Here is a 121,896-nt window from a genome sequence, read left to right as displayed (position 1 = left end):
CCTATAAGTGTTACGTTCTCTGGCAAAAGGGGCTTTGCAGATGTGCTCTTGAGATGGGGAGATGATCCTGCGTTAGCATCCTGTGGACCCAGAGTCATCGCAAGGGTCCTTGCAAGAGGCCAGAGGGGGAGAAGCAGAGGAGGTGACAAGACGACGGAAACAGTGTCAGAGAGAGTCTCAAGGTGGAGGAAGGGGCCACGAGCCAAGGAATGCAGGCGGCCTCTAGCAGCTGGAAAAGGCAAGGAAACGGATTCTCCCCTAGAGCCTCCAGAAAGCACCAGTCCTGCCGACCGACAACTTGACTTGAGCCCCGTGAGACTGAGCTTGGATCTCTGACCCCCAGACCTGTGAGGTAATAGCCTTGTGGTGTTAGTTTAAGCCACGCGGTCTGGTGTAACCTGCTGCAGCCGCCGCGGGACCCTAACATAGCTCCCCGGGCTGCTCTGCAGGCAGCCCTGCCAGGTGAAGCTCTGGGAAAGTGATGTCTTCCTAGAGTCTCAACAGGATCTGCCCACAGGGTGAGGGTTCTGGAGCAACAGAAAAATACCCGCCCCCACACGAGGCCTCTCACTGCTGGACGAGGCCCAAGTTCCTCCCCCCGCCCCATGGCCTTTGCTTCAATTCCCAAACGGAGTCACGTGGGGAGAGGTCATTCCGAGGGGAGGTTTACACGAACACGGAGATGATCGTCAGAATGTTCCCTGAGAGCTGGTTCCCGAGTCGGGGCGGGAAGTGGTCCCGCAGCAGACAGGGTTTTGGACAGGCCCCAGGGGAGGGAGTTGTGCCATCAGCCCTCCGGACTCACCCGTCGGTCCCGACCCCCATCCCCCACCGGCCGCTTCTCCTCACGGGCACAGCATCTTCCTTGCTGACTGAAGCCGTCCCTGGCTTTGCCATCAAGAGCTGGGGTCCTCCTCCTTTCCAGGCCTGGACTCGCCAGCCCCTCTTCCCCCAGCACACAACCGTTGGGGGGCAGTGCTGGGGAGACGCTCGCCCAGGGTGAGTCTTTCCAGAATTCGGGGACCAACCCAGGCTCCCCGCTGCCCCCAGGATGGCCCAGGCTTCCAGAGCCCCGAACTTGAAAGGACCTCATCTCTCAGGCTTGCCCTGGCTGCACGTGGGGGCCTTGAGTGTCCAGTGACAATGCCATGCACCCAGTGACACCAGGGGTCTCAAACTCGCAGCCCCCAGGGGCCAGGCAGGCCCCGGGAATGAGGGAAGCAGCCTGCTGGGGGCAGCAGGACCTGCGGTCACCCAACCATCAAATCTAAATGTCTGAAGATGATAGGCCCGTCTGTGGGTAGGGCTGGCCCTCGCCACCCTGACTCACACCCCTGGCTGGCCTCACATGGGAGTCCCTGGTAACGTCTGACCTGCCTGCTCTTCTCTCTCGCGTCGTCACCACGTGCGGCAGGTCCCGTGCGTACCGGGTGCACATCACACGCAGGTGAGACACAGAACTACCCCCGTGGTTCATTCACGCACAGTGGACACGGCGGAAAACCTCCCACAAGAGCTCTGACGGCTTATGAGGAAGGGCATGCACCCCCGGGTCCCAGTCACAGGGGTCCACATTTAATTATGTTCAATATTAATAAAAGTACAGCATAACAGTGGTTCATTAACATACCTTACGCGACTAAGGGAGTACAATTTAATACAACCCGATGCACAGCTTTGGGGACACAAAGGAACTTCCAGACCGGGTCGTGAGAAATTCTCCATTTCGCTTTGGTTTGGGATGACAGGCTCGAGGACCACGGCTCGAAAGGGCAGCTGTGCTGTCACCAAGAGTGGGGCCTCGAGTGAGAGAGAGCAGAGGAAAGCAAAGGAACAGACAGACAGCCCTTTGGAGAAAGGCCCCGGGAGACACCGGGTCTGCACGGCGCTGATCGACACCAAGGGATCATCTATAAAAAGATTTGTATAATAAACCAAATAATATTGGAAATAAGACGTTCAGTAATACTTCTGTAAGAAGCAGAATTACGCTACATGTTGTTCACATGCACAGAGGTGCGTAAGAAAAGTTCTTGTAATTACAGTCAGGGCCGAAGAGCAAAAATATGGGCTGAAAGTGACAAGCGAACTGAAAGAGAAAGAAATCCACGAAGGGGTGTGTCCAGAGCAGAGAAAGCTGATCAGCAACAAAACTGAAGGGAACCCACTCAGAGACGCACACACACCCCCCCACGCACACCGCACCTGCACTGCAAATAAATACACACGCACGTGCAAGCGACGTCCTCTACGACACCTTGTGCTCAGGCCAGGTTTGCCTGCTGGCTGCTGCTCCAAGTGCCACCAGGACAGAAACGGGGGCCTGTCCCCGAAAGCGGGTGTTCAGGCCCATGGCTCCTTCACAGCAGAAACTGCCCGGCCGTGCCATTCAGAGCCCTCCATACGCCTTCAAATGGGCCGAGCATCCCATCTCCAACGGCACTAGGGCTGGACGACTCAGCAAATCCTCACTCCCAAGAGTGGCGGATGGGCGTGTAGGCATTTGCACTCTCTCACTGGTGTGCATCCGGCACCTCAACTTGGAGAGCTCTGATTCGCAGAAGCTTCCCTTGACAACCACGTGCAAAGCTTGGTTGGGCTCCCGCCTGGGGCTGTGTGCAAGGACTGTGTTCAATCTTTCCCATCACCTCCAAGTAACAGCAGGACCTTCAGCCCATCCAACAGTAAACCAGGCTGCCAAGTGGCCCAGAAAGTTCTGTCAAGGACACAGCTCCCGGCATTCTTGTTCCAAATCCCAGCACAGCATGTCCGGCCCAGGCATAGCTCATGTGCTGTGCTTCCGAATCAGAAAAAAGCATCCTGCAGTTCGTTGAGTGAGGAAGGACCTCTGGCCACACATGGCGGAGAATGTGATAACAAGTTCACTTGGGAGGAAGGCAGAGCAACGGAGCCTGTCGCACCCAGAACTAAAAACCTCAAATGGCTGCAGTTCTCTGAGGACCTCAGATGCACGGCGAGGGCCAAGATGCCCAGATTTTCCATCAGTTCCTTCGAGGTGCTCAGTCTGGCATTAACAGCAACAATTTCCCTTCCGATTTTAAACTGAAGTTATATTCCAATTAGAAACTGAAAAAACCCTTGAGAAAACATCTAAAGGGGCAGAAAAGAAAGCTCCAGCCAGTGAAATGTAGAAAGTGGTTTGTTTTAAATGCGCTCGTTTTCTGTTAAACATAAGTGAAGTCCACAAGGACAGAAGGGGAGGAGGTCCGAGACACGAAAGTGCTACCAAAAATCGACTTGTATCTTTTTTCTCGTCAACAGTGAAGTTAACAGGGTTTAAATCTGAAGAGACGGAAGGGCTGACTTTGGGGTAAAAGGGGAAAAAAAATGAGAGCCTCCATTCTCCGCCAAAATGAGGTTAGTGATCTAAACAGAGGGTTTCGAAGCTGAATGTGTAGTGTACGTCTGGCCAGCCCTGGGGCAGGACCTCCACCCAGAACTGTCAAAGCCCAGACTCCACGCTTCCCTCCCGGCACCCAGCCTAGCGCCCGCCGGCCTCACCCCGGACCCCAGCCACTCTCGGAGCAGAAGGGGACCCTTTCCCAAGTGGAATTTCCAACAGCCTCCATCCGAGGCTCAGTGAAGGGTCCATCGCCGGGCTGTTTAACATCACAAAGGAAATTCTGAACTGGTTTCCATAAACGTGGGCCTGGGGAGGGGTTTTCTCCAGGCTCTGAGCGAAAGGGTTCCCCACCAAGAGAGATTTTCAAAGCATGGAAATCATGGCGGCAGCGGGAACCCGGCCTCACGTCTTCTTCCACAGGAAGGCCTCGTCGGCGAGGACCTGCGCCAGCCGGGCGTTGAAAGGCCCGTAGAAGTCCCGCAGGAGCCTCTGTGTGACCGGCCACATGGGCCCCAGGTTCCGGTCCTCAGGACGCCGCGCGTTGGAGGCGGGGCTCTTGGTCATCAAGGCCTCTTGTTTCTCACTTAGGGGCCCTGGAACACAAAGGAAAGAGCCTATGAGGCAGGAGGCAAAAGAAACTTCAAAAAAATCCCAGCCGTGCTTCCTGTTGAGACAGGAGTTTCCCGTAAGAATGTGTTTGGAGGTTCAAATTCTTTGGCTGGATCCATTTCTGAGTTGCTGAGGGTGGAAGGTGGAGATTCCAGTGTGAAAGGGCAGAGATTCTGTGGTCCGGTGTGTTACCCCACCCTTGGAAGCAAGGCTGGGACTCTGGGGCACAGTTTCATTTCCAACTGCCCGTAAACGGAAGCCAGCCTGCCCTTGGGTAACTGTGTGACCCGCCACACACAGTCCCTGCACGTAGCGTCTCCCGCTCACCAGCCACTGGAAGTCTGCCCCCGCTGCTTCTACTTCAGGCCGATGCAAAGGGCCTCGTGATGGGACCACATTTCACCCTGCGTGTCGTGCTGTGAAGTGGCCATGGGGGGAGGGGAGAGGCCACCTGTGCCCAGAGACCCCCACTGGCTGAACCTCCACCTGCAGCAGGCATATCCATGGGGAGAGGCCGGGAACCGGCCAGCTGGTGCTGCCCCCTGAGGCTGCCACCTCCACCCTCAGCCCTCGGGACCGCAAGCCTCTCACTGGCTTAACCCCCAGGACCACTGCTCAGGCCTCTGTGCCCCGGGCTCTCGGGATCAGTCTGAAGTCCTGAGCCCATGCACAGAAAAACTACATCCCAGTGTCCTCGGGTTACGTGACAGGGAAGGAACAGAACTGGCCTTACTGTTCATCTCAGGGATTAAAAACAAGCTCATGAATGTGACAGAGTCTACAGGTGGCCAAATCAAAGAAAAATGGTTCTAGGCCTTAAAAGGAAAAAGTAATCACACTCCATCACATTACAAGCTCTCCAAGAAAAGGAAAAAGAAAATCAAATGACAGAAGGGTCCTGAGTCCCAGTGGCGGGCAAACAGATTTCAGGAAAAGTTCAATTAACCAAATTCCCAGGCAAGCTCATGAGACAGGGCCACGGGGGGAATCTGGGGAGGAATGTGCCGTCTGCTCCAGCCTCGCCAGCGGTCCTGGGTGCCGTCCACGGGGAAGCGCTCTGCACCCGTGTACCCGCCTCTACCAGCCGTCACCGTGGCCAGCGACTCGGCCTGCTGCCACAAAGTGCCACTCGGGACTCTGGGGGACGGTCTCCTCTGGCTGGGGGCAGGCTCCCCTCCCCAGAGGCCCAGGAGCCCAAACCCAGCCACATGGCTCTGCCTCCGGGGGTTCCCAGCAAAGCTGAGACAAGCACGGACCTGTCCATCCCCTCCTCCAGGCCCTGAGGCCTCTGCAAGACGGTCCCAGACGCCCAGAAACCCTGTCCATCCTCAAGGCGCAGCTCACACCCTCCCTTCCAGGATCGCTTCAGCGGCTGGGACCCCAAGTCACGTGTACGGACCCAGCATGAGATCGCTAACCTCCCCCACGTCACTCTACCAGTGACTCGGTTATTCGAGCCTCGGCTTCCCCCCCTCCCTCCAGTGAGGGCGCTCCCAGACGGGAGCCCACCTCTTCCTCCCCAGAGACGGCTCCCCACGCCACGCGCAAGGCCCCGTGTGCACGTGGTGCTTGACAAACAGGTACTAACTGGCCTCCCGGCTCAGCCCACCCTGCTTGGCTCAGGGGTCTGCGTGGGACGCGGGGAGCGCCTCACAGAGCCGGTGTCCTCGGAGCTCGCGCCCTGCTCCGTAGGCCTCCAGTGCGACATTCATACCGAGGTTGAGAAACTGGAAGACCCTGTGCATGGTGTACTTGACGTTAGAGGCGTGGTCTTCCAGGCGGAGAATGAGGAACTGTTCTTTATTAAAGACCGTGAGCCAGTCCAGAAGGTACACGGCGTACAGCCCGACCTGCAGCCTCACCTAGGACCGAAGAAGGCAGGCGTTAGTTCAGGGGTAATTCCTCCGACGCCGAAGGTGCTTTTCCAAACGCATTACACACGTCATTATAAACCAACAGTGAAGAGTCGTCCCAGCGAACAACCGCCTTCAGAAGTTGGATTTTAAATGCCACGTGTTCTTGCTTCTCCATGCTGGGTTTGGTGCTCCCCGCACAAAGGATTCCCACCCTCAGGGTCCCATGTCATCCTCAGGTCAACCCTGTAGGTAGCTCCACACCACTTCATAGTGAGGAGCGGGGAGAAGGGAGAGGCCAAGGTCACACCCACCGATGGCGCGAATGTTCTTTGCACATATCCCGGCTGCCTCAGCTCCTACGCCCAGCGCACCACAGCCGTCAGAAACAGTGGCAGCGACAAGCCCCGAGAGGGAAGAGCCAAGTGCCCAGCGCCACACGGACGCCCATGACCTTGAGTGTGTGAGCACACCCCAGTGTAAGCAGAGCTGTACGAAGCCATCCCTTCCCACCTACACGTCGGGGTCCTCGTCCTCCTCCTGTGCCTTCTCTCATGCCAAACTGCAAGCATGTGCGGTGAAGCACTAACCTGACCACAGAGAGGTCTGGCCTTTGTCCTCGGCTCCTGGAAGGTGATCTCTAGGCCACCTGGAATGTCCTGCCTGGTAAGAGTATCTTGCTTGCCTGGGGGGGGTCTGGCCACTGGACAGTCTAACAGTGTGGGTTATGATGGGGGCTTTGGGCCACGCAGTACCGGCCTGACCTCCAGGAGGGGCTGGACAGTAAAGGTCGGTCAGGCAGGGCGTACGTGAGGGAGCCTCAAGAAGTGCTTGGGACACCAAAGGCTTGGGCGGGCTTCCCTGGTTGGCCACGCTCTGCGTGCGTCATCGCATGTGCTTCCTCCCTTGGCGGATGTTAGTCTGTGTCGCTTCCCGCTGTAAACCGCAATGAGGGTTACAGCCATCAGCGTGTCCTGTGATTCCTTCTCGTGAATTACTGAACCCGACAGTGGTTTGGGGGACTCCACCCAGCTTGCACATGGTGTCAGAAGGAAGAGCGGTCTTGGGGACTGCCCCCTCTAACTTCAAAGTGGGCTCTAAACTCTTGGCGAGGCTCCAAAAAAGAAGAGGCCCTTCCCCTTCTGCTCTGAGGCCCCCCTTCTCCAGCCCTCCCACCCCTGCCCCTACCCACCGCGTCCTCTGGGACCCCGCTCCGTGTCCTGCCTCTGGCTCTGCCTCACTGTGGTCTTCCCAACTGCTTCTCATTTGCCCCCGTCTCGTCTCTGTTCAGGCCACATCAGCGCCTGCCTGGCACTGTCACAGCCCCGACTGCGCTGCCACCTCTAGCCTCTGAGCGTGAGCTTCCCACGCCAATGCCTGGCCTCGCCTGGCTCTCCGCATGGGGCAAGTCCTTGGTCTGACTGGACTCCCGGCCCACCCCCTCCCAGCACCCAGTCTCAGTTCCCGCAGCCGACACTTTCACATCCTACTTCCTCTCCTTCCCAGCTCGACCTTGAGCTCCTCCAGGGCGGGCACCAGGCTCTTCCATCATCCCAGCCGCAAGTGGCCTGCGCCCAGGCACTCACACTGAACGCGGTGGCAACAATAAGACGGTGAAACGCCTGACAAAATAGGTACAGACACTAGTTTCATCTCTCGCTACTCTCTCTCCATTTCATTGTTTTTCTAATTGTGTGGGAGGCGGTGGAGGAAGAAAAACAATTAGAGGGGAGAAGCTGTCTCCAAAATTCATTAGCTGCCTACAGCCCTCAGGTTGTCACTACCTTAGACTCCAGCTCAGGAAAAGATGTCAAGCTGAGCCAGAGCTAAAGAGAAAATGAGCACGTGCCAGCCTCAGAAATAAATACACGAGTCGCCTCCAACACAGACAACCCGCTATGAGAACGTCTCCTTGTTAAGTCATCGAGAGCTTTTCGGTTCTGTGTCAGGCTCCCAGGCCGGCCCCTCCCAGGGAGGACCAGCCTGATGAGCTTTATATCTTCCAGGGAACCCGCCTTTGCTACTCAGAACCTTCTAGAAGGAAAGGAGCTGGGGGTTTGTGGCAGGATGAGGGTGATTTAAGTAGCTGCAGCAGTCCCTGCACCTGTCCACGGGTGACAGTATTTCCCTGAAACGTGTCTGTGTCTTCGTGGGGAGAGCCCCCTCCACTGGCCCAGGCCTCCAGCAGCTGAGTCTTCCTTCCCAGGAGGGCTGGTCCGGCAGCGGAGGGGCTGTTGGGGGCAGGCAGGGAACAACCCTGGGGGCTCTGCAGGGGAAGAGAGGTGGGGAAGCCTCCCCTGGCCCCCTGAACACTCCATCTTCTGGCTCACTCCAACCCCCAGCCCCCTTACCAGTTAAGGGAAGCGCCGCTCACCTCGAGTGACAGTTTCCTGTGGGCGCAGCATCTCTACTAACAAACCTAAGACAGGCCCGCTCAACACCTTTTCCGCACCCTTCCCCAGTATCGGCCAGAGAATCAAAATGGAATGAACATAAAAAGGTTATTTAGGGGAAGTGCCCGATACATTTAAAATTTTAAAACACCAGAGCGGAGAGAAGCCTTTGAGGTTACCTGCTTCAGCCGGCTCTTGATGGAAAAACCAACCGAAGCCCAGGGAGTGCGGGGTCCTGCCTGCCCAGGGTCAGCGGAGAAGACCCTCCAGAGCCTGGTCCTGAAGCCAGGTACTTGCGCTTGGGGCCTGTCCCCGCCCCCCGTGCTGGGAAACAGCTGAGGAGCAAGTGCAGGGTCTCCCCTGGCAGGCACACGCCGAACCTCTCTGGTCCCCATTAGGGATTTGGTTGGAACTCTCTACCCAGCCTCTCCACTAGTTTCACAAACTCCCCAATCATTCATTCATTCATTCTGCAAATAATCTAGTGCATCCTGCACGCCAGGTACCCTGCTAAGCAATGGAGAGACGTTGCTATGTAACAGACGTGGCCCCTGGCCACGTGGCGCTTGTAATCTAGTGGAGACAGAGCTAAAATGGTGAAGAAATAATTGTCTATAATCGCCAGTTGTGACACATGCTGTGGGGAAACGAATAGTATGGAGAGAGAGAGAACAGAAGGTCAGATTAAAGCAAGACCTGAAGGATGCGGAGTCCTGCGAAAACCAGGAGAAGCACGTGCCGGGGAGGGGAGTGTGGAAGGCTCTGGAACCAGGCTCCTCCTAGCCAAGCACACAACACACCCACCTGGAGGGCTGTTAAACAGACTGCACTGATGGGCTCACCCCCAAAGTTCCTGATTCTGGGGTCTGAGGCTCGACCTGAGAGTTTGCATTTCTGACAAGTTCCCAGGGGGGCTGATTTTCTTGGTCCAGGGAGCACACCTTGCAAAGCCCTGCTCTGAGGCGAGAGGACCTAGCAGGAGACAGCGTGGCCGGAGAGCAGCAGTGGACAGGGAGGTGGGGGAGGGGGCCTGGGGAAGGGGGACAGGGGGGTGGGGCGGGCTCGTGCGCTCAGGGGCCACAGGAAGGCAGGGAAGGTCTCAAGCGGGGTAGCGCCACGCTCCACGTACGTTTGAAAAAGATGGGCCTCCCTGCACTGTGGTTGAGCTGGGATTCACAGCTGGAGGGAAATTCGCTTCTCTCATCCCAGAAATGAAGATTCACCCCGAAGAGGAGGGTTTCCGACCGCTCTCGCCTGCCTGGCCCTTCCCACTGTGCAGGAGCTCTCCAGGGACTGAAGGGTCACCGCGATCCGCATTACATCACGGCCCCGCCATCCTGTCACTGATCCTGCCCTGGGGTCTCATTCTGACCAGAGATGCCTCGTCATCCTCAGCAAAACATGGAATTGAATTAAAAAGCACATGCCTCCTGCCGGTTCAAACCCTCCTTTTTTAGGAGCCAGCTAGGGAAGTTCCGTGGAAATGCCATGAGTCTCATCAAAGGCCATGGGACCTGGGATTAAACCCTGAGCCTGCCCATCACAAGCTACGTGACTCTGGGTGGGAGAGTTACCTCTGTGAGCCTCTGTGTCCTCATCTGTAAAATGGGCTTGGATTTCAGGGAAACGGAGAGGACTGAACAAGATGATGCCCTGCAAGGTGCCCCTCGTCCTCTCTCTAGCAGGAAGGACAGAAGTTAATCAATGGGGACAACTCTAGACCCTGATCAGCCTGGAGACGGCACCAAAGGAGTCCACATGACAGACCTTGCTAAAACTAGCCCTTATTGACCACGGGCTCCCACATACATCTGCCTTCCCACAATTTGCCACCCTAGAAAGTCGAAGTCCTTTTCCTTTGTCTTGTCGCTTCTCTACAAATTTATGGTTCTCTTGTTAAGACGCTATATAAGCCCGAGTTCTAACCACCCATCCGAGTTACTCATCACCGGGGCTCCCGTGTATATATGTGCATGTGTGCATACGCACGTGTTAATAAACTTCTGTTTACTTTTCTCTGGTTTATCTTCCGTCAGTCTAATTTACAGGGCCCCGGTCAACGAACCTGAGATGGGTAGAGGGAAAGGATTATCTTCTCGCCCCCTACACGCGAATGAACTACCACTCTCTAACCCTTACCACAGCCTAGTAAAGCAGCGCTATTACCCCATTTTATGATGAAGCATCTGAGTCTCAGAGAAGCTAAGACAACTGCCCAGCATCAGCTGCCCGAGTGGGAACTGAACCCACGCCACCCTCTGGCTCCAAAGGCCACTCCTTCTACCCGACACCCCCAGCCAGATTCTGTGTTGATCCTTTGTGTGTATCCTCCCTGCCAAACTATAAATTCCAGCGGGACAGCCTGGAATCCCACCTATTGCCCCTGTGCATGCTGCCGGATAAGATGGCCTAGATAACGAGGAAGAGGGGGTGAACCCTCTTGACTTTGAACCCCACCGCTCCTGGGGGGTCCCAAGCCTCCACCTCAAGCAGATCTCACCACATGGCACGCTCAGCAGAGCAAGGCTGTGAACCACCCTCCGGGGCAGGTGACACATTAGCTTCGCTGAAGGCTTACCCACTGCGGCAAACCTGCTGAAAAGGCACTTAGGACAACCCCGGGTGCTGTGCAGCAGAAAACCATCCCTTAGCTAAACCGTGCTGAATTCACCATTAACAGCTGCTTTTGCATTAAAAAAAAAAAAAAAAAAAAAAACGGGCAAGAAACGTACAGCTATATTCCTGAAGGCGAACAAGAACAAAGAGAAAAGGGATCAATGGAAAATATCTTTCCATTAAGACCTTGTCGGAGAAGCACTGAAAGTCACTGGTGGGTACTTTTTTAAACCAACAAAACAATCCAGCATCGGAGAGAACGCTCTCAAGACAATCAGAGAGTTGGTCTGCCAATCCTAATTGCAGGGTGTGCTTTCGGAGCCTCACTAAATAGTAATCTTCCTAAATGCGCCCTCATTCTTTCGCAGAGGAGAGAGCATTGAAACTGGGAGATCGGCGCGGGAGAAAGCAGGGAGCCAGCTGAAAGGGTCCATCAGCTTTTACAGTTTTTACATCCATGAATATTTGTTTTGCATTAGCCACCGCTCAAAGGCACGGGGAGAGGCATTTGCACATTAAAATGCTTCTCTGTTTATATGCTAAAATCCCGATGCACAATGCCCTCGCATAATAACTGCCGAGCAGCCCCTCCGCGTACGCACAGGCATGGCGTTGTTAAGAGTGTTGTTGTAGACACAGGCGCGCAGTGAATAACCCAGCATGCAAGTTTCAAACAGCTGCAGCGCTTCTGTCACTTTTTCATGGAAGTCATCTGCAGATTTATTCGAACTTGCAAAGTAGAGATAGTCTGAGTACAACCTGTGAATAAAACAAATGGGTATCTTTTACCATCGGGAATGTGAAATCTCGCCATTTGAGTGATAATGGAAATCTACAAGCGATTATATGACCTCATTTGGTTCATTAAAACACAACCATTCCTCTCGCCGCCCTCCCCCCCCCCCCCCACCCCTCAACCCCCCCCAACCCCCGGCAGAGAGCCACTTCCTACCACCCTGGACACCCTCACTCTTCCCAGAGCCACCCGCTCTCCTGGCCCCAGACAAGGCTACACTGGCCCCAGACAAGCCACCCGTAGTTTCTGTGGTTTCTTTTTTTGGTTCTTTCTAGGCGCCTCAGGCCGCGGCTGTTTTCACAGTAACAGTGAACTTCGAAACACCAGATTACAAAGATCGTACAACAGCAGAGAGAGGCCGTGAAAATTTTACGTCCCCTCCGGTTCCTCTCTCCTCTGCCGGCGGCAGTAATAACGGCACAGCTGTCGCTCTCCCCATATCACAATTCCGCGTGAAATTCCCAGCCCTTACCACAGACTCTGAACGTTAAAACAAAAATTACGAAACGTATCTTTCTAGGTTGATAGGGACCTATTTTTTAACACAGTGTAAAAATACCCCCATGTACGCAGGCAGAGGCCTGTAGGCCTACACGTGTGTCCACACACACGGATCTGTTCACACAAACCCCGCCGCACGTATGTAACAGTGTTTTCACGCAGGAGCAGACAGTGTCTCTCTTCGACCAAACTGTTCTCAGGTTCCTCTGAACCTTCTTCCCAACTTGGCCTTGAGTTTTAGACTTCCTTGTGGGTCTCTGTATCGCCCAATTTCAACAAGAATCCTGCTAGGTCGGTTTAGCCAAAACCCCCCCTTACCCTTGCTGTTTCTTCGTAGTAACTTCCCATCCACTGACCCACATCCTCCTTGGCTATAAATTCCCACTCTTCCCATCCTCCTTGGCTATAAATTCCCACTCTTCCTTGTATTTGGAGTTGACCACAATCTCGTTCCCCTACTCGTTCCCCTATTCACCATGGGATAATTCTTTTCTTAATCTTTTCTTAATTCTTTTCTTATATCAAATAAACAAAAAGTAAAACAAAACAAGTTACAACACTGTAATGAGCACAGCTTTGTTTTAAAGTTTTTGGCCCCAATTTCCCCTGTGGTCTCAACTTTTGATCCCCAGGCCCGCTCTCTCTCCCGTACTCTAAGTCACAGGGGGGAGGTGGTGTCTAGCACTAAATTCGTCTGTAAAACAGGAATACTAATTGTACTTTCCTCGTGACGTATAAACAAGATAATCCATATAAATCCCAGGGGTGACCCTCGTTATCAGTTTCTTATATATATCCTTCCAGAAATTTTCAGTGCACACTCAAATATATATCTGCATATTTTGTATTTTTTAAAAACATAGATGTATCAGGTCATATTGGATGGGATCAGTTAATATATCTATTATTACGGCACTCCCCTAATTATTTAATTTGGGGGAATTTTGAACATCCGTAAAAGTAGATAAGACAGTACATACACAGCAGCCCAATATAAACCTTATTCCATTGTCACCCAGTAATTTTTTCTCTTTTTTTGGGGGGGGGGGGCCACGCCACATGACCTGCCGGATGTCAGTTCCCTGACCAGGGATTGACCCCGGGCCACGGCTGTGAAAGCACCGAATCCTAACCACTAGACCACTGGGGAACTCCCCAGTCATTTTTTACATTAACAGAACTTCTGAGTTCTGTTGTGAGTTTTCTATGCCTTTTTTTTTTTAACATCTTTATTGGAGTATAATTGCTTTACAATGGTGTGTTAGTTTCTGCTTTATAACAAAGTGAATCAGTTATACATATACATATGTTCCCATATCTCTTCCCTCTTGCATCTCCCTCCCTCCCACCCTCCCTATCCCACCCCTCTAGGTGGTCACAAACCACCGAGCTGATCTCCCTGTGCTATGTGGCTGCTTCCCACTAGCTATCTATTTTACGTTTGGTAGTGTATATATGTCCATGCCACTCTCCTCTGTTTCTGCAGGCAGAGAGGGTAAGTCTTTATCTTTTTTTTGCTTTTCAAAAATCACCCCTTTGTTTCTGTCTTATGCCTTTTTCAATGCATACCCCCTAGGGCCCCCCACTGCTCTGCCTGACACCCTATACTCACACTCAACCCCCAGCTGCCCAGAAACCAGGCTGATTCAGACTGGCTCCCTGCTCTGTGGTGTCACGTTTCTCTCTTTCTCAGCTCCATACTTTCTATTCCCCCAACTTCTCCAACCCAGCTTCCCTCTTTCCAGTGAAGGAAATTCAGCAAATCGTATTAGGTACCCACAGGTCTGGGGATTGTAGATGTGCACCGCTGATTGCACCCAGGGCTGCCGTCCGTGGCACTCAGCCAACCTCACCCCTGCAGAGAAGGCAGCGCCTTTGGAGCACAGGTTAGCCGCAAACACTCCTTCTCCAGCACCCCTCACCTCTCGCTACAGCTGTAGGCGTTTCCAAAGATTTCCTAACAAGAGCAGCGCTTCTCAGGGACCAGACTGTCTTCCCCTCTGGCGTTTGGCACAGTGCCTTCTACACGGCCCTTTAGAAATCATCCACTGCCAGTGTCCACAGAAGACACCTCTGAGAGGTCTTGAGATGTTTGGGATCTGCCCACAGATTGCCTAGAATCCAAACACACACTGGAAAGTGTTCGTACATCTCAGCCTGGTCAGCCAAACCTCCAAAAGGACTTGCTTCAAGACTAGTCGTTAGAGATGCTCAGGTGAGTAGATCCTTCCCCAGATCCATGTTCACCCAAATACAGGACCCAGATGACACTACATTTGTCCCCCCATTACAAGTGTCTCCCCACATTGGCTGTGCTGTTTTCCCCCTTCAAAAACAGGACCTCCATCAAGACTGAAACACGGCACCTGTCACTGCAGGGTCGGTCACAGTATAATCTAAAAGCTGATGGATAAACGCCAAAACCAGATTTGCATGGACCTCAAAGTGCAGTTGAGCTGTACGCAACTGGGCACCTTGTGGCAATGGGTCTGATGGGGGTTTCTTCTGGCTCACACATTTCCTATGAGTGCTGTCGATATTACGACTTTGCCCAAGAAAGACGCCTCTCAAACTGTCATCAAAGTCTGTACCTAATAGGAAGTCCAAGTCCAGAGTTCTTACCAAGGACTCCCACACAGCTATCCAAATTCGTTGGTAGAATTGTAATTCTATCACGTAAACTGCCACTTAAAAACCCAACCCTCGGCTCAAGCTTTCCATGCTGAGTTTATTTTGTGGTAATAACATTTCTTGTAGGCGTGTGGCTCATAAATAAAACAAGAGCCTCTAAACCTGGCTGAATTTTAAACACATAGTAACTTCATGAAGAATAGTAACTTCATGAAGAATCTTTCCATACAATTCTTTAGAGATCAAGAAGTAATTCCAGGGGACAAACTGGGACGTGTTCAATGGTCCAACCAGGCCAGCCCAGGCCCACCGGGGTGAGAATACTGATTGTCATCTGTCTGGGGTACAGTGAAATGAACTCAGGACCCCACCTTTTGTGAATCAGGTTCATGGCCAGGCCCACCTCCTCGGGAGGGTGAGGGGAGATTTCCCCTGCCCCTCAGTCCCCCAGGGACTCTGGATCTGCCCAAAGGGTGGGTGGTGGGCTTCCTAGAGCCCACACACATGCTGAGATGCATGTCTGTAACAAGTCCTTCATGCCCTATTTGAGCAGGGACCTCTCCCCTCCCCCTCTCCCATTTGGATTCTATAGATTTCCCAAAAGATATGCCCAAGTCCTAACCTCCAGTACCAGCAAATGGGATCTTACTTGGAAATAGGGTCTTTGCAGACCTAATTATGTTGAAGACCTCTAGATGAGATCATCCTGGATTTACGGTGGGCCCTAAATCCAAGCACTGGTGTCCCTATAAGAAGAGGCTTGGACAGGGACACATGGGGCGAAGGCATGTGAAGACAGAGGCAGACACTGAAGTGTTACCTACAAGCCAAGGGATGCCAGGATTGCGGAAGCCACAGGAAGCTGGGGACCCATGGAATAGATTCTCCCTCAGAGCTTCCAGGAGGGACTAACCTTGCCAGTACCTTGATTTTGACCTCTGCCCTCCAGAGCCGTGAGAGAATAAGTTCCTTTTGTTTTAAGACACTAAATTTGTGATAATTTGTTACAAGATCTCCTAGGAAACTAGTCCAGATTCTAAACCCAGATTCCTGAGGAGTCATTTTTGCCAGCCCTCTCTCCCACCCTGAGACCCTAGAAGAGTGACCTGTGTGTACAGGAGGACGATGGCCATGTGGCCAGCTCTTCCACAGAGAAATATGAAGGAGGAAAAGCAGAACAGGACCCTTACTTTCCCGGGGGGCACTATTGGGTCCTCCTGAAGAATCAGGCTGGTGCTTCGTAAGAATGTCTTCAATAAACAATACTATGATTTCCCCACAACTAGAGAAAAAGAGTCAGATAATGACCTTGGATTAGTGCAAGCCACTTGGATGGGTTAAAACCATTCAGAAAACGTTGAGAAGGACAGCAAATATATCATGAATAAGTATCCAAACGGACCTCGAAACGCTAGAGTAGGCGTGAAACGGAGGGGCATCCTAAGGTCCTTGCCCCCCGTGCCCTCCGCCTGCCTTTGGTCTGCGTAAAAACTGTAGCCGAAGAATAAGTTTAATCAGAGAAGTGAGAAGATGCAGAAACAAAGGAAAACAGTCCAACAGACTAAATAATACCAGTTTAGTCATAAAGCAAAGTCAAGGACCTTTAGTTCCTCCTCGAGGGCTATAGATCATATTCTGAGCCGTATCCTGCGAGCTGTCTTATAGATACTGAAACCCTCACCAGGTGGAGGAAGTGAATTACATGATGACAAGACTGTAGCCACGACAGAAGCTGCCACAATTCCGAGAACTGGCCTCGGGAAAATGGGAACAAACCGACCCTGGAACTGAAGATTAACTGTACCTAAAACAATCGAGATGACACTGGTCAGACCACCGATGACCAATTTTCAAGATGACTGTCAGAGCTGGCTGTGCTGTTTCTGCATGCAGCCCCCTCCCTCCGTCTATAAAAGCTCTTGCCCCCTGATTGTCGGGGAGGGGGGAGTCGGCCTTTAGACAGGCGTCCGCCCTCCCCCACCCCACTGGTTGCCGGCATCCAAAATAAAGCAACTTTCCCTTCCACCAACCTGGCCTCTTTATTGGCTTTTGAGCGGCGAGCAGCCGGACCCCCACTTTCGGTTACAGGCACACTCATGTGACAAGTGGAAATGTAAAGAAATAAGCCTAAATGTCCACATTTGAGTCTTTAAAACCAACTGTACAACGATGAAGTAGGGGAAAGAGGACAACCTGGAAAATACACAAGGGGTTTGGTTGACATAAGTATATAATGAATCCTCACAAAACTGCAGGGGCGGGGCTTCCCTGGTGGCGCAGCGGTTGAGAATCTGCCTGCCAATGCAGGGGACACGGGTTCGAGCCCTGGTCTGGGAAGATCCCACATGCCGCGGAGCAACTGGGCCCGTGAGCCACAACTACTGAGCCTGCGCATCTGGAGCTTGTGCTCTGCAACAAGAGAGGCCGCGATAATGAGAGGCCCGCGCATCGCGATGAAGAGTGGCCCCCGCTTGCCACAACTAGAGAAAGCCCTCTCACAGAAACAAAGACCCAACACAGCCAAAAATAAAATACAAATAAATAAAAATTTAAAAAAAAAAAAAAAAAAAAAAAAAAAACTGCAGGGGCACTGATGCAACTTCGGGATACGTTAATAAAGGTACGGCATTGAGAATGTGGGGGGGGGTGTTGCTCTCCTCCACCCTGGCAGGTCCCAGCCCCAAAGGACACTTGCCTTCAGTGCTGGCTGACAAACAGTAAGGGGCAAGGGGCCGTTCCATCTGGAGAAGCAGGACTCCGCAAGAAGGGTGCCGGCTTCAACAGCTAAAAGCGTATTCAGAGCTGGGAGAAGACATGTCCCAGACTCCTGAAGGACTGACCCTAGGTAGAAGGGTCAGGAAGAAAGGCTGGTTTGATCCCGTCCAGCATGACAGGAGCGGCCCCGGCGGCAAAAGTCAAGGCTGGAGGGGGTGAGAGCTCCCTGGCTGGGTGAGGGCCAGCTGACCCTGATCCCCGCCCCCAGCCCTGAGTTTTGGTGCTGCCAACCCCCGTCCTGCAGAACCACCTCATTTTCTGACTCTCAAACCCTCCCAAACAGATGGGTGTTATATGTGGCCAGAACTGTTTCCAACAGCAATTCCAAATATAAGTCCAAAGACATTCCAGGCTCTGTGCTGCGCTTATTCTGAAGGCCGCCGGGGTGGCCCTGGGACGGTAGGCCTGCTCTCGGGGGGTGAGGCGCCTTTTCTGTGCAGGGCAGAGGTCCCGGGACCCCAGCGCTGCTGGGAAGGGGAGTGGGTGTGGCAGGGCCTCCCTCCACCTGCTGCCTCTGGAAGGGATCGCGTCTCATCCCAAGGGAACAGAGGAGTGGCCATCAGTGAGCTCGCAGGTCTCAACATGTAAAATCTTGGTGGTTACCCCAAGGTCACAGCTGAATTCACCCAACAGCGACAGGGCACTGCTCTGAGCCCAGGTGAGCAGAGACGGGTGTATGGATCATCCGGAAAACAGGGGCAACCGCTACTCCGTGGGCCCCTCCTCCAGCCAGGCTCACTGGAGTGCTGTACAGGTTCAGCTCCCAGAATCCTCTTGGTGTCCACCCGCCGCATGCCTGCTCGTGGCTACTGAGGGCTGCCCTCCCCCGGCCCTGTGCTCGGCACTGCGTGTGTATTCTCCTTCCCTGTTCATGACCAGCCTTTGAGATGTGCACTGCCGTTACCAGTCTTACAGAGCTTCCTAAGGTCATGCGGCCCAGGAAGCCTCAGGGCTGGCCCCAAACCAACCCAGGCCTGCCTGACCCCAAAGCCCACTGACCCAACAGGACCTGGCCCAGCCTCATAGTTTAGGGATGTAGCCAAATCAGCAGCTGACTTGAGTGGGGCACTAGCCAGCTGATGCTCTGGGGGTTTTGTTTGTTTTTAAGATTTTATTGTTTTAGGTGCAGAGTGATTTGGAAGCAAGAGTCAGTTCTGTTACGGAACTACTCAATAAGTTACAGGAGACTGAAAAGCAGTTACACGTGTAATAGAGCAGCAAACGTTCAGGATGAACAGGAGAAGCTGCACTTGCGCGACCAGGAAAAGCAAATGCGTTCACGGAGCACCGCACTGGGCATCTAGAAATCACAGCAACGACGAACAGAGGTTCAGGTACCTATCACAATTTCCGTCCTCACTTCCTGATCTTTCATCACTTGGATAAGCTACTATTCATTGGTCACTGCAAATAGCTCATTCGATTTTACCCGTTTGGCTCTGAGAGGACAAGGTACATATCGATCGGCCTTCCCTCAAGGTGGGGCCCCTGCAGGTTCCAGCTCGTGCGTTACTTGTTCAGTGAGACCACCCCCTGCTGCGGTTTCTCCTGCTTTTGTGATATTTTTGTTCATACCACGTTTAAATTGAGAGATAATCCACACACTGTAAAATTCACCCTTTTAAAGTGAACGATGTAGTAATTTTTAGTAAATGCACAAACTTGTGCAAACACCAGCATCACCTAATTCCAGAACATTTTCATCACCCCAAAGGGACTGATGGCTTTCACCTGTCAGTCCCCAGAGGGCCTGGGTCAGAAGTCGCTCGGATCCCCCAGCCCATGAGGCCCACAGAAGCTCGAGCCTCAGGGTCAGGTCCGCCCAGCCAAGTGCAGGCCGTCGGAGGCCTGGAGCTTTGCCACCTCTCCTGGCTTCCGCTCACCCCTCGGCCGCCTCAGGGAGCTGTGCTTGGAGGAAAGACCCGGGGCAGATGCTGAAGCTGTGGACGGCTGGGGGCGGCCACGGCTGCTGGATGGGCTCACCCCAGGCCACGCTCGCCCCAGCCTCCCCGTGCTCCTGGAGCACCTGCCGGCCAGCCACATACGTGTGAAAGGTCACAATTCATCACCAGCAGCCCCGCAGCGTGGGCTCACTCACATCTTCTAATCCACCCCCCCGTGAGAGCACAGGATTCCGCGGCTGTGGAGGGTCACATACACGTGGTTACCAAAATGACAGCCGGAGTAGCCCGACATTACTCTCCATTTGCTGGCATCCATATCCAAATCACTGACCGATCACTTCCCGACCTCCGATACGGTGTCATCAATAATGATTACATTTATTTATCCTACAGGAAAAAGCACCCTTTAATGTAGCTGGGAAGGAGGCCCTTTCGTCCACTGAATCACACACCGTGAACATATCTCATCATGAGGAACAGTGAAGCAGGACTGGCCAGAGCAGCTTATTTGGAGGAAATGTCTAGAGTCACCCAGGCTGTGCCTGGGGATGACACTGATGAAGCTCATTTTCTGCCAGAGAAGAACATACAGGTTTGGGCCTAAAAAGGTCCAAAGGGATGCAAAGCTTCCGGTTCATGGAGGCTGCCTGGGCCAGGTCTTCTGCTCCCCTTGAGCACGAGACGGATTCTGGGTCCCCCCCACCCCGTTTCTCCCTGAGCATCCAATCACGGGGCCTTGGTGAACATCCACAGATGGAGGCAATGCCAACATCCTCTCTACCTACGAGCCCGGTATGGCTCACAAAGCACTTTCACTTGATGCGCCCGTGATCCCGATACCAGGTGTCTCTACAGGTGAGGAGAGGCAGGCGCACAGAGGATGGATGGGGTACCCCTGGGCAAGGCAGCAGCGAAGCCAGACCTAGATCCCCAGGTGGCGGACCTCATTGCAGAGCGATGGTCACCACTCCCCAGGCTGGCCGGGCCGTGACATTGGCCGCCTTCACTCATCAGCCCCGCACTCTGGGTAGCAGAGGTCCCTGAACTCCACCTGGCGGCTCAGAGTCAGTGCTCCGTGCCCGCATCACCTTCCAATCTCTGCAGACTGAGGACAGCGGGCTCTTCTTCCCAGTGCTCCCCAGCACACAGAACCTCCCTCTGCAAACCATCCATGTGGGAATACTCAGGTCTGCCAATGACTTTGTAAACACTTCCCCAAAAAACAAACAGCGTTCCACACACAGGAGTTTTCAGCACGATGGTTTTTCTCCCACCACCAACAAGATGTGGTCCCTCCCCAGGCGGTCACTCCTGAACGGCTTTCAGAGAACAGGGTGAGTGGCCCCAGTCCGGGCCCGGCCAGCTCCCCCTCCCTGCCCTGGGCGGCTCACAGCGCAGCTCTATCAAAGTGACCTCACACCACTTTTAGGGCCCATACAAAGGTGTGTCAGTGACACCCAGACAGGCAGCTTCTGAGAAGCAAAATGTCTGAATTCACCAGGAAATTAACAAGCAGCTTAGGACGCTCCGCAACAGTCTTCCTCAAGACCGCTGCCTTAGGATCCCTAATCCTCCAAGGTCTTAAAGCGGGAAAAGGGAAGAGAGCAGGAACTGGGTGGGGGGGGGGGGGGACCGGAAATTGATCTGTGGCTGTTGTCACGACCTTTATACTCCAACGCCCCTGCACTCCGCAACTCCATCTCTTGCCCACAGGGGAGCTCTCCTAATCTCCCTTTGAGATAGTTTACACTAAAAATCAATCTGTCGGTGCTAAGGAACAGCCTGCTTTTTAATCCTCGTGCAAATCTGTTATAGAGAAAACATCTCATGGCCTTGGAGTGCCAGAGCTCCTCTTCTGCCTGAGAACTTGTCTCTGGCACTAAATGGGTGCTTCCAGAGACCTGGAGAAATCAGGCTGTTTGGAGAAGGTTTTCGGCACCTGCTGAGTCACAACAGAGATTCTCGTCTGGAGTCAGAGGTCCACAGCAATTCAGAAGCTTCAATCCGGCTCAGCTCCCGCCTACGAGACCTGGTTATTGCCCTGGGTCAGCATCCTGATGTCACTGATATGGAGATAAGTGAATGAGCGGAGTCCAGGCTTAGGTACCTACACAGGCTGGCCTCCTTACTGCTCATAGAACTTTGCAAAAGTGGGGAGCCATCCTGCTCATGGCTCACGGTTCAGTCCCTTCACTGAAAAGACCTGCCCCACCCGAGATTAAACCTCCCCGGGTCAGACACAGCCAATGGCTGGTGGGTGGGAGATGCCTCGCGAAAGGGCCATCTCAGCTGCACAGCTCCCCATGGGGTTGGCTGAGACCTCTGTTGTGACCCCTCCCTCTGCCAGTCCTGCCCTGTCGCCCCTCACAGGGGTCGTCCCGAAAGCACTCATAAACCTCCTGCACACAAAATGCTGTCTCAGAGTCTGCATCCCACTAACTGACCTACGATGGAGGTGGAAAGCTTGGATCCTCGGTTAGACTGACATAGGACTGAATCCCAGTCTGGCCACTTATTAACCAGGTGACGGTGGATAGGTGACTTAACCCCACTGAGCCCACACACCTCACCTGCGACGCATCATGACAGCCCTCTCACCTGCTTGCAAAGTTCAAAGGAGGCGATGCCCGAAAAGGGCTTAGCACAGAGCCAGGGTGGAGTAAGTGATCAATTAATGCTAGGTTCCCACCCCTCCACTGGATGAAGACTCCAGGAGGGCAGACAGGAAGGCCTTTGCTCTCCAATCTATGCAGTGCATCTAGCATACCAAGGGTGCTCAATAAATGTCTCATGAGTACATAAGTGCTCAATTTGGTTATTGTTATTATTTGCCACTAATGTGGCCTAACAATAATAGCTAATAATTATATAATATTTACCATTTGCCCAGCACTGTTTAAACACACTACACATATTAAGTCATTTAATTCTCACAACTCTAGAGGTAGGACTATTTTCCCCCATTTCACCGATGAGGAAATGAGGCACAGAGAGGTTGAGTAACTTGCCCAAGGTCACACAGCCAGTGAGTGGCAGAGCTGGGGTTCAAATACAGACCATCTGGTCCCTGAGGCTGTCTCTCTACCACAATGATCCTGGGTCCTTGTTCACCACCCACACATCCCACCAGCCACTCTGGAGATGGAGTGAAATTCATGAAAGGTTCAAGGTTCTAGTCCAAAGGTTCATCCCCACTCATTAGTCTCTGTTTGAATGACCAACGGTACATAAATGGATGCATTTCATTTAGAGCCTCATTCCTTCCATTCCTAGTTTATCACCATAAGTAGAATAATTCTTTAACCAGCCCAGTGAGTTGTTAGAAGAAATCAGTTTATAAAAGCAGAGGAAGAAAAAAAAACTCCTTAGGTTCCAAGGCTCAAAACATTTGGGTCAAAATCAAGTTCTACTCTTAATGGAGCTGAGTTCTCCTTCCCTTCTGACTTATCTTCATTAACCATGAAAACCAAAGGCTCCTGAGGTGGTCATTTCCGTGCATTGTGGTAAGACTACACCCAGAATTAAGACCAAGATACAGAGACGGTAAAGTCCATGACCGATGGCGCAGGACCACTCTCCAAACGCCTTTTGAATGAACTACATCGGAGATAACCACCTCTGCATTAAGAGTCAACCTCTATCAACCGTCTCACAAATGAAGAGACAGGATGCCAGTGTGAGCACTGTTGAAAAGAAGTCTTTTCCACTTAAGCTCTGAACTAAATGAAGGAAAATCCTGCTTGTAATCGGTGGCTTCTTTTTAATTAACTGGGCCGATTTAGCTAGTTAATTAAAATTAATTAACTTGAATTTTAAAGTGTCGTTATCTCTAACATAGAGAAACTTGCAACAGGAATTCTTGGCTGGCCCTTTTGGCCCTAAGAACCATCCCATCCGCTTTCCACTATTCTCTCTTCCCCTCCGGAAAAATAAGTGGACTTGCTGTTTACAACCTCCTCTGGAAACTTTAAAGTGATTGATTGGATTTTGCTTACAATTCCAACATTTTCAAACCCTCTGCCTTTGATCAATTATAGAAATAAAGGCTAAATGTCAATCTAAAACTAGAAATAAAGGTTTCTCCCCACTCCTCTCCGAGCCTATCTGTAGAAGGAAAGAACAATTTGGTCCAATCCCACTGGCAGCAAGCAACTCAGGGAATCTCCCACTTGCAGAAGTGCAAGGTCACGGAATGGCTGAAGTGGCTAACGGCACAAGACCCAGTTAGACTAATAGGAACTTGGGTCCCAAGTGTTTGTTTCTTCAAGAGTGACCTAACCACCCAGAATTTATCATCCTTTCTGGTTGGGATGGGAAATAAGCCAGTCATTTCAGACAGGCCATGAGGCACGGGGTTCAAAAAAGAAGAAATTCCTATTGTTACATACTTTTATAAATGTTTAAAAAGCAATAGAACAGCTGCTACTGTCGGTAACCCACACAGAAAATACACACATGCACACAAACTCCCCTATGTGTGTGCGGGCCCTGCCGCTTACACATGGTGCTACACTGGTACTTGCTCTTCTTCCGGCTGTAAGGGTGTGCTTTCCTGGAGGAACAGAGAGCAGCATGGGCAAAGGAGGTATGCGAGGTAACTTCCTTTTTAAAAAAAATTATTTATTTATTTATTTATTTATTTATTTATTTATTTATTTGGCTGTGCCAGGTCTCAGTTGCAGCATGCAGGATCTTTTAATTGCGGCACGTGGGATCTAATTCCCTGACCAGGGATCGAACCCGGGGCCCCTGCATTGGGATTGTGGAGTCTTAGCCACTCTTCTAAGATGGTCCCCAAGAGCCTCACTTCTTGGTATTCACTCCTTGTAATCTCCTCCCCTTGACTATGGCCTGGACTTCGTGACTTGCTTCTCATCAAGAGAACGTGGCAAAGGTGATGGGCTGTCACTCTCGTGCTCAGATTACCAAAGATGAAGGCTTCCAACTTGGTAGCAGCTCTCTCCTTTGCTGGCTCTGATGGAGCAAGCAACCTCTGATGTTGGTGAGGCCCAGTGGCAAGGTACTGAGGGCAGCCTCTAGCCGACAGCCAGTAAAGAACGGTGGCCCTCCTTCCAACAGCTCTTGAGGAACTGAATTCTGCTAACAACCACATGAGCTTGAGAGCAGATCCTTACCCAGTCAAGCTTTCGGATGAGGCCCTGCCCTGATGACACGTTGACTGCAACCTTGGGAGAGACCCTGAAGTAGAGGATCCAGGAAAGCTGTGCCAGGTTCTGACCCACAGAAGATAGTGTGAGATAGTAAGTGTGTTGTTTTAAGCAGCCAAGTTTCTGGGTGATTTGTTATGCAGCAATAGATGACAAATACAGTAGGCAACCCCACGACTGGGTCAGCTTCCTGATGAGGCTGTCACCATGGCAACCTGCCCTTCTCCTTGGTACCATCACATGCATCATGAGAGTCAATGTCTCGCTTTCCTGACAAAGTGCAGCTCCTGGAGGACAGGCACCTACACATGTCTGCTCAGCACCAAGCACGGTGCCCAGCATGTGATTGGGAATCAGTGAACATTTTAACTGATGAACTCTTTCTGTTAAGTGAGCACCAGGAAGGTAAGAACCTTCAGTTCCTGGTATAAATAGAGTATTTGTTCCTTAAAAAAAAAAAAAGGAAACAAGAGGATGCGATCTTGGGCCCGAGAGCCTTCTAAAAGGGGGACTTCGGGCTGGGGTCTGAGAAGAGTCAGGCAGGTCCAGCTCCCCACTCAGTGTCTGAACCCAGGCAGCATGAGGACCCTACCTATTAAAATCTCACCTTTATGGTGTGTGTGTCCTCAGAGGTGGAATCAGGACTGCGGGGAGAAAGGGACACACTCAGGGAAGCTGGCCCCGCTCTCCAAGAGAACACACGGTCCTTCCCTTTGTGCTCTCCATTCTACCTACTCAGAACACTCCTTCCCCTTGACCACCTTGCTACTCTGTTCACTTGGCAAACTCTTATTCAGCCCTCAAAACCCCGCCTGGCCTCAGCTCCTCCAGAACGGCCTTTCTGGACCCCCGACTAGGAGCTCCTTTCCTCTTCAGTGCCACACTTCGCCCTCCCTCCCCACCCAGGCTGAACCGCAGACGGTAACGACCACGGCCACGCCTGTGAGCGCCCCATCCCCAAGGCTCCCACCTCTGTGCCCAGGGAGTGACAGAGGCTGAAGTTTCACCCTCTTGGCCCTCTGGAGTCAAGGCAGTGTGACCTCCCACAGAAGGAGGAACCGGGAGATGTGACAGGAAGACACTGGGCGAGCAGCGAGCACCCCCGAGAGAGAATGTTCTGGCCTTGTGAACTGCAGCAGGGGCGGCCCGGGGGCGGGGGGGGGGAGCATGGCAGAGCAGCTGTGAAAACACCTCGTGGGCAGCGTGGGGTCACTTAGTCACCAGGCCTTTCAAGGCTGACGGTTATGCAATCATGTCCACACAAGAGCATGGCTGGTTTGTGTCAAGTGTTCTCAAGCCGAGGGGGACCAGCCCACGCCCTGAGCAGAAGGGCCAAATTCCTGCCTCCCGAGGTATGGGAACTAGCAGGTAGGACGTGGCGAGCTGCTCCGAGGTCAGGGCTGCCTCATCAGCAGAGCGGATGGATTCCCCGAGGCTGGAGGAGATGCAGAGGGCAGAGAGGAACCGCGTGCAGCATCGAGACAGGCCCCACGGTGCGACACGGGAGGGCTGCAGGGGTGGAGACGGAGCAAGGGCCATCCAGCTCTCTGGCCAGATGACTGTGGTGCCCAGGGGCCATTCGGAGACGCCACGAGGGGGACAAGGAGGTAAATCGACAATTGGAAATGAAAGAAGCAAGATGTAAGACTGCATATTCACACAGCTGCACACCACACGCGCGCGCGCATACACACACACACACACACACACACACACACACTACACTTATCTACAAAGATAAGTACTTTGGAAGAAACTAAGCAAAATAAAAATAATGACTATCTGGGTGGGAGATTACAGGTATTTTTAAAATTGTCATCATCAGCAAGGCTACGAGGCCAGGAATGTATGCCATCCAAGGAAGGAACTGAGGGGTATTAGTGTCCTAGGGCTGCTGTAACACTACCACAAACTTGTGGCTTATTACAGCAGGAATTTATTCTCTCACAGTTCTGAAAGCCAGAAGTCTGAAGTCCAGGTGTCAGCAGGGCCGGTTCGCTCTGGGGCTTCTGGGGAGAACCTGTTCTGGGCCTGTGTCCCACTGCTGGGGCTGCCGGCCTCCCCGGACAGCCTCGGCTTCTGGCAGAATCACTCCAACCTCTGCCTGCGTCCTCACACGTGTCCCCCCTGTGTCTGCAGGTCTCGGTGTCCAAATGTTCTCTTCTCATAAGGACACCAGCTCTTGGATTAGGGCCCACCCTCATCCAGTGTGACCTCATCTTAACCTGAGTCCGTCAGCAAAGACCCTATTTCCAAACAAGGTCACGTTCACATACATCTTTGTGGGCGAGGGTGTAATTAATTAATTAAACCCGTAACAAGAGGCATTTAGCTCAAAGGAAAATAAGACACAGGGCCGTGGCCACCGTCTTCAATATCTGGCAGGCTCTCCCATTTAGAAGGATTAGACATGGTCTGCGTAGGGAGGAAATGGGTCTGAAGTGTCGATGCTCCCAAAAGACAGACTTGGGCTCAAAACAGGAAGGATGCTCTCTCAGAGCTGTCTGAGCGGGACTGGCCATCCTGGGTGGGGAACTCCTGGACCATACTGGAGCCTCTTATCTCTGGTGTAGGGGTACTGGTCGGGGCAGGGGGGGGAGGGGCGGACTAAATGATTTTAAGGTCCTGGCAGCCCTAAGACTCTGCCATCCACACAGGCATCGTCAGTGACCTCAGCATCACCCAGTGCCGGCCTGGCCACCCTCAGACAGCCCTCGGTTCAACACCGTGCTGGCCTGGCCTCATTTACACCGGGCAGCCCCTGTTCTCTACAACAAAGCAGCTCTGTCTGTCGTTTTCTGCCTTTTGGTGTCTCAAGGAAAGGTGGAGCTTGCACATTCAGAGCCAACAGGATAAAGGCATCAATCAGGTCGGGAGACAAGGAATTCTAGGAGTTAAACCCTGCAGAGAACCTCGATATCCCCGAAACTAAGGGCATTTTTCATGGCCGGACATCACCCAAGGGGCATGTCCCGAGGTCAGACCGGCCGAGGCTGAAGGCCCAGAGACCAGGGTCAAAATGGCTAAGAAAAAAATCCTCGGTTTGTTTAGATGCAGTGAAGATTGCCCCAAGAATAATGTTTACATAAGAAATAGCAGTGACATTGCAAGTTAAGCTTGTTTATTTTTTAAAAAAAAGAACCAGCAGCAGCAGCAAAATCTTGTTTGTGATGAGAAGGAAGACTGTTCTGCAGAACTGCCTTTTCTTTTCCCAAAACGAAAAATCTACACTGCTCACCTCTCCACGGGGTCCCTGAGCATGACGATCAGCTTTGCGTCTGGCTGAAAGGCGTGGATGAAGTCCTGGGTCAGAAAGGGGGGCTCACCATCCGTGTTGTTGTCGTAGAAGAACGTCCAGGCATTGTTATCCCACATGGTGGAGGCACTGGCCTCCCCTGGAAACAGAAAACGAGTGAGCAGTGCTGAGTTACGGGCTCCCACAGAGCAGCCTGAATCAGGGGCCAGACCTGGCTGTGATGCCTTCTTAAATAGGTGTGAGCGTGTGAGCTGGTCTGCCACGCTGGCAGACGGGGCTCCGGGAAAAGGAGGCTGATGGCCACCCCCTGCCGCCGTGTCACCCCCTCCCCTCCAGGACCTCCTTCTGGAGATCAAGGTGATCCACCCTCTTCCTCCCAGCTCCTCTCTCCACGATGTACCAAGAAACCTCTACTAGCATCTGGCCTCCCAATTTCACGATGTTTAACTTTGCTAACGGTGCGTAGCTCTGTGGCCTTCTAAGGGCCCGCTGAGATTGTCCTCGATGGTTCCCTTCAGAAAGTGTCAGGGATGAAGGAGAAGTTCAGGGATCCGAACTTCTGGATTAATAATTTTGCTCCTTGAAATTGCCGTGGTGGCCTTTCTCGCTGATCATTTACCTTTCTCCCTCTCAATGACGGTTATTGCTTCCGGCATTGTTTTTATCCTCATTTCTCATTAGGAAACTGCATGCAATCTGCATCAATCTTCCCTTGAAATCACAAGGGTCAGTCCCAGTGCACACGCTAAGACCAAACGGGAGGAAGGCTTTGCGGGAAGGCTCATGGGACCTCGGTCCTGCGTGCCCACCCACCCCGTCACCCTGCACACAGGTGGCATTCACTCAGTGCTGACTGCGTGAACAGGAAGCTGGTTCTAGCCCCTGTTGGATCACAGTCTGTGTGAATGAAGCATAATAACGTTAAACACACATTCTAGGACAGGGGACAGGCCAAGACACAGACATTTCAACATTTCTATCTCAGATAACTGAACCAGTTCCCTGACTTTTTTTTTTCAGGACAGTCTTCAGAGATTTAGAAAGAAAAACAAATCAATTAATTATACATTCGATTTCCCAACATGGTACATGGGACTATATGATACATCTCCAAGTCACTTATTCAGTGAAAACCTGAGCCAAAAGACTAAGTCTCTTTGATCAGGGGTGAGCACATCACAGTAATGCAGAGTGTTAGCAGGGCCTTATTTATTCTGTTGGATGTGCAATCGTGTCCAGGTAAGCATTACTATTCTGATCTTTCTTTCTATTCTTTTTAAGAGATAATACCATAGAATACAGAAAAAACAAGTCAATCAGAAGTCCTTTGAAAATTCTACTGACAATGAATAAGGGAATATTAGGACAAGGGAAGTATCTAAAACTAAGTTGGCACAAATTTTGTCAGTCCCATAAATGAACTGGTTCTATGCTTGTCCATCCACCCGTCCATCTATCCATCCTTCCTTCATTCATCCTTCATCCATCCAGGCAGAAAGCTCTGATTTGGTGTCTAATATGTGCCCGGCACTATGCTTGGCATTGGGGATAGATGCCGGAAACAAGACAGACAATCCCCTTCCCTCTCAAACCTTACAATCTAGGGGAAGATCAATAATTCAATAAACAATCAGAGCCCCATGTGAGCACTCTGACAGGGCAGAGCCGGGTGGCCATGAGAGCAGAGGCAGGGGCCTTTCTCTGCGCTGGGGAGAGGCTCTCTGGCCTTTCCCCAGCCCAGAGAACCCAGCCACTTGAGTCCTTCATGACTCCAGCCATTAGCCCAGACCATTAAGAAAAGGCCCTCTCTGACCCATCGGCCAAGATGAAAAAAGACCAGTATGCTTCTACCAAGGATCTAACGAAAGAAGCTGAAGCAGAGTTAAATCACATTTCAGGGCTGGGAGGAGCCCAGAACTGATCTGGTCCAACAAGCCCATTTTACAGATGAGCAGACTGAGTTCACGAACACAAAGACCGACTTGTCACATGGCACAGAGCTGCCTGGTGGCACGATCAGAGCTGGATGCCAGCTTTCCATCTACCAAACTCAATAAACTCTGCTTCAGGTAAACGTCAGAGCAGTAGATATATTCCTTAGTTTTCATTTCTAAATCCAGAAGTAAATAAAATTAGGAAACCAAACTAAAGCCTTCCTTTTTCATTCATTATCTTAGGCTCTATTTCCTGACCCTAGGATGCATATTTTTAGCTCTTTCCTAAGAACATGAGATTTTCCCAGAGGCATATGGTATGGGAGTCACAGTCAAATATTAATTAAGATTTGTAATTTGGGGTGTTAGAATTCAAGGCTGCAAGAAAATAGCTAGTAACCAGTTCACACTGGGTGAGAGGGTGTGATCTAATCCGGCTCCTAGGACTTGATTTCTTTGAGTTAAAAATAAATAAATAAATTGGGGCTTAGGCATGTAAGCCTGTCCCCCTGGATATGGGAGTTAAGTAAAGATCCATCTTTCAAATGGTTGATTACAATTCCTTTTAGTCATTAATATAGTCACCGAATTTGGAGAATCAAAATATAACAGATTTAGGAGAATAAAAAAATAGATCACTGCCTCAGGTAACCAATTTAAGCAAAATATGTGATTCGATTTCTCCCTTTCAGAGGTGTAAGTGGATAAATGTCTTCTCCTAAGCTGAATCCAATAGAAAGAGTGAATAGATATGTTTTCTATAAAACACTCTTGTAAATTTTTAAAAAATGACTATTAATCAAACCACCTCATTTTGAATGTCTAAAGGCATTAGCTTGACAAGGCCTAAGCTTTCTCAACAGCAATTAGTCACCCACGATCCAATAGGGCGGCGTCTATTTCAGGAGAGGCCATCTCCGTCTTTGCAGGGTCCCAGCGGCCAGGGAGTACAAAAGCCACAAGAATTAAACTGATGACTCACTGGTTCATTTTACATTCATGATCCCCCAACCAAACTTACTCAGGTGGGTGTATCATGAAAAGAAATCAAGCATGCAAGCTTAATTCAAGTAAAAGCAAAGAAATGGCAACTTTTTCAAAAAGCCAGTTCAGGTATGCTTGAGTCTCCACAGAACTAGACAGTCTACTAAACATTTCTGCTTTATTGAAGTTGCACGAGCACTATGAACATCTTACACGGGGGTGAGAGTGATGGCTAGCGGGGAAGCGCATGCTCAGCAGCTGCTGGCAGGCATCATGCAAGTGCTCGCAGGTGCAGTGAAGCCCGGCCTGGCCCAGGGCAGAAGCAGGGGGGCCCTCGCGGGAGTTACATGGAAGCCATACCGATAATGATGCTATTCGTCTTGCTCTGTTCCTTCGCAGAGCTGGCCTGCAGTCCTTGATGAATCTGGTGTGCAGCCAGGTCAAAGAGGTCCAGATAATCTTCCACGGGATAGCGGTCCCGCAGACCATCTCTCAGGCGGACGATTCCTACAAGAACCAGGAAGCAGGAGTTAGGACAAAGCTGCCACGGCTGGGCTGATGGCTGCCGGAGAGTGACCACAGGGGGATGGAAAGGTCCAAGGGCCCAGCTGCAGCAGCCAAGGCTCAGCCCAAGGAGCTGCAAGAGAGGGAGGGCCGTCTGTGAATGGGCTGTGATCTTTTAACCCACGTGCACTTCGAGGGGTGGAATGCACCACCATTAAGCTGCAAGGTAGCCACTGAAAGGCTGGCATGCCTGTTCAAGAACTATAATCGAGTCTACTTGGAGGGACAGAGAGTTTGGGGCTGGTTAACATGTGCACCAGGTGAGGCCCCCCAGGGGCGGGGCAGCAGTGGTGTCAGGATCCACACACTGGATCAAAAGAAAAGGCAGCCCATCGGAGGGCCAGCATCCTTGGAAGCTCAGATGAGTCTTCTTCACCAGGTCCGACCAGCACCTTCCTGAGGTTCTATTCCATCAAGCAGTCTGTCCATCTGTCCAAACAATAAGGGGAATCCATGGTCCCCGGACGGACACCTGGGTTATTCTGGCATCAGCCACATGCAGCCTAAATTTTGCCCTTGCCTCAGAAGTGGGTACATTTCACTTGAAAATGTACTGACAACACTCTGCCCTAAACCACAGCCACCAAGGTCAATGGAAAGTGGAGAGAGAGCATCTGGGGCAAAACAGCAAGAGGTTCAAGGTGACACTGGAGCCCAGACTCCAGAGGCCCACATGCCCCTGTGCCTCTCTCTCCTCTGCCAGCGGGAACCTGGTTTTCACGGGGGAAAATGGTGAGCTGTGTAGGGGAGGTCGCTCTTCAGACGAGTAGAGAAACCCTGGCTCCCACAGCTGCCCTTGCCAAGCACAAAAGACACATTTACGCTTCTGTTCACTCCAGGAGGAACATCAAAGGGATTAAGTCAAACGTTTGTCGGGAAACACATTAAGAGTTGGTCTCAACTTCGGCTGTACTAAGAAAAACTTTCAAAATTCCCTTCCAAGCAACCTAGGTCCTTTGCACAGAAACCACCCTCGAGGGCTTCCCGAACTTTGGCATTTGTCATCCCTTAGCTCCAGTGACCAAACGTCTCCTGGCAGAAGGGAAAAGGTTAAGGAGAGGAAACAGTGACCCAAGGGCGGACGGGTGGCTCGAGCACAAAGCAGCCTGCATGCCAACCCCGTGGGAAAGGGGTGGGGTGCTGTGAGCAGAGTCTCCCAGAATTATCTCCCTGGGGCTTTCATTCTGACCCTGCGAAGCTGAAGGGTCAGGTCAGAGAAAAGAAGCCTGAAGCAGCTCAATGACAGGCTCAGGGCCCTGGGATGAACCAGCAGGAAGCGGAAACCCCGCTCATGCAGCCGTCTTTTTTTCTCCTGCCACCTCCGGGGGTGGGCGTGTGGGTGCCAGGCTCTATCAGGAACAGCACGGAGCTGGGAGCTGGATGGACAGCCCCTGACAGACGTCCACCCGGCCAGCACTCACCACTCCCGGGTGCTGCGTGTGCCCTTCCGAACAAGAAGAGCTGCCCCCTTTCCCTCGCCCTACACACCACTCCGTACATGCTCAGCGGGTGGTCGGGAGCTGGGTGCTCGGTCCTGCTGGATGTCTCCCGGGGCATCCCTAAACCAGAGAATTGTCTGATCTCCGCATCTCAGCGTGTTTTCTCATCTCCCTGCCCTGCATCCCTCCTGCGGCCTCGCACAGCCCTGCTCGGGTCAGTCTCAGGGCTCCCACGCCAACCCTGACCGTGACCCCGAACCTGACGGTGACCCCTGATCCCGACCCCGACGTGCGCGTAAGGAGCGACTGGATGAAGGCGGCAGATGCACCGGGCTTGGTGAGAGACCCCCACGTGCACCCTCGCCGCAGAGACCGGGGCCCGCTCTGGCACGCACCGAAGCGCTTCCGGGTCCACCAGTGCGGCTCCTTGATGGCGGAGAACTTCACTTCCGGGTGCAGCCGCAGGCGGTCGTAGAGGTCGGTGGTGCCGCACTTGGGCTGCCCGATGATGTAGAAGCGCGGCAGGCAGCGGAGGCGGAAGTGCTTGCCGTGCGCGTGCGACAGGTGGCCCCAGAAGGCCTTGCGCAGGGCGTCGAAGGTGGCGCGGAAGCGCTTGGAGTAGAGCACGTAGGAGTTGGTCAGGTAGGGGTCGGTGGTGTTCCTCCCCGTGAACTCCTCGTACCAACAGGGGCTCTTACTGTTGGGGAGGAATTTGTGCGGGATGACTGAAAACATCTGCAGTCAAAAAGACAAAAAGGGGGAGAGTCGCACCGAGGGGAAAACATTAGCACAAGCACATTCTGTCCACAGTATGATCCTGTCCTTAGACTTATTACAGCGTTCACATTGGAAGTATTATTGGATGATGACTAAATACTAAAACAAAGCAAAACTTGGTAAACAGCCAATGAGCATGCTTTTCCTTAACCCCAAATAAAAATAAAATTTGGACAGAATGAAAATAAAAGTTCAATCAAAATCCATTCTACCATGATTTATCTTGCGCGCACACACACACGCACACACACACACAGCAATCTAACTAAATTAAAGAGTTGGAACTGTTGACTATGTAGTTGGATACTTAAATGGCCGTTAGAGGCAAACACCGTAATTAGGACAGACTAGAAACAAGATGACGGTGATCTACAAAAGCAACTTTAACTGCCAGGGCCACATTTCAAGCAAAAAGTCCCGGAAAGGAATTTTTAGGAGGGGCGTCCTTCAACATTGCTTGCTGCACCATTCAGTACAGAATTCCCTTCTCTGGGCTAACAGCGTGGACACAGACCTCCCAGTGAACTCTCATCCATGAGGCTGTCAAATTATCATTGCTACACTTGAGAAATGTTTGGTCATTTTCTTCCCAAAGGTGGTGACAGGAAAGGAAGCAGCAATTTTTTAAAAAATCAGTCCACAGAGATGAGCACCAGGTTACTCACATGCAATTCCTGCTTCTTGAGGTCTTCCACGTCTGGGAGCTGTCTGGTTGTGAACTCAATCCTGGCTGCGATGCTGTTGATAATTAATTTAATGCTTGGATAGTCCTTCACATACGAAATATTATTTACAGAGGGCTGGTGATGATGCTCTTTTGTGTCACTCGGATTTTCACCGTCCATCAAGCTGGGATTGCTGGGGAGGGCTCCGTAATGGAAAGGCGATGAGATCAGAAGCTCTTGGTGGACCCCAGAAAGGATGTAAGAAGCCATCACCAACGTCATTATTATCAATCCAAAAACGAGGCTGCATCGCTTCCCCTTCTTGAAGCGCAAAAACCCACTCCAGCTCTCATTCCCTTCAGCCCTCACTTCGAGAACGGCAAGCAAGTTCATCTGCTTACCGTCCACGCGAAACACAATTTTGTTTTCTCCTTTGCACATGCGGCACTCCTGGCGACTGTGATGGGGGCCTCCTCGGCAGCTGACCTGCTGTGTGTGTGCTTCGTCGGGCAACAGCTGGATGCAGCAATTAATGCAGTGCCTCATCGTAATGCCCTTGGACTGCTGGCCCGCCGAGCCATGGGCGAGCCCCCAAGGAGTCCGGATGCCTGCAAGTCGTGCTGGAAAACTTCAAGGACGTCTCGTGATCACATAAGATGGTGGAAAGGCATGAGCAACAGAAACAAATATAAAAATGGTCAGGCGCTAAAACACCAGAGAATGAGGAAGCGTGTTCTTTGGTTCGACTCCGAAAGACAACACGAATGATCTCCAATTGTCATGGTCTGTAAGAGCCACTGCAATCCTGGAAAAAGCCACAAGGTCGGGAGCAATTCTTCCTGTCCTTCAGGTTTTTCCCATGGCACCAAATGAAGTGGAGGAGTTCTCACTGGAGAACATGGGAACACCCAAGGGATTAGAAGAGCTCATGGCCTCAATGACGGATGGATTGGCGCACCATCCACACAGAGTCCATGAAGATTTCTTCTTTTACAGCCTGTGTTCCTTTGAAATGTTTCCTCTTCAAAATCTTTAAGATGTCAGATTACCTAAACAACAAAGAAAAGAGGTTTTATTACATTATGTGATGATAGCAATAACCCTGGGACCATCTTCCAAGGAGAGACGTTCACGCTTCTTTTCCAATTCTCAATTTTAGCCAAGCCAGCTGGGTCACAAGCAAGTTACAGAAAATCATATAGGATAAAGGGAGAGGTTTCGGGTCTTTGGTGCTTGGCTTTGGAGTTCAGTCTCTGCCTCCAAATGTGGCCCCAACACCAGCGCCACCAGCAACATATTAAACACCTCCTACTTTGCACAGCCCACATATTCTGTAATGCCTTTGCCTTGACACATCTAAGTGACTGGATCCCCCTATCCCAGGACTTGCAGTCATTCTCAGATTCATGCACAGTCAGTGACTATGAATTTGAGGGATGAATTGAAATATCAGTGCTGTTAAGTCAACAAAAAATCCAAGAAGGAGGATGTTTAGGGTGGGAGCAGGCAGAGAAAATGGTTTTCACTCTCCCAGTAGCACCAATAGTCTCTTAACCTAGAGCTAACATTTATTACTAGTTTAGGATGCAAAAGTTAATGAAAATTTAGAAACACTGAAATGATTCTCTCCTTCAGTAGAATGTATCATATTAAAAAAATTTTTTGACTTTAAGTAATTAAGCAATTAAATCCAACGTGCAGTATTCCCCTGAGCAACAGAACACTTTAGACCCTAAAACAATTTTTCACTTTCATCATCCTGGGGAAAACATGATTCTTCAAAATCCATTAATAGACTCCTGCGGTTATAAAATGTATTGTTGCCCAAATGACACTTCTTTCTGGATGTTGTAAAAAGAGCAAAAAAGGAGACCTACTTAGTTTCCAGCAGTGGTAGAACAATGCTAACTAGCTAGCTATGTGACCTTGAGCCAGCCATATAACCTCTCTGAGCTCTGGTTTCCTCACCCGTCAAATTTAGATAAAAAGTACCACCCTTTCAAGTGTGTAACAAGTACTATATCAGCTAATGCATGTGAAGACTTCGCATGATGCCTACACATACTTAGCACCCCATAAAAGGTAGACAACATGAATAATAATAGCATCATCAATGACTATTACTCTTATGTTTTTAATTGTCAATGAATGCCAAGAACATCTGAAGTGGAATCAAGGATGGGTGATCCCATCCCATTATTTTTCCTTAGCACCTGAGAATTACCCAAGGGTGGCAGACTCACCTCCAATTCTGCATACACACACACCCCCTCCAACAATCCTAGAGGAGGTGATATTAACTAACCCTGCGTTAAGCCCCCTCTCATATTGGCTGAAAGGCTGAACAATCAGAACTCACCAGCAGAAATATTCCCTTCCCTTGGACCAAAAGGCCCATGTTTTGTCAAAACACAATGACCAAGAAATAGCCAAGCAGTTTCCTAAAATGTCTTCCACAAAATGTCCTGCGTGTTGTCGATAGGTCTTCAGTGCTTAAGTTACCTGGAGAAAAGGTGAGATGGACCAAACTACACAGACTTCTTTAGAGTAGGACTTTTCACAGGAGAAGAATATAATACACAACGTTTCCAAAACATAATTGGCCAAAGAACTCTCACTACTGTCTCAAGTAAGCAGTTTGAGGAATGCCAGTGAGTAAAGGCTGAGATGCGGGTCAGAGCAGTTCTGAGAAGTGCAGAGGAGCAGGGGCTGTGGGAGGGTTCGGCCCTGGAACCAGGCCAGCACCTCGGGCTCCGCCACCCGCTCATCCCAGAGAGCAGTGGGAGGGACGTGTCGGGAACCTCAAGGCTCAAACCTCTGCCCCCAACTTGTTCAACCACCCCTGACCCATCACTGGGTACAAACAATTCTCCCCAACAGAAGAAACAACAGGGCAAGCTCCCCTGCTTGGAAACCCCCTCACTAGGCCAGGAAAACATTTTCCACATGCCAAAAACAAGGCCAAGTGGGGTTAAAATGAGGCCCCAACCAGCATCGCAGCGGGGAGCCAGTCACACCCTTCTGTCTCTCTGGTTACAGGAGGCCTAATTCAATTTTTTTCCAAACATGGTCTTTGAAGCCCCAAGACAAGAATGTACAAAATCTGGACCCAACAGGATGGGCAAAACATTCCTCGACAAGAACAAAGGTTTCCTTTGACAAGCAAAATAAACAAATAGACCTGAGTAGGCAGGGACACTGACAGTCTCCACCGAGAGGCCTGGGACGTGGTGAGCCAGGGGATTTGTCCCCTGGGCAGGCTGCACCCTCCAGCCAGACCTCCCACTCCACGTCTCACTTTTTAAATGTAAAACGGGGAGCAGAGAACTGGGGAGACAATTCCAGATGCCTTAAGGGCCTCAAAGAAACACTCTCCTATAATTCATTCATTCATCCCTTCTGTGATTCACCAGATCCCTTCTGAAGGCAGATTGTGCACTGGGCACTGCCCGAGATGCAAGTCCAGGTGTGGAGGCCTGAAACCAGGATGTGATGGGGGGTGTGATGTCATAAAAAATACATATTTGGTCTTTGTCCCCAGTTGCTGGCGCAGAGCTTCTAAAACCCTTGGAGCCCTTGGATAGGGGTGACAGGGACAGCACATTTTGTTATTCATAACAAGCCCCTTTCAGCCACTATTGCTGGGGCCCCCAGACAGCTTCAGGATGGGGCTGGTAGCCAGAAAGACCAAACCTTGATTAGAAGCTTGGAACTTTCAGCCCTGCCTCTCCAACCTCCAGGAAAGGGAGAAGGGCTGGAGATTGAGTTAATCACCAATGGCCAAAGATTTAATCACTCGTGCCTACACAGTGGAACCTCCATAAAACCCCTTAAATGACAGGATTCCAAGAGCTTTCTAGTTGGTGAGCCCATGGCAGTGCTGGGCGGGTGGTGCAGCCAGAGAGGGCATGGAAGGTCCAAGACCCTCCCCGCAGACTGCCCCGTGCATCTCCTCCAGCTGGCTGTTCTTGTATCATCTCCTTTGTAATAGTCAGTAAGGCACTTTCCTGAGTTCTGTGCATCATTTTGGCAAATTGTGGAACCTGAGGAGGGGGCTGTGGGAACCTCTGAATTTGCAGGCAATTAGGACAGAAGTGTAGGTAAGCCTGGGGACCCAAGATTTGTGACTGGGGCCTGAAGTGGGGGCAGTCTCAGAGGACTGAGCCCTTGACCCGTGAAGTCTGTGCTAATTCCAGGGAGTTACTGTAAGAATTCAACTGAATTGTAGGACACCCAGCTGGTGTCTGAAGAGTTGGAGATTTTATTGGTGTGGGAAAAAACCCCGGGAGTGCTCTCTTGGAGGAAAAAAATGTAAAACTATCTTACACTTACAAATTCCATCAGAACATATGGCCAGCGTATAGTATGTCAAATACTTGATTAAAAACAACAGCCAGGGCTTCCCTGGTGGCGCAGTGGTTGAGAATCCGCCTGCCAATGCAGGGGACGCGGGTTCGAGCCCTGGTCCGGGAAGATCCCACATGCCGCAGAGCAACTAAGCCCGTGCACCACAGCTACTGAGCCTACGCTCTAGAGCCCGCAAGCCACAACTACTGAAGCCCGCGCGCCTAGAGACCATGCTCCACAACAAGAGAAGCCACTGCAATGAGAAGCCCGCGCTCTGCAGCAAGGACCCGACACAGCCAGGAATAAAAAATAAATAAATAAATTTATTAAATAAATAAATAAAAATAAAAACAACAGCCATATAACCAGGTGAATACATTGCTGTGAGCCTTTGTAAGTGTAGGACCTGGAGCTTGGAAGCTTCCAAGCCACCCTTGTCAGCCTCGACGGCAATGGTGCAGGAGTGACCATGACAGGGAGGGCTTTTCTCCACCTGGAGTTTGTATTCCACCAGGAGTTAGGGGCTGCAGGGCAACAGACAATAAAAAGTCACAAATGAATAACATCATCTCAGATGCTAATAAAGGGTAGGAAAAAAATATAAAGGGAGAAAACAAGGAAACCCTTGAATAGGAGCTCTCAATGCCACACCAGGGCCGGATAATTCTTTGTTGTCAGGGGCTGTTCTGTACACTTAGGATGTTTAGCAGCATTCCTGGCCTCCAACCCCTGGGAGAGCTGATGCCTTAGAGGAAGTGGAGATAGAGTAGAGAGGATGGCCAGGGAAGACCTAATTCAGGAGGGGACCTCTGAATGATGAGAAGGAAGCCAGCTACGTGGAGATCAGGGAAGTAAAGACCCCATGAAGAAGAGAAGCTGGAGATCAAAGCCCATGGGGACCACCAGGAGAGCAGACCGCTGGGCTACGGGGCAGGTGTGGGCAGGGGAAACGGATGGGAGAAAAGGCAGGGACCAGACTCTGGAAGGCCTGGAAGGCTGTGTCAGGGCTAGGATTTGTCCAAACACAAAGAGTATCTGTATTTGTCCAAATACATAGATGCACACTATGTATGGTTTCAAAAAGATCTTTAAAATAAATATAACTATGAGCTAACATCACTCGGTGAAGAAAAATCAAATTCATGTGACTGGATTGAAAGGAAAATGGGTTGCTCCTTTTTTCCTGGATTGGCCTTTTCCATATGCCACAAATTATCCCAAGAACAGTCATTCCGAAACCTAACACTCAGGTTATTCTTTCTTAAGAAATAAGCCGTGGATATCACTGCACTTCACCTGTCTGGAATGTCCAGATTTTGGTGCCAGTGGACTCAGATGAGACAGGACCCTTGGCGCTCCCATTCAGGTATTAAACCAGAGTTGGCAGGTATACATTTCAGTGAGATTGCTCCCCAGCCTGGGCTCAGTACTGTGCCCTGTGGATGCAGGCTGTAATTGTGGGAACCTAGTACCACTGTAAGAGATCACATAACTGGTCCCAAAATAGAAAGCATTCAATTACCCAGCCCTGGCTAGGATGGCCCCTATTAACCTATGCACCCCGAACATCATTAGCAAGCCATTTATAACAAAACTGTAATCGAGAGACCCAGATATACCACTTCAGATTAAGTAATTGAATGCCCCCTCAATGTAAGATCGATAAAGGGCATCCGATTTCACCCTAGGAAAAACTTATTAAATTATTGTAGCTCTAAGCTGATATGGCAGAAGAAAGATGTACAAAACTTCCAAAGAAATCTGGGTGAATTTAAATAAATAGCTTCATTTAGGTAGAACATTTACATCTGCCCTCTGGGAGTAGAGAGGAAAAAAATAGCTAATTACATTATTTTACTTTAATGTTTTAAAGAAAAAAAAATTGATGGGTCTCAATTAACCTTTACTAAAACACAAAGCCTTCTTCTGATTAGTATGTCTAACCACTGACATTTCTCTTTGGGCTATGCATATGGAAATAAGTTTTTTTCAAGGAATATTAATCAACAAGTGGCAAAAGGAACACCTTTCACATTTAGCTCAAAGATATTCTAAGTTTGTCACTGGGACTGAGACGAAAGCTAACAAGCCTGGAGGGTTCTGGACAAACAACAGATGATCAGCTTCAGTCTCATACCTGGATTTTATGCCTTTGACCACATCACAGTCAGTGAACAGAATAAAGCTACATTCCTCAATTAACACTCATTGGCCGATAGCACAGTGGGAAGAATACAGTCAGCAGTCACGTGGGCCAGGATGCTCAAGTTGTGTCCACCCAGTGACTGCAGACAAGTCCCTTAAGTGATCTAGGCCTCTGTATTCTCAGAAGTCCTTGATGATAGTAACAGATCACATACAGCGCTGGAGTCTGGGTGCTCAAGCAGGGTTACCCGGCTTTGACGTTGAGCAAGTCACTAAACCTCTCTCCTCCCGTTTCCTTGGATGGAAACTGGGAATAATCTTCGGGTCTGTATCATAGCACTGCTGTGAGCATTACACGAAACAATTCATGTCAAGTGCGTAGAAGTGTCTGGCTCACGGTAAGTGCTAAATAAATGTTAGCTATTATTATATATACATAGTCCTGGCCCACAATAAGTATTGGATAAGTAGCAGTTTATTACTATTTATGGCAGATTGTATTTTGGTTCTAGTTTCTTATCCCTCCCTATACTCACCACCTTCACCACATAAATGACTTTGCAGTTCCTCCGATCAATGGAGCGGAATACATTTCTCCAGCCTTTGGCTTGGCTTTGGAAACTGCTTTGGCCAGAAGAACGAGGCAGCAGTAATAGCAGGCCAGTCCCAAGCCCAGGCCGTAAGACGGGTCGAGTGTGTCCACCTACCCTCTGCACCTTTACCATCGCTGTGGGAAGAACATGGCGGCTTGGCCAGGAGGAGGATGAGAGACACGTGGACCAGAGCTGCCTGGCTGAGCCCAGCCTGGAACAGCCAATACCCTACTGACCCCCAGCCAATCTCTACAGACATATGAGAAATAATAAACGGTTTATGTTTTAAGTCACCGAGCCTTGTTTTGTTATGTGATAAAAGTTAACCGAAGTCAGATCCCAGGGAGAGGACTGGGGTTGGCGGCGTGAACACAGCCTGAAGGGGGCTAGTGCGCCACAGCTAGACGGGAGGGAGTCCAGGAAAAATTCTGCACCTGCCTAAGAGTCAAGAGACCATTGTTTCGGGGTGCACGAAGAGAGGGGATTCAGAGCACCGCCTAAATGAGCTCCAGAGATGGGCGTGAGCTGCGGCTATCAGCGCGGACCCCAGAGACGGGCATGAGACGCTAAGGCTGCTGCTGCCGCCACCAAAAAGCCTGTGTGCGAGCACAGGTCACTCTCCACACCTCCCCTCCCGGGAGCCTGTGCAGCCCGCCACCGCCAGGGTCCCGTGATCCAGGGACAACTTCCCCAGGAGAACACATGGCGCGCCTCAGGCTGGTGCAATGTCACGCCGGCCTCTGCCACCGCAGGCTCACCCTGCATCCGTACCCCTCCCTCCCATGGCCTGAATGTGCCAGAGCCCCCGAATCAGCTGCTCCTTTAACCTCGTCCTGCCTGAGCGGGGAACAGATGCCCTCAGGTGACCTACACGCAGAGGCGAAGCCAAATCCAAAGCTGAACCCCAGGAGCTGTGTGAACAAAGAAGAGAAAGGGAAATCTCTCCCAGCAGCCTCAGGAGCAGCGATTAAATCTCCACAATCAACTTGATGTACCCTGCATCTGTGGAATACCTGAATAGACAAAGAATCATCCCGAACATGAGGCGGTGGACATTGGGAGCAACTGTAGACTTGGGGTTTACTTTCTGCATCTAATTTGTTTCTGGTTTTATGTTTATCTTAGTTTAGTATTTAGAGTTTATTATCATTGGTAGATTTGTTTATTGATTTGGTTGCTCTCTTCCTTTTATATATATATATTTTTTTTTTCCTTTTCTCTTTTTGTGACTGTGTATGTGTATGCTTCTTTGTGTGATTTTGTCTGTATAGCTTTGCTATAACCATTTGTCCTAGGGTTCTGTCTGTCCTTTTTTTTTTTTTTAAATATAGTTTTTAGCACTTGTTATCATTGGTGGATTTGTTTTTTGGTTTGGTTGCTGTCTTCTTTCTTTCTTTTTCTTTTTTTATTACTTTTTAATTTTTTTATTTTTAATAATTTTAAAATTTTTTTATTTTAATAACTTTATTTTCTCTTCCTTCCTTCCTTCCTTCCTTCCCTTCTTTCTTTTTCTTCTCCCTTTCCTTCTGAGCCATGTGGCTGACAGGGTCTTGGTGCTCCAGCCGGCTGTCAGGCCTCTGCCTCTGACATGGGAGAGCCAAATTCAGGACATTGGTTGACCAGAGACCTCCTGACTCCACATAATATCAAATGGCAAAACCTCTCTCAGAGATCTCCATCTCAACGATAAGACCCAGCTCCACTCAATGACCAGCAAGCTACACTGCTGGACACCCCATGCCAAACAACTAGCAAGACAGGAACACAACCCCACCCATTAGCAGAGAGGCTGCCTAAAATCATAATGAGGTCACAGACACCCCAAAACACACCACCGGACGTAGTCCTGCCCACCAAAAAGACAAGATCCAGCCTCATCCACAGAACACAGGCACCAGTCCCCTCCACCAGGAAGCCTACATAACCCACTGAACCAACCTTACTCACTGGGGGTAGACACCAAAAACAATGGGAAATATGAACCTGCAGACTGTGAAAAGGAGACCCCAAACATAGTAGGTTAAGCAAAATGAGAAGACAGAGAAACACACAGCAGATGAAGGAGCAAGGTAAAAACCCACCAGACCAAACAAATGAAGAGGAAATAGGCAGTCTACCTGAAAAAGAATTCAGAGTAATGATAGTAAAGATGATCCAAAATCTTGGAAATACAATGGAGAAAATACAAGAAACGTTTAACACGGACCTAGAACAACTAAAGAGCAAACAAACAATGATGAACAACACAATAAATGAAATTTAAAATTCTCTAGGAGGAATCAATAGCAGAATAACTGACGCAGAAGAACGGATAAGTGACCTGGAAGATAAAACAGTGGAAATAACAACCTCAGAGCAGAATAAAGAAAAAAGAATGAAAAGAATTGAGGACAGTCTCAGAGACCACTGGGACAACGTTAAACACACCAACATTCGAATTATATGGGTCCCAGAAGAAGAAGAGAAAAAAAAAGGGACTGAGAAAATATTTGAAGAGCTTATAGTTGAAAACTTCCCTAATCCCTAATATGGGAAAGGAAATAGTCAATAAAGTCCAGGAAGTGCAGAGTCCCATACAGGATAAATCCAAGGAGAAACAAGCCAAGACACATATTAATCAAACGATTAAAAATTAAATACAAAGAAAAATATTAAAAGCAGCAAGGGAAAAACAGCAAATAACATACAAGGGAAGCCCCATAAGGTTAACAGCTGATCTTTCAACAGAAACTCTGTAAGCCAGAAGGGAGTGGCAGGACATATTGAAAGTGATGAAAGGGAAAAACCTATAACCAAGATTACTCTACCCAGCAAGGATCTCATGCAGATTCAATGGAGAAATTAAAACCTTTACAGACAAGCAAAAGCTAAGAGAATTCAGCACCACCAAACCAGCCTTACAACAAATGCTAAAGGAACTTCTCTAGGCAGGAAACACAAGAGAAGGAAAAGACCTACAATAACAAACACAAACCAATTCAGAAAATAGTAATAGGAAATACATATCGATAACTACCCTAAATGTAAATGGATTAAATGCTCCAACCAAAAGACATTCACTGGCTGAATGGATACAAAAACAAGACCCATATGTATGCTGTCTACAAGAGACCCACTTCAGACCTAGGGACACATACAGACTGAAAGCGAGGGGATGGAAAAAGATATTCCATGCAAATGGAAATCAAAAGAAAGCTGGAGTAGCAATTCTCATATCAGACAAAATAGACTTTAAAATAAAGACTATTACAAGAGACAAAGGACACTACATAATGATCAAGGGATCGATCCAAGAAGAAGATATAACAATTGTAACTATTTATGCACCCAACATAGGAGCACCTCAATACATAAGGCAAATACTAACAGCCATAAAAGGGGAAATCGACAGTAACACAATCATAGTAGGGGATTTTAACACCCCACTTTCACCAATGGACAAATCATCCAAAATGAAAATAAATAAGGAAACACAAACTTTAAATGATACATTAAACAAGATGGACTTAATTGATATTTATAGGACATTCCATCCAAAAACAACAGAATACATTTTCTTCTCAAGTACTCATGGAACATTCTCCAGGATAGACCATACCTTGGGTCACAAATCAAGCCTTGGTAAATTTAAGAAAATTGAAATCGTATCAAGTATCTTTTCCAACCACAATGCTATGAGACTAGATATCAATTACAGGAAAAAATGTAGAAAATACAAACACATGGAGGCTAAACAACATGCTACTAAATAACCGAGAGATCACTGAAGAAGTCAAAGAGGAAATAAAAAAATACCTAAAAACAAATGACAATGAAAAAGCAACGACCCAAAACCTACGGGATGCAGCAAAAGCAGTTCTAAGAGGGAAGTTTATAGCAATGCAATCCTACCTCAAGAAACAAGAAAGATCCCAAATAAACAACCTAACCTTACACCTAAAGCAATTAGAGAAAGAAGAACAAAAAAACCCCAAAGTTAGCAGAAGGAAAGAAATCATAAAGATCAGATCAGAAATAAATGAAAAAGAAATGAAGGAAACAGTAGCAAAGATCAATAAAACTAAAAGCTGGTTCTTTGAGAACATAAACAAAATTGATAAACCATTAGCCAGACTCATCAAGAAAAAAAGGGAGAAGACTCAAATCAACAGAATTAGAAATGAAACAGGAGAAGTAACAGCTGACACTGAAAAAATACAAAGGATCATGAGAGATTACTACAAGCAACTATATGCCAATAAAATAGAAAAGCACAACCTTCCAAGAATGGACCAGGAAGAAATAGAAAATATAAACAGACCAATCACAAGCACTGAAATTAAAACTGTGATTTAAAATCTTCCAACAAACAAAAGCCCAGGACCAGATGGCTTCACCAGTGAATTCTCTCAAACATTTAGTGAAGAGCTAACACCTATCCTTCTCAAACTCTTCCCAAATATAGCAGAGGGAGGAATACTCCCAAACTCATTCTACGAGGCCATCATCACCCTGATACCAAAACCAGACCAAGATGTCACAAAGAAAGAAAACTACAGGCCAGTATCACTGATGAACATAGATGCAAAAATCCTCAACAAAATACTAGCAAACAGAATCCAACAGCACAGTAAAAGGATCATACACCATGATCAAGTGGGGTTTATCCCAGGAATGCAAGGATTCTTCAATATATGCAAATCAATCAATGTGATACACCATATTAACAAATTGAAGGAGAAAAACCATATAGTCCTCTCAATAGATGCAGAAAAAGCTTTCAACAAAATTCAACACCCATTTATGATTAAAAAAACTCTCCAGAAAGCAGACACAGAGGGAACTTACCTCAACATAATAAAGGCCATATATGACAAACCCACAGCCAACATCGTTCTCAATGGTGAAAAACTGAAACCATTTCCTCTAAGATCAGGAACAAGACAAGGTTGTCCACTCTCACCACTATTATTCAACATAGCTTGGGAATTTAGCCACAGCAATCAGAGAAGAAAAAGAAATAAAAGGAATCCAAATTGGAAAAGAAGAAGTAAAGCTGTCACTGTTTTCAGATGACATGATACTATACATAGAGAATCCTAAAGATTCCATCAGAAAACTACTAGAGGTAATCAATGAATTTGGTACAGTAGCATACAAAATTAATGCACAGAAATCTCTTGCATTCCTATACACAACGACGAAAAATCTGAAAGAGAAATTAAGGAAACACTCCCATTTACCATTGCAACAAAAAGAATAAAATACCTAGGAATAAACCTACCTAAGGAGACAAAAGACCTGTACACAGAAAACTATAAGACACTGATGAAAGAAATTAAAGTTGATACAAACAGATGGAGAGATATACCATGAATTGAAGAATCAACATTGTGAGAATGACTCTACTACCCAAAGCAATCTACAGATTCAGTGCAATCCCTGTCAAACTACCAATGGCATTTTTCACAGAACTAGAACAAAAAATTTCACAGTTTGTATGAAAAAACAAAAGACGCCGAATAGCCAAAGCAATCTTGAGGAAAAAAACAACAGAGCTGGAGGAATTAGGTGCCCAGACTTCAGACTATGCTACAAAGCTACAGTAATCAAGACAGCATGGTACTGGCACAAAAACAGAAATATGGGTCAATGGAACAGGATAGAAAGCCCAGAGATAAGCCCACGCACATATGGTCACCTCATCTTTGATAAAGGAGGTGAGAATATACAACGGAGAAAAGATAGCCTCTTCAATAAGTGGTGCTGGGAAAACCGGACAGCTACATGTAAAAGAATGAAATTAGAACACTCCCTAACACCATACACAAAAATAAACTGAAAATGGATTAAAGACCTAAATGTAAGGCCACACACTATAAAACTCTTAGAGGAAAACATAGGCAGAACACTCTATGACATAAATCACAGCAAGATCCTTTTTGACCCACCTCCTAGAGAAATGGAAATAAAAATGAAAATAAACAAATGGGACCTAATGAAACTTAAAAGCTTTTGCACAGCAAAGGAAAACATAAACAAGACAAAAAGACAACCCTCAGAATGGGAGAAAATATTTGCAAATGAAGCAACTGACAAAGGATTAATCTCTAAAATATACAAGCAGCTCATGCAGCTCAATATCAAAAAAACAAACAACCCAATCCAAAAACGGGCAGAAGACCTAAATAGACATTTCTCCAAAGAAGATATACAGATTGCCAACAAACACATGAAAGGATGCTCAACATCACTAATCATTAGAGAAATGCAAATCAAAACTACAATGAGGTATCACCTCACACCAGTCAGAATGGCCATCATCAAAAAATCTACAAACAACAAATGCTGGAGAGGGTGTGGAGAAAAGGGAACCCTCTTGCACTGTTGGTGGGAATGTAAATTGATACAGCCACTATGGAGAACAGTATGGAGGTTCCTTAAAAAACTAAAAATAGAACTACCATACGACCCAGCAATCCCACTACTGGGCATATACCCTGAGAAAACCATAATTCAAAAAGAGTCATGTACCACAACGTTCATTGCAGCTCTATTTACAATAGCCAGGACATGGAAGCAACCTAAGTGTCCATCAACAGATGAATGGATAAAGAAGATGTGGCACATATATACAATGGAAAATTACTCAGCCATAAAAAGAAATGAAATTGAGTTATTTTGTAGTGAGGTGGATGGACCCAGAGTCTGTCATACGGCATGAGGTAAGTCAGAAAGAGAAAAACAAATACCATATGCTAACGCGTATATATATATGGAATCTAAAAAAAAAAAAGGTTCTAACGGAGCTAGGGGCAGGACAGAAATAAAGACACAGATGTAGAGAATGGACTTGAGGACATGGGGAGGAGGAAGGATAAGCTGGGACAAAGTGAGAGAGTGGCATTGACATATATACACAACCAAATGTAAAACAGATAGCTAGTAGGAAGCAGCCACATAGCACAGGGAGATCAGCTCGGTGCTTTGTGACCACCTAGAGGGGAGGGATAGGGAGGGTGGGAGGGAGACGCAAGAGGGAGGAGATATGGGGACATATGTATACGTATAGCTGATTCACTTTGTTATAAAGCAGAAAGTAACACACCATTGTAAAGCAATTATACTCCAATAAAGATGTTTAAAAAAAAAAACCTCATTAAAAAAAAAGAAAAAAGTGTAGGGAGATTTGGTTAATCTTTAAGATGTTACTGGATAATGTAGGACTCATCGTGGGTGGTTATTTTCTGTTCCTATTAAGGGAAGAACAAGTGTAAATAAGCTTTATTATCAACCAAAATGATTAAATTTAAAAGAATCTCTTAACTCAAAAAAAAAAAAAAGTTAACTGATACACTCTTCTACAGGTTACAAACAATAGATGTTACTAAATTAAGCTGGTATAATTATAAGTTTAAGAGTTCCAAAAGTGTCTTTATCTGAGTAAAGTGAGCAATTCAGGTCAAAGCAATTCATCCAAAGACCCAGTGAATCAACTGAATCAATGCTGTGGCCTTGAAGAATGCTTTGGCTAACACCAGAAGCAGATATGCCAAAATAATGCTGGAAACGCAGATGGCAGCTGTTCCCAAATCAAGACAAAACTACCCAAATGTCACACATCAGGTTATTTTCTGGCAAAATGTGTACATTACAAGAACCACAGCTGTTATGTTTTAGTTATCAGATGACTGACCACATTTTCCCCAGTCCCTGATGAAGAACCTTCCTCCCTGCCTATTTTTAGACTCACTATAATTTCCTCCTTGCTCCTCTCCTTGAGCAAGCCCTTCCTGCATCCTGTACTCATGGTTTCCTTGCCAGATTTCGTCTTTCCTGATGACTAAGACACCTTCTCCGTGCTTTGTCTAAGAGAGGGATTCTGAAACTGTGGCCTGCAGGATCTTCCTGGCTCACTCAAAATGTGTGTCATACAAAACACAGGCAGTTTTTTAAAGTTATTTTTAAAGCATACTTGACTCGACATTAAGTTCATCATCAACATTTTATTTGTTAGTAATGACCACTTCACATGCTTTACAGTCTAGAAAACACATTCTAAACTATTATTCCATTACATAAAATATATCTTTAAGAAACAGGCATTTTCTCTGAGACCAAATCTCCACAAATATGCAGCCAGCTCCTCCTCTGCATCTGGCCTAGGGAACCAAATGATTTGCAACTTGGTAGAAAGTTGGGATGTAGCAAAAATGTTCTCTGAGCAGTCAAAACAAAGCCTTACAGGAGTCAGACTGCCAAAGGACGCAGGTAGACTTGCATTGCAATCCGACTCAAGTCTGTGCCAGCTTTATGATCTCAGGAAACTAACTTCACCATTCCGTGACTTTACTTCCTCATCTGTAAAATGGGAATAAAACTATCTCCTCCCAGCATGGATGTGAAAAGGAAATGAGATAATATACAGAAAATGCTTAACCTGGCATCTAGCACACACCAAGCCACAATAAATGATATGTATTCTTTGTATTATTATAGGAGAGGCCCTCAGACCTTCATTCCAGGCTACCTGCTTTCAGTGTATATATAGTTCTAGCATAGATGTCTGATTTTCCTGTCTGCAACTAATCTGAAGTAATGAGTGAGAAGAGGCAGGTGGCAGCTACAGGCAGGCACACAGATGCAGGAATAACAGCCAAGTTTTATAGTAGAAACAAGATGTTAAAAAGCAGAGCTGACGGGGATCATTCAGGTGCCTCAATAACCAGGGTGGGGAGCCCTGGAGAGCCTGGGACAGCTGTGGGTGTACCCTGGGAAAAGCTTACCCCCCTCACAGTGATCATCTGTCTCCAACAAGGCAGCGAGCCACGGGGTGTGGCCCCTGAGCTGAGACTCCCAAGCGTGGTCCCCATCCAGACCTGACATTCACCTGGCTGGTAACCCTGGACAAGTCACTGCATCTCTGAGCCTGTACCTTGTATGTAAAATATGGAGTCAGGACTACCTCTTTCAGCCCTAACACTCCTGAGTGGATGATTTGCAATTAACTCCTCCCTAATAAAAACCCAGTATCATCATCTGTTATGTCTTCGGGCTGCTAAGAAGCCAACAATTTTGCAGCAAGCCCTGAAAAGCTGCTGCAGTACTTGCCTTATGCTAGGCAAAAAAGCTGGACAATTAACCCCCAAACACACAGTGTTCTCTCCTTATTAGTAGCCCACACCGGTGAGCACACGTTTGTCAAGCACCCATGGTGTGCAGGGCACTGTGTTTGTTGAGGCTACAAATATGAAAAATGCACAGCCCAGGTCCTCTGTAACATCCCATCTAACTCCAGAACAAAGGCTCCAGAAAAAAGCCCACACTCAGAATCATAGATCCCCTTTCAAGGGCAGCCCCAAAGCCCACCAGCCCCTGAGCACCTGCAGAGCTGGGAAACCAGCGCTGGTTCAAAATGTACCCTAACAATGGGGCTGCCTCATTGACCCACGGGATATCCGACAGCTGAAGGCGGGAGGGCAAATGGGATCTTTTTAACATCCTCTGGGATGGCTCACTCTCCCATAGGGTAACCTGCTCCGGCACCCTCGTGCAACTGTCAGAGGTACGGACGACACCCAGCCAGTGCCCCAGTCTCTCTAAAATGCACAGAACCACCAGTGGCAGGGTGAACAAGAGGCTGCCACTATGTTCACTTTGCATGGTCACCCAGCAATTTCAATGGGCACGAGATTCTAAAGGTCTTTGTGACACAACTGACAGTTTTCTTTTTCTGAAAGCAAATGGGAGGAGGAACTATTTCTAACCACTCATTTTATTATTTCCAGTAGTAACTGTAATGTAAATTGGTGCTGGATTTAGGTACTTGATTTTCCACTCAAGCCTGTACACCTACGGCGGTGGTTTTCCATTAGAGTAGAACCTACTTGAGACAAGCTTACCAGGTTGCTGTGAAACCCGCCCACCTACACGGCTCTCGGCAAGAAAGCAAGGACAGTCCTATAACGTAAAGCATGTCAAGGAAGCAATGTGCAGTCTGTTTGAAGACATTTGAGATTAGAAATGAAATATCACTCTCTGTGCAGACGAGGATGTATACTTCGAAACATGGGCCCAGTTTAGGGTTTTAAATGACTCCAGGGATAGTGAAAAGAGTAGGTGACAAATGTTGATCCAGCCCCTGCCACGCACAGAGCACCACGCGAGGTCCTTTCTTTATGGCAACCCTCTGAGGTCAGCACTGCGACCCCCAAGTTAAATGCAGGAAACTGAGGCACCACAGGGTTAAACACATCTCCGGAACCCCATGGCCAGCCAGTGGCAGAACCAAAATCCAACCACAGGTCTGTTTGGCTGCAAAGCCTATGATCTTTCCCCATACCACACCATTATGTTAGATGGCAGCTCCGGGAGAAACCTGCTCAGAACTCGAGGCTCAAAGAGCAGCAAGGTCAGCTTTCACCCAGCCCACCGGCCACCCCGTCTCCCAGGCAAGGAGGTGTGGCTGGAGTTGGGGACTGTCCGATGGGACTGTCGGCTCTACAAGGACAGGGTCAGTGGTGCTCAACCTGAAATCAAATCAGTGCAGGTACTAGATTTCCTTGTACATCAACCATGCCTGGCACGGGGGCGGGTGCTCCCTGAATAGTTCTTAAATTAATGAGCAAAGGAGCAAACTCTCGGCAGAAATCCAGGACAGGGCTCTTGCCACTTGGTGACAACAATAAAAGTGACAGGAGCTACATTTACTGAAGGCCTTCTGGTGTCCAGACACCAGGCTGGGATTTATATGGATAATCCGGTCTATACTTCATGATAATCTAAAGGAAAGCACAATGAGTACTCCCATTTTACAGATAAATTTAATGCTATACACCTCCTCCCCCCCCACCCCCGCCCCATGACTCAGAGTATAGGACAGAGAGCGGGCCTGGGGATCAAAAGGCCTGGGTGGACCACCTGCCACACCTACTAAACAGCCACGTGACCATAAGCAAACCCCAGCACCACTTAGACCCTCATCCTCTTTTTCTTAAAGTACGACACATCATCACAGAGTCCAGTGATCTCAGGAGCCCAGGTATCTGATAAATTCTCTTATTATTCTTTTTGCACGCTTTCAAGGATTCAAACGTCTGCAACAAAAAACCTTAACTACTGGGGGGGAAAAGTCACACATTTTCAGACTAGTGTGTCCTTTTGGCTCTTGTGCAACTAGACCACAAAGATGAGAGGTAGATTCTAGCTGCCTTCCAACAATTCTTCCTTAACAAATAGGAAAATGAATGAAAGGAGAAGTGGATCCAAGTATAATGCAGAGACTAAGTATTAGGGCCAAAAGGAGCAAGGGGCTCTGTCCTGCCGCACTTGGGTGCCCAGAACCCTCTCACCTGCTTTGATGTGACTTCAGGAAGAGTGAAAAGGCTGCCAAACATCAGAAGGTGACCAATCCAAATGTCCTTCAGGACAGGCGGAGGAGAGAGGTCTTGCCCAGACACAGAGCTCATTGTTCAAAACCAACTGCGAATAATGATTTTGCAGCTGTACGGCGGACCGACAACGAATACATCAGAGGCGGCACAATTGAATGCGGACCAGCTGCATACTCCCCACCAGATGGCCTTGCTGATCGGAATAGTTTTAAACATTGTTTTATTTCCAAAGATAAGCAAAATAAGAATCTGGTTAACCCTTGAACAAGAAGAACCTCCTGAAAACACTTCTTTGGAACTTATGTCTTTTGGATGGAAAAAGTGAGCCATCTAACTGAATTGCAGCGTCCCCTGGAGGGTTTTAGAACAAGGTGAGGGTAAAATGAGATTTCTCCAGAACATCCACTGTCTACCCACAGACAGGTCTAGCTCTTACGAGGTGTGGCAAGAGGCAAGGACAGCAACTCCAGCACTGACACCAGCTTGGGTGTGTGGACCCCAGGGTTGTGGGGAGGTGTGTGTCAGCCCCCCAGGGCTGCGCAGAGGTACTCCAGGAGCTGCAGGAAGCTACAAGACAGTTTGAAGCTTCCATGTTTAAAATATTTAAGCATTTGAAACATTGTTTTTAAATTAAGTTATACTCAGATACATAACTAAGTGATACAAAATCTGCACAATGTTGCAGTTTGCTTCCGTGTCTGCAAGCTGCTTGCGGGCAGCCTAGGGCACTCCAGTGAGAACTTATTATCTTCTGCCTTCAGGGTCTCCTGGAGGTGAGTTTGAGAAGCACTGATATAGGGCCGGGGTTGTGGGGGGGGGGGGCAGAGAACTAACAAGAACGGAACACTTGTTCCACGGCAGGCACTATGCTGCCTCTCATCTATCCCGACTTTGAGGCGATGCTAAAAGTAGATACAGTTGCTCCATTTTGCAGGTAAGAAAACCGAGGCTCTGGGCAGCGAAGTGGCTCGTCCTAAATCACACAGCAAGTAAGTGGCAGATCTGGATTTAAACACAAGCTGAGGGACTTCCCTGGTGGCACAGTGGTTGAGAATCTGCCTGCCAATGCAGGGGACACGGGTTCGAGCCCTGGTCTGGGAAGATCCCACATGCCGCAGAGCAACTAAGCCTGTGCGCCACAACTACTGAGCCTGCGTGCCTAGAGCCCGTGCTCTGCAACAAGAGAAGCTACCACAATGAGAAGCCCACGCACTGCAAGGAAGAGTAGCCCCCGTTGCCGCAACTAGAGAAAGCCCACGCGCAGCAACAAAGACCCAACACAGCCATAAAAAAATAAATAAATAAATAAATAAATAAATAAATTTAGAAAAAAAACACAAGCTGAAGCCCAAACTGCCCCTCCCCACAGGAAGGGTGGGACCCACATGCACATTACAGTTTCCAATCACCTTGCTTCCAACTTTACTTACATAGTGTATTACTTTTATAACCACGAAGATGAGAAAGATGAAACAATGATAGTAAATGCTGACAAACAGGAGTGGCAAATAGAAAATGGGCTGGTCAGTGCTTTGTGACCACCTAGAGGGGTGGGCTAGGGAGGGTGGGAGGGAGACACAGGAGGAAGGGGATATGGGGATATATGTATATGTATAGCTGATTCACTTTGTTTTACCGCAGAAACTAACACAACAATGTAAAGCAATTATACTCCAATAACGATGTTAAAAAAAAAAAAGAAGAAAGCTAAAGAAAAGCAAATGGGCTGGGCCAAGCTCCCCAGGACACCAGTTCCCATCTCCGAACCTCAGTTTCCTCGTCTGTTGAAAATGCGTGCACTCTTGCCTCTCTCTGCAGATCAGGTGGCACAAGGGATGGCAATGAGGCTGCAGGGCTATACGAGGCAAGGTGTCATGGCACGGAAAGGGTCTATGCAAACTGCCAAATGGGAAGTTACCTCCAAGCCCCACTTTATCCCCTCACTTCTCAAGTTATCTCTGCATTAATACCCCCCCCCCCACCGGATATACTATAATGCTCGACTGTTGTAAAAAGAAATCCAGTTCCCATTGAGCTAAGAATGACATGCCTGGGAGTGAGTCCAGGAGGGACATCTCCCTTGCCCTCTCTGCCACAGCCATGGAGATCCCGGAGCCGACCACAGAATTCCCCAGAGTGGGCATCCATGTTTATAAACATGCACATAGCACCAAGGGACAACGCGCAAAAAGGACAGTGGGAGCCTAGACGACAATTTCTCATGATTGACTGTTTGCTGAGGCCAAATGAGCCTCTAACTCTTTTGACGCAGGATCCTGCTTCACACGGCTACACAGGGTGGGAATGGGCACGTTGCCCCCATGGAAAGAGAAGCATGGTGGTGGGGACCAAAGATGAAAGTCCATACCCCAGAAGTATGTGAACACACACACACACACACACACACACACCCGCCCATCTGGTTGCTGTGTGCCCTTGTGCAGACTGCGTTACACTTCTGTGCCTCAGTTTGCTCATCTGTCGAATGGAGACAATGGTGCTACCTACCGCCAGGGAGCTGCGAGGATCAAACGGGATGGTCCGTGCAAAATGCCTCTACGGTGCTGCCAACACCGACCCCCAACCCTAAACTCCATAAACAGCAACCAAACCACCACCACCTCCCCCATTTCTCTTCCTTCTGTCCCTCCCATCTCTGCAGACAGGATCTCAGCCCCGCAGTACGGAGTCTCACCCGGGGTACAAAGACCCAGCCAAGCCTGGATGCAAAATAGGAAGATGGAAAGTTGCAAAGGCTGTGTGTCAGCAATGTCTGATCGAGACTGACTGAAACAGGCCCTGTCCTGCAGTGACACGCGACAAACACGCTGGTCCCACCAGGACACCCAGAGCCAAGAACTAGATTTTGGATGCAAGTAAAGACCCAGAGAAAAAAATAATTTTAAAAAATGGTAGTTTTAGCCAATATTTTATAACTATAAATGGAACATAACCTTTTTTAAAAAGTAAATGGCAACCAAAATATACGCAGTCATACTGCTTAAAATAATTGCAAAATAAAACTCCTTAGTATTCAATAAATAAATCATTTAAAATGGTAGTTTCAAACTCTCCTTCTAATAACTTCCTTGACACTTTTAGAAAAGAGACCCAGTTTCTAATAACCCCACTCAAATCTGAAATCCAGATTCCCAACCTCTGTAAAATAAATAGATCAAGTAAGTATTTATTTACAGACATATCACCCAAGACGCTAAACACAGATCAGTCTATCGAAAAGAAGTTCTTTTCTTTTCTCCATTAAGTAGGGGCGCTCAGAGTGTTTGGTGGGGGATGATTTCTTTCAAAAAACATCTCTCCGAGTTTTGATACTTGAAGCTGGAGAGGTGGACATTCAATAAACATTGTAACAAAGGCATGCTCTCCAAGAATAACCACGTTTCCCTGGAGTCCGCTAAGATACTGCTTCAGCGGAGCCCTCCACAGCTGCCCTGCTGATGGAGAGGACCAGCCTCCTTCTGCAACGAGGTAAAGCAGAGTGGCAACAGGAGAGCAAGCAATACACGGTATAAAAGCAGACAGCTGGGCTGCACGAGCTGCCCTGCGAACTCAGTGCTACTCAGTAACCTCTTGGAATTAACCACGGAAGAGCGGAATCTTTTCCATAAAGATCTGGAAAGCGTTCAGGCCTCATTCTGAAGGTTGGGATTTGTTTGCAGAGAGCCAAAGTCTTCCTGGGCTAAAAAAAGTCTCAAATTTTTAAAAACGGCCAAAAAAAAAAATCCCCATAGCTGACTTTCTGTCAAGAACTGCTCTGGTCGGTTCAGATAAATATTTGGCCAAAGCACATAGATGTTCAGACCTAGAGTCAGCTCAGAGTCAATAAGAACTTCTCCCGACACAATCCGAGTGCCTACGTGATGACATGCCCATCCTTCCCAGGCCCAGCGGAGGCCATGGAGCTGCCAAACGAGCACTGGACGTTGAGTCCACAGGGACACATGGCGAGCAGAGCAGGAACACGCCTGACTCGATGTCTCTTACACCACAAGGTCCTGAAACAACTGCCCGACTAGGTGACCTTGGGCCGGCCACCTAACCTGCAGGCCACCTAAACTCCGAGCCCTGGTCAGCTGCCTCGCTGTGAATGGGGACATTCACCACCCAAGGAAAGAAGCGGGACTGTGCCCCGCATGGGTGCTGCCTCTGTTCCTCTGGCTATCGTTATCCCACCGCCTCTGTTTCTGCCTGTCACCATCTGCATCCCCCAGCCTCCCTGGATGGCCACCATCCCACCAACACTGATCTGCTTGACCCATGAACTCCCGCTCCCCCTTCCGATGTCAGCCAAGCTCCCCCACCGCCAGCCCCCAGACCAAGTCAGCCCCTGCCCTCAACCGCCAAACCCCTTCTACTTCTCATCTTCATGTGTGCTTATTGGGCTGACATCTGCCTTGACCACCGGACTATAAGCTCCATGAAGGCAAGAGTGTCTCTTCTGTTGACTTTTATAAATATTTCCTAAAAAAGGAAATTAGAAAGGCAGGCAGGAAGCAGGCAACACTTACACAAATATAGCACAGTCATAAACAGAGAATTCCCAATGATGGGAAGGGGGGGCAGGGTTCATGTTTAAAATAGGACTTTAAATTCTGCAGGTTTTTGAAGTCTGCCTCTCTAGGATTAGTCCCTATGGCATTGAAAACCCATTTCCTGGTATCTCTCGGGCCTGCAGCTGGCACTGGTTTCCATCGTGGGACTGTCTGGTGGGCTGGCCCGGGGCTCTGACACCCACAGAGCTGCCTCCACCTGCCCCCGCTTCTGCTAGAGCAGAAACAAGGGCCTCCAAGGGCCCGGGACTGGATCTCACTCCCCCCAACCACAAGTGTACCTCCCTGCCTTTCTAAATTAGCTTTCATCCTCAAGAAAACATCAAAATGATATGTCTTAGCAAATTACATGATTCTTATCTGCGGCCGGATGTTTTGTGTTTTTTCCTTTCTGTTTTTTCCATTTTGTTTTGTTTTTACTCATTTTCAGTTCTTACAACCCCTTTGGGCAACGCGCTCTGTCTACCCAGTTTCTCAGCACATGCCACAAAACCCCAGGACTGAGTTCAGGACAAAAGGAAAAAAAAAAAAATTCCCTCCTCCTTTTGGATCATTTTCATTCCTTTCCTGTAAAGGAAATCTGGAAATGTTTCAAAAACATCAAGTATTCAGAATCAACTAAAAATCCAAATTACCTTTCTCCCTTCTTTCCTTCTTTTACTTTCTTTTTTTTTTTTTTTTGTCTCCTCAGCTACTTTCCTCCCATCTATATTTAAAAGAGATAAAAATACCAATCACTATGTAATTAAATGAGTTCCTCCATTTAATTAACTTGAAGGATTTACTGGTTTTTATGGGTGGGAGAAACCAGATTTTTAGGTTAAAATAATTATTCATGGCATTACAGAGTGCCAGGGCTGGAAAAGTTTAAGTGTCAACCAGCTCTGTTCCAGCAGGTTAGGGTGGGCAGGGCGAAACTGATGCTTCTGGAGCCTCTTGAGTGAACCCTCAATAGGTCTGTCACTGCTTCTGTCTGTTTCCAGCCCTCACCCACTCCTCCTCCTATGAAATTGGCTGCAAGAAACAAGTTTACGTTCTCACAAAGCAATTTGGGCTGACTTTTTTTTTTTCTGAATGTTCTTACCCTGGGATTATTTTCACTTTCTGATGACAAAACAGTTTATGACATTGCTGGACCGTCTTTGGTTAACTCAGTTCTTCTGAGGTTTTCACACCCTTTTTTGCAGTTGTGAAACCTTGAGCAGAAATGAATGATTATGAACAGATTCCAAAGATGCTTTTCCCTATAAATGGCCAGCAGCATTCACTTTACAATGGAAAGGAGATGGAGGCATTTCAACTTGGGGAGGAGGGGGCACCCCTACCCGGAGTGCCAATCACCTCCCTCCCAGAGGGGTGGGTCCACACAGCGGCAGCTCCTTCTCAGGGCTGCCTCTCCCGGGTCCCCTTCTGGTCCCCTCCCACCTTTTTGGGACCAGGCAGGGCCTTTTGGTGACAGCAGGCTTGTGTGAGCATGTAGTAGGGGTTCGACCTCCTCTTGCCCATTCACCCCCACTCCCACTGAGATCTGACCCAAAAGGTGCCTTGTAGCCAGAGCAGAAGAGCGGTCTGCACATCCCAGAGCAACTGGCTGGGCTTCTCAAAGCATCAGTGGGTATGCAGACCCCAGTCCCTAGTGATAGGACAATAGCACCCCACACGTCACATTTTGTACTTATTCCGGGGATACGATCATGTGCCAGGACTCTTGCAAGCAGCACACTTGAAGTCTCTTTAAAATTCTCTTTGGGGATCTCAAAGAAGAAATCAGGAAAAAAATGTCAAAGGTAGCGTGAAGCTCTTAGATATTTATCTTCTTTGGATATTTTCTGGCCGGTAATTTACATTCACATCATTCAGTGAAACCACTGGCATCTTCATACTTGTCCTGACCCATCTTTTCAGTCATCAGTGCTGGACCCTGAGGAGGGATGAAGGAAAGGACAGACTTCCATCCTGCCCTCCTAAGACCTGCAATCCAGTTAGGCATAGAAGCCACCAGAACAGAACCTCAGAACCAAAGCCAGGCACCTGAGAGATCATCTTTTTAAAAGTCTTCATTCCCCAGGTAAGGAAAGGTCAGTGAACCTGCCCCAAATCAAGTTGACTTTCAACAAACAGGGCATTTGGAGGAGGTTATGTGTTGGGCAATTAAACTTATAACTGGAAGCCTAATCCGTCAACTAGTTTGGGCAAACAAAGTTAGAAATATAAGGTAATATCGTTTCCCCAAGTAGAGCTGGGTTTTCAAATCTCATTAAAGGTTGTGTCCAAACATGTAAAATGAAAATGACGTATTGAGGCAATTATCCAGTTACTTAACGTCAAAACTCCCAGAACCTTTGCCGCAATTAGTGAAATAACTGAGGCAAAAGAATGAGCATATGGCTAATTCCAGGAATAGCCGCCTCCATTCCTCACCTTCTCTGGGGGTCAGAGGCAGAGCCGAGGGGGTGGTGGAGACTCGTCGCCACTCGTGAGCAGTTCCTGGGGAGCAGGGTGGTGGCTACGATCACGGGGGGCATCCAGGTGGCCAGGGTCCTCATCCTGGCTCCACGGCCCAACCCCAAGCCCACTCCAGTTCCCCATCTGATGAAACAGGATGATGATGGTAACGTCTAGTCTCACAGAATTGTGGGAAGGACTGAGATGATCCCTGGAAAGCGCTGAGCAAGAAGCCTGGTACCCCGTAGGTGCTCACTATTACTCCTATTACCACCTGCTTTTAGGGTTTGTGTTTAGTGAACATGTCGGCATGTCTTTGGTCTGGTCTGTGTCACGCAGTTCCATGTTTCATGCTGGCCTCTTCTAGAATGCCAGCTCGCCGAAAGGTATCAGAAACGAGTTACTTTGCTGTCTGTTGCAACAACTGATTCTTCATATTCTAATCCAGAAAAAGATCAAAGCACATACATTTATTTTAATGTCTTCTAAGCCTGTTGAAAAAGAATTGCTACGCTCTTATTAAAAATTCTGCTTTCATATCACCTGCCTTGATAGCCCTACTCTTAAATACAAAAAAAAAAAATTCAGAAAGAGGAAACAGTTATTCTTTTAAAAAGACCTTATCTTGTAAATAACTGCAAAGCATTCGCATGAAACATAAATTCCATTTAATAAGAAACATAAATTCAATTCCATTTTAATAAGAAACATAAATTCAAATAAAAACAGGATCATTTTTATTTTAAATGTTAGGTCTGATGGTATTTGGGGCCCCAAGCCCACAAAGATGGCAGAGCAAGGAGATAATGCAAGCTAGGAAGAAAGTGTCTGAACAGGTCTGAACACGTCCCTCTCTGGGCTAAGCCGCGGGCAGATGTGAGTGGGACACGACCAGTCAGGGTGGGGACTCTGCCTCTCAGTGGCGAGAAGATGTCCCTTGTCCTTGCACCCAGCTCAGCATCATGCCCCACAGGCCCCTCCCATGGAGGCAGTGAGTTTGAAATTCGGGCTCCCCGGGGCGAAGGTGCAAACTCCCCAAACCAACATATCACTTGCTTTCCCACGTCCCATAGTACCCCTAAATACAGGGAGAACTGGGTTCAACCAAATTCTGCAAGTTTAGCTGTAGCACAAATCAAGTCCACACAAACCACAATACAGCCAAGAAACGCAACAGTCTTGTGAAGTTCAAGTTCATCCCTGCAGTTTTCAGACACCATCTGTGGTGCAGAGGGTGTGACGTTGCAGGAGTCACAAGGGCTGGTCCTCGGCAGTTGGGCGGGGGAGCCCAGGGTCTCTGGCAAGTTGACGGGTGCCGCACCTCACACTGTGATGGAAGGAGAAACCCAAACAAGCAGAGTGCAGGACCTGTGGCCGGGGGAAGGCTGAGAGGGCGGGGGAGCTGGGTATTTCCCCAGAGACCAACAGGACCGCAGGACTCATGAGTTTACGGCTTCAGGTTGTAGAAATTTGAGTCACTGACTTTGAACACGTGAGGCAGAGCAGAGGACCAATACACCAAGACCAGCGTCCTGCCACGAGCTCCCGCCAAGGGACACCTGAGCACAGAGGCCAGCCTGAGGCCCTCCCCAGCCCACCAGCTCGTCCCTGCCTAACCAGACCCCATCCACCCCTCTGAGGGGCACAGATTTCTCTCTCTCGGTCTTGACTTTGACACTTCCTGTTTCCCTAGGGTCTGATCAACCAGGATTTATGCATTAGGTCGCATTAAGTGTGGGCTATAACAATCGTGAAGAAGTCACCCCAAGATGGGCATTCCCCCGCATCTAAGCTCCGGCTGTACCCCCGTCAGACGTTCGACTCTGGCCACGTGGCCCACCTGTTTCCGGGGACCACATGAAGCTACTGATGTCACCCAGGGTGCTGTCAGAGCACATGGCAGACCACGGGGGAAGGAGGGCTTGGTAGAAAGAAGAGGTCTGTACAGACAGGGAGAGTTCTCTTTTCTCTGCATAAAAGTTATGGTGTCATCCAATAAACAGTTTTTAAAAGAAGACTCTGCACTTGAAGTTTTAGACTAAACACAAGGTAGATCCAAAGTTCCTAACCACCTCCACATCCCGCGCCCATCCACTGAGGTATGCTCCAATCCCCTGACCCCTAAAGACCATATTTGACGCTCAGATGAAGACAGTACATTCCAAGTTAACCCAAGTAAAGTTCATTCAACCCCTACTATGTGCCGGCCCCCAGTGTAGAGCCAGGGACACAGCGGTGACCTGCACAAGGTCATGCCCAGCGGAGCCTGCAGGCCAGTGGTAGAAGCATCCAGAATCCCACAGAGAAGACAAATGTCAGCTGGGCCGAGTGCCATGGGTGAATACGAGCTGCTGACAGAATAATGTGCTCACCTCCACGTCACCACCCGCCACACTTCCATGGGACTCCCTCCGGGGACTCCCACTGTCCCCCAGAAATGGGGGTGGGGCGAGGAGGGAAGCAGAAATGAAATCCGCTTCACTTTCTGGACCACATTTCTGTAGCTTAGAGTTTGGAGGGGCTCTCCATCCCGTTGGGGTAGAGATTTAGGTTAAATCTAATTTAAAAGTCAAGGCAAAATTCTCAACTTGGCTGGTGGCTGGTCATGGCCCATCCACACGTGACTGCATTGCAGATGGGCTCATTCATGTGCTAAGGCTTCCTTCCTAGTGAGGAGCGTCAGAGCAGATGCTCATTTCTAAAGGCTTCACCAGAGAGAAGCGGCAGGAAGGACAGAGCCCCAGGACAGTTCCTCCTCTTGTGGACAAGGCACCCTTGAGGCCAGGTGCGTAATCAGCCCAAAACCCCGCACCCAGATGAGCGAAACCGTGGGCAGACAGGAGGGGCGTCGCTCATCTCCCCGTTCCCTGGCCCTCTGGCTCAAATCCCAGGAAAGGAGGGGAGAATCCCCGGAGCAGCGGTGCCCAAGAAAGAGAACATGAGCCTCACACCCAAGAGTAAATGTTCCATACGAAGTTCATTTCCATATATTTTATTCAACCCAATATATCCAAAATATTATCATTTCAGCCTGTATACAGTATAACAGTTATTAATGATGTAGTTTACATTATTTTTTTAACATCTTTATTGGAGTATAATTGCTTTACAATGGTGTGTTAGTTTCTGCTGTATAACAAAGTGAATCAGCTATACATATACATATATCCCCGTATCTCCTCCCTCTTGCGTCTCCCTCCCACCCTCGCTATCCCACCCCTCTAGGTGGTCACAAAGCACCGAGCTGATCTCCCTGTGCTATGTGGCTTACATTATTTTTTTTCATGCTAAGTCTTCAAAATCCAGTGTGTACTTTCTTTTTTTATTTATCTATTTATCTATCTATCTGTTTATTTATTTATTTTTGGCTGCGTTGGGTCTTTGTTGCTGCACACGGGCTTTCTCTAGTTGCAGCGAGCGAGGGCTACTCTTCATCATGGTGCGCGGGCTTCTCATTGCGGTGGCTTCTCTTGTTGCGGAGCACGGGCTCTAGGCACGCGGGCTTCAGTAGTTGTGGCATGCCGGCTCAGTAGTTGGGGCTTGTGGGCTCTAGAGCGCAGGCTCAGTAGTTGTGGCACATGGGCTTAGTTGCTCTGCGGCATGTGGGATCTTCCCGGACCAGGGCTTGAACCCGTGTCCCCTGCATTGGCAGGTGGATTCTTAACCACTGTGCCACCAGGGAAGTCCTGTACTTTCTACTTATAGCTCATCTCAACTTGGATGCTAAATTTTCATTGGAAGTACTTGATCTGTATATAGATTTTATAAAATTTACAGTTGAAAATGGAGAGGTACATGCCCAAGATGCTCCAAACACTCTTAAAAGTTTTCCAATAACTGAACTGCGTATATGTTTTTAAATTTAAATTAACTAAAAGTAAATGCAATTCAAAATTTCGGTTCCTCGGTGGAACTGAAACTAGTCACACTTCAAGTGCTCCTTGGCCATGTGTGGCTCATGTTACCAGCCCAGGCAGCACGGGTACAGAGCATCTCCACTGTCCCAGAAATTTCTACTGCTCAGGACAGACAGCTTCTTGAGGGTGAGGTCTGTTTCTTACTTCCTTCACCCCTCTCCTTACCTGGCCTCCCAAAAAAAAGGCACTGGGAAATCGCTGTTTCCCAGAATTGATGTAAGACTCCTAGGGTACTAGATAAAACACAGCTTCTGCAAGAAGGAGGAGATATGGGGATATATGTATATGTATAGCTGATTCACTTTGTTATAAAGCAGAACCTAACACACCATCGTAAAGCAATTATACTCCAATAAAGATGTTAAAAAAAAAACACAGCTTCCACGCCTGCCCCAGATCTGCAGAATCTACTGCAGGCAGGGGGAGGCAGGTGGGCAATCACCCCAGGTGACTTTTAAGCCTCAAGCCAATGGCCACAGATTTTCCTTCTTTCCAATACTCCCTTATCCAGCCACGGTCATCGTGTGAGTCAGGAATCTGACGGAACCAGGACAGCCCATACACCTTGGAACTCAGCCAGGGCTGGCCCTGCACTCAGGGACAGAGCCTTTTCTCCTTGAGTTTCCTGTTCGTATCAGGGACACCAACATGCCTATGTCCATAGCTCTTGTCAACACACAGGGACGCTCAGGAAATGCCAGCTGCCTCTCCTCACTGCTCTGGACCCCCAGTCACCCTGAACATCAGCCTTGGGGGAAGGAAAAGCTCTTTCCCCACCTTGAACATGGGGTGGAAAAATCTGGCCGGTCAGGCTACACAGAAGGAGGGAGTGTGAAGAACCAGTTGGTTCTGGGACTGGACTGATTTGCAAATAAAAATCTTTCTGAGTGGTGGCAGCCCCCTCCCCTGCCCCCTGCTCCAGGAGGGAGGAACCCCAGGCCAGCCACTTTCATCTCAAGGATCAGCCTGGAGGCTCTACTTCAATGCAAGTAGACACCCCAAAGTGCAGTGACTAAATGCTGGATTCTGGGCTCTTCCCAGACGCCAACAAATCCCCATTCCCAGGTTCAGGCACACAGACTGGCTCCAAGTGAAATGTGACCCTGGGGTGCAGAATCCCAGTAGGGATGGACATCTCTCTGGGGCATCATACGGACTCTCTACTCAGTTCCCAGTTTATCCATTCAATGCAAACCTGAGGAATAGTCAGCAGTTATCCCCCGGGGTTTTTTGGAGGGGGGAGCAGGGGGTAAACGGGAGTCAGTCTCACGGCATGTTTTTTCCAGGCTCTTATTTCATCTTTCAGGAGACTCGCACACTGCTGGTGGGAATTGTATTTGATACAGTAGCTTGGAAAACTAGCCACATCTACTGACACTGAGCACACTGATTCCCAAAGACCAGCAATTCTACTCCTAGGTCTGCGCCCAAAAGAAACGATCCCAATGCTGATCAAAGGCATGTACTAGAATCAGGATGCTCAGAGCCCCCACTGTAAGGCCAAACTAAAGCCACAAGCAATACCAGGAAAGAATCTCACAAACGTAGTATTGAGTGCAAGAAACTAGACACAAAAGAGAACATGCCACATAGTTCCGTTTATATGAAGTACAAAGAACAGGCAAAACCAGCAGAGGCCGTGGAGATCAGGATGGTGATCTCCCCTGACTGGGGGCTCGGGGGGTGGTCAGTGAGCAGAATGGAACTGGGGACTTCTGGGGTGCTGTTGACACACTTGACCAAGGTGCCGGTTGCACAGGTGAGTTCTGTTTATGCAAATGCATCGAGCTGTAAGCATCTGGTAGGTGCTCTCTAATTAGGTCTGTTACACACCATGGGGGAAAAAAGTTCATAAAGAAAAGAAAGTTAGAATGGGCAGTGGTAGGTTTCTGCCCCGTTAAGAACCCAAGAAAGAAGCAAAGGGCACGCAAGCAACTTGACGCAGGCGTGAAAGCGCGCGTGCAATCCAGCTCTCTGGCCTTGCAAAGGGCAATGTCCTCCCATCAGATCGACCCCCGTTTCCTTTCAGAGGCACCAAACCAAAGTCACCTCCGCTCACAACCACTCAGGGCTGATTTTACGACCCAGCTCACTGTACAGAGGATAATGACCTCCAGTTCCCAGGTTCGAAGGGTTTCCAGGGTCTTAAAGGGCTCCCTCCAGGGTGGACTTGGCAAGGAGGCCGACAAGCCCCGGTCCTTCCGGGCCACGTCATGCGGCCAGCTCAGCTTGGCAGCCACCTGCAGGCCGGGCACACCGCGGCAGGCATGAGGTCTAAAGTGCAGGCTTAAAAGATCTGTCCCTCATGTATTCTTTTTGCCACTTTCCATAGAAGACTTTCTGGGGCAGAAGCTGCTAGATCAACAGCAAACCCCAGGGAAGGGAACTCGCTCTTTGATCCTGGGGAGAGTTGGAATCAATCTAGTGCCCAGGAACCAGAAGAGCCCACCACATTCTGAATTTTTTTTTTTTTTTTTTTTTGGCTGCACTGCGCGGCTGTGGGATCTTAGTTCCCTGACCAGGGATCGAACCCGTGCCCCGTGCAGTGGAAGCATGGAGCCCTAACCACTGGACCGCCAGGGAAGTCCCCACATTCTGAACCTTGAGGAGAGAGAACCCCACGTCCTGGCACCTCCCTGGGATACATGTGCCTCGAGCTCACCACGACCGCCCCTGTCACTCGCCCAACATCACAGACTCTGCCCCTCCAGGAGGCCTTCTAGGACCTTCCCTCCCTCCCCTCTGGGCTCAGAGCCTCCTTGGTGCCCCACTCTCCTCCAAGTTTCCTCCATCATTCCCTGGAACTCTCTGACGCCTCCCTGGTCACGCTGGCTCAATGCACCAACAGGCACGCTCACATATCACCCCTGCCCCCCATGTCTCCCCCTGGCACTCATCACGGTTGAAATTAAATAATCATTTGACTCAGTTTTTGTACCTCATCCACCCAGCAGAACCCAAGCTCCATGAGGGCAGAGGCTGGGCATGTCTTAGCCACCACCGGCTCCCAGCAGCCGATGTTTATTTCCTTGTCTGTGTCCATCTGTGGGTTAAGGCTCAGAGTGGGGACACCAAGGCATTCCCAACACTTGGCTGTCCATCAATCTTATTTCTCCCTCTCCTTGACATCTCCTGTAGAAAGAGTGGTGTGCAGCCGTGGGGCAAGTCCTAGAATCAAATCTCAGCCCAGCCACTGCCAGCTGGTTGACCCTGGGCAAGTTACCAAACCTCTCTGAGCTTTATCTACCCCTCAGGGCTGGAGGGGAGACTCACTTAGGTTAATCACTGACCATAGTGTCTCAAACATGATAGCATTATTTTCTTGTATCTTTACAGTTTCCTTCCATTTGAGGCCATTGTCCAAGAAGGCCAACTCGCAGGCCGGAACAGGGATCCAGCGCCTGATTCATTCATTCATTAACAGGTTCCACTCAGTGCAGCTGGCCCAGGCACAGGACACAGTGGGTGGACCCCACAGACAAGATCCCAGCCGCTTCGGTGTTTGTGAGGTTTTGCAGCGGGGAGAGGTGTTTGCACATTCATCTTTTTGTGTTTCTCTCTCTCTCTCTCTTTTGGTTTATGCATCAAGATTTTTTCCCCCAATAGCTTTAAACCCAACATATTATTTATCTAAGACTCCCGCACCAGGTAATAAAAATATTATAGGGTTTTTTCCTATTATTTTTCTTTTCAAAATAAAAACAATGATTGCAGATGTCTTCACAGGGAAAATAAATAAAACCAGCTTTTGTTTGCACACCAAGGTGCTATAACTTGTCATTTCCTGAGTAAGTTAAGTGCTGGCTGAGTGTAGCCTTGAAAGGGAGGACCTGATTCCGGCCACCCAGGTACCACAGACAGTCTTGGGCTCAGCAAGGGCAGCTATGGCCTCCAGAACCACCTGATTCCTGACCAGCAATCTCTCCCCAGCCAGGAGATGTATAAAAGACGGTTTCTTTCTTTCTTCGAGCATCACAGCCCCATTCAGACCCATCAGCTCGCGACAATGAAAGGAGAGCACAGCGTCCCGGCTCCCTTTGAGCTCACACACACCCCCAGTGACCTCTGTACAAACTGAGAACAAAAGGCGGGGAATCCAGTGGCGTCGCAGTAACTCCCCCGAGACGTGCCTCTGAAGAGCTTTCCTTAGGGATTCTGAGCGGAGCAACCCCCAAGCTCCTCCCCCAATAAAAAATAACTTTAATCCTCATTCAAGATCACCAGTTCCAATTTAAAACCTGCAAGTCCCGGCTCTCCTCTGCTGGAACCTCCCCTCTCTTTGGCAGGCAGCCCTGGATGCTACCTTCCGCTTCTCCACCGGCTTCTAAGAGGAAACAGGCACCCGCTGAGCCTGTGCAAGTCCCAGCTCAACACGCGGGAGAGAACAAAGACTGAACACAAAGAAGAACCGGGCCTTCCAAGCCCTGCAGCCACTTGCTCCAGAGGAGGGATGCTTCAGGCGCTGGAGTCTGTTTCCTCGCCAAGATGCGCTGTCCGCCCCCTCCCACCCCCGACTTGGCACACTGGCTCTCTCCAGGTTTGGGAAAGGACGAGGGTGACCTACAGGGGTCCTGAGATCCTGGACCTCTCCAGAGGCCTTCCACTCAGCTGGGAGGGCACAGCCCAAGCAGTGGACACCAGAGATGAAGGCCAAGATAGGATGGAGCTGGCCCTCTAGGGACCGAGGCACAGGGTTACAAACAGAAACACACATTAACCATTGCGAGGTGCTGGATTTTGTCAGCCTTTTATACTCTGCAGTGAAAAATCACTGGCTTTATACACACACATCCACACACGCACACACCCAAAATCTAGAAGGGTTTTGTATCCTCCTCCAAGCTGAGCTGTCACACAGTAGGAATTCTGGTCCTTGTACCTGTCCATTCTGAAGACAAAGGTGGATTTTTCCAGATTCCTGATGCATGGAACCCGAGAAAGCCACATAAAATCCCACCAGCAGACCAGGACAATCTCTCCATGAACCGATTCAGCTCAGCAAATCTCTCCTAAGCATGTACCGGGGTCAAGAGGCCTGCCAGAGCCCGCAGAGCACACCTAGGTGACGTGGCCACAGCCCTGACCTCCTGATGCTTACAGTCTACTGTTCCCACAAGTTGCTACAGGTCAAGGTGGTCTAGGATGAGCGTGATACAAGATGCCCAGGGACAGCTCCGAGGGCTGCAACCCAGCAGTCACACAGGGCCCGGTGCCCAGAAGGGCCCCACACTTGGTTTAATGCTCTACTGTCCCCACTTTGAAGTTCTTAATAATTTTTTCATAAGGGGCTTGCATTTTCAGGTTGTACTAAGGCCTGCAAATTACAGAGCCAGTTCTGGAGATACCGAAAGAGTAATACAGTCAGGATTAAACGGAGAGAGAAATCACATCCAGAGAGCTTCTCTTATTCCTGGTACATGTAACAGCTAAAGTACAAATGAATACTTGGAAATGGCATTACACCCTGGGTTTAATCCCATCATTGGTTTAAGGAGAGACCTTTCCAGGGTCATTGCAGAATCAGAATCTTCCATACTATACCAGGAGTGAAGTTAGCAAAATCAGTTTCCATGAGCCTGTTTATCATAACTCTGGTCTATAACAGCATCTTTTCTAATGCAGCTCGGCCTGACGATTTTAAAAATACGGGGACCTTTAATTAATCAAGCTAATGTGATTACAAAGCCATCCCAGAGTCTAGCCATCTCAGAGGCACTCAAGTGGAGGCCCCGCCTGTGAAATTTATGACCTGAAGCTTACGCTCTTCCAGCCCCTTTAAATGGGAAAATCTTTACCTTAGTGGAGGGATGAACTCATTCCACAATCTGAAAAAAAAAAATTAAGCCCTTCCACAAGTGCTCTGCTCTGTTAGTTTTTACAACTCGTCCGCAGACAACGAGGTTTAAATACCATTTACCAACAAGCTTCATTTTAACCTTCCTTTGCGGAGGATGCAAAATCAATTACGTATCTGCTGATAATGTCCTTGCATCACGTTCTGGTGGCATCTCACAATTAATGCGGTCCATGAGGCTGACCGTGAGCGGCTTCACACAACACCTTCTGGCTATTACAAGCATCACTCTGACCCATTCTGACCCCACAGGGGGTTCAGACACAGCACAATGCATGGGGATTTTGCATCTTTAAGAAATCAGTTTGTAGATGGTTTAATTAAAATACACCAGAGCATAATTCAATTGGAATTGAGGTTCCCATCAAACCAAATTAGGCAGCAGAAATCTTCCCAACCTTAAAAGTCCCTACAAGGGACAGGGTAGAAATTTCACTCAGCTCTTTGGAGTGTTTCTTCCTCTACTGATATAACTGTTTTCACCAGTAAAACCAACTGCATTCAAAGACAGAAGGGACATGACATCTTCTCAGCCAAGCCCCTCGTGTTGCAGGTGAGGAAAGAGGCTCAGAGAAGTCAAGTAAGCAGCCCCAGGACACAGAGCAGTCAGTGAGAACTGGGACCAGAGATGCAATGGCCTGAAAAAATGAGGGCAGCCCTACAAGGTAAGAGCCAGCAACCTCTAAAGTCAGACTGCCTGGGTTCAAGTCTCAATACTATCATTCATAAGCTACCAAAACCTGGGCAGGGTGACCCTCTCTAGCCTCAGTTTTCACATCTGTAAAATGGAGGTGTTAATCGTGTCTGTTTCAAAGGTTGCTGAGAGTAAATGGAATAATGTAAAGTCTAGGACATACTAAGTACCCAAATGTGGGTTACTATTATCAGAACTCAAGTTTCTCAATTCCCTGTCCTGTGTTTTATTTCACGAAACTGTTCTCTATATTATAGGTTCTTTACCTCTGAGAATCTCCCAGATCTAGGGAAGAAGGCTATGTGTGTGCACACCCCAGGGATGAGGCACCTACAGAGCACCTGGTGGGCACACGGAGACATGAAATGCATAAATTGTGGGTCTTCCAGAATTTGTTTTGATCTGATCAAAACTAATTTTAACTGATGGCCAACTGGAAGGAATCCAAAAACAATCTAAAAGATAAATGACAACATTGAAGTTCATGAAATTCTAAAATGCTTCCAAAGTGCTGTGGGTCCCTAGGTTTAATAAAATTAGATGGCAGCAGAATAAGGTCTGTAGCTTAGTGATGGCATGGTACCCATGTCAATTTCCTGGTTTTAATAATGTTCTATGGTTATGTAAGATGTTATCATTGGGGGAAGCTGGTTGAAGAGTACATAGGAACTCTATTATTTCTGCAACTTCTTGTGACTCTAAAATTATTTCAAAATAAAAAGCAAAAATAAAATTATGAGGCAGAATCTAGGAGCGCCAAAAGATTAAGGGGACTCTTGGCAAGTCTTCAACATGTCAAAACATCTGGGGGTCGCCATGGGAGGGAGGAAGAACCTCCACGTTCTTCTTGGCCCTTCTTGGCCCTTCTTGGCCAAGGAGCACAGGAGGAAGTCAAGTCCTGAGGGACGGATGGGACTCGGTCAAGGCCAGGGGAAGAAAGCGATGCTCAAGGCAGGGGCCGCACCAGCACGGGAGTTTGCTATGCCCTGATTCCCCCTCCAAAGGGTCCCCTCTCCCCGAAGTGGGCTGCCTGGAGCTGTCACCGAATTCAAGTGAACAGCCACATGCGCACCTCTGGGACTTCACAGACTATTTCAGTCTTGTTTTTATGAGTGTGGTTTCAGCTGCCCACCCAAGACTTCCCCCGTCAAGCATGTGCTTACATAAAAATAACTTCTGCTCTCAAACCCTAAGTGAGAGGACAAGGAGGATGGGGGTTTTCTTTGCTTCTCACTAGCCCTGCTTTTTGGAACTGCAGCAGCTGTGGGCCAGCCAGCACGGGACAAGGGTTCTTCACCCAGAGATGAGACAGTGAGAAAGCGAAGCTGTAAAGGAAAATTTGGGGGATGTAGAACAGAAAACAACGGGCATCAACCCAAGGGTGCTCTAAACCAAGTCCTCTGACCAGCTCTCCCAAGCCTACCTGATCCCATCCCATCAACTGATCCCCTCCTGGGATCTTGGCATTGGCTGTTCCCTCTGCCTGGGATGCTCTTCCCGAGCTGCAGACAGTGTTGCCTTCTTGTCATTCAAGAATCAGCTTAGACGTCACCTTTTTGGAAAGGCCTTCTCCGATCACCCAGACAGTCACTTCCCATCCCATAGCACTTATTATTGTCTGTTCTCTGATATTCGTGAACTCATCCATGAGAATATACACTCTGTGAGTGCAGGGACCCTGTCCGTCTAATTACTGCTGGATTCCCAGCTCCTAGGACAGCATTGGGCACACAGTAGGTCCTCAATCACTGGAGGGCGGCTCTTAAAGGGGGTGCAGAGCCTGAGTCAGAAGAGTTGAAGATGAAGGGTCAGGCTCTCAAATGGTCTTCGTTAATGAAGTTGAAGGATCAGGGGCAAGTCATTTCACCCCCGCAGGTCTCGGTTTCTCCAGCTGGAAAAGCGGGGTGAGCAGGACAGGAAAACAACCCAGACGACCGGTAAGACCCTTGCCGTTTCCACACTGTGGGTCGAGGTTTTCAATCAATCAATGTATTCTTGCCTTTCCTCCTTTCATCCATTTGTCCATCCATGCAATCACTCTTTCCCATGGGCTGGGTCCTGGGGATATAACCTTGAGTGAGACACACCTCCTATCCTAAAGGGACAAATAACCTTCTAGTGGCAGAGAGGGAAAGGAGGTAATTCCTGCACTGACCAGCTAAGGGCCAAGGAGACTCCTGGGTCTCTGGCTGGGCCATTCATGCAGAGAAGGAAACCAGAGATAAAATCCCACAGATGCTGCAGTGATGGAACATGGATGTTAGTTACATCCAGGGAATCTGATCAAGAAACCCAAAGAGAGTCACAGTCGAGGACAGACTGAGGACAGAAGAGGATCACTCCTGAGATTTCTGCAGATTATCTGTCCCCCATCTTTGCCATGGAAGGACTGGAAATCCTCCTCAGGAGAACAATTACAATCACTGCTACATTCCATCTTAACTAAAGAGTTTAACACACGCACCCACGTACGAACATGAGCACACGTGAGCACACATGAGCACACACACACACAGATGCCCTGGGCCAACCCCTGAAGAACTCATGTAGGACTGCAGTATGCATATTTCTTTCAAAACGCCCCATAGGAGTTCTGAAGTGGCACCCTGGATTTAGAGTCAACGAGCCGCCTGCAAAGTTTCCTTCTGATTACAGGTGTAGAGGTCAATGAAAACAGCGTGAAATGTATCCAGGAGGATCTTAGCAGGTGAACTTTCCTAAGCATCGAGAACATTCCAGTCACAAAACAAAAGCTAGTCTCGGGGGGTGGGGGGGCGCGGGGTGTGATGAACTGGGCAATTGGGACTGACATGTATACACTGATGTGTATAAAATTGATAACTAATAAGGACCTGCTGTATAAAAAAATAAATAATATAAAATGCAAAAAAAAAAAAAAAAAGAGACAACCAAGAGCTAGAGCTAGGCTGAATGATAAGGTTCAGACAACAGACTGGTGATTGTTGGGGGGCAGGGAAGGCTGAGGGGAGGGGAAATGAGTGAAGGTGGTCAAAAGGTACAAACTCCCAGTTATAAGATAAATAAGTTCTGGGGAATCGAATGTACAGCACGGTGACTATAGTTAACAATACTGTATTGTGTTTTTGAAAGTTACTGAGAGTAAATCTTAAAAGTTCTCATCACAAGAAAAAAAATTGCAACTACGTGAGGTGATGGATGGCAGCTAAGCCTATTGTGGTGATCATTATGCAATAGAAACATATATCAAATCATGATGTTGTACACCTTAAAGTAATACAATGTTATATGTCAATTATATCTCAGTAAAACTAGAAAAAAAAAAGGAAAGAACAAAAAAACAAAAGCTAGTCTGGGGATTCAGCTCAACACCCCCGGGACGCACCCCCAGCCCTTGCAACACACCCACCCGGGAGAGCTGCCCGCAGGTCCCGCACATTTCCTTCCTGGCTGTGGCCCAGCCTAACTCTTTAAAAAAACAACTTCATAATGTACCCTGGAGTCACAGTCACAGCCCCTTGTTTATGGGCTCGGCCAGATCAGATAAAATTTCATTCTCTGAATTGGTTCCTAATTTAATTACTCTCCGGATAAGCGCTGGCCTCCCGTGGCTGCAGGGGACGGACTCAGAAGGCACTGGCGCCACGAGCCACGAGCTGCACTTCTCGTTTGGCAGCTGGTGGAGGGTGAGTTGCTCTGGGGCCTTTGCAGATCAAAGGGGATTAGAACGGTGGGCTTGGGCCAGGCGGGCACCGTCCGTCCACCCGACCAGCCTGTTGTCGCCAGCCAATCAAGAGGGTGACCTGCGGTTTTACTAAGCGCTCAGGGAAAACGTTCAGGGTAACTGGACTGACTCTGAAAACCCTAATTCAGTCCTGACTCTGTGGCCTCTCTGGGCTTCGGTTTCCCCATCTACAAAATGGGGCTGCACTGTGTTTCCCTGAAGCCCTTTCCAAGCCCTAGAATTCAGACAATTCAGGTGGGGATCAGAACCTCATCTGAGAATCAAGCCTTCTCGAGGGCCAGGGAAAAAGCACATAAAAAAGTAAATGAATCTTATTATTAAAAGCAAGTAAAAATATCTCATAAATTTTAATTCTAGAAAAGGAAACGTGTCCACACAAAAACTCATAAATGAACGTTTATAGCAGCACTATTCATAAGGGCCAACAGGTGGAGAACACCCAAATGTCTATCAACAGATCAATGGATAAATAAAATGTGGTCTATTCATACAATGGAATATTATTTGGCCATAAAAAGGAATGAAATACTGATATACGCTACCATATGGATGAACCATAAAACATTATGTTAAGTGAAAGAAACCAGACCCACACAAAAAACATATTACATGATTTCATTCATCTGAAGTCCAGAATAGAGAAATCAATAGAGATAGAAAATAGATTCCTGGTTGCTTAAGGCTGGAGGGTGGGGGGTGAATGGAGAGATAGAGGGCTGATAGCTAATAGGTACATGGTTTCTTTTTGATACAATGAAGTGTTGTAAAATTACATGTGGTGCTGGTTGCACATGTCTGTGAACATACTAAAAACTACAGAATTGTGTACTTTAAATGGGTGAATTTTATGTTATGTGAATTACATCTCGTTAAAGCTGTTTTATAAAAAGGACAGGTTGAATGGGCAAAAAAGTCTGTTGCATGATTTGGGAGATTGGGATTGACATATATACACTAATACGTATAAAATAGATAACTAATAAGAATCTGCTGTATAAATAAATAAAAGAAATAAAATTCAAATTAAAAAAATCGGATGAGAACTTCGTAAAATAAATATATATATACACATAAATACACACACACACACACACACACACACACACGTCTCCCTAAACAATCCTGTACCTTCATAACTGATCCAAAGGTACATAAACCCACACACACACAGAAAAAAAGAAACTGCTGACTTAAAAGTGGGCAGGCCTGCATTTTTCTATTGATTTGTTTCAGTTTTAACAGCCAAAAGCAAATTTATTTTCTACCATCTAAATGGCAACTGAGGTTTCATCTACTTTCCAATACATCATTTTTATTCTCTGAGCCAAACTGTGAACAATGCAAAAGATCCGTGGATTTTCAGCTGTCGACCCATGGGCAAAAGATTTTTTTTTTTCCTGGAAGCTATTTCCAATAAAGAGGCCACATTTGTTAAGCTCACTCTTCCCTTTTGTACATCTTTCCATATCTAATTTCTCACAGAAACTGCTACAGAGCAGGTATAAATAGCTTTTCAAAGTTAGGGCAACACAGATATCAGGCTGATCCCACTTTCATTAATCGGAGCCTTCTTTCATCCTCTCATTTAGTGCTGCTGACAACTTTCTTAGCCAAGTTCAACATGTCCTAAAAGCAGCTATTTCCTCTGACTTTCAAAATAGTGCGCTTGGATTACTGGCCTGAAGTGGGGTTGGATGGGGCCTTCCTGGAACTATTATCTTTATAGAGAGTTGTGACAGAATAAGGGAAGGTCCCATCACTGAAGGTCAGGCTACAGATGACCAAAGAAAAGGCAATCGTGAGCTTCCCACGGTTCAAGAACACCCAGGTACACAGGAAGATGGTCCTCCCTAAGGACTCACCATTTCTAAGCCCACACAGTGTTTCTTTCAGACAAGAAATACTGATGGGTCAAAGTAAGAGGCAAACAGGGGAAGTTTAGTGCTTAATGCTGGATGGTACACAGGCAGCGTGGGCCTACAACTCAGCTCTCCACGCTCCTCCCCTCAGACCACCACCCTGCTTTACTTCCTCCCCTGGGTGGGGCTCAGCATCCTGGGACCCCAAGCAGAAAGATGCTTGAAACTCCTATAGCCAGGACACCATGCCCTTTGCAAGACAGGGAAGGAGTCCTGCTACCTCAAAACTGAGTCCCAGTCCTAACGCAACAGTGCCCAGTGGGAGAGGAGGTGTTGGCCCCACCAGAGAGAAGGGCCCTGGGCTGGCTGGGATGCCAGACAAAGGAGGTCCTGGTAGCAGCCAAACAGAGGCCAGAGCTGGGGGGCCCCGGCCCTGCCAAGACCCCCCTGGGTCCCCACTCATTTGTTCTTCACCCTGTGATGAGAGGGAGGTTTCCAGGCGGGGCACGAGCCTGGATTCAGGGCTGGCTTATGGACTATGTTGGCCCTCTCCAACAGACCAGACATCGCCCACTCTGTATTTGTTGAGAATCTGGAGAGAGGCTTTCCATCGAGGGCTGCCAACAGAGAGTTTGGAGAATAAATCCACCCAACACACACACACACACACACACACACACACACACACAGTGCCAGGAGCAGAGGCCCTGGCCCAGCCCGACTGCAGCCCCCAATCTCTCACTCCAAAGAAGAGGGCAGAGACCAAGTAAGTGGTGATATCCTGCCTCCAGCAAATGTCTGACAAATCTGCACTTTTCTTCATGGAAAATTAAAAAGCTAAACTGCCCCAAGAATCTGATGGAGGAGGACATCCTCCAGGGGCCCTCAGACTTCATCCTTGAACCAGAAACGAGAAGGCGGAAAGAACACCAATCCCCGCATTCGTCTCACATCTTCCTACAGCAGCAGCAATTCTGAAATCAGGTGTCTGGTTACATGACCCAGAGATGAGCCAGCTGCGGCCAACTCCCACCTGGATGTCTAGGAAACTGAGGACAGAGAAGCCGGCCGGTCCCACGGGACCTGGGCCAAAACTTCGCCCTGCCCGGGGTGGTTGCAACTTAATAGACAGCGTGATCATAAGTGTCTGTCGGGAAACCCAACTACTTGACCCAATTCCCCGGGGCAACTCTGCTTTCTTGTAATCCTGGAGATCCCTTACGTGCACAAAGCAAATACGGTTCTGTGTGTGTACATTTGGAAGACTTTATATAAACAGGTTCATGAATCAGAGGCAGTAATCCTCTGTAGACCAATAGTCTGATTTTTGGTTTGGAAATTATGGTCCCTATAAATACGTGCCAGGACATACTTTATATTTTTAATGCAAATATTTACATTCCAAACAAAGGAGCATGGAACTTAAAGACAAGCTATTTATACTGGCCATAAGAAACGCTAACGGCCGCCACATTTCTTTCCTGAGGAAATGGCTCCTGCTTCTACTCCTGAAATACCAACCAAAATTCCATAACGTTTATCCCCAAGACTCTCAAGACACAAAAGAACTGTGGTCACTACCAATTTAATAGCCCAAAAATCTAGTGTCAGGAAATCCAAGGTTATTACATTAGGCTCTTGACTCCTTCAGAAATTTAGTGACAAGCATTAACTCTCCTGCACCATGCTGCCAAATTGGGGATACTTTTCTGTCTTCTGGCTGCACACCCAGAGGCCCACAAGAAATCCATCACAGCCCTTTCTCCAGGACTAGCTGGCTTTTGATGCATTAATTCAACAAATGACAGTCTCTCGTGACTGAGTGGGCCCCCAGACAGCCTCCTCACCCTTGAGAGGCTTGCTGGGCCTGGGTGAGTGGACCACACCCAGGAAAACTAGAAAGAACGTGGTATAAAGTAGGTTGAGTTCAATAGCGTAGAATTGCAGACGCTCAGAGGAGGATGGTAACACCTGGATGGGAGGATATGGAGAGATGGTAAGAATTACTGGCAAAGCTTCCCGAAGGTGGTGATGGGAGGGGGGGCAGGGGGCTGATGAAGGTTCAGGCCATGCAAAGAGGGGGCTGGATCCACAGTTCCCCTCTGGGATGAACCAGGAGGGAGAACCAAGAGGAGGCAGAAAAGGCTCTCCCACTCAGGCTACCAGGCTGTCAGTCAGCCCGTGGCTCCGCGGGCACACCCCCCCCCTTGTAAATTACATGTGTGTTACAAAGGCTAATCATTATCTCAATCTGGCTAATCACTGCCATGCTCTGCAGATAATAAGGCCTGGTTAACAGGCTCACTTCCTAATCTCAATGTCCCCCTCAATATCCTTTTCAACTGCATATCTAATGCTGCCCTTATCAACTTATGCCTAATAGGTGCCACGTGCCAGGCCCAAACCCCTGCCCCCCGCCCCCGTGGGTCAGGCCCTGGGCTAAGTACTTATTATTTGCTGTGTGTGGAGGTGGGGTGGGGGATCGGGGGTATCTTCTTGCGCACTCCTGATGATTCCTTCCTCGTGGAGAGAGCGCCACCTGTGTACCACCACTTGTGTCTACACCTGGTGGTGTCCATCCACCCCCATCCCAGGAGTGTGCAAGGAGGACCTAGACAGACATAGGTAGCCTGGCCTTGCCTCTTCCCACACAGAGTAGGCACTGCCCCCTGCTGGCTGCCCTGTGGAGGAAGGGGGCCGCCCCAGGGAGAGGCTGCCGCTTTCCCGCTCCACCTGTGACACAGGGGAGGTCAGCCGGCCTAACTGCCCACTTCTCACTTGAGGATTGCGATGCCCATGTGCCCACCGGTTCAATCACATTCTACCTTGTCTACTTCAGTCGGGAACAAACATTGCATTTTTACCTCCACCCATCTTTCTCCTCCCCTCTCTCTCAGTAGGTTCAGAACTTGGCCAGGAAAGAAGGGTTCAGTTTGGGGAGCTCCCTTGAACCCTAACTTGTACTACTGGTACTCAAACTACACTACAAGGACAAGGTAGAGATTATTAACCCCACTTTACAGATGAGGAAACCGAGGCACAAGGAGATTAAACCACTTGCCCAGGGTCATGATCAAACACAGGTCAACGTGGTGCCCAGGCTCACCCCACCACCTCCAAGGGTCTATACAGGATTCAACACCCAGGCTAAAAGAACATCCGCATGATGGGCACCAAACATTTGGTTGATTGGAAAATGAAGGTGCTGGCCGAACTTACTTCATCCAGCCCGAGTCAGTTAACGTGTGTCACGAAGGGCGGACAGAGCTGCCCAGACCCCTTTCAACAAGGGGTGAGAAAATAACACACCTTCACAGACCTCTCAGACTCTGAAATGCACCTTCTAACATCACAGCAAATGTGCCACGGGCCCCGGCCCTTGGGGCAGCTCCCTACAAGGGCACAGCAGAGCGGGACAGAACTTCCCCCAAGATCCAGGGCTGCCCCGAGAGGGATAGAATTGCCAACTCTCAGGCCCTTTCCCCCTCAGAGGCCACTTCACTATGTTTTCGACCACAGGGAGCAAAAAGGGTCAGCAATCACATACCCCATTTCAAGAGAAGACGTGAAACCACCAGGTTCCCTCATATCACTGGAAAAAACAATTGCGCCTGCCCTGTAATCCAATTATTTGCCCATGTTGGGGTATTTTGCAGGCACCTGGGTAACTAGGCTGCCTGTTTCAATATTTTTATCACAAACACAATTCTGGAAAGTGTCCAGGTTTCCATTATAATGATACTCTCCGCTTTTGAGGATCTGCCAACCTCACTTTCTTCAGAGACCTGAAAGGCCTGGACCACGACAAACTCTAGAAATGTAGCATAGGTGTCAGGGAGAGCCTGCCCCGGCAAAAAGGCACCCCCCACACCTGCTCAGTACTCTTTGAAGCTTGCAGTGGTGCTCAAGATGTAACATTCAAAAGCCAGCCACCCCAGCACATTTCCTGGTCTGCCCTGGGCTTAAGCCCATCTCATAGGAGCACAGCCAAACGGACCTACAGCCTGTCCACAGCGTTCCGCTGGAAGCATCCCAGAGGGCAACTGTGGATCCAGCCCCCTCTTTGCACAGATGAAGAAGTAGCCCAGAGAGGTGAAGCAACCAGCCTGACTAGAATCCAGTGTGTCCTGGGGCTCCTGGCCTTACGGGGTGTCAGAGAAGCCCTCTGAGGTAGAATATGCTAGAATTCCACCCCCCACACACACCAAGAAATATACACATCTACATAAAAAACTGTACGTGCAATTTCAGAGAGATCAGAGACGTCCCCCGTCCCTGGTTATGAGCTCTAGAGCTAAAGAACACCACAAAAGCCGATGTTTCTTAAGCACTTACTGTATGCCAGGCACCACTGCAAGTGTCCGGCAGGTATTGTCATGTATAGGCCCCCAGCCCTCAGGCCAGGGGTGAAGTCGCCCCAGACCACTCCAATGTCAGAGTCGCTAACCCAGGCTCCTGCCACACTCTGGGCAGCACTGTGTAACTCTGACTTGCACAAGTTCTGCCTCGCCCACTACTCTGAGTGCTGCCTCTCAGCTCCCACGCACCTGGCCCTGGGCCTGCACCTGGAAGAAGGCGTAAATGCTGCATGTAGCTGCTGCTGATGAAAGAGGCTGCTTGCGTTTCCTGTACATCCTTTTCGAAATCAGCAGAGACTGAGAACCTACTTTCTTCTGCCACCTCCCCGCCCCTTACCACTTGCTGATTCACGCCCGCCTTCCCCTTCTAGAGCCACGATTGTTTTTCTCCACCTCCAGCCCCATTTCCCTCCTTCCTCCACTGCCATTCTGTGCTCCTAGCTCCTGCACATCCGGATGGCTGCAAGCTTCTTCCCTGTGATCTCCAACAGCCTCCCTGCCCTCTGATTGAGACAAAGGGGGACACCTGTCTGGCCTGGCTGGCACAGGGCCAGCTGGGAATCAGTAGGGGCCCAGCAAATGACAGCTGTTATGACCAAATGTCTTCCTCCCCAACCCCCGTACTTAAAAAATATATATATTCTGTATTGGCCCAAATCCACACAAAAACCTTTACTTTTCTTCCTAGATATGGAGACTGGGTACTCAGTAGACAACTGCCACCTCTATGCTTCATTTCATGCTGTGAAGACACGGGTCTACACATAAATCATCTCGTCCCAGTGCTTCATTTTAAAGGATGAGCGCCTCAGGAAGGAAATCAGACCCCAGCACTTGAGAACAATAACGAAAGACCCCGTGCAAGTCAAAACAGTCTCCCAGTATGTCGTTAGCTAAGTGAGAAGACAGGCTCTGGATTCACAGCAAAGCAACACAGTCACGGCGGAACTCAGTCAACATCACCTGAGCATCCTTTCAGGTGGGTGTACCGTTCTCACCAGTGGCTGAAAGTGTCGCTTCTAAATCACGTGCTGCTAAAAGAGATGCCCAGTGACAGAGGGCTCACACAGTGACACTCCCAGGCCAGCTACGTTTCAAAATAGTTTCTGTTTTTAGAATTTAAGGAAACTCCTCTCTCATACAAATGCGTCCCAAATGACACCTGGCAATCCAGGGCCTGCTGAGACCTGGGGACCAGGACAGGGTCTGGATACAGGGACAGGAAGCAAGAGCTCTCCACCACAGCGAATGTCCATTCATCTAGAAGTTTCCAAGAGGCTCCAGCCCAGCAGGGTGGGATGAAAGAGCCTGCCCAGGAGCTGGAGAATCAGAGACCTGGGCTGACTCTCCACTTCTGGGCTGTGTGACTTCAGACCCACTGCTCCAAGCCTCAATTTCCACATCAGTAAAAGGAGACCCCTCCTCCACAACCCACCTCTCACTTTCCTTGCCTTACTGTCCTGCCCACCTCTGAACGCAGCTCGCTGTTCATCTGTCCATCGGGTACAGGCATTTTTGCCTGCTCCTTTCCTACGAGGGCTGGGACTCTGTCTTATCATGGTGTACTATTTGATAATGAAATTACATGAAAAGTTTTAGGCAGGGTGTCTCTTTCCACATGACAAGAATTCATTGCTTTGCAAGGCAGAAATAGAGACACAGATGTAGAGAACAAATGTATGCACACCAAGACGGGAAGGGGGGTGGTGGTGGTGTGATGAACTGGGAGATTGCGACTGACATATATACACTAATATGTATAAAATAGATAACTAATAAGAACCTGCTGTATAAATAAATAAATAAATAAAATTCAAAAAAAAAAAAAGAATTCATCAAATAGCTATTGAATGGATGCATGACACACAGCACATGAAGGAGCCGGGCACATGGCCACAGGCACATTGGGCACCCGTCAATTCTCAGTCCCTCGGCCTCGGGGAGATGCGATCCCCATGCCCTGTCAGGTGTCACGTGTCTCTGACAGTGGGACGGCCTCCCCAGTACACAGACACAGGGCCAGATGTCAAGCTTCAGACCTCCTGGCAAAGCACTCACCCCACCCCCTACTTGTAGAACTGGAGCCCACACTTAAATGTCCCGGCTCGAGAATTCTCTTGAAAAGTAACAAGACCTGTCAAGTCGATTTTTTTTCCCCCAACTGGCTGGAGCTGAGTCAAAGCTGCCCTCTTTAGGTAGGGCATGTGCTCACCTGCCCAGGGCAGCCCCGGAGTGTCTCCCCTCTCCCCATCCCCTGGAGCTAGCCCAGATGCGGATGCTAGCCATGCCATCGGCAGATGCTAGGCGGATGCTAGCCAGCCACCTCCAGCCAGGCCCTAGGTGGCCTTGGACAACCACAATCTAATCACAACCCAGCCCTAACCTAAAGCTTCTGCTAATGCAGGTTCCAAGAGCCTGGGGCTCCCATGGCCCAGCTGGTTGACTTGGAGTTTCTTTTCTGCTCTTTCTCCAGACACCAAATAAGCAGAGTCCACTTCCCAACCTCTCCCAAACTTTCCTGTAAACATAGCCCCTTCCAGATGCAGGGATTAATCTTCTCTCCTTCAGGCCAGTGGAAAATCAAATTCCTCACCTCTTCTGGCCAGGGGCAGCAGCAACAGAGGAGAAGAAAGGTGCAGACACAGAGCCCTCAAGGCATCCACAGTGACAGTGCTGGGATGCCTGGCCATCTAACCATCAAAGAAAAGCAAGGCTCACGTGGGATCCACTATGGACAAACCTGCCTCTCCACCTCCCACACACAATATCCTGGATGAATTAACCCTGCTCACTGCAGTCATGCAATACCCAGAGAGAAAAAACACAGAAACATTATTGAATTTCCTTCAGAGGGCCCTAGAAATGGTTCTCCCGGGGAGCTGGACCTGGGAGGGAAGAAGAGCCCTGCAGCTCTACTTCTGGCTCAACCACGCACCTATGCACTGAGAGAGAGAGACCACGGCAAGCTACTTCACCTTGCTGGCTCAGTTTCCCCATGCAGCAGGAGGCAAGGAAAACATTTTCCTGCCAATCTTTCAGGAGTATTAGAGAGAAAAACGTATTTGATTAAAAACTACCTAATAAAAAGGCATTTTTATTCCCATGCTATTTTAAACAAAATCATATATGATTTGCACCTCAAGACAGCCTGATTCAACATACAGTTGGTAAAATTAATAAGTGCCACGTTCTAGAAGGGAGAGTTCCTGATTTTGCACCATTTGGGAGGGGGGCGGGAGTAGGAAAGCTGGGCATGGAAAATGGTGTGCGAGGTTCTAGAGGAACTTGGGGCAAATCTCCAGGCCTCAGTTTCCACCTGGGCGCCTCAGCGGGTGCACGTGCCCCCGGGCTGCTTTCTGCTCCAACACCGGCTGGCTGCCCTCTTAGGAACCGCAGCTGATAAAGAGGAGCTGGGGCCCTGCGAGCCCCTCGGCTCAGCCTCACAGAACAGCGCGCCACATCCCTTCCCGGGGCGTCCTGCGGCTTCCTGGACATACAACTTCATTCCCCAAAACTCCGTGCCATCAACTCACCCAACGTGAATGCAGCGAAGGGCCTCGGGGAACCGGAAAACGGGGGCCGGAGGAGCGAGTCTCAGCCCCAGCCTTTGCCGCCTCCTTCTCGAACCTCCCTGCTCGAGGCGCGGACGTCCAGCTGCCTACAGCCGGCACCCGAGCCCCAGCCTTCAGTCCACACCCGCCGCTCCAGCCCCGCGGGCCGACCCCGGGCGCAGGGCGGACAGGCAACCTGGGCACCAGGACCGCGACGGGGCGGTCAAGCAGCCGCGCCCTGGACCCCGGCGGCTCCAAATCCTAAACACACACGCACACACAAGCGCGCGCGCCGGCCAATCCGTTCGCCCGGAGGAGTCGGAAGGCGCTTCCACAGCTCTTCATTCATTCCCCCAAAGGCGAGGTTCCCTTCTCCCGGGCGCCTCCATCCCAAGACCCTAGGGGGCTCCAAGGGGGCCAACTGCGCCACGAGCCGCCCGCCATCCGCCCACGGCCGCCGAGTCCTCTCCACCCGCACACACAACCCAAAAGACTCGCGCTCCATCACGATCGGCAGCGTCGCCCCCGCGCAGGGGCCGTTGCCACCTCGGCTCCCCACAGCTTCGTCACCCCGCAGCCCCACCGCCCGGCCGCCCCGCTGCGCCACTCGGCTCAGACCTGCAGCGCTCGGCTCGCCGCGCCCAGGCCGGCCGGGGACGCCGCCGCCGCCGCCACCGCAGCCGGGAAGCGCCGGCTACTCCGGAGTCACGCCGCCTCCTGAGCTGCGGCGGGGCGCTGGGAGGGGGCAGAGGGCAGGGGGCGGGGAGGAAGGAAGAGGGAGCGGGGGGCAAAAGTTCAAGCCGCCCGGGGCCTCGCCGCGCCCCCGTCTCCTCCCAGGCCCGCCCCCGCGGTCCCCCTCCCAAAACCCGGTCCCACAGGCTTCGGCGCCTGGGACACCCCACCCCCCAGCCCTCCCCTCCCTGTGCGGCCGCGGGACTGGAGCCGGGGCGAGGACGCGGTTCTGAACCAGAGTCCGGGAGAGAGTGGTAGATGCACACCTACCTGCCCCGGGCCGCGCCTGGAAACTTCCCAGAAGTGCGCCGGGAAGCGGAGCGCATGGCTGGAGAATCCCCACCCCCACCCCCATCCCCACCCAAAGCGCGCTCTTAAGGAGAAAGCACGGATCTGTCGGTCCGTCGGTCCTCCGCTTGCAGCGCGCCGCCCCGACTCCGACTCCTGGGGTCGTTCTCCTGGACAGCCGGCCCGTGCGTGCCCTGTGGCGTGCGCCCCCCGCCGGCCTCCGGCTGTCCGCAGCGCCACCACCCTGCCGCCGAGTCCCCCGTCCCCGAGCTCCGACCGCATTTTCCCGAGCCGGGGAGCGGGGCGTGCGACCCTTCCCGCGGGGTCCCCAGCGCGCGGGGCGCCCAGAGCGCGGCCAGAACCGGCGGCGAGGGGACGCCCTCCGCTGGCGGCCGCGGTTGCCTCGGGGAGACTGGGCCGAGGGTCGCGGGGCCCAAACCTGCCTCGGCTCCGCGCGCTCGCAAGTTCATTGTCTGCCTGGGCCGTCGTCGCCGCCGCCGCCGCTGCCGCCGCGCCGGGAGCGCCGCGGGGAGTGAGGCTGCGCGCAGCCTCCGCCAGCCCGGACTCCCTACGCCCAGCCCGGGCCGCCCCCGGCGCTGCCCGGCCAGAAGGCGGAGGGGCGCCGGAGCCCGGAGCCAGACACCCACCCGCCGCTCGTCGCCGCCCCCGCCGCCGCGCCTGGCACCCAACTTGTACCTGAGAAGCCCGAGTCCAGCCCGGGAGCCTCTTCGGCTCGGGCTCCGCGGGAGCGCGCCCAGCCCCGCGCCTCGAGCCCCTCAGCCAGGGCGCGTCAACCTGACTCCCCGAGCGCAGGGAGGAAAAGTTTGGGAGTGACGTGCGGATGGCGAATGAAACATCCGAAAAGAACCCTCCCCCCGCCCCGTGTCGCGCTGACACACATCAGCTCGAGTCTGGAATGTGAGAAAAAGGCGTGTGCGCGGAGCGGTGGGTTTGGTTCCCGCCCCCTCCCCTTCCGAGTAAACACGGCTTGTGCGATGCGGTGATTCCGAATAGAAAGAAAACCGAAACCCCTAAAGTCTGCCAATGACACCCCTGCGAGAGACATTTTTAACGAACTTGGCGGTCTAGAGCCAGCCCATACGTTGATATTCAAGGCCACGGCGCTGGTGGGTTCCGCGCCCTCTGTTGTATTTTTGCATCCCGAGAAGGCTCTCCCGGGCTCTTCGGCCCAGCCTGTTTGCTTCCACGGTGAGGGAAGGCTCAGCGGGACCCCGAGCCCGGCCGGCCGCAGTGGCCCAGGGGGGCGGCAGCTCCAGGAAACCACTTGGGCTGCCCGAGGTCAAGGAAGCGGCACCAGCGGTCGACTCCCGGGCTCTTGACTGAAGATACCGTCAGTTAAAGAAAAGACACTTTGAATTCTGGAAGACTCGACTCAAGCCCAGCCTCTCAGGAAACAGGTCCAAGGGACAGGAAAAAAAAAAATCCTTGTCCTCAGTCACATAGCCTTTTGCCTGCCCGTGTCCCCATGGCTACAATCCAGCATCTTGTCCTCAAAGCAACAAAGCAACCAAGAGTGGAGCTAAAATGCTGCATAAATGTCAAGCGCTGGCACACCGCTGAGGGATGCGTCCTGAGGGTGCCTTTTCCCCCTTTCCTCTCTTTCTGGAAATACGTGACTTTTATTGCTTGAGGCTTCATTTCACCACCACTCCCCCCCGAAACTATAACCCATCCTGAGGTCATAAACTTCTGCTCAACTGATGCAGAGGTCACAATCAGAGGATTATAACTGCAGATGGAAAGCTGGGATGAGAGGGGAATTCTTCAAAATGGTATCTTGTTTTCCTGCAAATAATGCCTCTTACATAAAGTCTACGAAGAAAGATTAATGCAGCAAAGAGACCAGCCTTAGAATCTCGGACTAGATTGCTTTTTCCATATAGACTCCACTTGGTGGGTTTTGTTCATTATTATTTTTTTAAACAAAAAGCTTTTTCTGAAAATACAATGAGCTGCTTTTTGCAGGGTTCACAATTCCCAATAGATGATGATGCCATTTTTCAAGGTCTTACCCACGTTGTAGCTTTGGGGCTTATTTATTAGTTCCCAAGAAAAGCCTGCCTTTCAGTAAGGTTTATATACTCAAGTAATTGCCTCGGGGGACACAGTGCAGGGTGCTGTTAAAGAAGGTTGGTTGTGCATGCTTCTGCAAGGAAGGCCCTGGGCCAGGCAGCTGTCAGACCAGAGTGTGCAATGGGTTTAAACAAACACAGGGAAGGTTCTATGGAAACACGGAGGAGGAAAACCCCTCCTGTAAGCGTGTGTGGAACCGTATTCCACAGCCACACACACCTCGTCTTTCCTCTCCTCCCTCCAAGTAAACACACCACTCCGTTGTGGAGACAGCGCAGGGCCCACCCAGATCACTTTCAGATTCAGGTGTCAGAAATCTCAGTTGACTCAGAACAAACTGTTTTTAAGTAAAATCACGGTGCCGCTTTGATATGAATTCCACCAGGGACTTTCTAAAGGTATTTATATACGTGCCTGAGATTAACTGGATGGCAATTTTTCCCCTCAACATTAATTTCAAAAAATCACCCAAGAATTGCCCTTGAGTCTTTTATTCTGGAGAGTTGAGAGAATACCCAAAGGCCAGACGTGTGAGTGGGTGGGTGGGTGAGTAGATGGATGGGTAACTGTGAGAGAGGCTGGTGCCAACATGACATGGGCAACTAATGGGTAAAAAAAATACAAGTAATTTAAGAAAACAAATATCCCCTCACCATATGCACACGTAGGCCTCCATAATTCTGGAATTAAATTGTCTGGCTTCAACCCCTATTGCTGACACCAACGAGCTGAGTGACCTTGGGCAAGTCACTTCTTTCTTTGCCTCAGTCTGGGGCCTATAATAGCCCCTACAAGCAGTAAATTGAATTATTGACCCCATGGGGGTATTACGCTTCTACATCTTTGTCACAGCCTCACAGCACATGGAATGTGCTTCCCCATCCCTTGACTTTGGACTTGGTCATATGACTTGCTTTAGACAATGAGATTTTGAAGAATGTGACTGAATCAGAGGCTTGACATGTGTTGCAGGGCTGGGCTTGCTCTCCTGTGCTTTGGATCCATAATGAGAAGAACACATCCTGAGAAGCTGCTGCCTCTTCCAGCAAGGCTCCAGAATAAACACACGTGGAGCAGACCTGAACTCAACTTGCAGCCTGGAGCCAAGTGACCCAGCCTGGATTCAGAACTGCCTCAGCTGACCTACAAACACATGAACAAGGGGGAAATGCTTGTTGCAAGCTATTGAACGTTGGAAATTTTGTTACATAGCATTATTGTGGAAGTGGCTGACTGATACATTCCCTCAGTGGGCTGGTGTGAAGACTAATGATACAGTGTTTGAAAAACATTAAGCATAATTCTTGGGACCTAGTAAGAGCTCAGAAATATTAGCTATTATTAGTAATCAATATTACTGAAAGTGGTTTTGCATATAATAGTCACATAAGAACTGTTATTGAACTGGTTAATTGAATTAATGAACAAGTATTACTTGAGTAAAGATTCTATGAGAATGCAAGCACATCAGAAAATTGGAAGACCAGGGACCTGCCATGATCCCCAAGTTACATTCATTCATTCATTCAACAGACACTCCCTGAACCTCTGCTCTGTGCCACACACTGGAGTGAATGTTGGAGCCACTAAGATGATTAAGTCTCCAAACCCTCCTAAGGATGGAGACCTACAGATCCCCACCATGTGACAAACACTACTAAGTACTTCCCCGTGCTACATCATTTGACCTTCACAACAGCCTTGTGAGCCAATATTATTTAATCCCCATTTTTCAGGTGAGGAGACTGAGGCTCAGGAAACAAAACAACATAGGAAAAGACCAAAGCCCACTCCTATACCTTTAGTGTGCACTCATGCCAGTGAATTCAAGTTCATGGTGGGCACACCCATGAGATAAGCGCAGTGAGAATAAAGAAGTAAACACCGCTGTGTCAATCTCCAGGCGTCTTATGTGCAATTTGCTTAAGAAATACTGAAGCTTGGGGGACCCAAGTTCTGCTTCTGCCATCAGCTGTCTGTAAGCCCTTGAGCCCCTCTCTGACCCTCAGTTTCCCCACCTGGAGGGGAGAAGGACCTTGAAAGCTGCGGCTCTGGCATCTTCTAAAGCTGTTGATTCAAGAGGCATTGCTGTTGGAAGTTCATTTTAAAGGGATTAAGGGATGGGAATCACAGTGCAAGGAACTGGCCCAGTAATTTGAAAGTGGGGACAACAGACCACTTAAGGGGAAAGGAGATAAGGTCGGGCCATGGGCACTGCTCATTACAAGCCCCAACCCAACAGCCGCAACCTTGCCTTTGGTCATTCCACCATGTGAGCATTAAAACCAGAGCATTTGGGGTCTTCCAAGAAACTTCTGTTAGAATGGAATGGCCCTTTTACATGTCAGAGGACTTAGTTTTCAGCTAACGCCTTAATTTTCAGTTAACACTTTAGCAGAGACTGGGATGAGGTTCAATTCACATTCAGCTTATTCCCCAACTCCAGGTTGTTTCCAAGGGGATGGCATTGGGGGGTGGGGACTGCCAGAGTCAGAGTTCCTGTGCTGGAAAGGGCTGCACGTGAGGGCCATGGGGCCCCTGGGGATCAGTGCACAGGCTCTCCAATTTGTTTCGTTGGACCTGGCTTCAGATCTCTGCCACCAGCAGCAACCTGCTTCCAGCCCTGTGACTTTGACGAATTTAGACTGCTCAGTAACCTGAAGTGCATTTCAATTTCATAAATTTAAAAATACTGTGGTTAGACAGATCCCTTCTGCAGTAATGCATCCATTAAGTGCACTTGAAGCCAATTTTGGTATGCTAATCCATCACAAATCAACGTGAAATTTAGGTTCTTGTGAAAATTTCCTACACTCGGTCCAAAACCTCAACCAGATTTAGGATAATAACAAATTCCTTAAAGCTGCAGACTTCAACTCTGTATCGAAACTTCAGTGAAGAAAGCAATGGGGCCAGTTTTAAACAAACGTCAGAATGGGTGTGTTTACACGAGCGTTGCCTATTGTAATGGGGTCCCCCGCGGGGGTCAGTTCACTTACTCTAAAGATGCTGCCACAGCTGGAAGGTTTTAGAACTCTATTTTGAGTTCCCTCCAGGGAAATCTGTAAGCCCTTTGAGGGTAAGAACAGGGTCAGGTAAGTCTCTGTATTCCCAGCCCCTAGCTCAGAGCCTGGCACAACGGACACATCCAGTGAATGACCCAGTTGGCATTTCCTGGCTTGATTAGCGACTTGTCCACCAAATTATTTTCTAAAATCAAATACCTTCCCCACCAATGAAGACTGGGGATCCGAAAAGCACAGGCAGAAACCTCTGAAGGAGAATCAGACGAAGACTCTAAGTGGTTTTAGTGATGACAGCATCTTCACCTCTTTATCCTGCACGAGTGAGCGTATGGCCAGTAACTGGTGATAAAAAGAACCTACAGGTGATGAAAGAGACGTAATGTCATTGTTATCACCACCTAACACCGTTGCTGCCAACTGTTGGCGGGCATGGCCTATTAACTGGATGTTTTTAGCTGCATAATAGACATTTCGCCAATAAGATAAAGTTTACAGCTGGTAGCATTTTCACTTACTCGCTTCTGTCATAAAATCTCCAACCCGCCCAACAGCAAAAATGAGCTGTTGACTTTTAGTAAATTTAGAGCAGCATTGCCTGCCCTAGCTGTGAAATACCTGAGCCTTCTAAACACGTTTCATTTTCCTGATTGAGCATTTAATGCAGTCACATGTTACAAAGCCCTGCTTGGGAGGATGAGGGGAATGACACACCCACACTCAGAGGCTCCAAGCAGCTGTTGGTGATTTGCACCCCTTTCCTGCCCAGCTTTGCTGCTGGGTTCAACCCAGACCTGCTTCACTCCTCACAACCCCTGGCTCTCTGAATGTCCCCACCACACACCTGCCCAGGTGCCTGAGGCAGAGGCCCCAGGGTCATCCTTAGCTCTTGGCTCTTTTACCCCCAGCTCCCATTAGCCACCGTCATCTTCTCAACCCTGCCGATCTTAGAAGCCTGGGATGTTTTTAAAGTGCAGATTCCTGGGCTTCAGTACCAGAGGCTCCATTTCAGTGGGTCTGGGGTGAGGCCCCAGGATCTGAAACTCTGGGGATTGTATCTGGGGATCTGTATGTTTAACAACCCTCCCCCACTCCATACCCACTGAAGTCTGAGAACCATTAGTTTGGACACATCTCTCCTCTCCCTTGGGCCTGTTGTAGTAGCCTTTAGCTACACTCTCTGCTTCCTTTCCTTGACCTCCACTAACTGGTTCTTTCTACTCGTATAGCCAGCATCTTTCCAACACACAAATCAGAGCATGTCAGCCCCCATAATAAAACACCTGTAATACCTCCACTCACGCAAAAGTGAGTCCAGTCCACATTGCCAGGCAGGGGCCAAGGCCCTGCAGCTGTGCCTCTGTCTCCCTTCCCAGTTCTCACACACCCATCAGCGCCTTTCCCACTGCTTCCCAAAGTGGCTCAGGGACAACAGATATGGTCGTTCTGAGATGAATTCTGGGACAATGGCATCATGAAACATTCCCAGGGACTATCTGCTCTTGGATGGAGGGTTAACTAGAGAGAAGTTGCTTCCTTAGAAGTTTCTTTGATGACATTAAAACCCAGTGTAAGTGTGGCCCCTTCTCCTCCCCAGGCCTTACATCCCTGCCCATGACATGGGGGTGGAACTGGATTATCTCTTGGGACCAAGCCCTCTCCAAAGTGTCATTAGAATCTTGATTACCCATCATGAGAAGTGACAGAAGGTGATCTGTTCACTATCTGCATCAGTCTTCTATAGCTGTGTAACAAATTACCCCAAACCCAGTGTCTTAAAACAACACCTACTAACTACATCATGGTTCTGTGGGTCAGATGTCTGTTGGGTTCTCTGCTTCAGGTCTCACCAGAATAAAATCATGGGGACAGCAAGCCTGGGTTCTTATCTGCAGGTCCTGCGGAGAAAGTACTTCCAAGCCCATTCAGGTTGTTAGCAGGATTCATTTCTTTGTGGTTACTGAGACCCTCGCTTCCTTGCTCGGTGTTGGCTTGGGTTTGGTCTCTACTCTCAGAGGCCACCCTCATTTCTCCTCATGTGGCCTCCTCCACCTGTGAAACAGCAACAGCATTTCAAGTCCTTCTTGCTCTTGGGACCCCTTTGCCTTCTCTTCTGCCTCTTCAGGGCTTCTGTGATTACACTGAGCCCACCAAGGAGAATCCAAGATATTCATAATGCAGGATAATCTCCTTATCTTAAGGTCGACTGATTAGTAGCCTTAACTACATCTGCAAGGTCCCTTTTGCCATGTAACCTACACATTCATAGGCATAACACTGGGAGCAAAGGTGATGGGGGTCATTTAAAATTCAGCCTACCACACATCAGTGTCAGGAAATCCAAAAGTCTAGCTGCTCTTGCCCGCATCACTTCTTCAGGGAACATTTCCCGAGTGGGTCCAGGGACACCACTCATGAGCTCCCAGAATAGCAGCCCTGCCCTCTAGAGGCTCACAGTCTAAAAGGACACAGACAGGGAAAACCAAGTGTCAAGCCTGTGCTAGTGCTGGGGCAGGGGCCCGGGGGGGGGGCAGCTTTCTCATGCACTCAATAGGAAGCTGGCCTGCATAAGCGTCCCTATCCCCCAGTCATCCAGGGTGCTCTCAGATTTTGCTTTATCTGGAACAGTGATCCACTTACCACGTTCTTTCAATATGCTCACATAGAAGCAATTTACGTACTGAAATATATACAGATGAAGCTGTGAGGTGGCTGGGAGTTGCTTCAATAATGGGGTGTGGGAAGAGTGTGGGGCACAGGGAAATGGCACTGGCCACGGGCTGATGACGGTTGGAGCTGGAAGGTGGGGTGTTGGGCACCCATCTCTATTTCTGGTCTGTGTTTGGAAAGCCCCACAGTAAAAAGAGTTTAAAAACTATTCTTATAAAAGATGAGTTATTTCCTTATGAATGGAAAAACCACTATCATTCACCATAAAAATTTGTCAAAACTTAAAATAATTAAAAAAAAAAAAAAAAACCAAAGTGGTTAAATTCCAGCCAGGTACTGAGAGGTGCTTTCTCCCTGTTAATACTCCCTGTTAGGAAAATTAGCAAGTGTCAGAGTTTAAGGACTAGGACCCAGTGAGCTTTCTCACTGGGATAGTTTTTAAGAGGACTTGACAATTTTCTTTAAATCCTTCTGATATAACTTTCCCAGTAAGCATCTCCATTGTATTTAATGCCTGGTCCATGTATCCCTAAAAGTCCCCTGTGGTCTGGACAAGCTCTTGAGGCCCCTCTGGACCCTGCAGTGTCCCAGACTGTGACTGTGTGTGTGCAGAGAGGGGGTGTGGATGGGGAGGGGTCAGAGGGTGGAGAGGAACAGCCCAGGCCACCAGGGAGAGTCCTTAGGTGAAGAAAGCTTGGGCTCCAAGTTTGCCCTCCTCTGACCTTGGCACCTGAACCTCTTCTCCAAATCTCACTCCCCTCCCCACTCAAGACTCAAGACCCAAAGCATTGCTCATACCCCAACCGCAAGCTGACCCTGGGAAAGAGCCTGGGGGCCTCCACACCTTGAATGAATGTCTAATGAAGGCCATTCTCCCATCCCCAGGTCTCAGAGGAGACTGCAGGTAGCTTTTTTATCTCCTAAGTCTCAGGTATCCTGAACATTTGAGGAGGTTGAGATGCGAGGTACTCAGCCAAGGCACAACTTGAAGGCCTAACCCATGGGCCACATCAGTGGAACTAAGAAGAGGCTGGCATCACAGCAAGTCCATCCACCTAGAAGTGAGCTGTGGGCCCTTCTGGTCAACCGTGAGGTAGGCCTGATGACTTCCTGGCACTTTGCAGTGACCTGGTCTCCAACCCACCCCCGTTTCCCAAGGACACGGGCAGAGCAAGGAGATGAGCCAACTGCCTGGCTATACCGTGGCCACAGGGGAGGGAAGGGGAGAGAGTAGGACCAGTCCCTCCCCGGGAATACAGGGTGCTCTCCCGGCCTCACGGCTGCACAGAGACAGGGGAAGAGGATGTTCCTTGCACACCTGCCTGTTGCCAGGCACTCTGCTGGGGGCCGTGCACATTCCTTCCTGCCGAGACACTGTTGAGGGGACGAGAGGTGGGCAATGGGGAAGGGTGGGGTCTGGGGCACTGTGGAGCACACACACCCATCCAAGGAGATAGCTGGGTCTCAGCTCCTGCTAGATGGGGAATGGGAGCCAGAAATCTGAGTTTTATTGTGAAATAGCTCAATTTTAAAAGTCATCTTGGATTGGCAACTAAATCAGAGAAAAAAATTATATGGCACAGTGGGAACCAACCCATTCAGATCGCAGGAGAGATGTCCACAGGCTACCGCTTCCGTAGCTCTGTACCAATGGCTCCTGACACTTCAGCAAGCTGTTTCTGTGAAGGTCTGGGAGGCGCTACGAGGTTATCATCCCATTTTACAGGTCAGAAAACTGAGGCTCAGATAGTTGCCCAAAGGCACACAGCTTTGCAAATAGAGCAGGAGATGGGGTGGGGCCCATTGCCCCTTGAATCAGTGCTCTGTTTGGGGTACCCCCCCCAACCCAGAAATGGACCAGATGCCACCTAAGAGTCCCATCCAGAAGGTTAGCTCTGAAAAGGCTGGAGCACTCAGTCAGGGGTCTCCTCCAGGAGCCTCAGGGGCCACCAGTCACCTCACTCCCGATTTGCTTACTTACACACCAGCGGCACACGCCAAAGACTGTGAGCATTCTCAGACGACAATGTTACGATTACAATCCTCAGAGCAGTTTGTCATTTCTCGTGTATTCCCTTTTTTGCCTGGCCAAGCCAGCCTGTATCATGGTAGTTGTGATGTATCTGGCCTCTGGTTGGCCTGCAGGAGGGAGAATTCTGGGAGGAAGGAGTCAAGAAGTGAGAAGGGTCTGGACCCAGAGACCCGTGTGCGCTGCAGCATATGCAGGCCTGCTGTCCCTCTTTCCTGAGCTGGGAGGACCCACTGTCTTTGCGCCCAGTTGAGGGAGGAACTATTTTTCCACAGGTGCCCACTGGGGGCTGCATCAGAGATAAGCCGCCTTCTCCGTCCACTGCCACTGATCTCCCCGCAAGGCTGGGTCTCTGTGAGTCCTGGGTGTCCTGTCATGGGGCTCCCCTGAAACCAGCCTCTTGCCGGGCTTCCCTCCTGCTTCACAGGGGCCCAGGACCCCCAAAGTCCACCCCTTCGATGCTCACCTCAAAAGGAGCCGAGGGTGCTTCTCCCCCTTCAGGAACCAGGATGCAGACATTTGTACAATGTATCTTGTCAACCAAACTAAGTCATCCCTCCTCAGGCCGTGATCAGGGCCTACAGCTGCTGGTCTGTCCGGGTCGGTGTAAAAACAATTATTTCTTCTTTCAAATCAGCCAGAGAGCTAAGCTGATATCTGAGGAATCAAGGAATCAAATATTCATAGAAACGACTGCATGATTCTTATTTGGAATATTAATTATGTGAAGGGAACAACAGAACAAGTTTTTGTCTTTTTTTTTCCGTTAAGCCCCAGTGAAGGAGCTGTCCCCAGACTCTGCTAAAAGCCTAACACAAATAAGCAAGGTCCCACAAGCCGCTGCCTGACCTCAGTCGGGACCTGCCCCTGGTAGAGGCCATGGTAACAACAGCACCAAAAAAAAAAAAAGTCATACCTGGAGTACCTCTAGGGCTTTACAACTTACAGACACTTTTGCATTCGCCCAGTCCTTTGGGCCCCTGTACCTAACTCTTAAAGATCCATATGCGACATATTAATGCACCATTTTATAAAGAATCAGTAGTGTCAGAAAGAGAAAGGTTCTTGCCCAAGGACTCAGCTAAGAAGTCCTAACTGTAAAGGAAGGATTCAGTCCAAGGCCAGTGCTTTCCCTACTAAAGCCTCTTCACTCAGCAGAAAAATCTCAGCCTCATCGCGGCCCTGAGGAAAGTACATTATTCCACCCATTTTATACATAAGGAAACTGTAACTGAGAGAGCTTCACCTTGGGCCACTTCCCAAACCCCCTGTAACATTCACCCACCCATCCTTTCACCCTAAGGAGGCTCCTGGCACCCTAGGACCCTGAGCCATTTTTCCCGGGATAAGGGACCCACAAGGGTGATGGCATTCAAGGGTGTTTTTTAGTTCTGTTGCTTTCCAGATCAGTATTTTAAAAATATCAACACACCAGAACCACAGAACACAAGGTTTTCTGCACCTTGGCTAATTTCCTGCTGACTCAACCAGGCTGGGAAAGAGGCAATAGTGGTAACTTCTCTGGCCGTGTGTGAAAAATATTTATTGTTGAATAGTCCTCTGTTTAATAAAAGGCGGTCAGGCCTCTCTACAGGGCAGAGAGGCTCCCACAAGTGTGGCTGTCCTTCCCAAGCCTGTCACTTTCGTGCGGGAGGATTCAGGTGGAGCTGCTTTCTCTTTTGTTCTAGCAGGGTTTTCGTCTTCTCTCTGCAGAGGCCGGGTGCAGCCACAATTTACGGAAGCCAGAGCAGAACTTCCGGTTCCTATTTTCACCCCAATATGCTTTTCCTCGGTGAGCCTGGCAAATAAATGACCTGACCCCTCTGCACCTCCGTTTACCCATCTGCGAAATGGCTAGAATAAAATGCAGGTATTGATTGATTTGTAAAGATCCTGCCTCTGATTCATCTTCAAATAACCTCCATGTTCAGGGCCAGGGTGCTCCTCCCTGGAGGCTGAACGTGGCTCTATGTTGACTTGAAAAGAGCCTTTGAAATACCAGAGGAAACGGCAAAAGACATCAGGGCACACGAAAGCTACCTCTCCTATTCAATAATGCTCGAGGCTTTTGATGACGCTTATGTGAGTAGCTCCTGTCCGCGGAGGACCGGGTGAGAGAGCCAGTTTCAGAAGGGAGCCCTTTACAGTATATTGGATTCCAAATCCCAAAGACCAAAGACGGGGGGTTAATCATGTTTCAATTACCTCAACGGTTGCAAAGACTGATATCGATGTGATGTGTCCCGGCCATCCTCTGTGTTAAAGGTGTACTTCCATATGCCATAATTAGCATCTCGATTTTTGTCCCCCAACCCCTCCCAGCCCGCCGCGGGATCGGATGTGTTCAGCCTGGGAATTGATCACCAGCTTCAGAACTTCAGCAGCTGAGATGACGCGTGGTGCTTTTTAATCTCTCCCCCACCCACCCCCCGCCTTTGTTCTTCCAGGGCTGGCTGGTTTCCCTGTCTCCTCCAAGCATGCCCAGCAGGGGTCTGTGGACGGAGGGCGGGTGACAGGCGGTGCTTGGTGTGGGACCCGGGAGATGGGCAGGACGGCTGTGCTCTGTGGATTGATTGCTCTTTAGCCCAGGCCTCTCTCCCAAGCTCTGTATGTCCCGTGGCCGGGGCAGAGGCACCAGACTTCATCTTCTGGTGCCCAGCTGCCCCAGCCTCCCTGATCCCGTCTCAGGGAATGGCCGTCCCCCAGGCGAGGAGGCTGGGAATTGCCCTTCATCCCTTCTTCCCCACTTCCCACGGGTCTCTTGATTCTGCTTGTTGATGGCTCAAGGCGCTGTCTCCTCCTCCTGCCTCATTGCCATGGGCCCGCCTCAGGCCTCCACTACCCTTACCCAGATCCCTGCCTCCCAGTGGGTCTCCTTGCCTCCACCCCGCCCCAAGCCCCCACCTTCCTTGCTCTCCTAACCGCAGGAGCCCTGATCGACTCTCAGTTTCGAGCACTGTTCTTCTGTCCCTGGGCCCTCCCTCCACCTGGGGCACTCTCCCTGCCCACACCCTCTGCATGGCTTCCCCCATTTCCCAGCCCTCCCTGCGGTCCGATGGGATCACATGAGTTCTGGCCAGGGGACTGCCTGTAGGATGACGCGTGTCATTTCCAGCTGAAGCACAGAAGAGCAGGTGGGAACTCTCCCTGTGCTGTCTGGGAGGGGGTGAACCCCGCAGGCCAAAGCAGCCTCCATCACTGAGTCACCGTAAGGTGGACACCTGATGTCCAGTCTCTCAACATACATGGCCTGTGTGTGAACAAGAAACAAATTGTATGTGTCAACCCCCTGAGACATCAGTGTTGCAGTGACTGTAGCAGAGGCCTTGCCCACCCAGATTCATGGCCTGGGGAGCTCCCTTCCCTCTTCCACACACTCAAGAGCCACCCCCTCTAGAAGCCAGTGAAACTCAGGTCCCCAGCCTATGCTTCTACAGTGTCCTGCGATTTACCCAAAGGGAGGAACTTTGTCATCACCATCATTGTGGTCCCTGTCACCATCACCATCATCACCACCATCATCACCATCGTTCATCATTTCATGATGACTGTCTGAATGCTGTACACACATACCACATCTCATCTAATCCTCATGATCAAGTGTATACTATTTCTTCTTCCCATTTTGCAGACCAGGAAACTGAGGCTCAGAGAGGTTACATGGCTTGTTTAGTTGCCCAGGTGCCAAGGGACGGTCTGTCCAAGCCCACAGCTGGACCCCTTCCTTATCCGCTTCTCTATGCCCGGCACTCAGCACAGAGTCTAGCACACAGTGGGTGCTCGCTGAAGTTTGTCGAATGAATTCATGAATGATGCTTGCTTTCTGGCCTTCCTTTTATGTAGTAGACCTCAGGGGAGAGGTGGGGCTTCCCCCTGGTGCTGGGACAAGTGGCAAGTTATGCCCAGAAAGATCCCCACCACGCCCTCTCCCTCCAGGGCAGCTCACACCAAACATTATCTCTCAGCTCAGTTTGCAGAAGACTTTCATGTGTGATGGAGCCTGGTTTTTTGCTTTGTTCTGTTTTGTTTTTGAAAGGAAACTGTGAAAGGATGGGATGGACACAGTCCTCATCACTTGCTTCTACTCTGACACTGGGATTCAGAGGCCTTGGCCCCTCCAGCCCTAGAATAGCCCCCTGGCCACCACCCCCAAATTTGCACAGCCCTCCCCGTGTGTAAAGCACTTTTCAAGCATCTTATGTCATTTGATTCTGAGATACAGACTTATTATTATCCCCATTCCCTAGATGAGAACACTGAGACCCAGAAATGTTGGGCAATTACCCCTACCCAGCCAGCTCCTGAGAAGCCCACCTGCAGTTTGAGCTCAGGTCCCTCTGACATCAGAGGCCACAAGATCTCCCAGCCCCACGTTGCCTCTGCTCTGGGGGGCAGAGGAGGATTGCTGGGCTGGGCCCTGAGGCCAGTCGTCACGACCACTGGGAGGAGCGGAGAGAGAGGAGCTTGCAGGCAGCCATGGTAGCCTGTCTCTGGTGTCACATTCAGCACAAGGGAGCCATTATGCTGATTGTCTTCCTTCCTGGGCATAAAGAAAATCGAACCCAAGGTAACAAGTGAGAAGACTGTCTGAAAGACCCCAGGGAGGCCAGTTCCTGGAGGGGGCTTGGAGGCTGGGAGAAGAGCTGCCAGGTGAATAGACAGTTTGGATTTTGTGCTTTAATGGCTGGCTGTGTGATGCCAGGCTCTGGGAGAAGAGAGAGGCTCAGTGCTGCCCAGCGGGCAGGGGCATCTTACAACGACTGTGCTCAGCTGCCCAGTCGCTCGGCCTCCAGGAATCAGCTGAAAGTCGTTGTTTGTCTCTTTCCACCAGCCTGGCCTGATTTGAGACCCACTGAGACAGCCAATTGGATTTGAATTCACTCCCCATGATTGGCTCGTTGTCTCTTCGGGGGATGAGACAATCCACAACCAAAGGCCATCGAAAGAGACAGAAGAAGAAAGGGTGCCTCTTCTTCCTTGGGACAGTGGGATGCCCAGAGCAGCTGTGACTGTCTCACTTCCAGCCTGAGGACAAATCCATCATGCAGGATTGGGTAGAGCTGATGGGATCGGGGGAAGTGAGGTCAGAGCCTTGACATCCCATCTAGAGCATGCCCTGCTCTGGACTTCTGGGTTATGAGATGACAAATGTCCTTACAGTTGAAACCAGTTTGAATTGAGGCCTCTTACTCCTTAGAGCAAAATCATCCTAAATGGATGCACCAGGAGTCTGGGTCTTATCCTGGAGGCAGTGGAGAACAGGTGGAAAATCTGGTGGTGGATGGATGGGTGGGGGACTGATGTGTTAACACAGGGGTCCCCAACCCCCGGGCCATGGACCGGTACTGGTCCGCGGCCTGTTAGGAACCGGGCCACACAGCAGGAGGTGAGCGGTGGGTGAGCAAGCGAACCCATCACTGGCATTACCGCCTGAACCATCCCCCTGCCCCACCCCGTCCGTGGAAAAATTGTCTTCCACGAAACCCGTCCCTGGTGCCAAAAAGGTCGGGGACCGCTGTGTTAACAGATAGACAGACAGCCACTGCCTGGTCAAAAAGCAAGAGGCTGCCATAAAGGATACAGGTTCTTGCAAAGGGGGCTTCGGGAGTTAGGAGCAGGAAGGACTGGCATCTGGAAGGAGCTAGAAGCCACCAGCCCACGCCACCCCCCACCTGGGAAAGAACCTTCACCAGGCATGGAAAGTTCACCCATCCTGCCACTGGGAAGGTGCCACAGCCTAGAAGGTCATCAGACATCCAACGTGATAGGGCACCCACCAGAGGCACAATGCCCATCACCTCTCCGCCCACAGACAGCGCTGTGCCTGCCGTGTCCACACGCGGTCATTGGAGAGCGTCTTTAATTGAAAACACAACCACGTAATCACAGCCATCACCTCCTAATTCCCTTTACCATTAAACAATGGGAGAATCTCATATCAGAAGCCCAGGAAGCGCCAGTGTGGGGTCTTCAGAGAAGAGAATGGATCAAATTAGGACATTTGATCTTGTGTGTGCTACTCTGATGAGTCACTCAGCCTGAGACTGTCACCTGCTGTACCCTAAATGTTCATTAAATGTTTGGTGAATTGACCACAGGATGCTCAGGGCATTCACCAGATGTTTGTGTGGAGTTAACCCCAAATCTCTTGGAAGTCTTTGCTGGGGAGTCACGTGGAATCACACACCCCTGGGTTTACATCATGGCTCTGCCATTTCCTGACTGGGTGACCACGAGGCCATCACTTTACTTCTCTGCACCTTGGTTTCCCCAAACACTTTTTTGCAAGGGTTAGATCCTCTTCAGGTAGAGGGGAGGGCCATGGCTTTTTGGAGGAATTGAAGGCAGAGGATTAAAGTGGGGTGGAGGGAGGGGGGACGTGAGGGGAAGAACAAAGCTGGAGGAGGGGACTCTCTGGCTTATAATTAGAAATGAACATTTTTCTATTCTCAGCCTTCTAGAATTTTATTGTCTTCCATAGATTCACTATTACACCTTTGAGTTCAGCTTTCATAGATTGTTTTGAAAATGCGTTCCATGCTGGCCCAGCCGAGCTGCAGCCCTCCTGAATCCACATCGTCACAACCTGGAAAAGGTGGTGCTCCAATGGACCCCCAAGGCTTCAGCACACTTGTGCTCAGCTGGCCATGGAGAGAGCCTGCCCATTTACCTCTGACTTCAAACCTTTAAGGCTCAGAGGTCCCTATCTCCTTTCTGAAAAGGGTTCGTGGGTTCATTTTTCCATCAGCTTTCAAATCTGCCACAGCATCTCCAGGACCGCGGCCTATGCAGCCAGCATTATAGATTACAGATGAACCCAAGGTGTGGGACTTTCACACACTTGTGGATGGGAAAGCCTGGGAGTGCAGAAATTACATTGGTTCCAGTGGAAACAGAATCTTCCTATCCAAGAAGTCCATGCAAAAGATGCCTTTGTTCTAGAACGTTGTCTACATTTCTCCCTCTGACCTGATTGCCCTATAGTTTCCCTTACCCTGCTGTATGTAAATGGTGGTCTGAGATCACTGCCCCTACTAACATATGAAAAATCTTCCCCTTCCACCATAATTCCTGCAGACTTAAGAACAGAACATGATGTGAACACAGAAAAATGAGGGGGCAGAGGGATAGAGAGAGCAGAATCCAACAATAAACCTTTGTTCCACCCCTCCCCCGCACACACACACAGCCTCCACCCTGGGGAGGGCCTGGCCAGAGCTGGACAAGATGTCGGGGACCTCACCAAGCAGGCAGGACACCAACCCTTGTGACAGCAGGGAAACTGAGAGAGAGGCCAGCCCTGGGACTGGACCTGCACCGCAGAGGGGAGGGGAGATGCCACCAACCCCTCCGGAGGTGCTCCTGGGAGGATGCCAGATCCGTGGGCTCTGGGGGGCTTCTAGGACGTACCAGCTAGTGGATGGTTGAGTCTCATATCCCATCTCAGGCCCTGGAAAGTCTGGTTGGAAGGCTCAGGGCAAAGCAGTGACTCGTGTTCCTAATAACATGAACGTCACTCACAGTGCCACTGGGTAGGGTTTTCTAGGACTAACTACCTGCACCCTGGAAGATGACATGGAGATGGATGGTCAGAAAAAGCCATATAGATTTCAGTGTCTTTTTAAAGACTGTATGTAAAGAATGCAGGCAGGGGCTTCTGATGAAGATGGAAGTAGAACATTCCCCTCTGGTTTTGAAAGTACCAGAAATGAATAGCCTCCTGAAGCTCGAAGAACGCTCTGCTGGGTCATATTGATCATCTTTGGGGCCAGAAATTGTTTTGCAGTTGTTCCTGATTGAAAGGTTTTCTATTAATTCCTACTGGCAGGCAGAATAAGAAATATCGAGTACCTAATTGCCTTTGAAATAATTACACCCCCAAATGTAATATCTTAACCAACGCATCATGCAATCGATGTTGTGCTGAACTAGAGAGGTTTGGGAGGCAATGGAAGGTCAGCCCTGGATGGGGGGAGGGGAGCACTAAGGCACTGGGTGATGGGGTTAATGCAGGTCACCTGCAGCTTGAGTCCTAGGTTCCATCTGCAAAGCTTGTGGCTCCCATCTGCAAAGTTGGTTGCTCCCACCAGGGCATTAGAGACACAGAAGCAGGGGCCCTTTGCTGGAGGCAGCTGTGGGGTAAAGGAGAAAGCATTAAACTAGGAGTCAGAGACATGAGCTGGACCAGCCACCATCCTGACCCAGCAACCTGGGGGAAGCTAGTCAACCCCTACGTTTCTGTCTCCTCTTCTGCAAAATGAGATTGACCAAGACCAACCTCAGGGCGGGTTGTGAAAATCCCTTGCAATAACTCACCAATGTAGGTGAAAACGTTTTGTCATCTACAATTCATCCATCCATTTATTTTAAAAATATTTATCTAGCCCCTTCTCTAGACCAGCACTGTTCTAGGTAGTAAGGTGAGAGCCATGAATAAAGTAGACCAAATCCCTGCCTTCAGGAAGATTAACTCTAGGGAGGTGGCTAAGATTTGGTAGCATGCTAGTGACGTGTGTAAGGAGAAAAAACAAGTCAGGGAGGGAAGAAGTAACGGGTTGGGCAGAGAGAAATTGGCAACGGCGAGTATAGACGATATTCTCCAGCAGCATAGCTGTGAAAGGAAAGAGCGGAATGGAGTGGCAGACGGAGGGGAAGTGGGGTACAAGAGGAGTTTTGGTTTACAGGGAGAAGCACAGCATGGTACGATGTTGATGAGGGTGAACCCATAGAGAAAGGAAGCCTTGATGTGGGAGGAGGGGAAATTGCTAGAGCAGTGTCTTTAGAGCAAGAGAGATAAGATGAGATCTGGTGCCTGATGGCTGAACACAGACGTGGTCCATCCACATTGCATGGAGAGAAGACAAAGATTGTGAAGGCAAAGAAGCAGGTGAGTGGGGAGCTTGTGGACAGTCTCCTAGGTTGCTCTAATTTTTTCTTTGAAGCAAGTGCATGGCCATCAGCAGAGAGAGGCGATGGGGCTACAATCTGCCCCTCAGTCCATGCACTGAGCACTTCCAGGGTTCCCTAAGGATGGAGAGGGCTTGCTTCTCAGACAGCGATCCTGACTCCCTTCCCAGTACACCTAGGGATGTAAAAGATGCCACGTGTTTTGCAACATCTCAACTGAGTCGCAAGGGTGAGGACACCATCCTGCCAACATTATTTCCTCCATCCCAGGTCGCAGACTGGAGCACAGCACAGCATAGCTGCACCCTTCTTTCTCCTGGCGGGAACCCTGCTCGCACTGCTAATTCGATCCCCTTTAGCACATCACTTTCAGAGCATTGGCGTGGAATATTTTAAGTGACTGTTCTAATTGCCCCTAGCTCAGCCCCCTGAATACTAAAAAAAAAAGCCCTGGGCTTCCCTGGTGGCGCAGTGGTTGAGAATCTGCCTGCCAATGCAGGGGACACGGGTTCGAGCCCTGGTCTGGGAAGATCCCACATGCCGCGGAGCAACTAGGGCCGCGAGCCACAGCTACTGAGCCTGCGCGTCTGGAGCCTGTGCTCCCAACAAGAGAGGCCGCGATGGTGAGAGAGGCCCGCGCACCGCGATGAAGAGTGGCCCATGAAGAGTGGCCCCCGCTTGACGCAACTAGAGAAAGCCCTCGCACAGAAACGAAGACCCAACACAGCCAAAATAAATAAATAAATAAATTTAAAAAAAAAAAAAAAAAAAAAAAGCCCTAATGCTCATACGTTCCACAGAGAATTTGAAAAAAGAATAGAAAATGAAATAGCACTTTTTAAAAACCACTCGATGTTATCCTAAAGACACCTTCCATTTGAAATTTCCCTTCAGCCTGAAGACTAGGAGGTGGAGGCTCCGGGAGGGGGTTGGGCCAGGCCTGGAGGGGGAGGAGCCTGAGGGAGGGGCCTTTGGCTTCTGAGAGCCCAGCTCAGGCTTGTCTTCAGATAACGGACTTGGCTCCGATCCACGCTTGATAAAATCAACACCCTTTTGTAAAGATGCTTCAGGGCTGAGAGCTGGAGGACCGCAGAGGAAGATCCATTTCCCACTCTGCTGGGCACTGACAGCTTCAGAAGCAGCCCCCGGAACGGACAGCAGCCCAGGGCACTGGCTGGAGAGGCCCAGGCTCGGGGAGGAGGCCTCGCCCTCCCCTGTCCCAGACCTCAGGCCCAGCTGAGAAGGAGGCTTGGGGGGACACACCTCTTCCCATAACTAGCACCACTGGTGGGGCGAGGGTCCTTCAGCAGTGGGCCTGTGCCAGCATCTGTGAGCATGGGCCCAGGGCAAGGGCACGGAAGTCCTTTGGGACACGCCTGGCAGGACAGGATGTGGCCAGGTGCTGACCAACGTCTGAGCGAACACGGCCGCCCAAACGCAGCCAGCCTCGATACCAGCAAGTGTCCCCCGATGTCTCCCTACCCTTCGTCCCTATTTTGGCCCTTTGGCAGCTTTAGGCACCAGTGGTCACCCTCCTCCTGGAAGCCTCCTCTCTCCCTCTCTGCCTGGTTCTGCTCCAACAGCTCTGGCCCTTCCCTGTCTTATGGCTCCTCCCCAACTTGCTTTTTAAAAGATTTCTCCTGCAGCCCCTTCTCTGCTCTCCGGGCAATTCCAACCACCCTCCTGCTCCTCGTTTATTCAGCCAACAAATATTTGGGCACCCAGTGTGTGCCAGGCTGACAGAGGCGACCAGACACAAGCATGACATTTTCATGGCGGAGGCCGATAGTGAGAAAGAAAACATGTGGATAAGGAAAGCTCCCGTCTCAAAGTATAAACTGTTTCCCCAGTTCTCCTCAAGTGGAGAATCTGGGACAGAATGTCAGGATCCCAGGGCCCCAGCCTCACTCAGCTCTGAGACCCTGAGCGAGACACATAGCCTCTGTGGGCCTCAGTTTCCCCATCTGTAGGATGGCAAAGTTGGAACCTAGTCTCTAGATCAGCCCTGTCCAGCAGACTTTTCTGTGATGACGGGCACACCCTATCCAGCTCTGCTGTCCTATCCAGCTGTCACTAGTCACGTGGGAGTATGGAACACTGAGGAACTGAAATTTTAATTTTATTTAACTTTTATCCATTTAAAACAGCACGTGTGGCTAGCGGCTGCTGTAAGGAACAGCACAACCCTCGCTGCCCTTGACCTTCATAGATAATTTTATGAAAGCTTTAGCCAATATCTCAATAAAGTTACCTACAAATTCTCTGAGTTGATGGACAAAATAAAGAAACAGGACCATCAGAGGTGAAAATAATTCTGACTTTCAAATACCTTGTTTCTCCTTCCCAAGGCAAAGCCCCCGCCCCCAGGTGAGACCCGGAGGAGAACCCTCGCCCTCATCTGGGCCCACGCTTCTCCACGCCGGCTGTGCGTTTGGATCCGCTGGCGGAGATTTTTTTAAAGTGCGAATAACCGGGTCCCACCTCAAACAAATTACGTCAGAATCTCTGGGCCTGGGGCTGGGCATTGGTCATGTTTTTAAAGCTCCCTGGTGGGGAATTCCCCAGCAGTCCAGTGGTTAGGATTCGAGGCTTTCACTGCCGAGGGCGCGGGTTCAATCCCTGGTCAGGGGTGATGTGTGGCCACGGTCTGGTCCCACAGCCCCGCTGAATGGATGGGGACACTGAGGTCGAGAGGAGAGAGCACTTTGTCCAGGTCACACTGCGAGTTCATCTCAAGCCTGAGCTGGACCCCAGCTCCCCAAGCTGCCCGGGCCAGGCAGGCCTTGATGCAGGGCCGGTGGCACCAGACTCGGGGACCGGCAGGCAGGACCCACAGAGAGGGCCGACCTCCCGAATCCTCCCAGTGGCTGAGCCGTGGCCCCAGGTGGGACCCTGTCCTCCCGTGTCCTCTTAATTTCCCATCAGCGGGGTGAGTCCACCAGAGCACACTGACACCCTAAAGCCACCTGCCTCCCCCACTGGAGTACCTCATTAAGACTGGGGCCACGAAGTTGAGAAAGATGACTCCCCCATTGTCACGTTGTAAGATAAGCAATTTTCTGCTCCTGAGGAAACAGGTTCACATCTAAGCTCATTCCACACACAGAGGGACCCAGCATCACACTGCTCCCCCCGCCCAGCTTTGCCTGAAGTGGGGGAGGAGGGCGAGGCTGGGGTGGGGAGGTGGGGAGGAGGGGAAGCAGTGTTTGCCAGAGCAAGGACCCCTTCAAGCAGCAGGATGCTCCCCAGCACAGGGCTGGTTCTGCCCAGCCTCCCGGACCCCTGGGCAGGGCCCGCTCCCTCCGAGCCCCTTGGTCGGGATGAGGAGTTTTAGTCAACTTGGGCGCCCAGGTTCCCTTCTGGAGCAGAGAACCAGCCACGTCTCCACCTGACTCAGGGCTTCCTCGGCCTGGGAACCTTGCCCTCACTCTTGGCTCCTCCCCGAACCCTTCTGCGCACCTGCCAGCACAGCAGTGGGCTCGCACCCAGCTCCCGGTCTGTGCGTGTTTCTTTTGCTAGTTTTGTTTATTTCCGAAGTCGGCCTGGCCTGGTGACCCAGCCACGGGAGACCTGGGCTCAAATCTTGGCTTCCGCACTTAATAGCTGTGTCACATCCTATCTGAGTTTCGACTTCCTCATCTATAAAATGGAACCTGCCTCCCGGGTGGCAGGGGAGGAAAGGGCTAGGTAGGCACAGTCCTACGCACACGGGAGAGCTCCACAAGTGTCGGTGGCGTTCCCTGCTCCCCGCCCCCCACACCTGCCATCTGCCAACTGTCAGCTTCCCCAGGGCGTGGGTCCAGGTGTTATTTTTCTTTGTTTTTCCCCGAGCATTGCTCAGTGGCTGGTGAAGGGCTGGGGGCGTGGGCATTCTGCAAACACGTGTTCAGTGCATTAAAAACACCCAGAAGGCAAGAACATAGGATGGCCTCCCCTCCTAGCTTCTCCCCCAGGAATCAGAATTTACAACCGTGGTCCTCTCACTAATAAAGCTGACAAACAGAGCATCTTGCAGCCATTTCCTCGGTTACACACACACGCACACACACACACACACACACACACACACACACACAGCATCAAGCACATCCTCTTCAAACAATAGGAGGAAATGAGGCGGGACTGGAACACTGCCGGAATAGTGCGGAATCGTTCAGAAGCCTTGCGTTTAAGATGCTGCTGGTGTGAAGAGGCGGTAGCCCTGGAGCGGGCTGGCTTGACAGTGAAGAAAAACAGGATATGGTGTGTGTGTGTGTGTGTGTGTGTGTGTGTGTGTGTGCCACCTGTGGGATGATCTCCATTCATGGATGCAGATGGAACAAAGGCCATGGCAGCCTGGGGTGCTTTCTGACCCCCAGGAGTTCTCCAGGCAGAAAGGGCACCCCCAAAGGACAGGAAGACAGAGTCCAGCTGAGATAGAAGATGTTAGGAATTCTGTAGAAGACACCGGACGCCCAGGACTTGAGAATAATCTCTCGGAAAAGCTGGTTTCCATTTCTCTCACAGAGGAGGCTGGGATTTTGATATGGTCTCTGATGGGAAAAAAGATACAAGGTTTGGGAACTGTTGATTAGTAGAGAAAATCCTGGGATCCTGAATCCTAATCCTTGCCCTGCTATTGCCTTGGTTAAGAGCAAAACCTGCACAGAGAGCTTGGAAAGGGAGTTTATTTTAAGGGTCTGCAGAATTCAGGAATTCAAAGTCTCTGTGTCTCTCTCTGTGCCTGTCTGCATCTCTCTATCTCTGCCCTTTCTAACTCTATCTGTCTGTGTCTCTCTTCCCTGGACCCCATGGTCTCCCTCCTCTCCAGGCCTCTCTTTTCTCTCTTTTTCCATCTGCCACAGTACATGTGATCTTGCAGTTTTAATGGCCACGACGCTCTGACTAGCCTCTGAGTTGCTTGGTCTAGTCCTTCAGTTAGTAAATATCTACAAGGTGCCTACCGTTTGCCAGGTGCTGTGAAGCACCAGGACACAGGACAAGCAGGGCAGATTGACCCTCATGAGCTGACATTGTCAATCCATTTCTCTAGGGAAATAATTTGATTGGTCAGTGGCCTTGGAGTATACTAACTAGTCCTACTAACACTAACTTAACCTGGTTATACATTAACTAGAACTGATTGTACACTAACTTCCCTGGTTGAAGACTAACTAGTCCTAGTTGAACTCTAACTTGCCCTGGTTGACATGCACCTTTGTGCATTGTTTCTCTCATGTCCATCTCCCACACCAACCCTGAGCTGTGGGATCTGAGCAGACCTCAACCACCTGGGAGTCGGCCCTTCCCGCCTCCACACTGGCTCAGCACCCAGTGGGTCCTGCCACCTAGTAGGTGTCTCCTAACACTCATGAACACAGCTCCAGGTCCAGCCCAGGGCAAATACTGCCAGACTCTATGTTAACATTTCTGAAAATACAATCTTAGCTGCAAGCCAGTGAATGCTTAAGAAGCAAACGCCACCTCTGGGAACACTATCTTAGTGAGGGGATTTGGATTCATTAGATTTCAGCATTTACTAAGGGAAAGAGACTTACTTTCAAGGGCTCTGAAGAAAATTCCATTCCATATTTTAAGTCACAGCCTAGATTTTTAATTTCCTAATGGATTTATAACAGAAGAAAAATTACCTCTTAATATGGTATTCTTTCCAGATGCCAAATCTATTCCCACTTTGAGTTTGGTTGTATGGCCTCTTAGCTACCGAGCCCTGGTCTTCCTTTGGCCTCTGAGCTGTGTGCTTTCACAGAAAGCTTCTTCCCCAGAGTGAGCTAATCAGGCAGTGCATGTTCCCTAGACCTCCTGCCAAGGTCCCTGAGGGTGCCTCTCCATCACTCACACACACAGCCAGCAAGTGCCCTGGATGGCAGTAGATGCCAGCCATCAGGGGTTTAGATCCTCCGGAAGGAGACTGAGACCTCCTTGTCCCCGCTCTGGTGAAGGATAAAGAACCAGAGGGAGGCCCATAGGCAGCCTTGGAGGGTGAATTGGATGCAAAGCCCAGAACAGACTTCAAAGCTCTTCTCCTCCACCACTTTTTATCACCCAGTGTTTGCTGGGCATCATGGCCTGGTCTTACTGGGTGCAGGGTCTAGCCCTGCCTCCCGGCCCCAGGCCCCTTGTGGTGGTGGATGGGGAAGGAGCAGTAGAGAGAGGGTGTTTACCCAGTGCCTTCTCTACGGCCAACACTGTGCCAAGTGCTTTCAGATGCCATCGTTTCTTGTAAGAATGGAATTTGTTCAGCTGTACCCCCAGAGCCACACAACTGGAGAGAAGATTCCCCCAAAGAAAGGGGTATAGCATTCTGAGCAGACCCAAACATAAACACACACTGTATCTTCCTCTCTAAAATATGTTGTGTACAATTCAGAGAGGTGCAGAGGTCACCATGTGGCTTGTGTATTAGTCTGCTCAGGCTGCCATAACAAAATACCATGCCCTGGGGAGCTTAAACATCTGCTGACAGGGTTGGTTTCTGGTGAGAACTCTTCCTAACTGCAGATGGTCACTGTCTCTCTGCGTCCTCACATGGCAGAGAGGGAGCAATCTCTTTGGTGTCCCTTCTTATAAGGGCACTAATCCCATCATGGGGGCTCCACCCTCATGAACTCATCTGACCCTAATTACCTCCCAAAGGCTCTATCTCCAAATATCACCACAGGGAATAAGGCTTCAGCATAGGAATTGGGAGGGACACAAACATTCAGTCCATAATAACTGGCAAGTGGAGGAACCCAGACCAAGCTCTACATTTCACACTGTGACAGGTCAGTGGTCCTGGGAGAGGCCAAAGTTGGCCCCCCTCCCAGAGAATCCCCTAACCCTCACTCTTGCCCCTATCCAGGCAAGCACAAAACCCCTCTGCTGCTGCTTTCCACAGGTCCTATTTTTAGAAATTTTCATTTTGCTCCCATTCTAAAAGATTTGAGCCTTCCTATGCCGGAGCTGGTCACCTGGCCGTCGAGCTCTTGGACCTGGGACCCCAACAAAGGCGAACCGCAAGCACCCCAGCGACCACCCACCTGGAGGCTGAGAGTATTCTTGCCCTGGTGTTCTGCCAGGTGGCACCTCTTGATTGCCAGGGAGCACACACACTGCCCTGTCACCAGCCTACCAGCCTTCCCTGGGGCCCTGACGGTGAAGCCTGAGGCACCCTGGCCCCAGGGACTCTGTGTCCTCAGCCAGGCTATCAGAGCCTTCTCTCAGGTAAGTGACCAAGCTGGTAGTGAGCAAGTGAGTCGGGGCCAGGCTGCCTCACCCGCCCCTGAGCCTCACCCCCGGAGACCTGTACAGCAGCACAGCCGCCTGCAGAGATAAACATTAAGCCTTTGAATGATGTATCCAATCTGCACAGTGTATATTAGCAGACCACAGAGGGCACCTCCCTGGGGGCAAACATCACCCCACCCTACCCCGCTGCCCCAGCCCTGGAATGATGATCTACCCCAAGGCCCTCAGCCCCTGTGTGACCCTCGAGAGATCCCAGCCCCCCCGCCCCCAGCCTCTCCTCCCCTAGCACTGACCAGCTGTCAGCCCTCCCAGGACATTCTGTCCTCTTCTCTGCTTGGCTGTAACCACCATTCTGTCCCCTCACCTGGCAGGGCTCTGGGGTCTGTGGATTTAGCAGCAGCTTTGGCCAGAAGTAGTTTGGGGCACTCCTGGGCTCCCTGACACCTGGATGCCAGGCTGGACACTGGCCTCCCCAAGGGCCGGGAGGAAAGGCACTGCAGGGCCCGCCTCAGCACCACGGCCAAGGGGTGGGAACAATAGGCAAGGCCTGGGGGCCTGGCTGCCCTGAAAGGTCTGGCTGGGAGGGACCAGCGGGCCTTCAGCTCCCAGGTTTGTGAAGGCACAAAACCTAGAGGGGCACTTCTCTCACCCCACTTTTCCCAAGCAGCTCCTTGGGGCACCCCCTGTGTTTCACCACATCTCACACCCCCCCCCCCCACTGCTGTGTGACCCCGGATCAGTCACATCCCCTTCTGTGCACCCTCATCGGTAAATTGAGGGCATGGATTAGACTCTCTCCAGGGGTTTTCTGGCATGAACCTTCCAAACATCCAACCCGTGGGGCCCAGCACGTGTGAGAACACAGGCACTTCCTCCTCTGCTTCCACACGTTAATATTTTGCATAGATTTCCCAACAATTACTTTCCCTTTTAACCCTCGGCACTTGAGCGATTTTTCTCTTCACTCCCAAGTCACTCCCGAGGGGAGGCACAGCCGGGATGGCCTCCTGGAGAAGAGCCACATTCCATTCCCTCTCGTGGTCCATCCCCACCACTCCCAGCAGAGCCGACTCCGGCCAGCACGGCCCATGTATAATTGATGAGCCCCATTCTTTTCGCGTGGAGCCTTGAGACGCCCACGGCCATAATGCAGGATGTTAAAAGCTTCCTGGGAAGCCTTGCTTTCGTTTCCAAGAGGGGTAATTAATGTAATAAAGGGGTTTCCAATTATGATTCTTGCTGCAACTTTGATTTCCCCTGCAAATCCTCTTGAGATGTTTCCAGAAGCACCCAGGCCTTTAGTATCTGTTTCCTCGAAGGAGTTCCATCCACTCACATCTGTTCCTTTCATCACTAAAAAAAGAGGCCGGCGCCGCTGGGGTCCAGGCCTTTGTGCCAGGGCACGAGAAGTTAAGGGGACAGCCATCACCGAGGAGCAGACTGCACTCGAGGGCCCTGCCTTCGTTCTCTCGGGCGCCAGGCCACCATTTCTCAGCCTCTACTCTCTGCTTTTAAACAGTCGTTCTTGCTCTCCAAAGGAGGACCCGTTTGTAACCAGATTTCCTGATTCCGAGGTTTCTAGAGGGGCAGCGGGGCCAATCCTCACTGTCCGGGAGCTTGGCCCGGAACACAGACCTTAACCCAGTGCCGGCAGCATGCTGGGCCTCCCAGCAGCCTTGAGAAGCAGGCTGTCAGCCCCGCTGCAGTTTACAGGTGTGCCCTCTGAACCCAGAGAGGTTAGGGACCCTGCCTGGTGTCACAGGCATGCGCAGGAATGGCAGGACCTGGACTCAAGCTCTCCTGATGCTGTCCCCTTCCCCTGCCCCAAATCCGCCAAGCTCTGCGAGCAGACCCACGCCGTGCTGAGCTCCTCCTTTCCCTGCAGGACACTTGAGAGAGGGGGCTGCTCTCTCCTCACTTCCGGGGCGGAAGCTGGGGGCTCTGGAGGGCTTCCTCCCTGGAAATAGAAGGATGGAGAAAAGGAGGACTTGACAGCTGCACGCACGCACGCCTGCGCACGCACGCACACACACACAATAGCCCTGGGTTTGAGATGCACAGAGACCTCAGAATCCTACACTAGCCTGCTGGGGTCGGAGAGACGTTTAAGGGACTTTGGAAAACAGCTCTGCTGTGAGGGAGGCCAGGCCGGGGCGGGGCTGGCCACGGGCAGTGGGGAAGACCGAAGGGGTGCCAAGACATTCATCAGGCTCCAGCCGAGAAGGTGGCAACTCAGGGAAGGGCCCAGGATAGGGCTAAAACCAGGAGTGCTGAGCAGGGAAACTGAGGTAGCCACCCCGGAATGCGGAGCATACTGTCACCTTAGGGTGGGGAAAGGCTGTGTCACTCTGTGTGCAGTTTCCCAGGGCCCGTGGCCAGCACATCAGAAGCCAGGCCAGTAACGCTCTCCCAGCTGCAGCCCCGCTGTCTGGGGCGGGGGCTACTGATGCTGTTGCAGGGAGAGGCCCCAGGGGACCAGCATCAGGAGCGCAGGGGACCAGTGGGGAGAAAGCACCTCTTCCTCTTCGCCTTCCCCTCTTTGGCTTCCCAGTTTCCCTTTCACGCCTCTTCACGCCTCTCCCAGCCTCCCTGTGCTCCCTGGGTTTCAGATCACAAGCAGAAATTCTCTGCGCCGTTTAGTCCCTGGAGGACTGAAATGAACCCTTAAAATAGGAAATAAGGAGAAGAGATGGGAGGCTGGAAGTCATGAGCAAAGGAAGGAGAAGATAAGGATGGACACATAATAGCTCAAAAAATTAAATAAGGAAAAACTCTTTTGAAATAACACCATTGGTAGCATTTTACTCAGCATCTTGGGACTTCCCTGCAGACCCTCGGGCGGAAGCCATTCCTTTCTTTTTTCTGCTGTTACTTTGCCAAATCTCTCCGGAGTCACTGATATTTCTAGTTAGCCTCGAGCTCAAACTTGGAAGTTCCTAGATATTAAACATTAACATGAGCACATGCATTTTTCTTAAAGCAAGAACAAGCTAAAATCGATAATGTGAAATTCAGCTGCCGTGTGATCATTTTTCCTGCCCGATGTGGTTCAAGGGGTTGACGTTTCCATTCATTCACTGCACAGATGTTGATGGCATGCCCACTACATCCCTGGCTTGGTCTTGAAGGTAACGGCACCATTTAAACTTGCTGGAATATTTTTACATATTTTTAACATTAGTAAACTTCCCAAACCACCAGTCAGGTTAATCCCTCCATTTGTCATCTCAGAAGAAAGAGCAAAAACATTGTTCCAGTAAGAATTACCTGGACGGGGCTCCCCTGGTGGCGCAGTGGTTAAGAAGCCGCCTGCCAATGCAGGGGACACGGGTTCGAGCCCTGGGCCGGGAAGATCCCACATGCCGCGGAGCAACTAAGCCCGTGCGCCGCAACTACTGAGCCTGCACTCTAGAGCCCGCTAACCACAGCTACTGAAGCTCGTACTCCGCAACAAGAGAAGCCACTGCAAGCCTGCGCACGGCAACGAAGAGTAGCCCCTGCTCGCCACAACTAGAGAAAACCAGCGCGCAGCAACAAAGACCCAACACAGCCAAAAATAAATACATAAAATAAATAAATTTATTTTAAAAAAAAGAATTACCTGGACAGAGCCAGGCTGGGAAGGAAGGGGATGGGGCAGTGGTACCTGCAGTTATCTGGGCAGGGGCAGGGGTGGTGGGAAGACAAAGTGGTAACCCCCCCCACCCAGCCAGCAGCCCAGCAGTCCTGCCGAGACTGTCGGAATCGTGAGGGCCCAGGCACAGGGCACCAGGTGTCCCAGGGAGGATCTGGCTGCTGGGCAGGTGGGCACTGAGTGCCTTACCCTCCAGGTAGCCAAGTGGGGAGCTTTTCTGTGAGCGGAGAGACTGCCTCCCCCCACACCTGGGCATCTTCTAGGCCCAATCACAGGGAAAGTCAAGTTCTAAGGCGGGCACTTACCCTTCAACCAGAACTTCATAATCTCAGCAGTACAGGCAGACCTGGACATTGCCTGTTCGGTTCCAGACCACCACAATAAAACAAATATTGCAAAAAAGATATCACGTGAATATTTTTGGTTTCCTACTGCATACAGAAGTTAGGTTTACACTATACTGTAGTGTATTAAGTGTGCAATAGCAATATGTCTAAAAAAACCAACGTATGCATCTTAATTTAAAAATACCTTATTGCTAAAAAATGCCAACCGTCATCTGAGCCTTCAGAAATTCTTCATCTTTTTGCTGGTGGAGGGTCTGAAATATTGCGAGAATTACAAAAATGTGACACAGAGACACAAAGTGAGCAAATGCCGTTGGAAAAATGGGACCAATAGACTTGCCTGACGCAGGGTTGCCACAAACCTTCAGTTTATAAAAAGCGCGATATCTGCGGAGCACAATAAAACGAGGTCTGCCTGCGATCACTTTTTAACGCCCTTTTGTAAATTGATGACTGCAAAAAAACATTTTTATTCTACTCCTGGGCTTTAAAAGCAAAATAAAGAAAGCACATATTTGACAAATACTGTTTCGTGAAAAGTAAAGCAAGATGGCAGAACTTGAAGAAGAATCACAAGGAGACAGGAAGTGTCCTGGACCAGGAATCGGGGCCTGGTCTCTGCCCTCAGCTCTGCTTCCAACCAGCCAGGGAACCTTAAGAACCTCATTCCATTTTTAGATTTTTCTTTTGCATTTGCTTACATGTAAGTCATACAATTCACTGAGCCCCTTACTCGACGTGTAGCCACTTCTGACAACTGAGGCACCAGCTGTGACCGAGACCCTGTCCCTGTCTCCTGTCTTCCGCACCCACCCCGTCCGCCCCCCATGCTGGTTATAGCGCTGAGTTCTATCTGCTACTGTGGAGGGCACATGTGCTGGGGCGGCAGCCTTGAGGACAGCACCCACAGCTGTCCCGGACCACAGAGAGACTGGGACAGATAAAGCTGGACGCATTGAGGCCAGAGATGGGATCCCTGTGGATTCCAAATACAAAATGACAAGAAGGTGATGTCTGATCTCAGGGCAGTGAGGATGGAGAAGAGGGAGCAGGGCTAGACATGTAACCGAATTCTCCGGGCCTTGGTTTCCCCATCAGCGCTGTGGGGTAACTCTGTCTGCCAAGCCCTGACCAGGACACCCAGCTGAAGGACAGTGGAGATCAAAGACGAGAACTGATTTGATACTGTTTGATTCCACTTATACAAGGTACCTAGAACAGTCAAATTCATAGAGTCAGAAAGTACGTTGGTTGATGCCAGGGGGCCGGGGGATGGGGGTGGGTGGCAAGGGGGAATGGGGAGCTAGTGTTTAATGGGAGCAGAGTTTCAGTTTAAGAAGGTGAAAAATTCGGGAGATGGGTGATGGTGAGGGTTGCACAACAATGTGAATGTACTTAGTGCCACTGAACTGTACAGTTAAATATGGTTAAAATAGGATGTTTTATATTATGTGACTTTTACCACAATAAAAAAGCATTAAAAAAAAAAAGAAGAACTGATTTGAAAGCTATCAAGTAGCTTGATAGCTCGACACTTGATACTCGACATTGGCCCAGCAATGTCGAGCCCCATGAGGGAGTGAAGATAAAACCCTGACTCTGCGTAGAAGAACAGAATTTTGTTTGTTTGACTTTCGCTTATAAAGCCTATTTTATAAAGCTCTTTAAGGAGTCAAAAGCTCTGACTAAATTTAGGCAGAAGAGAAAGGCAGGTTGCAAGCCTCCTAAAGAGATCAGTTGTTCGTGATTGCAAGGTAAAAGGGAGAAAACGTAGAAAAAGTAAGAAAAGGGGCAGTCATAGGCTCTCTTTCGTAATTTTTTAGGAAAACTGCCTCTTGTTATGACCCTGTTGTTCTCTTGCTGATTTACGAGTCATGCCCAGGGAGACCAGAGCCCTGGGGGGCACCCCAGAGCCGGCGTGGAGGGCTAAAGTGACCCCCACAAAAGGTGGGCAGTGAAGGTCCCTCCTGTCAGAGGATCCAAACAGATGGGTGCTGCTGACCACGGCTTTTATCCCAGCATCCCAGGGCATTCCTGTGGCCCCGAATGGTTCCTGTAGCCGTCAGCAGATAGCCTGTGCCCAAAGCTGGGTTTTGACTGAGCACCGACAGTTGATAACTAGAGTATTTGAGAAAGTACCTGCTTGATCCTATACATTTGTAATAATTTAACTTCAGTCCTAAATTGCCAATTACTTTCTTTGCTTACAGTAGCTGGAGATTCCTTTTTAATTTTTGTTTTAGCAGAGGAGTGTTCTGTTATTTTCAATATATCATACTTACTGAATCTTATCTGGAAGAAATTAACAGGTTTTTAAGTTAGAAACACATACTCACAAGACGTAGGTAAATATTGGAACAAGACGTTGTCATTGCATATTTTAAAAGCTTGTTTTGCAGACTCCTCCAAAGCATCAGATGCCCAAGCACATCAACACATTCTGACCCATGTGAAGACGGCTGCATGAAGCAAACTGGCAGTAAATGTCACTTGGACACTGCTAGGAAATGAAGAAACATGGACCTGCCCAGTTAATTCCAAATGCTGTCACTGCTTTGATGACACATCTCAGGGGAGGACATTTTTCTCCCTCTCAGTGTGCAAATCATCCCATTAGTCCTATCAAACTCCCTGAGACAAGGTAGCAAGGGCTCCTGCAATTTAAACAGCTGGATGGCTGGGGAACATCCCCAGAGACTTTGAGTCAGTTGGAAGCAGGGTTTGGATGCTGGGTGATGTCTGCAGGGGCTGTCTCCTTAACAGGCTTGGCTTGTGTCCTGCCGTCCGCAAGGAACCCAGCAGATGGGCCCGTGGGCTCACCCGCCAGTGGAGTCTGGTCACTGCTCAAATCCATATCCAAGGCCCTGGACTAAAGAGGACCCAGGCCACTCACACCGCGCCCACCTTTGCATCCCAGGGGACGCGGCACACCCCGGCTGTGCACTACTGACTGGAGGCACAATCCCTGGTCTGCTTCCACTCCACACACCAGCCTCTCTGTGCTGAGGCTGCTGGGAGCCTGGACTCTGTTTTGAAAGAGAAAAAAACCCCAGTCTGTCTCCCCTTCTAGATCATGACCCCTCAAGGGGAGGTCTCCCTCACAACCTGAAGTCCGTCAACTTGAATAGAGGTCAGCTATTTGCTTTATAAACTTCGGTCCGTCCAGCCAGCTAATAATGTAAGTTTCCAAAGGTCTTTCAACTCTTACACTTGATTTCTTGTACCTAACAGTTAAACACATGTGTGTTGGGCATCTGCAATGTGCCAGGCCCAATGCTGGGTCAGGGATACCCAAATGAATGATTCATGGTATCTTCCCTCAAGGAGCTCAGAGTCTAGAGGAAAAGACAGGAGGTGAACAGACTATTTCAAAGTGATGCTCTGCTCAACCGTCTCCTTCTCACTTTTCAAGCCCCAACTTCAAGGCCGCCCCTTCAAAAGGTCTTTCTTCCCTTAGCACCTGATTCAGTGCAGACTTCCCTACTCTATCAAAGCACCTATCATCAACAGCTATAATTTTTACTTATTTGATTTTCACTTATTTATTATTTGTCTCCCCACTAAAATATAAGCATGAAAGCAAGAACATTGTCTATTCAGCTGTCCATTTTAATCCTAGTATCCAGCAGCTAGTATTTACTCAATAAATACTTCTTAAATGAAGGAACGTATAGTGATATCTCTGACCACTGTGTCACAGCTTGTGGCCCCTCCTGCCTTGGCACTCCTGGGACTGTTTCTGTGCTGTTTTGGTTTTTCCCTCCAGTATATCTTATAATTTTATTCATTTATTTTGTTTATTGCCTGCCTCCTCCTATGAGAATATATATTCTGTAAGAACGGTGATTTTGCCTGTTTTGTTTACTATTGTTTCCTTGCATCTAGAACAGTACCTATAGTACACACTCAATAAACGTTTTTTCAGTGAATAAATGTCACTGCTATGTGGGAGTTAACGGAGGGTAGTTTAGTCCATATGGGCAGGGGGTGGTCACAGAAGGCTTCCTGCAGGATATGACATCTGAGATCAGTCTTAAGTCCTAATGAATTAACTCACCAAAATGGACTCCAGAGGAAATAGAAAACCTGAGCAGTTCTATGACCACTAAGTAAATTGTATTCACTGAAAAACTGCTAGGCCCCAATGGTTTTATAGGAGAATTCTACCAAACTTCTAATCTTATTTAAACTCTTACAGAGACTAGAAAAGGAGAAACCATTTTGTGAAGCTAGAATAACCTTGATAATAAAACCAGGGAAGGACAGTATGAGAAGGCAAATCACTGGCTAACATTTCTCACAAGTTTACATGCAGAAGTCCTAACAGGATATTAATAATCCAAATCTATCAAAGTCTGTAAAATAATAATGCACAATCATCAAGTTGGGTGTAAAGATAGTTTATTAGCAAATTATTGCAATATAGCAAATTTCACTATATTAAGGGATTAAAGAAAAATTATATCATAATCTCGTTGAGAACAGAAAAAAGCATTAGATAAAATTTAACACTCATTCATGACAAAAATTCTTAGCAATCTAGAAAAAAACAATAATTTACTTTAACCTGATAGAATAAATTTAAAAATCTATATAAACATCACATTTGACAGTAAAGCATTTAAAAACATTCCTTTTAAAATGATGAATGAGACAAGTCTATGATCACTGCTTTTATTCAACAGAAAAATTTGACTATAAGAGTAAAGGACTGACTTGGATAAAAGGTGCTGGGAAAATTGATTATGGAAAAAAATGGATCCCTGCCTCAGATTATATGGAAACAAACATAAATAATAGAAGGAAAATAGAAGAAGTTGACTAAATTAAAAAAAAAAACTTCTGTTAAACTTCTATTAACTTCTGTTAAGTTTCTGTTAAAACTTCTGTTAAGATACCATAAACAGAAAAATGCAAACCACAAACAGGGAAAAGATATTTGCTATCTATACCCAAAACGATTATTATCCAGAATGTATTTTTTAAATTCCTCAAAACATTAAAAAAAACTATTAGAGGAAAAAAATGAAAGATGAACAGAAGTTACCAACGGGAATTTCACAGAAGGGGGAATGTAGCAATCCGCTTACAATCAGGGAATGCCAAATCAAAACCACAATGGGATTTCATTTCATACCCATTTGTTGTCAAAATCTTTAAAATGTGTCATTAGAAAGTTCAGGCGACCTTGTAGACTGGAGGGAATTTTCTTTATATACCACTGGTGAGCGTATAAACTGCCCCAATAATTTAGCAAATTATTTGGCAATACCTAATAAAACTGAAAATATGCTTGCCCTGTGATTTGTAATTCCACATCTGTAGGATGCCCTTGAAGAACTCTTGCCCATGTGCCCAAGCAGATGTGTTTATAGTGTTCATAGCAATAAGGTTTGTAATAACAAACAAACAAAAAAGAAAGAAACCTAAATGTCCTTCAACAAAAGAATGGATGTGAACACACGTATGTGCACGCACATGCTAGAATATTGTACAGTACTGAAAATGAATGAACTAAGGCTACATGCATCAGCATGTAACATCTCAAAAACATGATATTGGGCACAAATTGCAAGCTATAGGAGAATACAGAGAGAATGACATTTACATGAAGTTTTTAAACATTCTAAGCAACAATGCATATTGCTTAGGGATGCGTACATACATTCATGGTAAACATATAAAGATCTTTATAGAAATGATGAAACAGTGAATTCGGAATGGTGGTTACCTGGAGAAGAGAGGAAGAGAGCTAGGATTAGGAAGGGGTATAGAGGGCCTTGACTGTGTTGATTTACTTCATTTCTTAAGCTTGGTAGGATATTCTTTATAACCCTTGGACACAGATGTTTTATTTATTTATTTATTTATTTATTTATTTATTTATTTATTTATTATTTATGGCTGTGTTGGGTCTTCGTTTCTTCGCGAGGGCTTTCTTTAGTTGCGGCAAGTGGGGGCCACCCTTCATCGGGGTGCACCGGCCTCTCACTATCGTGGCCTCTGTTGTTGCGGAGCACAGGCTCCAGACGCGCAGGCTCAGTAGTTGTGGCTCACGGGCCTAGTTGCTCCGCAGCATGTGGGATCTTCCCAGACCAGGGCTCGAACCCGTGTCCCCTGCATTGGCAGGCAGATTCTCAACTGCTGCGCCACCAGGGAAGCCCAGATGTTTTATTTTAAAATTGAGGGGAAAAGGTATGAGCATCAGGTGAAGAAGGAAGGAAGGGTATTCTAGGCGGAAGGGAGAGCATGAGAAAAGACGCTGAGGGGTAGTGGGGCAGATAGGGTGGGGAAACCACAAGAAACGTGGTGTTTAAAGCACACGTGGAGAGGGGGTGTTTAAAGTCAAGGCTGCAGATGCTGTGGAAGGACAGACCATGCGCTAATCATGAGTGCCAGGCTAAGGGAGGCAGGAAATTATCCTGAAAGCTACAGGGAATTATTTAAGGGTATTAAGCGGGTGAGTGATTCAGTCCTCTGAGCATTTTGGAAAGGCCATTCTCATGGCAGCGTGGAGGATGGATTGGAAGGGGTTGCAGTAGAGGAGGGGGACATTCTGGCAGCAAGGGACCTGGTCGGAAGCTGGTGGATGGTCTAGACCAGAAGCGAGGGGGACTCTGGGCTAGAGGCAGTGGTAATGGGGAGAGAGAAGCTGTCTAAATTCTAAGTTTCCAATGCACATTTCAAAAGATTTCTAATGCTCCTGGTGCGCCCACGTGGAAATGACTGCTCAGTATGCGGCTGTGTTAAAGTTCAAAACACAAAGGCTCCAGCCTTCCCATGTGTTACTGGAGACAGCTTAGAGTGGCAGGTTCCAATGAGCTTGGCTGAGCCCTGCTGGCCTCCGACGCTGTAATTACATGTTGATTGGTATTTGGAATGGTCAGTGTGAGCTGCCCACGTTGTCAGGTCATTGCTGATTCTGAGTGATGGCCTCTCTGTTCCATTTCTTCCTAATGAGTGCACACACTTGAGCACTTAACAGAGAGCAGTGGCTTCCCAACACAAATGGCCTTCCAGCAGAACAAAGCACTCTGAGGAATTAGTGATTTCTGGCTTTTATTAACTGGGCTGACAACTCTGGACAAGGAAATTTGAAATTTTGAGTTATTTGCAGATTGGCTCAATTATAATATTATAGTAATTGCAAAGCAAAGTCACAGAATCCCAGATATTTAACATCAAGCCCATGGAGAAAGCAGATCCCACACCCTGTAGTTCAATAGAAGGATTTTAATATAGAGAACTAGTTACAAAGGTGCAGGAAGGGCAGAAAGAACAAA

At 49.5% G+C, this 121,896-nt stretch overlaps 1 protein-coding gene across 4 annotated transcripts; it reads right to left on the bottom strand.

The window, feature by feature from the left end:
- Positions 1–1,921: 1,921 nt before the first annotated feature.
- Positions 1,922–85,525, bottom strand: CHST15 (carbohydrate sulfotransferase 15). Of its 4 annotated transcripts, none has more exons than XM_007173261.3 (8): positions 85,376–85,525; positions 34,230–35,278; positions 33,183–33,522; positions 31,145–31,291; positions 27,849–28,005; positions 11,438–11,594; positions 5,688–5,835; positions 1,922–3,957 (listed from the first exon to the last, which is right to left on the bottom strand). In XM_007173261.3, the coding sequence occupies exons 2-8, from the start codon at positions 34,773–34,775 to the stop codon at positions 3,767–3,769; spliced, it is 1,686 nt and encodes a 561-aa protein (XP_007173323.2). In that variant the 5' UTR covers positions 34,776–35,278; positions 85,376–85,525; the 3' UTR covers positions 1,922–3,766. The 4 variants fall into 4 exon arrangements, with proteins under 4 accessions (XP_007173323.2, XP_057386726.1, XP_057386724.1 ...); XM_057530743.1 differs by lacking the exon at positions 85,376–85,525 and adding an exon at positions 84,662–84,720; XM_057530741.1 differs by lacking the exon at positions 85,376–85,525 and adding an exon at positions 84,278–84,427.
- Between the last annotated feature and the right edge of the window lie 36,371 nt (positions 85,526–121,896).

Source organism: Balaenoptera acutorostrata, chromosome 16 (assembly GCF_949987535.1).
Source record: "Balaenoptera acutorostrata chromosome 16, mBalAcu1.1, whole genome shotgun sequence".
Lineage (NCBI taxonomy): Eukaryota > Metazoa > Chordata > Mammalia > Artiodactyla > Balaenopteridae > Balaenoptera > Balaenoptera acutorostrata.
The sequence above is the reverse complement of the archived record's forward strand: the minus strand, read 5'-3'. Positions and strand labels throughout refer to the sequence as shown.

Excerpts from the sequence above, each read along its gene's own strand:
- CHST15 (XM_007173261.3), bottom strand. The coding sequence starts at position 34,775 with ATGAGGCACTGCATTAATTGCTGCATCCAGCTGTTGCCCGACGAAGCA. Across the intron at positions 33,523-34,229 it reads TCAAGAAGCAGGAATTGCAT|ATGTTTTCAGTCATCCCGCA; the intron begins GTGAGTAACCTG and ends TTTTGACTGCAG. Across the intron at positions 11,595-27,848 it reads CTCAGGGACCCCGTGGAGAG|GTTGTACTCAGACTATCTCT; the intron begins GTGAGCAGTGTA and ends TTTTATTCACAG.